This window comes from Brachyhypopomus gauderio, unplaced genomic scaffold, assembly GCF_052324685.1.
Source record: "Brachyhypopomus gauderio isolate BG-103 unplaced genomic scaffold, BGAUD_0.2 sc93, whole genome shotgun sequence".
Taxonomy (NCBI): Eukaryota; Metazoa; Chordata; class Actinopteri; order Gymnotiformes; family Hypopomidae; genus Brachyhypopomus; species Brachyhypopomus gauderio.
The window spans coordinates 357696-475000 of NW_027506914.1; the positions used below are offsets into that span (position 1 = coordinate 357696).

Genomic DNA, 117305 nt, shown 5'->3' on the forward strand with positions numbered 1-117305 from the left:
GGAATACACGACGAATTTCGCCTCGCATATTTTTGTCACAAGTCGGTGTAAATAAAACGTGGGAGACATACTCCTTTAACTCGCCATAAAATCTGAAATCCTTCATTTTTTTATAGCAACGCTTCTCGTACGATCACACACTCCGCTCACTACTTCACATTTGGTAGTGTCGTGTTAACGCATGCGCAAAATATCTGCCCGACGCGTCCCTGGGCCAATCGCAACGCGCATGCGCACATTTTCTCGCGCATGCTCGGTACGGATCGGCGAATCACTTTGTGGCGCTTGTGGACGGTTGTGCAGCCTAGCCTAGCCTAGCCTAGCCAAGCTAAGCTAATGTAGTTTAACTTTTGGCGCGGGTTTGAACGTTGCGGTTCTAGCCGAGACCCGTTTTTATTATTCCTGCATTAGTTAATAAGTTAGTTCGCTATCACAGCTGGCCTTCTTACAGCCGTCCGACCGCGAACGCAGCTAAGATACTCACTGACGTTAACGGAGCTCTGGTTCAACACCAGCGGCTTCACTGACGGGCCGTGGGCTCCAGTGGCGGCTCGGTGACCCCGGCCGTGTGTGGCTAGACGCCCCGGTCGCGCTGTGGTGACCCCGGCCGTGTGTGGCTGGACGCCCCGGTCGCGCTGTGGTGACCCCGGCCGTGTGTGGCTGGACGCCGACACCCCCGCGTTCATGGCGGAGCACAGTGCACAGGTAAGTCAACGCTGGCGAGCCGCGCTGTTCACCCAGTTTAATCTGTGTTGCGGGATCATTAGGTCTCGGCAGTAGGGAAGAGAACAAAGAAGGGTGTTTAATATAAGGTGTGTAACGTTAGTTAGCGACAGCTAACATTACTATAGCACCATTCCGTTGTGCTTCTTACCAACGGAGATGCCATAGGTAGCCAGCTAGGTAACACAACACCACCCGTTATATGAACGGTTAAGGGTTATGTGGCCTTACACCACCCGTTATATGAAGAGAGGTGGGTTATGTGGCCTTACACCACCCGTTCTATGAAGAGAGGTGGGTTATGTGGCCTTACACCACCCGTTCTATGAAGAGAGGTGGGTTATGTGGCCTTACACCACCCGTTCTATGAAGAGAGGTGGGTTATGTGGCCTTACACCACCCGTTCTATGAAGAGAGGTGGGTTATGTGGCCTTACACCACCCGTTCTATGAAGAGAGGTGGGTTATGTGGCCTTACACCACCCGTTCTATGAAGAGAGGTGGGTTATGTGGCCTTACACCACCCGTTCTATGAAGAGAGGTGGGTTATGTGGCCTTACACCACCCGTTATATGAAGAGAGGTGGGTTATGTGGCCTTACACCACCCGTTATTTGAAGAAAGGGGGTTATGTGGCCTTACACCACCCGTTCTATGAAGAGAGGTGGGTTATGTGGCCTTACACCACCCGTTCTATGAAGAGAGGTGGGTTATGTGGCCTTACACCACCCGTTCTATGAAGAGAGGTGGGTTATGTGGCCTTACACCACCCGTTATTTGAAGAAAGGGGGTTATGTGGCCTTACACCACCCGTTCTATGAAGAGAGGTGGGTTATGTGGCCTTACACCACCCGTTATATGAAGAGAGGTGGGTTATGTGGCCTTACACCACCTGTTATATGAAGAGAGGTGGGTTATGTGGCCTTACACCACCCGTTATATGAAGAGAGGTGGGTTATGTGGCCTTACACCACCCGTTATATGAAGAGAGGTGGGTTATGTGGCCTTACACCACCTGTAAATCAGTGGTGCTTTCAGCTGTGCTCTGGAAAATAAAGCTGAGGTATGGCAGGTAAATCAGCTAATAGATTTGCTTTTCCTGACCTGTAGCCTACAAGTGCTTAAACATGTGTGCCCTGTTGGTACCGGGATTCTGGCTAACACCCTTGAGTGAGCAGGTTTAGGGTCGGTGCCCTGCATGGGACCAAGAATAACAGGTTATCAGAAGATTAGTGTCTAGTGTGTATTAAGTCGTATATGGTTTGTGGGAATGTATAATATGTGTATTGTGTATATGTTGTAAATGGTGTGTGCATACAGCTGATGAAACAGGAAACACTAAACACAAAATCAGTAAGTTCTACAATAAGAGTCCCGGCCTTTTTTACACATACTGTGTATGGGTAAGAAGGTGTGTGGTGTGTACATTGGTGCTGGAAAGTTTGTACATTGTTAATTCACAAATTGATCGACTGATAATTAAAATAATAGTGTAAGTCAAGACATTCTTAAAATTTTATTTGCATGTTTAAAATTCGTCACTTTGACACACTTACATATACACTATTAACTGTGCAATAAAATACTGGTTAACTGTCCAAAAGAGAAGTGATAATTGGGTGTCATTACAGTTGCTGTGAGAGCAATTATTTCATACCCTCTCTTGCTCTAAATGCGAGACTAAGAGCCAATGATTAAACCGAATATTAATTATCAATAACTAGACAGCTATGCATTTATTTCAGTTTTATTTCTATAACACTAAACAATTGACATCGTCTCAAACAGCTGTACAGAAATATAAAATACGAATTTGAACATTTATGCAATTTTCATTAAAACGAATAAATCGTCAGCAATAAATTTGGATTGTGGTTGTATCTATGTGTACAGATGAGAAGTTACTGCGTTAACTAATGCAGTGACTTATCTCATCTGTACACGTAGATGCATCCACCACTCAGAATGATGATGCTCTTAGCCAATCATTTTGCGTAACAAAGTTGACGGACACACAGGAGCACCAGATTAACAGCTTTCACAGACGTCTCATCTGCTTTCTGCATTATTCACCCATTCATCACAGAATAAGGTATGTGATTTTCTTAAATTTTTAAATGTGCTGCATTATGCTTTAGAGTATTGTCATATATTTTATTGCGTATACTAGAGATAAGCAGTTGGCTAAGTGCTTAAATGTAATGTTAGTCAATTGTATGCTAACTTTTTAGTCAACTAAAAATCCTTTATGATTATAACCCTGATTTTAATTCTGTTTAACTTCTTTGGATTTTTAGTTCAATTATTTTGTTATAATGATTATTAACATTGTTTTTCAGTAATCTGTTGTGTTGAAATGATAATAGAGAGACAGTTGGTTAAGCTTTTAAATATAGTTCTAACCAGCCTAATGCTAACAGTAGTTAAATCTTTATCCTCTCCGAAATATATTGAACATTTTTCAGTCTAAATTGTAAGCAGTCATGTTTCAATAAACATATATAACCGGCTTTTTTGTATTATGTATGATCTTCTAGATTAGAAGATAAATTAAATCCATATGTGGCATTTGTATTTATAGCAATCATGTGCATGTGGCAATTATTTTTAAAGGTGTGTGTGTTTGTGTTTGTGTGTGTGTGCGCGCGCGTGTGCGTGTCTGCACACACATGGCGTTGGACTAGCACCCTGTCTGTGGTTGGTTCCTGCTGGTGCGGTCCTGGCTCCACTGTGACCTTAACTTGGATTAGCAGGTAAATAGAATAAGTGAGTTTGTGTTGCGAGCCATTGAGAGTACAGTGAGAATACAGTACTTAATGTGAGCTTACAGTGTTCTGAACTGAGAGAAATTAGTTATATGCGGAAACTCCCTATTAGTATTTAGTCACTTTCCAGTCACAACATTTGATTCTTCTCTTGTCATCTGTTGTCTCTCATTAGTCCTCAGCACTAAGGATGGTTCGGAAAGGGAAGCGTTCAGAAGCTCAGAAGAAGCGCTGGAGATGGAAGAGGCAGACAGCCTGTGAAGCATCAGGTCAGCCAACGGTCACCCAGAGGATGGTGAGTACAGCGCAGCCTACTATAGGACACACTGTGATATCATTGGTGTACTAGTCTCACACTGTCAGGCTGATGTGAGATACAGGGAGTCATCTAGGAAAAGGGAGTGTATGGGTAATTCCTTTGTTTCTTCTTTCATGTTTCATCATGCTTGAAAAAAACACTTATTATTCTTTATCCACACCTTCCTGCAATTAATGCAGCCCGGACCGCTTAACGTTCAGACTACATTCAAACTGCATATTTGAAGGTCTCTGCGCTGAGAGGTGTGTGGTGTATTTTTGGAGTCAATCGGATTTGTAGTTTCTAAAGCCCCCCCACACAGCGAGCAACTAGCTGAGCAAACGGGCACGCGTGGAGAGTTAGATTAAGTTGTTTTGCAGGTTCCTAAAGAAGAGAGAGTGGTTATTGGAGCAGATTTAAATGGACATGTTGGTGGAGGGAACAGTGGTGATGAGGAGGTGTTGGGTAGATATGGTGTTAAAGAAAGGAATACGGAAGGACAAATGGTGGTAGATTTTGCTAAGAGGATAAAGATGGCTGTAGTTAACACTTACTTTAAGAAAAAGGAAGAGCACAGGGTAAAGTATAAGAGTGGGGGAAGATGCACACAGGTCGACTATATCCTCTGTAGGAGACAAAACCTGAGATTAGTGATTGCAAGGTGTTACCAGGGGAGAGTGTAGCTAAACAGCATAGCATAAGAAGATATAAGATAGTTAACAATAACACTAATTACATTGTGTGCCCATTTGCGGGGGGCTTAACACATTTAAATGTAAATGTTAAAAATTCTCATAAGAATGAATGGCAGAATGTTCAGAAAACTTCAAATTCTATCATCTATGATGTCACAGTAGGCCACGCAGTCTCACAAGGTGAAAATTTGGGACTTTTCAGTACAATACAACCATTAACAAACAGCCCTGTCTACTTTGTCTAAATACCTCTTATTTGTTATTAACAAACTGGTGTGCAATTTATAATATTACGTGTAGCTGGTTCACATAAGATGTATAAACCTACAGTTTTGATGTTGTTTGAAAAATGTTTTAAATAAATAAAAACCATTTAAAAACTCATCATATGGGGCCATGCAAATCTGTATTACATGTAATACTTAGGTGGAGACATTTTTCTAACAGTAGAATAGGGTACTCTTAACCACTCTACTGCAGTAATTCTTTTCGTAATCAGTGCTGTTAACAAATCAAACTATGCAGGGCGGGGTGGAGAACCATTAAATATTGTGAAACCGATATAATTTCAAACAATACCATGATATAGAATTTTGGTCATACCGCCCAGCACTACATGTGCACACACTGTTGTGTGCATGCACACTGTTGTGCATACACTTATACTCATCATCTTTCATGCCATATACAGGCATGACATGGCATTGACTTCATTGACACACAGTCACTCTCATACCCATACCTCATACACAAGAGCCAGTCAGAATCAAAAAGTTTCTCCAGGTGATGTCCTCATATTAGTCAGGCTCTCAGAAAGTTAACAGCCAATCAGCATCAAACTCCACCTCAGAGCAGTCCACCACTCAGAATGATGATGCTGTCGGCTCTTAGCCGATCACTGTGGAGTACATTTTGCATCACAAAGTTGACGGACACAGGAGTGCCAGATCAACACCTTTCACTGATGGCTTCTCAGCTTCTTTCTGCATTATTCACCCATTCATCACAGAATAAGGTATGTGATTTTCTTTAACAAATGTTTAACAGTGCTGCATTATGCTTTAGAGTATTTTTTTTTTTTACTGAACAGATTACTGAACAAGATATTTACTGTGATTTATGTTGAAATAATCATAAAAGACAATGAGATAGTTGGTAAAGTTTTGAAATGTAATCCTAACCAACATAATGGTAACTGTTGTTAAATCTTTATCTGCTCAGAAATTTCGAGTTTCTAAGACATTTGCTGTTGATTTTTGGGAAGGATGGTTCGGACAGGGAAGTATTGTGAAGCTCAGCAGGAATGCTGGACACGGGGGAGGGAGCCTGCTTGTGAAGCAGCAGGTCAGCCAACATTCACCCAGAGGACGGTGAGTATGGCTCAGCCTGCACTACATACTCACTGTGATATTACTAGCTTCAGTCAGGCTGATGTGAGGTACAGGGAGTCATCTAGGAACTCATATTACTTTGTGGAACTCATATTAGCCAGTTGGCAAGCTTTTGTTTTTCTTGTGGGAAATCGTTGGATCTAGTTAGATTTGAAGGTTAATGAAAGTAAGTAGACCATAAATGCTAGATAACTAGCTAGCTAGCATTTACAGACTAACTTTCATTAACATTTGAAAGTTTCATTACCATGAAAATGTTAATGAAACTAAGTGGACTCTTAAAAGAGAAAACAGAAAGAGACTGTCAACGTGTTAACACAATTCTTCCACAAATCTATGGTGCTGACATTTTAATAAGCTCCATTTCAGATCTTCATCAGATGCAGTCTTTAAATGCTCAAATGCTGGGGATGAGGTGGTGGTGGTGTAGTGAAAGTGTGAAGAGACGCGAGGGGCATTAACAGAAATACTTTCGGTAGACCTGGCTAGGGTAAAATTTCCAACATACAGACAAGGACTGGATTTACTGGAATGACGCGGCATTATGAACAGAAACAAGGACATGCCAAAAACCAAATAAGAAAAACGAAATGAAATTAAGAACTAGAATAATTAAAGGCATTCAACTGCGATTTAGAAACGAAACCAAAAATCACGGGAACGGAAGCAGGGGAAAGTAATACAACAAACCAGCTAAAGTAGAGGGAAATAAGGGAAGATATATGAACAAGTGAACACGAAGTAGAAGGAAAATTAACAGGACAGAGAAAATAGACAGATGCTAAAGAGATAACTAAACTAGTAAATCAAACATAAAACAAAACTCGAACACACATGAACCACACAGATCGAGAATAGTGGAGGGAAGTAGGTCAAACTAGGAAATAGAGACTTGAAACGGTGACCACCAATGGGACATTAAGAACATGGGGTTTATATATACACCAAAAACCAGGAGTGTAAAGAGGACACCGGTGATGAGGAACAACTGCCATGGTATGGAAATTTGAGAAGGCAAGGACCTGACTGTGCAGAGGATTTCCTAAAATTTTCAGAGAGATTAAAGTGTCAGACGACGTATGCCTTCCTCGAACTGTCCAGCCTAGACCATCATTTATTTTCCTGATTGATCCCGGAATAATGGTTTCTTTATTTTTTTGATTGGACTTCTGATGGCTTGCCCTACATGGCCGGATACAGTACTGCTGTTATCACAACCTTTGGAAGTTTTAGTGACCTGACTGACCAGTTTCTCCTATTTCATGAAGTTCTGCCGTCACCTCATAAATTGCACGAGTTCATGCCAGTTTGGATTATATCACTGGGAAGCTGTTCAGCAGGACATTCGCCAGCTCACAATGATGAGACCATGTCCGTCCCTGGATGTAGCAGCTTGAACCATCAGTGACTGTAGAATCACCAGGCCCTGAAACCACTGTCAGCTCTCCAACAAAGGAAAGATGGGAGGTGACGAAAACGTTGAGTCTAAATAACAGCTGCCTCATGTGTCATGTAAAGATATTAACAGTGAGTAAGCATGACCATTACGAGAGGAAGAAAACGGAGAAGTTAAAATATGCAAGCAGAAAATATGTCTGTTCAACTCAACATAAGAAAGCATCTTTAAAGGAGTATTATTCCCAGGAAGCTGATTATTGATTAAAGAATGCAGATTATTGACTTGGACAGAAGACTTGCATAACTAACCCTAACCAGAATTTCAGGCAATACAGAAGTGCTACAAGCAATCTTATTATGCATGTGATTCTGTATACAAACAGAGAAAATGGCAGTTTCAGAGAGAGATACCAACATGAACCTGACTTCAGAAGACATTCCGAGTAACAGCCTGAAAGCTAAATGTTAAGGCACCAGTAATCATATCTGCATCCTTCACAAACTCCATTGTTCTTTGCAGAGGTGTCAATTCCAGGTTCAGAAAGTTAAAGTCCTCACCAGGATTTTGCTCAGGCTTCCTGGATTGTGTTGATTCCACTAATTTTACCTGGATTGCTAATTAGAAAATCTAGCAAGCTTGAGCAAAATCCTGGTGAGGACTCTTACTTTCTGAACCTGGAATTGACAACTCTGGTTCTTTGTATATACAACAGAAATATTGACAGTTCAGTTAAGATCATCAGCTTCAAGAATAGCAAAACGAAAATGAACAGAATCCAGGTGAAACAGTATTGCATGCAATTCATCAAGCTATTCCCTCATTTCGGAAGGAGATGCAGCTATTAAAAAGTCAAGCTGAAGAGGAAGATTACAAAGGGAATGACCAGTTCCAGACCGTGGATATGCATAAGGAAGTGCGTGGCCTATCAACGCTGAAGATCCATCCTGAGTATAAGGATACACTCATCAGGGATGATGCAGCAGCTTTTTTATTTTACCATTTTGACCGATGGAGAGAATGTGAGGACGCTGATGACATCACTGCTGATATAGCAGAAGCCATCGAGATGATGGAAAATGACGGATGGGATTATTTTGCAGAGCTTGAGGCAATGAAGCATCGTTACGAGAAGAAAAATAATCATCCGGTCCATCAAGAGAAAGAAACGATGATGAAGAGGATGTGACCATAATGACAGCTACTAGCTGGATACATTAAATCAGTTGATGTAGCAGCGGAGCTGCTCAGTTCTGGTGAGGCCGCTCCACTGGAGGGAAATGGACCAGTTGGCTTTTCCCATCCAGTTACCCACAGGTAAAAACACCTTGGATGAGATGAGCAGGATAAGAAAAGTAACACAGAGCCAATACTTCAACTCGTGACTCTTCTCTGTGGAAAAGTGATTTGCTTTGCATTGAAATGACATCATTTTGCAGGAAGTGAAGCGACTGGTTCAAAAAAAAAAAAAAAAAAAAAACAACACCCAAAAAAAAACTGATGCCACTCGATTTATGCAGCCACTCAGAGGAACCTTATTGGGAGAAGATAATTTGGGTATACTATGTTCTTCTGTACGTTTAGCGCTGTAGAGACGAGATGTCCAGAATTAATTGAAATCATCAAAGGAAAACATGGAGAACAATTAGATTTTGTAGAGCTTGACTGGGCCACAAAATGTGAGATACTGAAAAGCAATGCATTCATGTCTATGCGCATTTTTGAGAAATGTGTGAATACCTTGTTGAGGTATCCATCACCCGCACAGCCCATTGATTACTTCTGTTAAGTAGAGCATCAAATTTTGACAGAGGTTCAAATTCACAGCAGGAGCCTCTCAAAATCCTGCAAAAGGGAAACAAGCACTGCAAATTTGTGTTTCCCAAACTACCAACAGAGAAGACTTTCATCACAAGACCAGATGGAGCAAGATAGAGTAAATCTGATAGCAACCACCCTGTTATAACTCCTTCAGACGCAAAAAGGTAACTCGAACCAGTATGTTAACTGATGTCCTAAAACATCGTTTGAAAGTACTGTCCAACTACTAGCATGTAAACTGAGCTGTACTTTGCCACCGGTGGAGTTGGAACTGGAAAATAACACCTCATTACATGCATCTATGCAGAGACAAAGAAGATACTGCAGAAAATGTCCTTCATGTCTGACAGCATTCACTGATGGCCTTCAACATTTCTGGAAAAACACATCTGCCAGACACACCACAGGTTGAAGGTGCTCGTATCATACTGATTAGGAACGATGTGGACTGCATTAGTTTGTGGCTGTTTTAGGCAAATCTGCAAAATTGTTCAACAGGTTCAGTGTGGAAAAGTTAAACTACTGGATGTAGAGCTTGACATCTTGCATGCGGAGAAGAAACATTGCAACCAGGACCAAACTTGGTTTGCAATTAAATAATGGAGGAGCCACGGAGTAAAAACGCTGTGACATTTCTCCAGTTTCGTATCCAGAAAACTGTGCTCTTCTCCATGTTGTTCCTCCAATATAGTTATTTGTATTGTTCCTAATTCATTTGTGAATAATTTGTATAGTGTAGTGTTTTGTATTTATTGAGAACATATAAATAAATGTATTTAAAATGTATAATTAGCCAGTTCGTTTGTAGACAGATGGAGACAGACTATTTACCAACTTTAGTTTATGGTTGAAATGTCAACAGTAACTGTCTTTAATAGGCTATCTGCATCTGTTTAATCATTTTGATTCTTTTACCAGGCTTAACATTTTGTTATTTCTCTGTTTTTGCTGAGTGTACCGCTGTGGGCCAGTCTGCTGATGATGGAGAGCATTCCTGTCATTACCTGACGTCAACCTGCTGCATGGATCCACCTGATCCTCAAAATAGGACTTGCATTATCTGAGGTCACCTGCAGTAACGCATCTCATCTGTGCATGTAGATACGACCACAGTCCATAATTATATTTGACTATTTCCCTTAACACTAGAAGCACAGAGTGTCTTTTGACCGCTTTTACTACATACTACTAGTGCCCTGCTCTTAAATAAAAAGCACAATAATTTAAATAGGCACGGCACTTCTAGTAAGACGTCACAGCTGTGAAATGACCAGGTATTGATGCTTCTAGTCTTAAGAGTTTTATTTAAAATTGCATGATTGTTAAATTCCATATTTAATATTTCTGTAGTGCTGTTTGAGACAATGTCCATTGTTTAAAGTGTTGTAGAAATAAAGGAGTTGATTTGAAATAAATGCGTAGCTGGCTGGTTGATTATTAATATTGGGTTTTATCCCTGGCTCTCACCCTCGCATGAAATGATATGAAATAATCTGATATCATTACAATTTAATCCTGTGAGAGCAATTGTCACTTCTCTTTGGACAGTTAACCAGTATTTTATTGCACAATTAATGGTTTGTGTGTCTCATTCATGAATTTTAAACATGCAAACAAATTTTAAGAATTTCTCAACTTATTGAATATGCTATTCATTTATTTAATTATTAGTTGGTCAATTTGTGAATTAATATAACAATTTACAAGTTTTCCAGCACCAATGTACACCTTCATACACACTACACATCTTCATATACATTGGTTTATTTTAGTGATGGGCCGATCCAGTGTTTTTCAGTTCCGATCCGAGACATATACAGTCATGCCCGAAAGTATTCATACCCCTGGCAAATTTTGACTTAAATTTACTCTTATTTAACCAGAAAATTTGCCACTTTTTATTCAAATGTGAATAAAAGCTGAGAAATATTTTCCCCCACAATGATGCCTCTTGTACATCATCGTATTATCTCCTAGGAGATGCCTGTGTCATTTCCAGTCAAAAATATAATTTCTGGTTAAATAATAGTAAATTTAAGTCAAGTTTATATATAAAACTGCCAATACCGATACAAATACATATATAAGGGCTTTTTAGTTTGTCATTGGTACTATGTTTAAGGATACACAACACATTTTTCAGCCAGCTGCAGACTGAAGCTGCTGGGGGTTCAAGGTAAACGTGATCCGGATTCCAGGGTGTTTCGTGGTAACGTTACGGCACATTTATTGTTCATCTCAAGCTGTGGACTGGAAAATGGATCGGTAAGTGAATCGGCCGCATTCGCCCGATATCCGATAGGTTAAATTGCATCAATATCCGATATTGTATCGGATCGGTCCCATCTCTAGTTAATTTAGCAGATGCAAGAAATTCATGAAATGATTTAAAAAGTAGTTCAAATCATTTACTTAAAAATGTATGTGTGAAGTGCATTCAGAAATGAGTTGAATTGAGTGGAATGAATTTAAAATGAATGACCCAGTACCAAATAGAACATTCCATTCTACATGGTCCCTAACAAGTGGCCTTGTTCCCTACACACTACCGTATTTTCCTGACTATAAGCCGCTACTTTTTCCCCCACGCTTTGAACCATGGGGTTTATAATGAGGTGCGGCTTTTCTGTAGATTTTTCTTCACCCGTTAGGGGGCGCAGCATAAAGTTAATCAGGTGGTAGGTCAAAGTTGTAAATCAAAGAAGAAAGAAAGTGCTAATTTTCATTTAGCATATGCAAGCAACAGGCACGAGTTCATGTACTTTTTTCACTGTTCATGCATATTTTCAAACCCCCTCATCACACCATCATGGAAACCACATGAAGAAATTCGTATAATGCCAAATTTAAGTTGAAGGCCATCGATCTGGCAGAGAGTGAAGGAAACAGAGCTGCTGCACGTCAGCTGGGCGTGAATGAATCAATGATTCGGCGCTGGAAACGGCAGCAGGATCAACTCAGTCAATGCCAAAAAACAAGAAAGGCTTTCAGAGGACAAAGAAGCAGGTGGCCTGAACTTGAAAATATTCTTGAGGACTGGATTAACACTCAGAGATCATGTGGCCACGGTGTATCCACCGTGCAAATCCGACTGAAAGCCAAATCTTTTGCACGTGACATGAATATAGTGGATTTTAATGGAGGACCGTCCTGGTGTTTTCGATTCATGAAAAGAAAGAGCTTGTCCATCAGGATGCAGACAACTCTCTGTGAGCAACTCCCCCCGGACTACCAGCACAAACTTGCAAATTTCCAACAATTTGTTAAAACAAAGATCGCGGAGAATGCCATAGGTCCAGACAACATTATAAATATGGATGAAGTGCCTCTGACATTTGATTTGCCTCTGACCAGGACTGTAAACAAGACAAGTGCATCATCCATTATGGTTAAAACCACCGGGCACGAGAGGACACATTTCACCTGTGTCCTGGGCTGCACCGCATCTGGAAAGAAGCTTCCCCCGATGGTAATTTTTAAGCGCAAAACTATGCCGAAAGACCAACTCCCGAAGGGTATTGTGGTTAAAGTCAACCAAAAAGGATTGATGTTAGAAAGTCTAATGAAGGAGTGGTTAAGGGAGTGCTATGGAAAGCGCCCAGGAGGATTTTTCCGTAAAAAGGCGCTACTTGTTTTGGACAGTATGAAGGCCCACATCACCAATTCAGTGATGGCAGTCATCAAGAGAACCAACTCGATACCTGCTGTGATTCCTGCAGGTACAACAAAGTGTTTGCAACCCCTGGACATCAGCGTGAATAGAGCATTTAAAGCAGCATTCTGGGGTGAATGGGAGGCTTGGAAGACTAGCGGCGATAAATCCTTCACAAAAACTGGCCGCATGCAAAAAGCATCATTTTCTAATGTCTGTCGGTGGATACTAACTGCGTGGAGCAGCGTAAAGGAATCTACCATCATCAGTGGGTTCCGAAAGGCTGGGCTGCTGCCTGAAAAGGCCACCACAGCATCAGAGCCAGCTTCACCCCGGGATGATGACAGCCACGTGGAGAGCAGCACTGACATCGCCACAGAAAAGGTATGTGACGAAGCTCTTCTGAGGCTCTTCAACTCCGACACTGAAGAAGATGACTTCAGTGGTTTCAGTGCGCAGGAGGACGGTGAATAAACAAATCAGTAACTTTTCTGTTTTGTTTGATCAGCACTTTTATGCTACAGGCACCGTTCGGAAACCGATCAATCCGTTATGTTCAGGTACGGGTAAATGTTTTCAGTTCAGTAGATATCCGCGGATTTTAGCCCGGTACGGCTTATACAATGTTTTCCATAAAATAATTTAAAAAAAATAAAAAAAAACTTTGTATGCGCGGTTTATATTGAGGTGCGCTCTATAGTCGAGAAAATACGGTAATCACATTTAGGTAGGTCACGGCAACCACGGCTGATTTAAGATCCTTTATTCGGAATGTGCTGTGTATCATGCTGAAGACATGATGCATGTCACATTTCTTTGTTTCTCTTGACAGTAAACAAGATTATTTGATGATAGTATTCTACTATGTAATGTCAACCCCATATTTTGCAATACAAATTTGTTAGATTTTGCTTAAACAACTTGCTAGAGCTAGTTTTGGCCTTCAGGAGAATTAACGTTAGTTAACTGAAAAATTTGTTTTCTGGCTGGATTGTCCATTTTCTTGACCAGGGTAATTCAATTTTTTTCAGCTAAACCATATGAAAAATTAATAGCTGTCGCACACACAATTGATGGTCCCATTAATTCTCTGCTTTTGGATTAATCAGCCAGCTGACTCAACTCCTTGCAGAGAAGCACAATGATTGATGCTTAAACTTTACAGTCAGCTTCCACTGTAATGATAAACTGTTATTCTGTTACTCCATGCGCAGTTTGAAGTTTCCTACATACTGAACTTTTTCCACTCCTTATGGATTTGAACTTCCTTTAAAATGGCCAAATTCCTTGTGGTATTCACTTTGCAGGGAGATACTTGCTTGACTGGAACACACTTATTTTGCCTTTGTACACCTAGAACTTCACTATAAGTGTTCTGTTTGTACTCAGATCTCTATTTAAACATGACTATGCAAGTTTTCACTGCAGAATCTTTGCTTGGTGGAAGTCGGTCCCTCCCAGTTTAATCATACCCCGGATGTTACACTCTCTTGTCCAGAATACTGTGCTTGACATGACTTTTGTTTATGAAAGAAAGCCCACTGATGTATGCATACATTCTCCATGTACACGATGTCACCTTTCATTCCAGCATGTCCCCTTTCATTCCAGCATGTCCCCTCTGTGGTGAAGGACGATCCTGGGTGGTTAGAGCAGTCATCAGGTAAAAACACCAATATGGTCGTGTAATTTATACCTTTGGAGCTTGGAACTTCTCCCCCTTAATTGCCGCTCAGCAAATCTATGGAGAAAGAGTGTTATGTTGCATCACAAATGTTCAGTTAGAACTACGATCAGACTTGGTTCCTGTCTGCTGAAGTGTCTGTGGGCTGGATTTCTAGTCTTCTTACAATGGGATAACATTTGGTTCTAAACAGCTTTTCACATTCTCTACTTTGAAGCTTAGACCATACAATCTCCTTTTAATGTTTCTTTTTATTTATACGGTAAAGCACTTTGAGTTGCATGTATGTATGAAAGGTGCTATACAAATAAAGATTATTATTATTATTATTACAAAACTAAAGATTAGCTGTATCTTTTTATCACACATTTCTGCATGGCAAACCCATATGGTTTTTAATGTGAGTGTGAGTTTTTAATAGCTGATGAAACTTGGTCTGTGTAAGTGTTCGGTTCTTTTCCATGAAACACAGTTTGTGATAATAAGGATGGATTGATGAATAAATTATGCAAATGTGTTGAGAAAGGTCAGGTGAAAGAATTCAGTGGCGGCCGCATGGCAGGCCTGGATGGCATGCCCGTGGACCCCAGCAGCCCGTGTGAACAGCACCAGCGCGGCGTGGAAGACGACGAGCTGGATGGCTTCCCCGTCATTGCTGCAGATGAAGAAGACTGCGATATGGATAGCAGCTCAAGTGTGAAGGGCAGGCACAGTGACGAGCAAGACGACAACGAAAGTCGTAAGGAAAGAGTCTCCCCCAGAGGAGCAGATTCAGACACATCACTGTCTCATATGTAAATGGGTGTGGTGCTAGCACATTCTCACAGCGCTGTTTCTCCCGTTGCAGCGTCCTTAACCTGCTAACTGCACTAAACAAGAGCAGAGAATACTATCTTTGTGTCTTTTTCTTTCTCTTAATGAACTTCAGGAAGCATTTGTATGTGTCTGCACTCACAGGAGGTTTATTTGTTCTGCAGATGTGGTTGTCTGGTGTGTGCTTGTTCACGTTTTCTTTGGTATGTTTCTAGGTGAAAACGTACGACACTCTCTAATAGGCGAGAGGTCTTCACAAACTGAAGTCAATGTAAGTTTAAAGTTTCAGGTCTGGTTACAGACTGCGGAAGCAAGTGATTTAGAGGAGCTTAAGTGTTCATGGCAAGGCAGAAATGTCTGCTTGTTATCACCATATCTATTGGTTACGTCCAATTATTAGATACGTCCCCCGCCATCCCACGCAGTGTACGTTCCAAAAAGTCATACATGTTGTGTAATAATTTAAAAAAAATTGTGCTTGTTATCCGGAGTTCTTCATACACAACTATCTGAGAGTTTGCTGAGAATGATACAGCAAAAAAGAGACACCAGTCTTCATGATACTGTGAACAAGGAATGGTGATCTGTGGATCAGAAGGGTTGGAGGAAAATGTTTAGAACTGCTCAAGCAGACAGATGGATACAGCTTGACAAATCACGTCTGAATTCACCGAATGTCATCTCAGAACGAACTGCTTATGGGACTTTACCTCAAAATTAGGATTTTGCCCAGGCACAGACACGCCCACACACTGCAATGAAGGACAACATTTGGCCAAACACACTCCTACATGTACCTAGATGTCTCATTGTGCTGTAGTGTAAGACAAACTTTAGCGTCAATTGATGTTTATGAATACAGGAATACTGATTATTTGAATATTTGAATTCAAATTTTTTTCTAACTCTGCTTCATAGTTAAAAGGTTTGTTTTTTTTGTCCATTTTATCCCAGCCATTCCTGCAGGACTCTGGTGGAGGGCATGAAGATGAAACCCTGTACTCCCCTTTAATGAAGATCAAGGACGAGCCCATAGACGAGGGCTACGACAGAGCTCTGATCGCGCATTCCCATCCCACACGGATTAAACAGGAGCTTGAGATTGGGGACCAGGAGGTGAGGTTTACCTTTAGAATTACCATGGAAAAAGACAAAACTACACAAAAAACAAATAAACAAAAACATGCATTGTATTTATTTCGTTTGTGTGATAGACGGGTGCGTTTTGGGTGGTAGAATATTTCACCTGAGGCTTCAGATATGGTGTTCTCAGTGCTGTTCTGCTAAAGCTTCACTCTTGGAAGGTTATTTAAACCTCTCCATCTTTTTTAATGACTTCAGGCAATGGCTCCCCCAGATGAGCTGAGGATAAGCTCAGTCTTCTCGGTTAGAGGAGATGATGCCATTTCTGGTGAGTGTTCCACCATACACTCTTATTCACAGTATAGTGAAAGCTGATTAGATGATGTTGCAAAACTGGACTAAAAACATAATCATTGATAAATTTGTCGTATGTCCTTATGGGTCATCATTGTGTCGTTTGAAGGGTATTAGCTGTGATAGACAGATCAGTATGCAAATATTCACATTTTACATCCATGTCTAGCACCGGATTCAAGTCAGCTGCTTGTTTGACTACTTGTTTGTTAATAAAGACAAGGCAGGACATTTAATATTTAATATCTAAAATTTATAATGAACTATAAAATGTCATTTAGTTTTAGTCATAATTTAGTCATTGGAGTTGTTTTTAGTTTTAGTCTAGTTTTAGTCGACTAATTATCATTAGAATTTAGTTGACTAAAATATAAATGGTGTAATAGTCATTATATACACTTACAGAAAATGAAACATTTATTAACCAGTTACAGAATATTATAGTTTGTATGTGCAATATATACAAAAACAGATTTCCAAACAACTTTATTGACCTGAACTTATCGTTATGGAGCATCATCGTCCCACATGGTTTAAGCACCGTCTTTTTTTTCTGAAAGTCAAAGGAGAAATGCATCCATATATCGCCTCTTATCTTTCTCCCTGCTGACATTGTCGAGTTAACTTCAAATTGAATTTCATGAGTGACCATAGTTCACAGGCTAGTATGGTCTTCCCGGGTTCTGTGCGATGTGAAGACGTTAGTACTGATTGGATGGTTACCCAGTTTGTCCCGCCTCTCTGTGTACGCTAAAGTAGTTACGGTTGGATCTCTTCTTAACTTATCCCTACCTTTCACAAAACTAAATCAGGTCTGATTGGACATCGTCGCTGGCCAATATTTTCGTCTCGTTTTTATTCGTTGACGAAAATGTCCATTAATTTTGTCATCGTTTTTATCCATTCGTATAGTTTTTATTTAGTTATCTCGTTTTCGTCATGAAAAACAGTTCGTTGACGAAAACTATGACAAATTATTCATCAACGAAATTAACACTGTACCCCACAGTAGCAGCTAGTACTTGATATGCAACATTCATTTCTTTTTGGATTGTGTACACCTGTTAATAGAGAAGCTCTGCTGGAGTGCATTACTGCAGGTGTTCAGTCCAGTCCTAGGGAAAGAGCAACCACACCAGGACATTGTTCTGTTGCAGGTTGTCGTATGCCTGATCCAGGAAATTGAAGTTTCAGAACGTTTTACTAATGCCTGTAAAGGTGTGAGAACCAAGAAGACGATATTTTATAATTGTGCTGCGTTATCTAATTACTGATGTGTTATGGTTTGGTGTGTGTAATTGTGGTGTAAAGCACATAACATTTCACAGGTTTGGAAATTTTCTTGCATAGCTGGGTAGAATTTTGTAAACCAAATTTTCAGATTACAGTATCTGAATCAGAGTTGTGGTTCTGAAAGAGCACAGTCTTCCTGCCGAAACAACAGTCTTTGTGCTGAAACTGTTTTGCAGCTGCAGCCTCACAGCCGTCTCCGTTCTTGGCTCTGGGCCAATCAGCACCAGCTATTAAAGTGCCTCCTATGGTCGCACCAGTCCAAGTGCATCCTCACCTTCAGCCCCAGGCCCAACTGCAGCCCCAGTCCCTGCACCAGCTCCAACCACTGCCTCAGATTCAGCCCCTGCCTCAGATCCAGGCCCAGCCCCTGCCCCAGGCCCAGCCCCTGCCCCAGGCCCAGCCTCCTGCTGCCTCCGTGCAGATCTGCTGTTCCGGCTGTTCCAAGGTTCTGCAGAAGGGCCAAACCGCATTCCAGAGGAAAGGCTCCAATCAGCTCTTCTGCTCCACTGTCTGCCTCACTGGATTCAACCTGCCTCCAACCATCAATATGTCCCAAAAGAAAACCTGCCATCTCTGTCTCAAGTGAGTAACCTGCCTGCCTACCTTTCTGACTGTTTTTAACTGCTGCCTCTGTCTCCTTTCTTAACTCTCACTTCTTTTTTCCTCTGTGACTTGACTGTAATAACTCACTGAATGTTTGCCTTGTCTATCTTCTACTATGACGTGGAGAGAAAAGGAAAAACTATCGTTTGATACTTTTTGACCCAATTGTAAACATAAGAATCTGTAGCCCTGAAGTTGCAGTGACATTTTCTCTTAAGAGGTCATTAACTTGTATTCAAAATTACTTTATTCTCATGATAAGGATGATTGAAAATCCAAAGGATGTGATAACGGTTCCAGTGGATGCCTCAAACACCTTGAAGGAGTTTTGTAGCCAGGCTTGTCTGACTATCTTCAAATCAAGGAGTGAACGCGTTGTACAAGATGGCACTGTTCGATGCTCCATTTGCAGTAGTCCTAATGAGGTAAGCTGTAACATTTTAAGTTTTCAAGGCACTTTATCTCCATGATGAGAACTTCTGTAATTTGGAAGCTCTTTAAGACAAAAACTTACTAAAATTTATAAATAAAGTAGGTATCTTCATATTTGGTACCAATAGTCCTGAAGTCTGTCACACCTTTATTGTTTAAATAAAAGCTGCATAATATGTTGAGTTGCTTTGGGCCAGTTGGAGAGCAGGTAGAACCCTGATCTTTTGCCATGTCAAAAGTACCACCCTCTAGTACAGGGGTCGCAGCCTATGGCACGCGTGCCACCGTTTGCACGCTGAGGCATAATCACTGGCATGCGACAAGCTGGACCAGCATCAGCAAAAAAAAAAAAACACGATCCTCCAATCGAAATCACTCTTCAACGCTCTGCACTCAGCTCCCGCCACAGACCCATGTTTAAATTTGTATAAATAACCATAACGGCCACACAACGCTGCGTGTGATGTAATCCATACTTTCGCGAGTGACCGTAGCACGCGACTCCGCACACCTCACGTGAACCTGCGCGAACGGCGGAGGCATTTATACTTGACGCGTCACATTCTGTGCAGTGTTCTCCGAAACGATATGTGGTAGTATAATAAAATTGGACCCCCCCCCCCCGGCTCCAATTTTATTTGTTGATAGTGGCACACTCATTTACTAGAAATGTTAAAGCTGGCACTCCATGTCTCAAGGGTTGCCGACCCCTGCTCTAGTACTTCCTTGAGAAGTCCCCCCCCCCCCCCCCCCAACAATACACCCCTGAGTTCATGTGTCGCTCAGTCAGTCTCATCCCCAGGAAAGTTTTTTCTCTGTAGAAAGGAAATTACAGTTTAATGCTCCAACATGCCCTAAAAACTGACCTACATTCTAACTGCACTGCCCAACATGATCAGAGAGAAAGTGGTTGTCCCTCCTTTAATAGGCTGCTCCTCTGGTCATGTGGTCATCCAAACCACAGAGGGACATAATCTCTATAACCCACCTCACATAACCTCTTGACAATTTTAATGCACAGCAAGTTTAGCTTTAGCAGTAATAGTATTTCTCTAATCTTACCACTTTTTTCAGTAACAAGTAATATAACAAGTTACTATTTCCAGTCCAGTAATCAGATTAAAGTTACTTATCCAAGTAACTGTGCATTACTATTTTAAATTTCCTTAGTAAAAATATATATTTTTTGCTTTCTTCTTGGCTCAGCTCTACTTTTGCGTCTGACCGTAGTGCTCGACTCCGCACACTGCGTGCGAACCTGTGAGAGCGTTCACATCATTCTGTGCAGTGTTCTCCATAACGATATGTGATAGTGTAAAGAAATACTCCTCAAAAACAGGGGAAGGAACATTTACCTGATCAATTTTAATGTTGCACTGTGTTCCATTTTTGAAAAGTTAAATTTTACCGTACTTAAAAATGCTTGAAATTGTAATGGTATTTCATTTCAAAACAAATAGCTGTCTAACTGAATAGTTCGTTTGTATTACATTTACAAATGTTACAAAATAATACCGCGCAGCAACACAAAATTGATGTCAGGACATACATTATTTAAATGTCAGGAGTTACATTGTTACTGTTAAAAATGCACTTCCAATCAGAGTTTTATAGTAACGAAGTAGAACTACTTCGCTACTGTACTTAAGTACTAAAATGCTGTATCTGTACTTTACTGGAGTATTATTTTCTCCTACTTCCACTTTTACTTCAGTACATATTTTCCATCAGTTTAGTACTTTTACTCCGATACATTTTTTACGTGCTGTATAGTTACTCGTTACAATTATAATGTTAGCTGGCGCTGTCACCGTGTCAAGCGATCAGGCTGTCTTATGAGAAAACTGCGCATTCTCCGGTCGAGTCTTGTTTCCTCTGCTGCTGCCTTAACTGAACACTTGAGCTTCGTAATCTAGGTTCACTTGACACGTCGTGACTGCCGCAAGGGTCCGCACGGCAAAAATGACGCAATCGCAGCGGCTCCGCCCATGCGCGTTGACCACGCGCGCGGTCGCGTTGCGATGTCGTGCACCACTTGATTTTTGTGCGTGCGAAGTTACAAGGTAGAATTCATGCACTTGTACGGCACTTTGAAGGTCCATTTTCTGTATTTTCCAGCACCTTCAGCTTAATTTACATATTTATACAAATACACATATATTCGAAATTATTCCAAATAATTCGCTTTTTATCTCATTAAAAGAGATGGTACCGTGTTTGGTAACAGAGCGCAGTAAGCACTAGTTAGGTTAGATAACTTAGCTAACTAACCTAATTATGTTCATGGCGTGCTGCAGAATTCACTTAACATTAGCTGGCAATAAAGGCGACGTGCTGACTAATCATGTGTCCATTTTTATAGTGTAGTGTTTTTATAGGGTAAGGGCATTTAATGAGGGTAAACGCAGGGCAGTAGGCTCACCCTTAGAATCCGACGGACGGATTTTACGTCCAAAATACACCTCATTTTCTCAGCTAAATTAAGGCGAATTTGTACTTCTGCGTCAAACCTACGACATAGTGGGACATAGGTTATCTGTTTTTTGTGTACGAGGCATTAACCCCAGTTTTTTAAGTACATACAGAACACTTGTATTTGTGATCTTTGACATCTTTGATTTGTAAGTGATATATAAAAGGGTCATTCCAGGATTTTGGTACATTTCCTGTCCCACCACTTAAATTTCAAATGTACATATCCAAAATATCTAAATGACTATTTTTTTTTAAACATTGTACTTGTTATAAGACAAACTGTAAAATTTGGTGGAAAAATAAGCGCCTTAGATATTATTCAAAAGACCGAATACCTTTGAACCACCTCAAAAAATGGCCATTTTCTCTTGTCCCACACATTGGGTGACCAACTCCTTTGCCAAATTTAACAATTAAAATAAGCTCTAAATAAATTACTTCCTCTTGTATATTGTTGAAATGCATCTCCCTTACTTATGAAAACAACTTATTTGGTCTACATTGTATTGCATGTCACAGTTTTTACACTATTAAGTTGTGTCCCACAACATGCGCGCAACCCTGTTACCATAAGGAATTTTATCTGGCAGAGAAAGGGTTAAAAATATTTGTGTACTAGCACAAAGGAATTTGCATCACAAGGACATTTCCTGCCCACATGGCAAGAAAAATGGTAAGTGCTCTAACAATTTTCAAGGTTTTTTTTCCAAATATGTTTGTCCAAGTTGTGTGTGTCACTCAGTGAATGCAACCCTGTTCCTCATATTGTAAGACTAATATTGAGTAGAGTCAAAATTTACTTTATATACTTATATAACCATATTTGTCCTTGATCTTGTATACATAGCTAAATTTTACAGTGAGCATCTGTTCCTGGGGAAGACCACAACTTAGCCTAAATTTGCAACCCTGTTAGTCGCAACCCTGTTACTGCATACCAATTTACTGCACACCAATCTAATAAAGAAAAAACTTCTTCCATATCTGAGATTGACGAATCAAACTTTTTGATAGTTTATAACCTGTAGATTATAACTATATGATTTTAAATGATCAAATTGAAGATCAAATTTTCAGAAGTTACCACCCCTGAAATGTACCAAAATCCTGGAATGACCCAAAAACTATTGATAATCAAACTTTGATGGCTTTCTTTAATTAATTCAAAACACAATACTTGTACTTTTTACTTTCAGTACTTGAGTAATACATTTTAGACTAAACTACTTGCAATACTTAAGTACAAAAAATGCTGAATACTTCTGTACTTCTGCTTAAGTAAAGTTTTTAAAGAACACTTCAACTTCTACTCAAGTCAATGTTTTGATAGAGTACTTGTACTTTTACTCAAGTATGGGTCTTGATTACTTTATACAACACTGCTTCCAATAAAGTGAGTATTGGAAAAACTCATTTCGTTTTTGAATGTAACTACTAAAGTAACTTGTAATCTAATGTAGTTACTTTTAAAATCAAGTAATATGTAACCTAACTAAGTTACTTTTTAAAGAAGTAATCAGTAATACTTTTTCAAGGTAACTAAGCCATCACTGATTGTGTGACCTTAATGGTGTGTTAACAGAAGGGAAATGTGTGTGTCAGGTGAGGGATGTTGGTTAACTTCATCATAGCCTGTATTACCCACTAAACAGCTCTATGCAACTTACACCACATGACTGACAATTACAAGGCAAATAGAAGCAGACTTGACAAAACGTTTGGGAAGCGTAACTGGAGAAGTAATTAAAAGGACCGTTTCAAGGCTCGCTAGATTAGTTGTAGCAAATTACATTTTTCAACACACAAAAATTTACGACAAAAAATAACAAAATTAACATCATAATTTAAATGAACAGCTATAATAAAGACACTAGCATAGCAGGTAACACTAGACTAGTGTAAGTCATGACATGCCATGCTTACACAAGGTGAAACACCAACAAAACAAACAAAAAACAAAAAAAAGTTTTAATTAGGGGTGTATTCAACTAAGGATTTTCATAGTCGAATCTGATTCGTCAGCTTTTCCCTTTAGTCGACTAATAATCGAATTGGGTTTATTATTATTATTTTTTTTAGAGCACCTTAAACAGGATCCCGTTCTCATTCAGGACCTTTTTGCTCTTCAAAGTAAAAACCTAAAACACTCAGATAAATGAATAAACACGGTAGGTTGGCTTTATTCAGCTTTTATTTATTTACTTATTTATTTTTTTATGAAACGTTAGAGAACATTAACCGTCAGTGCGCATATCGAACTGTCAGACAGGCATTGTGCAAAATGTCAAAAATATTTAAAATAAAATATGCCTGCCTGAAAGTATAAAAAAATTGCCATACAACAGCAAAAAAAAATACAAGGAAAGGTTCAAGTAACGGGGTTTAAAAGTAGGGATGCACCGAAAATTCGGCCACCGAAAATTTTCGGCCGAAATGGCTTAAATTTGCATTTTCGGTTTTCGGCCGAAATACTTTCATCACCGAAACAACACGGCCGAAACGATGTGTTGTGATGACGCAAGCAAAAATCGCCACCTGCACGTGCTTATTTGGATTAAAAAAAGTTTCAAAAGCAAAAAAGTTTCAGTGATGCAGAAAGCAAAAAAGTTTCAGTGATGGCGCCAAGGCAAAGGACATTACACCAAAAATTATGGAACTCGTTGCCTTAGACGATCAGCCGTTCTCTGTCGTAGAGGATGTGGGATTTCGTAGGCTAATAGAGCACATTGAGCCCCGTTATGTTTTGCCAAGCAGACGACATTTCTCAGAAGCGTGTTTACCTGAGCTGTTTAATGTTGTTGCAACTCACGTCACGTTTTTATGCGAGAATTTATATTTATCTTTCAGGCCAGTCAGTTATAATAAAATTTAACTCGTATAAAATACATAGATATGGATCGGAGGTAAATAAACTAGATTTTTTTTCTCGCCGTGTGAAATCGGAGGTGTGGCGTGTGAGCGTGTGAAGACGGTCAAATGCGTGTGTCACACGCTCAATGCGTGAGACTTGAGAGACCTGCTAATAATTGGCATAATGTATTTCGGTGTTTCGGTTTTCGGCTTTCGGCCTTGGTTTCCTCATTTTCGGTTTTCGGTTTCGGCTAAGAATTTTCATTTCGGTGCATCCCTATTTAAAAGCAAACAACAACAAAAAATGTTTATAGGCCTACTTGCCGAGAAGCACCGCGAAGAGACGATACGACTGAAACGACAAACGTTTTTTTTTTTTTCGCCTTACGAAAAATGGTATGCCATGTTGGTTGTTGTTGTGCGTTGATGACGTTGATGACATAACTTGCACTTTACTTGTTTGATTCATCTTTGTTTTTCAAAATACTTTTGAAGTTTTTTTAGTAGCCATTATAATCTCGGCAGATGCTGCATATTCTGTAGCGTGTTCAGCTCCGCTCGTTTGGATTGTGCAACAGCAGGGTGTGATTTATTAATGTGTAGTAAGGAAGATGCCTATTGTTAATGCGCAAACATCATTTTAAAATATTTATTAACAGAAATTAGGATAATTTTATTTGACAAAAGGCTATATATAACGAAAACAAAGACATTTCATGTAACAACTAATGCTTAGCTGCATCCTTGGGCACCCCCATGCAGTTAGAATGGTACATTCGACTATGACGTTCATAGTCGACTAGGGGGTATAGTCGACTATAGTCGAATCAGCGACTATTGCAGGTCACCCCTAGTTTTAATATAATAATTGAATCTTGTTTTTGGCACCAGCTTCTTATCCATGATGCTGCTATATCAAATCTGTTTTTTATTTTTCTATATTTAGTGTGTCACTCATTAAAAATAACGGCGTTAGGTAACTGCGTCATTTTGTCAGTAACGGGATAATATAATTAATTACTTTTCCTGTCGTTACAATGCCGTTGACGTTACTGGTCATTATAAGCGGTGCGTTTACTATATATTGATATACTAACAGTAATCCGAGCAGACGCCTGCCCAGGCTAGTGAGGAGAAACAGATCTCGATAGGTCACAGTTCTCGGTGTAACACCTGTTTAACTTAACAGTAAGCAATTGGCTAAAGGCCCATTCACACCCTACGGTAATTACGGATACGGACCCTTTCGGACCCAGGTCATCGCGATAAACAGCGATGCAAAAACAGCTGGGAGGAGACTGCTGGTGCGCCGGTGCCGGAAATTTGACTATACTGCCCTCTAGAGGATGTATTTTAAAAAATCATAACGTTGGAACTGGAAAGAGGTATAGTGGCCCCCTACGGAGGCTACGTTTGGTATGGACGGACGAAATTCGTCCGTGTCCGGAGGTATAAAGCAGGCTTAAGGCAGCGTCATGGTAGCCAATCGGAGCCAGTGTTGTTACACGCATGCCGAAGCACCCCAGTGACACATGACACACGGAGAAAAAGCAGATATGGCAAGTCAGGAGCAAGCAGAAGAGAAAATAGCATTTTCAATGTGGCGATATAAACATTATTTAAGAAAATACTTGAAGTTCCTGAATGTCTACCAGACTGGGTATTTGATTTATTTAATTAAGAATAGTTTTAATAGTTTTATTGTTAAGTTTACTTCTGTTGTGAACAAACCAGTTGTCTCAGGTTGAGAGAATTTAATTTAATTTGATAGATGTAAATGCACTTTATATAGTGTAACTGTTTACTTTTTTAAAGTTATATTTTTTAAAATTTTTAAGGATTTTATCCTGCACTGGTCTGTTGATGTGCAATAAATATCAAAAGTTAAATACCTTTCTGATCTACTCATTTCAACTGACTGTGAAAACTGCTTTTTCAAAAAATCCTTATTCATTGGCATATAACTTTTTTAACTGTAATGCAAATAGTTACTTTCCCTGGTAACGAGTTACTTTTATTATAGAGTAATTCAGTTACTAACTCGGTTACTTTTTCGAACAAGTAGTGAGTAACTATAACTAATTACTTTTTTTAAGTAACGTTCCCAACACTGCTCATTAAAAATAACATATGGTGGAGATACTACGTATAAAAAAGCCTTTCAGCGTAGCAATCTTGTAAGCATTCTGTTGGTTTGTGATTATTATTATTATTATTATTATTCATACGTTGAGTTATTCTGTTCTTTGTCACTGTCTTTGTCCCTCTTCGTGTCTTGAATGCAGCCCTTTAAAGCAGGCATGTCCAGAGACCAGTCCGTGGAGCAGATCCGGCCCACATTCAAATCTCCACCAACCCACAGCCTATTTCATAAAATCATTAATATGCCACCTGCCTGCCAGCACCCACTTTATTTTTGTTTTTCACCACAAGATGGCAGTAGAGCTCGCACACGGACACCCCCCCCCAAAAAAAAAAAACCACACACAAGCAAACAGCAGCACACCTCCACCCATCCCACAGAAACAGACAGCCACACCTCTTCCTAACTTCCTAAGCAAACACAAGACACTCCCCCCCATTCTTTATTTATTATAAAACAAATTAGATCATTTGCATACATTCGATGGTCGGCTCCCCACACAGTTTCACTTTACCAAATCTGGCCCTCATTGCAAAAGGTTTGAACACCCTTGCCTTAAAGGAAGCCATTGTTGAGTGCATCATTACATTACCATTTATGTACTCGCATTGTGATTGGTTTGTTTTTTAAAGAAGCTAATCCAGCTGAGCTTTCATGGAGAGAGATGAGCAAGCGGTCTGAAGCAGAGAGTACTGAAGTAATGAAGTTGTGTTTGAGAGTTGTTAGCCATGATCCAATTGAATTTGATATGATTCAAGTGTGTGCACTGCCATATGTTTGCATAGCGGGGGCACCATGACATGACATGTTCTTTCTTGGAGATGTCTAGTAATGTCATTTGCGTAGCTATGATATTTATAGGTTTTCTCAACATCCGCTATAATCACATTACTTCTGTAAAACTGGAGAGTAGAGCAGAATAACAAATGGTCAAGAATGTTCGTCCTACAGAAATGAATTCATTTGCACATTTTCTCTCACAATCACACTTATTCTCCCACCCCCCATGTCTCTATCTTCTGTGCCCCCTCTCTCCTGCCTTTTTTCTCTCTCCTGCCTCTCTCCCTTTTTCTCTCTCTCTCTCTCCCTCTCTCCTCCTCCCTCCCTCTCTCCCAGATCCAACACGAGGTGATCTATCAGGGCTTTCTGCACCGTCTCTGCAGCGATGACTGTTTCTCCCGTTTCCGTTCCTCCAAGCGTCTCTCCATGAGTTGTTGCGAGAGCTGCGGCAGCTGCACTGTCACGGGCAACTACCACCTGGCTCAGATAGAGGACGTGGTGAAGAAGTTCTGCAGCCCCGTCTGCATCAGTGCTTTCAAACAGGTCCGCAGAAGTTCTGGCCCCGGGGCGCTGCGCTCACACTTGCTTATAGATGTTTGTTCATGTCATGTTTATGACTTACATTTATTCTGTCTCTAGATTATCAAATCAATACCCGTGTTGTGCTTTTTTCCCCTTAATCAAATGTAAAGCAAGTCCTTAGCTCACTGTGTTTTCGCTGAACCTCACAGAAAAGTGGTGAGAAAGTCCACTGTCCCTACTGTAACGAGTTTAAAGCTGTGGACCAGATGTTGGAGGGCACAAACACACAGGGAGTGGTTGAATTCTTTTGCTCCTCGAGATGTTTGACCAACAGCCAGGCATCACGCACATTGTCAGGTAGATCTGACCCTTTTTTCAGCTTCTAGCGCAGTTTGGGAGTAAATGGGGTTGTTCTGTACTGCAGGACTTATTTAAAAATAATGACTGTTAGGTTAAATCGCTTAATGTCACTTTTACTTGGTGTACCGTAAAGGAACTGCAACCCTGTCAAATGTACATGCCCATGTTGGGTGACACGAAATATTTAGTTTTTGTCTTTTGTGATTGGAATGATGTGATTGAAGTGATTTGGAAAAGCTGTACATTGTGCTTGTGAAACAGGTGCTTCATTCCCATGCACAAACTGCCAGAAATTAGCTGTTCCTCAGTATCACCTGGCCATGCCCGATGGATCCATCCGGAACTTCTGCTCATATGAGTGTGTTGGCAGGTTTCAGGTAAGTCATGCGAAGCACGCGAGTGTGCTTTAGATGCCATGCAGTTGGGCTTGTCATCTCTGTATCTGTTACGTGCGTTTGCACAGCTTTTGTTGATGGTTGATTGGTTGGTCTGGCCAAACTATAGAATGGGAGTGGGAGTTGAGTGGGAGTTGAGTGGGAGTTGAGTGGGAGTTGAGTGGTGTGTGTTTGCCTTCAGTGTGGAGCAGGAAGGTCTAGTGTTTGTTTTCCCTCTCTCTAAGACTGCTTCTTTACTGTTTCATCTCATGAGTATAACACACTTTAAACACACTCTATAGGCCCATATTGTATTATGCTTTGTTTGCTTAATACACTGTTAATAGCTCATTGTTAAAGATTAATTAGAAATTTCTTTAACTTTGTGAGAAACATTATCTCCAAAAGACAAGGGGGAGTGTCCATAGGAGTGCTGCACAGCAGAGCACAGCATGGCTGTGTTCAAATTGGCCTACCACATACTGCATACTGCACTCAGTATATACTGGATACTGCGTACTGGTCCTTGTAGTAGTATGCACTACAGTTTCCAGTATGCAAAAAAAGCAAAGCATACTACCGGGTCACGTGAACATAGTATTGCATGATGGGATGCAGTACACCACGAAGATAGCTCTGTTCACGTACTGGAATATTTTGCAGAAGTAGTATGTCATCCGGGGACGTTTCGCGTACTGGAAAAATAATTTTTATTCGCATGCTGCATACTGATATTAGGCCCAAGCAGTACGCCAGTAGTATGTAGTAAGCTATTTCGAACACATACTATGTGATAAGTCAGGTTAGGTAGAGCAGGTCACAACACTCAGGTTAGGTAGAGCAGGTCACACGATCTCACTCAGGTTAGGTAGAGCAGGTCACACGATCACACTCAGGTTAGGTAGAGCAGGTCACACGATCACACTCGGGTTAGGTAGAGCAGGTCACACGATCACACTCAGGTTAGGTAGAGTAGGTCACAACACTCAGGTTAGGTAGAGCAGGTCACACAATCACACCCAGGTTAGGTAGAGCAGGTCACACGATCACACTCAGGTTAGGTAGAGCAGGTCACACGATCACACTCAGGTTAGGTAGAGCAGGTCACACGATCACACTCAGGTTAGGTAGAGCAGGTCACAACACTCAGGTTAGGTAGAGCAGGTCACAACACTCAGGTTAGGTAGAGCAGGTCACAACACTCGGGTTAGGTAGAGCAGGTCACAACACTCGGGTTAGGTAGAGCAGGTCACAACACTCGGGTTAGGTAGAGCAGGTCACACGATCACACTCGGGTTAGGTAGAGCAGGTCACACGATCACACTCGGGTTAGGTAGAGCAGGTCACACGATCACACTCGGGTTAGGTAGAGCAGGTCACACGATCACACTCGGGTTAGGTAGAGCAGGTCACACGATCACACTCAGGTTAGGTAGAGCAGGTCACATGATCACACTCAGGTTATGTAGAGCAGGTCACACGATAACAGCTGGGCCAGTTTGAGCAAGCAGAGTTTGACTAAAACGTTTGTAATCATTAATAGGAAGAAAACGGTAAAGTTTAAATGCAAATACCCATGCACTCAAACTAGGGTTGCAACGGTATGAGATTTTCATGGTATGATAACCGTCTCAGAAAATACCGCGGTATCACGGTTATCACGGTATCACAATTAGTTTGTATATTATTAAACGATACACTGACCCTTAAAGAAATTACAACAAGTTTTTTTTTGTTCAATTAACTATTTATTGTAGAACCCTGCAACTATTGTATACAAAATGTCTCCTTTAAAAAAATAAGCTGTAAACATGTTTATATAAATACTGCAAAATTAGAGAAACCTAAATCATGGATTTCAGTACAATTATTTAAGTTTAAATTATTTAATATCTGATAAACTCAGCCTGGGTCAGTGTCTGATCAACAACTGTTGTAAACGTCCGTTGTACTGCCAAGTTAGAATATAACCAGATACTGCAGAAAGAGAGGATTTATTTCTGACATGACCCTCACAATAGAGATTTCTATTTTAAGGCTTTCACACTTTAACATATGAAAAACAGGCACGTTAGAATTTGAAAATGAACGCATGTAAATTAATGGCGTCTTTCACATCCAGTGAAAGCAAGGACCATAAAAAGCTAGGTTTATTCTTTTCACTAGTGACCGTAGCGCACGACTCCGCACAGTTCTTTTGTATTACGTTAACAAATACGAGCCTCTTGTAATTCCAGGACGAAACATGAGAGAACGTGAAGACGTTAAGATTGGGCGTTTTGAAAATAAACAACCATTAAATAATGTGATGAAAAAGCGAATTATTTCGAGTATATGTATAAATATTAGGGGTGACCTGCAATAGTCGCTGATTCGACTATAGTCGACTATACCCCCTAGTCGACTATGAACGGCATAGTCGAATGTACCATTCTAACTGCATGGGGGTGCCCAAGGATGCAGCTAAGCATTAGTTGTTACATGAAATGTCTTTGTTTTCGTTATATATAGCCTTTTGTCAAATAAAATTATCCTAATTTCTGTTAATATTTAAAAATGATGTTTGCCCATTAACAATAGGCATCTTCCTTACTACACATTCATAAATCACACCCTGCAGTTGCACAATCCAAACGAGCGGAGCTGAACACGCTACAGAATACGCAGCATCTGCCGAGATTATAATGGCTACAAAAAAACTACAAAAGTATTTTGAAAAAGATAAAGATGAATCAAACAAAGTAAAGTGCAAGTTATGTCATCAACGTCTTTCATTTCGCACGACAACAACCAAGATGGCATACCATTTAAAACGCGTAAGGCGAAAAAAACAGTTCAGCCGTTTGTCGTTTCGGTCGTCATCGCGTCTCGTCGCGGTTTGTCTCGAAATAAGTAAATAAATAAAAGCTGAATAAAGTCAACCTACCGTGTTTATTCATTTATCTGAGTGTTTTAGGTTTTTACTTTGAAGAGGAAAACAGTCCTGAATGAGAACGGGATCCCGTTTAAGGTGCTCTAAATAAAAAAAAATAAAAATAAACCTGATTCGACTATTAGTCGACTAAAGGGAAAGGCTGACGAATCAGATTCGACTATGAAAATCCTTAGTTGAATACACCCCTAATAAATATTTAACTTTATTAAGTTTAAGGTGCTGGGAAATATTGAAACAGACCTTTAAAGTGATGTACAAGTGCTTTAATTCCACCTTGTACAGATGTATGAACCCTGCAAATATAACTTTGTTCATTGCACTGAGGCGCGGCGTGCGCAAAGTTACAAAATTCGAGAGGTGTACGACCTCGCGAATCGACCGCGCGTGATAACCGTGCATTTTAATACCGTGGTATACCGTGAAACCGGTTACCGCTGCAACCCTAACTCAAACACATGTGTTGTGTGGAAAAGGCTACCTGCTTTCAATTGAGCGCATTTAATAAGATAAAATGGCCAACAGTGATTTGTTTGTTAATCCGTTCTTTAAAAAACAATGATGTTTCCAATTTGGCCATGAAATAAAGGAAATTGGGTATCCGAGAAAAGAGAACAAGGTAGCTGAACTAGGACTTGATATGAGAACTGCGTGAGGGAAAAACTACTGTTGGCTTTTAGCCTGCAGGTTCTAAACAGCATAAAGTTAAATTTGCCTTAAGTTGAGATCAGGTTCCATGAAGATCTCCTACGTACTGTTAATCTGAAGGCCATGTAAAGTTTGGAGGTCTGTAGCAATTGACTGCAGAAAGTTGACCCCCCCCCCCACGTGGCTAACCCCGCCTACCACTTCAGCAGAGTTCCTGCCGTTCCCAAATGTATCCACTTTGTTATAATACCACTGACAGCTGACTGAAATATTAATAGCGAGGAAAATTCACAACTGGACTTGCACAGGTGGCATCCTGTCACATTACCATGCTAGAATTCACTCAACTCTCAAGAGGGGACTCATTGTTTCACAAATTTTTGTCGGAGAAATCTGCATGCCTAGGTGTTTGGCTTTATACACCTGTGACCATGGAATATATGGGAACACCTGAATCCAATTAATTGTATGGGTGGAAGAATACTTATGGCAATATAGTGTATAAAGCACACAAAACAATGATCCCAAACTGAATAACAGCTTTACAATGGTTTATAATTGGAAAAAAGTTATTGATATCAATATCGGGTGACATTTGAATGCATTCAAAAAATCAGATGTCAAAAAATATTGGCGTCTGGTTCATACAGGAAAATGGTATCGTGCCACTTATAGTTTTTGTCTGAAGACAGGTTTGCTGATTTTTCTAAAAAATGGTAATGAATCTTTATTTGTATGTCTCCAGGACAGGCTGAACCGCGTTGTACCCCCAACACACATGAACGGAGCAGCTCCTGCCTCTGCCCCAGCCATATCCTCCCAGGGACCCCCCCACCCCATGGCCGTCCACCGGCCCTCTGCCCCCCTTCACGCATCCACACATGTACACAACCCTTCTATGTATACATCCACACCAAGCCAGAATGCTCCTCTAACTTTTGTGCCTACACTGAAACAAACTTCTCTCCCACCATATGGGCCTGCGTCTGGCCTGGTGAACCCACAGGACAGCCAGAAGACGCAGCCAAACGGTCCCCCCTCAACATATGGCACCATTAAACTGACCTGCAAACAGTGCCAGGGACAGTTCAGCTCCAAACCCGAAGTCTTGCAGTTTAAGGTTAGTTTGTCTATTAGTGATGCTGTGTGTATGTTTCCTTATTAAAACATGATTGAACGTTTTCACACTTGTGTACTCAACATGTACGTGAAGTGGCCTCGTGTTTCTTATTTTACATTTTATTTTAAATTCAATATTAGGATGTTTATTCTTTATTTTATTACATATGTGCAATACCTACTTACATTTTATTTTAAATTCAATATTAGGATGTTTATTCTTTATTATTTGTACATATTTTTATATTTTATAGAGGTGTTTTATTAAAATAATTTGCAAATGGTGGCACTGTAACAAAAGCAATTTCCCCCTGGGATTAATAAAGTATTCTGATTATCTGTTGTGCCCCCCGTCAGAATCACACAGGGCTTTTCTGCTCCCGCATGTGCTGCGACGCTTACAAGAGGGAGAAAGACGTGAAAGCGGTGTGTGAGTATTGTAAGCAGGAGAAGGTGATGAAGGACGTCTGCCTCTACCAGCACCAGCCCCGCCCCTTTTGCTGTGAAGGCGAGTTTCTCCTCGGAGCGCACGCCATCATCGTGTTGCCGTCTGTTACGCAGTCCACGATTTCAAAGCTGCTTTAAGTCAGCCTTGGTTCTCCCGCTCCGATTACAGCTCCGCTGCACTTTCTAACGCTGCTCCCTCTCTGTAATAGGCTGCAAACTGCTTTTCAAGCATGACCTCGCCAAGCAGCACGGGGGCCAGTGTAGGATTTGTGCTTACTGCTGCAACATGACCCACAGCACCATCCAGAACCACTTCGGCGGGAAGCTGGAGGAGTTCTGCACCGAGGAGTGCATGTCCCTGTACACCGTGCTCTTCTACGAGGTCAGAGACCAACACGGTGCTTTTCTCATTTCTGGGTGCTAATGACATAGCAAACAGTACTAAAACGTCATCAAAAAGACATTTAACACCTTTCTTACCTAAGGTTAAATATTGGACACATTGCACATGGTATTTTATTGTCGTCGTACTGTTGTCCTTGCCGTTGTCGTCGTGTGCTGCTGGACTTTGCTGTGTGTGACGGTAGGCACCACCCTTGTGTCCCCAGATGGGGAAGTGCTACAGTTGTAAGACCCAGGGGGCGCTGAACCAGAGCCTTAAATGGGCTGACACAGTCCACCACTTCTGCAACCTGCAATGTCTTCTGCAGTTCTGTTCCAAGTGCATCAATCCAGACCAGCCTTACAGCAACGGTACTGTTACCAAAACAGCGCGATGTATGTTTAACGTGTCTGTGCGTGTCCCACCATCTGGCCAGTGCCGTCTCCCCCTCCCTCGGTCAATGATTAAGTCCTCATTGTCATGTCATGAGTCATCATTATAATAACTGAATTAAACAAGGAGAGGTGAGAGAAATGACTTCACTGACTCATATTAATTAATCCACCCTCACTCACCCAGTTCATGTCCTTCTCCTTCCACATCACTGCAGGTATAACATCAGTCCCTGAAGCCCAAGCTGCTCTCTCTCTCTCTAAAGACATGCCAGTCATCGGTGGGGTTGTGTCCCTGGCCTCTGCTCTAGCTGCTAACACTGCTCTCACAGGTAGTCTTGGTGCCCATAAATATTAAAACCTGCCATTAAGTACTAATATTACTGGGAAAGATTGTTCGACATTTAATCTGTAATTGTGTTTGCAGGTGCACTTCCTACCTCTAATTGCAGCTCAAAGATCATCGGAGACGTGAGTATAACCAGCAGAATGTGTGGCTTAAGGACCGCTGCAGAATAACTGACGTGGTTTGGTCACGTGCCCCCAGGCCAGCACGCAGACGGAGGCAGCGGCGCACGTAGGCGCTTGTCACCGGCGCACGCTGAAGAACAAAGCCCTCATGTGCAAGCCCATCATAGAAGAGCGAGGCGTCCAGTGTGAACTCGACCCCCCCAAACCTCTCAGCGAGACAGGTTACTCTAAGAATGCTCCACAGACTCAGTTCTGTGTGCATACTTCCTTGCAATAGCGCACCAGACTAGGCTCATGAAAAGAGGCTTGTGAGCTGCTGCCGTACACACGTTCTGTTTATCCTCGACGTGTATGCAGAGAGGAACGAGTGGCAAATTCTTGTTCTTTATGTCAGCAGTGATTGATGAGAATGGAGAGAGAGTGAGGTTGGTTCCGGTGCCCCTGCTGGTCCCAGTGCCTGTCTACATTCCTCTTCCCATGCACCTGTACACTCAGTACACACCTGTTCCCTTGGGACTCCCTTTGCCTGTACGTCATCCCAGCTCCTCTTGTTTGTGTTCACACTGCGCATCGTCTGTCGTCATGACCTATTTCCCATGTGTCATTGCCACAGCTGCCGGTGCCCGTGCCGGTTCCGGCCTCTGAGGACACCAAAGGCAGTGTGCCCTCTCAAAGCTCGGTGGAAGATGAAGACACGGACAAGCCCAAAGGCATGCCCGTGTCCCGAGGAGGTATATGAGTGTTTTTAGCAGTTGGCTTAGTTTTTATATGTGCTCTGTTCCCACTTTGATTAATTGAACCTTTTTGTGTATATAGATCATGGAAGTACCTATAGTGGGGACCTGGAATCAGAGGCCAGGTCTACGCCCTTTAGTTGGGCAGACACTGAAGAAACTACACACAGCCTTAAGGCACTAATCCCATCATCTGGGGTCGAAGATTCCCCCAGCATGCTAGACTTAGAAAAGGACTTCCCACTTGGTGGTAAGTAGTACTTTGTCCAGGGTTCCTTTAGCAAACACAAATACCCAGAAGGCCATTATTTTGGTCATGGATAAATCCATGTTAAATTGCAGTGTTAATGCAGATTTTTAATCTGTGTTTAGGCTTGAAGGTTCCATATATATAACTGAATTTCTCTTACTTTATTGTTTAAATTATAATTTGATATGCAAATATTGTTGAGGGAAACCTGCAAAATTAAATTCAGAGGTGATTTATTGGCATGGCAAATATTTAAAAAATCCCATTTTGAAGTTATAGGTCACTATTATAGGTCGCTACACTACAGAAACAGTCTGTTTAATTATAATAGATAAAGACAATACATTGTATTTGAAATGTAAAGCCATACAAATGCAAGTGGACATCAAGGAAAAGTTTAATTTTAAAATTTAAATTCTTTTAAAGTTAGATTTAAAGTGTTGTATTGGTCATGCCATAGTTTTTATTTATAATACAGTCAGTGCAATAATTGAGCCACAAGCCATTCACAATTTTAATTTTAACAGCAACAAATGACCACGGAGCAGCAATGGAGCAGAGACCAGCAGGAAAGCATCGTAGGAGAGGAAAGAGGGTATGTGTGTGCAGAACACAGGGGCTTCAGGAGTCCTGCAGTAGCAGATCTTTCCTGTGTTAATGCGAAAGAAATTTGAAAGAAAGACTGTGACTCAGATACACCCCCGGCTGTCGTCACTGTTTGGGCTGTCGAGATGTGGGTATTTCAGTATTTCCATAGAAGGGTAAAGAAATTGCCAAGTCTCAATATGAATATTTTTGGATGTCTGCTCCAAAATTTAGATTTCCCATTGTTATTTTAAAAATTATTCTGGAGATTGTGAAGACTTATTGGTAAGATTTAAGATGATAATAGTGAGCAATCAGAGATTTTAATATTTGTTTTGATTTGATTATTTTTTTTTACTTTAATAACTTTGCTTTATTAAAAAAACTATACATTATGAATACATCTATTTTTGTTAAACAGAGGTGCTGTTTTTTGTCTAGGGGACTATGTATTCCATTTTCACAGAATCACAGGATTTCATGATTTATTTATTTTTAGTTCAAGAAGTTTAGGTTGTAAGCCAAATGATTTATAAAAAGCATCAAAGAAGCTGTTTAAGGCTGAGCATTACCATTACACATACTAATATGAATCGAGACGTGGTTTGTCTGACATTTACTTTCATCTCAGTCCCTGATGAGATTTCCTCATTTCCAAAAACACATCACCTTGAGGTACTTTTAATAGCATCATCCCGCTTCAGACGTTATGGACTTAAAACAACACACAATATGCATTCTTTTACCAAATCCTGAAAATCTACTTTATTACAGCTTGCATTTCAGTTTGCATTGCTTGTTTATTAATACTGAGAATAGCATTTAACAGTATTAAAATGATTATATGCACATTGAATCGACAATTGAAAAAATAGACAAAAATGTTTTTAGAATTTTAAGTAATAATTTAAATTTTATAGTTTTTTTATGTGAATCACAGATATTTAAATAGGAATAACTGAAAATGAGAAATGGATGCTCTTAATCATAGTTTCCCAGATAGATGGAAATACATTTGTCAATTGGACTTTAATTAAGATGCATGGGGGGAACAAATTTTCTTATGCTGTTATAGCAGAGAGTTTAAGGCAAAGAAAGTTGCGAACAACGGTATGAATATGGTCCAACTTCATTTGTTACCCTTAATTGTGCTTCTATTAAGTAAAAAAAATCTAAACTACAAAATGGCTAAGAATCACATTTATACTTTGCTGACGAGGATACCCTGCACAAGTTCATTATTGCAAGGACACATTCTCAACCTGAGGTAAGATGGAATTGTATTTCCACCCTTTCTTATTGTCTGTCTGTAGTGTCTGTGAGTGATTTTTATTGTCAATTTCCTAATTACTGCATCCTAGAGTTTTTATTCTTTATGGCTTTTGTTGTTGGCTTTCATTGAACATGTAGATTTAAATTCTCTGGTCTGCAAATAAATGTACTGAAGAGGGACTGAGATATGGTGAAAAATACTATCACTGCATATTATGACTGAGCTGTCCTTTCATATTAAAACTATTGTATTGACTCTTACACTTAATATTGTAAGACTGGTATATATTATTTTAAATGGTCTTGATGGATCATGTAAAGGTTATAATTAATCAAAAACCTAGCTCATCTGCCATGATTGAACTATACATTCTGAAGCCATATAACATACCAGCATTGTTCTTACTTACATTATACTTAAATTGTTAGATGTTGTTCTGACAGATAAAGCTCTCTCTCTCTAGGTGGCATTGAAGCACCTGCATTTTTGAAAGGTTTGAGGATTTTTTTTAGGTTTATTTTACATGCTGAGTTAGCATTTTCCACATACTCATTTGGAAATACCACCTTTCGTCTTTCATTCACTGAATAATTCATAGCCCCATACAAATCTCTTGTGGCCATAAGTCACTACTAAGTTCATTGTAATAGATTTTTTCTGCCCTTGTTCGCAACTGGTTTCAAAATCTTGAACTGCTTTGCTAAAGTAGTTGCTTGGCCGCTTGTTCAGAAATGTCTAGTAAGATTCTTGCATAAGACTCGTAATTCACTGATGGCATTTTCTTTTGAAGATGGTGGGGTGGGGTGGGGTTGCAATAGTAAAAGCTGTAAATATATTGGTACTAATTGATTTTAATGATCCCTTAGTTCACTCGGAATACTTCCTAGGACTTCGTAATTCCTGCATGCTTCCTCTTTTGGCAGATCTTGCACAGTGTTTGGTGTGCCCATTTTTGTATGAGCTTATTGTTGTATAAAGGGTTCTCAAAAAAGACACAATCATTCTTAACTCACAGAAGCAAAAAAAAAAAAAGGTTTGATATGGTGTTATGGAATACATTGCATTGTCTTTTTCTAACAGTAATCCTAACTAAATTGCATAAATATTTTTGTTACAATAAAAAAAATGAAAAGGTTACACTTATGTTGGACAGGTTTTCAGAAAAGATACTTAAAGATATTTTTCTTTTTGATCAGGCACATGCTGATGAAGATCAGGTTGAAGAAGTGGACACCGATGATTGTGTTCAATCTATGCCAGACACAGATTTGGAGCTGTTGAATGTGGAAACTCGTCAGTGGGAAAGAAATCTGGTGAAAAACATTTCAACTAAATTGGAATCTGTTCCAGCTGATGATGAACAGATCGAACCACAGACAACATCTAAATCGGGCCGGTGTCTCAAATTATCATCCAAGTCAGTGTCAAATTTAAAACCATTAAGAAAAAAAGTCGGCAATCATACATTGAGCACTAAAAGGAACTTCTGTGTTTACTGTAAAAAATCCAATATCAAAATAGCAAGGCATTTGCAGCAGAAGCATGCAACTGAAACGGATGTGGCACATGCTCTCAGTTTCCCAAAAGGATCCAAAACAAGACATCGCTTATTTGAACAGCTGTGCAAGAAAGGCAATTATCAACATAACATTCAAGTGCTTAGAAATGGAAATGGAGAAATTGTTACCAAAAAACGAACAAGAAGGAATGTTTCCTCTACGGAGTATTTGCCCTGCCAGTACTGCCTGGCCTTCTATCTTCGGCAAGCCTTACTAAAACATGAACGCTCATGCAAGGGAAAGATCACCTCAGAGCGTTTGAAAGAACTGGAATCCAAGGGCTGCCCTCCCTCTCAGACTGAGTCTGAGTCTCTTAACTCCTGTTTCAAAACCACTTCTGAACAAACTTTCCAATCTCTTGACACATTAATACCAATAGGATCACCAAATCTAACATCAAATCCTGAATCCAGACCACAACCAGATCCAGATCCTGTGTCCAGAAAACCCAGTGCAGAATTCCTCTTACCTAGTCTTGATTCAAGCCAGTCCTGCTGTCAAGGTACTGAGAGATGTAGTCCTGAAATCAGTCCATGTCCCACTCCTGAATACTGTCAACCCAACCTCAGAATTAATCCTGAATCCAGCCCACATCTTGGTCAACTAAGTCTTGAGTATTGCCTCCCACCAAATATGAGTCACCCAGATCTTACACCCTTGCCTAGCCCTAATTCATGCCAACAGTCAAATTTCAGGTCTAGTCCTGAACCTAGCCCTCAATCTGATTGTGAAGCCTTTTTTCAGGCTAGTTCTGAAACCAGCCCTTCTCCTAGTCCCATTGTTTGCTCAAGCCCCAGATCCAGTCCTGAACCCAGCCCACAGATTGAGCAGACATGTTTGAAATCTTGCCTTCCATCTACTTCAAAATCTAGTCTAGAGCTCAACTCTCCACCTAATCCTGACTCAGGTTCTAGTCCTTACCCTACCCTTGATTCTGGCCTTCAGGCAGATATGAGATCAAGTCCTGAAACCACATCCTTGAAGTCCAGGCCTAATCTTTTCTTCGAGTCCAGCTCTGAGTTCAACCCTAAACCTGCTAATGAGTCTTGTCACCAACCCAGTCTCAGTTGCCGATCTAGCCCACAATTGAGTTTAATGTCAAGTTCAAAGTACAGCCTAAGGTCTACTTCATCAAGAGTTTCTAGAGCCAACCCAATATCTGACAACAGTGGTACCCTTGAAAATGAACTGGACCCTGATGCATCAAGTGGATCTGATTATAATCCACTGGATGATGAGGATGAATGGTCTGATTGTAGCAATAACTGCAATGATAGTTTGGACAGGCCAGTTGCACAGAATCTGACTGCTAGTGTGGCTGTTAACTCAGCACTTACATTATCATTGTCCCAGGACAACAGTTCACAGTCTAAGGTGGATTCCACAAGAGATATGGAAGAGATGTTTGGGTCAGATACAGTGTCCAGTCCACAGCCTAGTCAAAATTTCAATCTAAACCATAGTACCTCTTCAAGTTCACAGCAGCTTTGTGTGATAACATGTAATAAATTGAACAAAAGACATTTCTGTGTCTACTGCAAGAAATCCAATGTCAAAATGGCACGGCATTTGTTATCCAAACATGCTAATGAAACTGATGTAGCCCGTGCCCTCAGTTTTCGAAAAGGCTCTAAAAGAAGGCGTCTTTTACTTGATCAGCTCCGTAAAAAAGGCAATTATCTACATAATATTGAAGTTCTTCAAAGAGGCAGTGGAGAACTAGTCACTTGTAAACGACCATCTGTAGATTACTCTGTGAGTGAATACCTGCCTTGTCAACATTGCCTGGCTTTTTATATTCGACATGATCTGTGGAGGCATGAACGGGCTTGCAAAATGAGAAAAGACAATGGTACTGGTTGCCGTAGAAGGATTCAGTCTACATCATCCAAGTTGCTTCCAGCACAGGGCTTTTGTTCTGGTGCTTGTGAAGAAATTATCCGTGGAATGCATCAAGACAGTGTTTTGGATCATATAAGGGAGGACACACTGATATGCAAGTATGGTGATATACTTTTGGGAAAACATGGACAGGATAAAAAGCATCATGTATATATTGCACAAAAGCTCAGGGAACTGGGGCGATTTATGCTTGCCGTGAAGGAGATTGACCACAGTGTTCAGCAACTGTTTCAAATATGCACTCCATCCAGGTTTGATTTAGCCATAAACAGTGCCAAGAAGATTAGTGGTTTTGATGAATCATCTAACAAACTTGAAATGCCATCTCTGGCTCTAAAAATTGGCTATTCCTTAAGACAAACCGCTGAAATTCTTTTTGGGGACAGTTTCATGGGGCATGATTCAGAGATGGCATCTAAAGCTAAAGAATTTATTGAACTTCTTGAGACAAATTGGATTTCTTGTGTTAGAATGTCTTCTGATCTGGACATTGGTGAAATCAGTGACTTTGACAGGTGCTTAGAAAGCTCTTCAGTGGCGGTCACTCGGTGTCAGCTGACCGAAGCTAACAACATGGAATCTGCTGTTTTGGCTGAAGTAGGAACTTCCTCAGAGTGCCATGACGAACCTAGAGTGCCACCAGATTCGACATGCAGCCTTCAGCTAAGCCTGAATTCAACCCCAGAGCACAGCCAAAACTTTGCATTACGGTCATCGCCATGTTCTACTCCTAAATTAGATGGTGAAAATTTGGACAAAAAGCAATGTGAGCCAGTTAGGAGTATCCAAAATGAGTTTCACCCAGCTAAAATTGAAAAGTCCTGTAGCAGTAATACGGAAGAGAAATCAGCCATCCTTGCTGCAGTCCCTGCATCTCGTAAGAAATCAACCAAGAACATTAGAATTAATTCCAAGTTTAGCACTTTGTCTTTCCTCAGAGCTAATCCTAGGTGTAAAGCCTCTTCTTCAAAGTCTAAGTTCTCTTCAGGAAAGTCAAGAGTGGTAAAAAGTCGTAAAACATTTGGTGTTCGGACAATACATGGCAAGAAACAGTCCTGTCTTTATTGTAACAGGCTCGTGAGCAAAATAGCAAGGCACTTGGAGAGTAAACATGCAAAAGAAAAGGATGTAACACATGCCCTTAGCTTTCCAAAAGGTTCCAAAACAAGAAAACTTTTACTTAAGCAACTCCGTAATAAAGGCAATTATGAGCATAACATTGAAGTGATTCAAAATGGAAATGGAGAGATCATCCCACTCAAACGACCAAAAAAGGATCGTTCACTAAATGACTATGAACCTTGCCCTCACTGCCTTGGTTTTTTTGCTAGCCATGTCTTGTGGCAGCATCAGCGGTCATGCAAAATGAAGAATGGTAAAGATGCTCCGAGAAAGAGAAGGTGTCGGGGAGCTACGTTTGCACTGCACGAGACTCTCTCTGTGGGCTGCCAAGATGTTGTCCGCCACATGCGAGATGATGATATCTCAAAACACTTGAGAAATGATTCCTTGATCTGTAAATTTGGCAATAGACTTTATGAAAAAGTTGGGCACCAAAAGGCACAGCACAATTACATTTCTCAAAAGATGAGAGAACTTGGGAGATTTATGCTAGCTGTGAAAGAGCTGGATCAGAATATTGAGCATCTGCATCAAGTATGCTCCGAATCCAAGTTTAATTTGGCTCTGGAGTCTGCAAAGGTGATTGGTGGTTTTGATCAGTGCACTAACAAATTCAAAACTCCTGTTATAGTCCTTAAGCTGGGGTATTCCCTGAAGAGGGCTACTGAAATCGCTTTGGCAGAGAATGCCATGGGAGAAGAAGCGGCAGCTCAGGCCAGAAAGTTCATTGATTTGCTTGAAACAGACTGGATAACATTTGTGTCCTCACATTCCTGCACCTCAGCAAACAAACAGAATGTGGTGGATGTCGTACGCCTTACAGAAGATGTCATCAAACTACAGAATATTCTCAGAATTGTTGAAAATAAAGCAAAAAGTGAGCTAATGGAGAGGCCAAATCCTGATGCTTGGAAGAGGCTGCGTGAAAGTCTCCTTGCTGGAATAACTTTATTTAATAGAGGGCGAAAATGGGTGGCTGATAAAATGCTACTTGAAAATTACACTTACACTGACGGAGCCAAAGAACCATTTAGTGGAGATAAGTTTGACATCTTAACGAAACTGGAACGAAGTCTTAGTGCCGAGTTAATCCGAATGGAAATGTCTTGTGAAGGTGGAAGTACAATTACTTTTTTACTCACAAAAAGGATGGTATCATCTTTGGACCTCCTTATCAAATGCCGCAAAGATGTAGACATTCCTATGGATAACCCATATGTTTTTGCTCGAATGAGGGCTTCTACATATATAAGAGCCACTGACTGTCTAAGAAACTTTGCCCAAAACTGTGGTGCTGGAAATCCTGAAGGTCTAACATCTGGATATACACACAAGCATGTAGCTGTTCTTTACCAGATTATGAGCCTTAATGATGACGAAAAGCGACACGTAGCTAAACTTGTGGGTGATGACAGCTATGATTACCAAGGGCTGAATGAAAATTCTGTGCAGCTTGCAAAAATCTGCAGTCTACTACACACAATGGAACAAGGGACGGTGCCATGTAGAAAGAGCTGTGACACAGCTGAAGGAGCAACTGCTGATGGAAGTCCTGGATGTCCTGCAGATGTGAATGGAGAAATAACTGATGCAGGTACTTCCTTGTTTGTTTCATTCATGTAAAACATGTTCATCAGAGCACTTAGGTGTTTGAAATCTTCAGCTATGTGTCAATACGATAGAACATTTGATATATTTTAACTGTATTTTAACATTTAATGGTCTTGATATTAGGTCTTGGGCAGGTTTCCAGATCAAGAGAAAAAAGAAAAAAATGGGGAGAAGAAGAGCAACAGGCAGTGAGGAAACAGATGGGGAAGTATATATCCCTCAGGACGGTACCAGGCAAGAGGGACTGTCTGGAGTGCATCAGGAAGGAGCCAGACGCTCTCAGATCAAGGACATGGAAGGATATCAAAAATTACATCCATAACACCATACAGTCAAACAAAAGGAGAATGACAGCCAGGCAGATGGAAGAGGACCATTCTGAAAGTGATGGAGAAGATGATGGAGAAGATATTATCAGGGATGGAGCGGATGTAGATGGGCTCGTAAAAGATGGCAGCTGTAGTAACAGAAGACATCTACGTCGGGTGTGAATGGAATCCAACATGTAGATTTACTGAATTTTTGATTTTATAGTTTTGATGCACATGTATTTGTGTATATACACACACATACACAAATACACACACTTTATTTATTTTTTGATGGAAATCTAAAAGTTTAGTTGTTTAGGAGTACCTAGGAAGATGAGAACTGTACTCTCCCCACCTGCGCTGAGCACTGCATCTTCTTAATAGTCATCATTGTTGGATGGTTTTTTAGGGCCTTTATGTTCTGTTGAACAGTACTTGGTTAGACGTGCCCCCATCTCTCTCACATTAAGGGCAACCATTTATTTAAGAAAAATGAGTAATAGAGTTATTTATTAATGTTAAATTCATCATTTGTATGAATTATATACTGTATTGATTACATACTGCAGTTATTTCTCCTGTATTACATATTTAGTTATTTAAGCTTTATTAACTAGTCTCTACTTGGGCCAGATTATGACATAACCGTGAGCTACACCTATACAGCTGGAATGATTCCAATCTGTATTTGCAAACTGGAATTTAAGGTTAAGGTTCCAGTGAAATGTTTACGTTATAAAGGGAGTTCATATTTGAGATCTTGTTATGGAACCAAAGGATCAAATTACTGAAACCCTTGTGCTGGTAACCTCAGTGAAGATCATTAATCTTCCTGTTCCCAAATGTATTAATAACTATAACATATGGCTTATGGACTGAAATCAATATTTGAAAGTTGGCTGTATTAGCCAGTGGTGTATCTAAGCTCGTAACATTTCTTTGTTCAGTTTTTGATTCAATAAAATAAGGAGTTGTGTGCATCACTTTTACAGTATCTAACAAAGAGCAGACTGGTTGAGATTTGCCCAGCCTTAATCAACCTCTTTGAATTTATTTTGCAATTTTCCTGGTTAAAATGAATCAAAATTGCTTGTGAGGGAATAGCAGTGTAATATACTTCTAGTGTAATTTTCCAGTCTTTAATTGTGTATGTATTTTTACTTGAGATATTGAGTTGCTAAAGCTGTTTAACTAGTTTGATTTAACACGGTCATTGCTAAAGAAGCATGTCTAATGTGGGGGGGGGGACTTCATGCAGTACTTAATTTTTACCAAAAAATACTAAATCTCTCACAGTCCAAACCCGTGGAATATTAATTGTCTTGATTAGCTGTGGAAAAGTCACATTGTCAAATGGTTTGCAACTTGTGTCCATCTTGCAGGGACGGAGGCGTTTGGTAACGGATCTGGAGAGCAGTGAGGAGTCTAGTCCATCCAGCTCCAAACTCCATCACATGTATGGCGTGAAGTCCTGGGAGTCCTGGGTCCAGGGGAGAGTGCTCCTAGACGCTGGTAAGCGTGCTCTGTGAGGCTTTTGTCATGTGTGGTTGCCAGTGTGAGTGTTGCTGATGCTTTCTGTAACAGCACTGTTGCTGAGCAACAGTCTTGGGACAAAATCTTTTCTACAGTGTGAAGAAAAATGACCACAGATTAGTCTTCTTGAGAAATCTATGAAAGATTTAATAAATTACACTTCACCAACAGTTACAAAGCCTAGAAAAATTATGCAAATGTATCATGTATGGTTTGCATTTATAATCATAAAAAAATGTATGCAAGATGAACAGAGAACATCACAGTTGTATCTTTTTATCTGTCAGCATCACTGCTTTGTAATTTAATATCTGTTGTCAGTAAAAACATCTCATTCCTAGCAGAACATGGGTTTAGCTAAACTGTGCTTTAATCCCACCTCCGTCTGTGTGTCCTTGTCAGCAAGCCCTCTGACCGTGAAGGAGGATGTGCTGCAGTGTAGCTCTTTGGAGCTCAGCCGTGGTCTGTGTCATTTCATCTGCGAGGTTCGCAGGCCAAGCGGTCAGACCTACGCACCTGACAGCGTGTACTATCTCTGCTTGGGCATCCAGCAGGTTTGGTTTTCTGAATTCCTTTCCTTTGTTTACATTACTAACACAAGACATCACATCACCACACGTTAACCGAGTGGTTATAAAACCGTGGTTATAAAATAGTGGTTCTAACCCTCTGGTGATATTGGCATGAGCAGAAAGCTCCTCCCACTGCACTTACCTCTCATTGTAGTGGGTGTCTCAATTCTGACTTTTACAAAACATCCATGCGTGAGTCTGATGGTACGTGTGGGTTGTCTTTCCCAATGGTTGAAAATATCTTTTGTTCAGTCTTTGTATAAGAGGCAGGCGCTAAATATTCAATACTGAAGGGCAGTGAGAATTCTCACTGAAGTATGTTTAACAGCAGCAGAAACGTTTCAACAGGGTGGAGGTCTCAAACCTTGCTCAGAACTGCACTCGACTTACATCACATGCAGTTGTCCATGCTCCAGTAGCTTTAGCATTAGCATGTACTCCCACTTTGAGCCTGTTTTTCTCTCACCTGTCACTGTTGCGTTTGTATTGCTCACCCAGTTTTGGCTAAGCGGAAAGAACATGTCGCTTCTTACAGCATGTTTGATTGGTGTTCACACCTGCTTAAATCGTATAATTTTCTGAGCTGGGCAAATATGTTCATGAATACGTTTCCCAACCTCCTCTGTTTATTCTGAATAGAATTCAGCCATTCCTTTTCCATATACATATTGTCCTTTTTGGGAAAATCGGAGAATAGTAATCATGTGTCAAACGAAATAGCCTGAGAAATTGTTCTTCGGTTTCCATGTAATTGTATCTCTGTGTTTGCTCTTTTCTCCCATTATACAGCACCTACTTGAAAATGGGCGGCTTGAGAATATCTTCATGGATCCGTTGTACAGCCAGTTCACCTCAGACATCACCAAGCTGATCAAGGATTGGGAGCTCACCTTGCCACCAAGTGGTAATACATTCTTTATACTACATGTCCTTTGATGCACCCTCATCAAAGGTGATGACTCTCACTCTGAATGTGCGTCTGAGCTGCGGGGCCCTGCGTTTGCGTGCAGGTTTCCTGCAGTCCCGCGTGGAGGAGAGCTTCCTGTGGGAGTGCAAGCAGCTGGGGGCTTTATCTCCGTTCGTGCTGCTCAACACGCTGCTCTTCTTCGGGGTCAAACTGCTGGGCATGAAGACTGTGGCCCAGCACCAGCGCCTGTCCTTCTCCCACGTCACACGCTGCTCCAGGACCACCACGGACCGCAGTGTCTCCTACCTGAGGTTCAGGTTCACCGAGAAGGATGAAGACGTCGAGAAGCGAGGTGAGTATGGGGCAGGGGAATGGCTCGGCCCGCTTTGTCATGGAGCTTTCTTCTGAACATCCATTTGCTGGTCAACTGCATGTAATAACTTTTTTCTTTTTTCTTTTTCTTTTTTTTTACTTTTGTGATTCCAGTTGTATTTGGAAAACGCAAGAGAGAAGCAGAGAATGAAGATTACCAAGAGATGCCTGAGAACACTGAGAATCCCTTACACTGTCCTGTCAGCCTGTATGAGTTCTACCTCTCTAAATGGTGAGAGCCCACATCATCAAACACCCGTTCTCTATGGGAGGAGAGCTGCACAATACAGCTGGTCAATGTTGTTCTGAACAATGCTCTGAATAATGATTCAATGCACAAATCATATTGCTGAAAACGTTAAGGCCTGTAGAGATTTTAGTGTTGCCACCATGGATGGGAATCGCTAAAACATATTTAAAATTATAGTGAAATACACAACGTTTCCAGAGAAGCAGAAGTTTTTGGACAGAGGTGCTTTAAAGGTTTAAATACTGCACTACTGCATTATAATTTTTTATATTTTAATGTCTCTCTCTCTATATATATATGTGTGTGTGTGTGTGTGTGTGATTGTGTGTGTGTGCGTGCGTGTGTGCGTGTGCATATGCTGCCAAGACATTTAGTTTAATGTGTGTATGTAGTGAACCTTGTCTGAATCAGCCTCTTATTTGGTAGACTTCCATTTTTAAGGCACATGTCCTTTCAGTTCCTCTTTCTCTGGTTTGCGCTGAACTGGTGTTCAGGCTGGACCTTATGTTTAGTCTGTACGTTGTAGTCTTACTTTGATGTCATAAGCAGCACCTCCTGTTTGGGGTCACTCAAGGGTCATCTCCTTTGCCCTCCGCAGCCCCGACTCGGTGAAGCACCGCCCAGACCTGTTCTACCTGCAGCCCCTGAGCTCCTGTCACCCAGACAGCCCCCTGTGGTACTCCGCCCAGGCCCTGGAGCCCAGCACGCTGGAGAGCATGCTCACACGCGCCCTCGCCGTACGGGATGTGCACCTGGGACACCGGGCGGGGCAGCAGTGGTCCGCCTCCTCTGATGAGAGCTCATAGCCACAGGGCACATACGGGAGAACCTTATAAAGATGACGCTGTAATGCACCGACTGCCCTTGTTACAGCTACGTGACATTGTGGAGGGGGGGGCACGGTGACTAATCGTGGGCCGTTTGCAGGCACCTACACACTACGTGGGTTGAGCAGGAGCTGCAGTATACTGAAGTGCTGGAGCACAATGATAACAGGAAAGTGATGGACAACTGTGGATTAAATCACTTCTGTTTATTTTTGCTTGTAAGATGGGGGGTGATGCTACTGTGATGCTACAAACGTAACCGATGCATCATCTACTTAATGACTGGTTTACTGTCATTTTATGTACCGTTTTCTTAGTCTCTGAAGCATTTCATTACATTTGATTAAAGAAGATCCTGTTTAGATTGCAGACACCAAGAATTGCAGAGTTGTCATTTTTCATTTTCACAGCTGTACTTTCTTACTAAGAGTGTTCAAAAACTGGCGACACCCACATCGTGCTGCTACACATACATATGTAAAGCAGTTATAAATGTTTGGCTTCTGAATACACTGGATGCAGCCCGATAAGATGTGCAGCAGCTTTTAAAGCAATTATCCTTCTTTACTGCATTTTCAGATATAAATGCGTAATTGTTATTGCTTTCTATAGAACTATAAAGTCATGGATATTTTCACGAGTCAAAAATAGTTCTGGATTATAATTTCGCACACTATACTTGTAGTGCCATAGCTTTTCAAAATTATATTTTATGATCAATTCCTTCTTGGATTCGGATAAGAATTATGACTAGTTCTCAGGGGGGTTTTTTGTTTGTTTTGTTTTTTAAGAAAATAAATAAAGATTTCTTTTACTGCCCTAATTTGATATTGCATTAAAGTAATTTTAGAACAAGGGCCTTTTTGTGAAATGCTATATCCTTCTGAGACGAGGGAACGCAAGAGTAAATCATTGGATCTTAAGACTGCATGAGCTCAAGTGGTAAGATCTTCACATGGTCATAAGAGTGGCCAAATCAGTCCTGCCGTGTTTACACACAGGATTATTCAGATATGTGCAGATACATCCAGTGCCTGCCTACGATATAAGGCCAATTGTCATTTTGCTACCATGGTAACCGAGTCTGGGGCTTTTTGCTTGTGCTGTGCTGGATTCTGCAGGATTCAAGAAATGGCAGAAATGGAAAAGATGCAGACACATTGTCCCATCTCATATCTATTTGTTAAACTGACCTTTTCATTCTTTTAATCGTAGTTGAGCTGCTCTGGTGAAGCAATGTGATGTGGTTCTTTAGAAGTTGCGTTTTCAGATGGGCTGGAGAGTAAAATCTTTGCCCCACGTTTACACAGACGCCTGATCAATTGGAGATGAAGGTGTTTGTGACCAGTATGGGGGAAACGCGACAGAGATCACGCTGCTGTATCCCGAGCTAAAGTGTGTGTGTGGGTGTGCACGGGCCACAAGAGGTGTCGACTAAGCCAGTTTGAGAGAGTGAGAGTGTGTGTGGGTGAGGACGAGGAAGCAAACAAAGGCAAACTGACAGTACACGGTCATTTTTGACAGTAATAATTATCCATTACACCTAACTGTTCATCCTGAATCTTTGTATGCTGATACCTAAAGATGTTTGCTCCAATTTAAGGAAAGATTATGTAAATGAGTTTGTGCGTAGAAACACTGTAGAAAACAGTGTAGGGAGTCTGATTTTCCTTGTGCTGCTTATGCAGATTTTATCTCGTTAGACGTTAAGTCCAAATTGAGATAAAATGCCTGAAAGCAAAGGGAAAGAGGAAAAAGTCCTGTGATCCTGATAACTGCAAAAGCCTCAGAGCAGCGTCAGAACTTGGGGGAGGGGAATCTCTGAGAGTCAGACGGAGGGAGGGAGAGAGAGAGAAAGAGAGAGAGAGAGAGAGGGAGCTGGCGTTGGTGTAGAAATAGGAGGCCATTTGTCAAACCATCAGTATTTCTGTATGAGACAGGATAATATTCTGAAGACAGGCTGCGATACAACTGCGGACTATGCCTGGTTTCCATGGACCGTTTCCACACATGGACTGCAGGGGCGTGGGGCGCTGGGGTGCTGGGGCTGCCCATCTGTTATGGCACTGATGCTGTGATTTCTGGAGAGAGTCTCCTAATGCACAATAATGGAAGTGATCAAAATGATTATCACCATGAAGGGGAAAAGTAGCCGGAGACCCTGGAAAAGGCTGATGCCAAATTTGGATCATAAAGAGCAGTGAGTTTTCTCTTTTTTTATGTGTTTATTTTTAGCGTTTGACCCGCTGGATGTAAGACTCTAAAAGTACGGTACATGTGCCAGGAGCATCGGCTCAGTTTGCTGAGCAGAACAGACGGTGAATATCGCGAGCCTGCACAGGAGAGATGTGCTGATAGGTGTGCATCTATTTATTTCCACCAGTTTATAGGGATGAGCTCCTGCATCTGCATGACCATGAGCCTGACAAACTCATGAAGTTGCTTCCATTCGACTTGTTGTTGCTGTGGATAAGTGGAACGTACGTATGTTTAAAGAATGTCTTTCTTACGTAGAGGTGTTCACAGCATTGCATATTTGACACTTTTCTAACTGAAAGTTTCATCTCCTCAGCTACTGCTTGAAATCCACCATAAATAGCAAATTATTAATCCAAAGTGGTGGAAAGTGCTTAACAGGAACAACTTTACTGTTTACATTTTACACCAGTGAACACCTTGCCTATGCTGGACGCGTACTAACAGCCATTTGTTTATACAATGGGGAAACCATTGAGTCGTCCAGGCTGCCTACGCCAGAGTCCTTGTTGCTCAAAGAAGACGGAGAGAGAAGGCTACAATGAAGACGGCTACATCCCCCAACGCTCCATCTATGACACGATGTGTATAAATGAGCAGATTGACCATGGCTCCGCCCACAGCACTCTGGGATCAAGGATCGGTCGAGATACTGACTTCTCCAGTAATGGCTCCCTGGGTGGTGACATGTTTGATACCAGGTCTTCTGTGCTGCTCACCGGTGGGAGAAGACTGGATGAGAGGTTTATTTTTGACTCACTGAAGCTGGCCAATGATGAGCTTAGATCTCCAGGAGGGTTCGTGAGGTCAGCTTCTCCAAGTGTGTCATGTTCTTCAGCTCCTGGTGGATCCATGAACAAGAGGCATCACCTCCAGGACAGTGGCAAGAAGGATAACCTCTGCCGGCACTCATGGAAGGTTCTTACACCTCCCAAGTTCCCAGATGCTTTAGAACTTTCACCAGGAGAAAAGAACTTCTTAAACCCAGGGGTGGCTTTCTTTCCAAACAGCATCACCTCCCCTCAGATCTCCCCCTTTTCTGGCTCCCCCTTCTCTACAGGCACACACACCCCATCTGTGTTCTTCTCCCCTTCTCCCCTGCCTTACCATCAGCAGTTCCACAGACAGTCTCTCCCCACCCAGCCCACGTCACCCAGACCTCCACTCTCAGAACTGTCAGTGAGTGGTCTCATGTGTGGCACTGAGATACAAGGAGAAAGAGATAAAGAGCATGAGAACAGGGGGGATGTGATCATGGTGAAAGAGAGGGTCTTCGAGACTTTTAAACCAAAGCCTATTGAGCCGGTTAGTGAGCCTCAACCTGCCACACCAGAGCCACCAGAGAATGACACCGCACCCCTGTTACACTCACAGGTCTCCAAGTCCCCTACAGTCTGTACAACTTCAATGGAGTCCACTTGGCCACGGAGGTTGATTGGACGGAGGAGGACAGTGAGGCAGGGCGGTGCGGTCCACAACCTCCCTATTCTTCCCCCTTTGCCCTCGCTGCTTTTACGGAGTGTGTCTGACAAAAAGCCCATGCCACGTCTTTCCCCCTTTCCTGAGCACCAGGGAAAAGTGGAGGGGCAGTTGGGTAAATCCATGTTAAAAAGTGAATTGAAGGAATGTTCTTTACAAGACTGGAAGATCTTAAGGGAGATAGAGGAGCGCAAAAGTGGCTCATTCAAAACTGAGATGAAAGAGGAAGTCATAGGCCAAATGGCACCTCTTCAAGAAAAGGCTGAGGAGAGCGGTGATGATAACACCCATTCAGAGTGTGAGGTGGAGAACTGGGAGGCTGTATTGGAGATGGTTAATTCACTTTGGGATGAAACATGGAAAGACACAGATTCACAGAATTTAGGCTCCTTGAGGCGATGGCCACTCCTGAATCCTCCAACAGGATTTGGTGGGTCTCAGGCCCCCTCTGCCACCAGCTCAGAGCTCGGTGCTGAAGACCTGCTGGAACTTGAGAGATTAAGCAGAGAGGACTCTCTAGACTCAGAACTCCTCGATCTACCCCTGTATGAGTCAGACACACAGTTAAAGGATAACAAAAACGATGTTATTGTCACACAGCCAATAAGAAAAAATCTTGATAAACCTACGATTCCAACCATCTTGAGTCTTGACACAACCGAGACTCAGCTGGGGAATAAATGTGGGCAAACTGGATCACCAGATTCTAATCTAACCTTAGATTCAGACTCCAGTGGTGTTTACATGTCCAATCGCAGTGAGACCAGTAAAGAGGACATTACTTCTGCTGGTGACAAATCTATGCTTGAGCTAGACTTTGGAAGTATTACTTCACCTAACATGGGAGAGAGTGAACAAAGGATTTGCACAGTGACTGTGTCATATCCATCAGAAATAAATAAGCATTCAATTTTAGATAAGAGGCAGCCATATTTGTTGAGAACTGACAGCAAGGGTCCATGCCAAGAAATTCATACAAAAAAAATGAAAACCAAAGGCACAGTTTCACTATTGGGCTCAAAGTCCATGGACAGTGAATCTCTTGGCCAAAAGATTCATAACACTGTGAACACATCAAAGACTGATGTGCCTCTGCCTCTGTCTCCCTCCAAACACAACGTCAAGGGGACTTTATTAGACATCGGTGATGTGGATCCTTTTGTTGCAACAGACAGTTTTGTCTACCTGGCAGTTTCAGTCGTGCCCCCTCCCCCCAAGGAAAAGGCATCAACTCTAGCACAAGAGCCCTCACCCCCAGCTCCATTAACAAAACCCTGCCCTTACCCTGATGAGTGTGACTTCCTGTCCACTGACAGCTTTGTGTATCTGGCTGCCCCAGACTGTCACCTGCTGGTTGCAGAAGGCCATTCTGTGTACGGTGACTCCAAAGATTCTGATTCTGAAGACAGTGGGTCCAGGGCAGACTTTGTTATGGCCTCTACAGTTGGAGACAGTGACTGGGACACAGACCTTTCTGATTCTGACCCTGAACCTGTGTCGGGCAAACCTGCATGGGACCACTGGGAGGAGCTGGAACAGGACGTCCTTCAAAGACTATTCAGTGATGACCAATCAGAACCAGGCAGAGAATGCCATGACAACCAAGCAGAGCATATTTCTTGCCGGTGTGGGGAGGTGGCTGCTATTATTGTCCAGGAGAGAGTTGAGGTGACTTCACAGCACACACAGGGGGGAGAACCACACACAGAGGTGAAGGCTGTATCCTAACAACTATTCTGGCAGTGGGAAAACATGCTGTAACACATTTTAGAAACCCGCACATTATTTGTATCTTATTTAAGAAACTAAGATGTTTTGATCATTTCCAAATTGAGAGACATGTCTTCATAATAAAATAAATTATCATACATTTTGGTAGAGGTGGTTTTCAGGGACATGGTGTGTTGCAAAACCTATTTCCATTGTTTTGCATTATAGGTCTCTTATTTAAGCAGTATTTAAACCTTCAGACCTACGTCATTGTGATTTGCTTAGGTTGGTTTTTTGTTTGTTTATTGTTTTGATGACTTACTTCATTTGTTGCTTATGTTGACTATGATAAACTGCCCAAGCTGGCTATTAATAGGTTGTTGTGATTGTGAATTTTAAAGGGTTTTCATCAGAAAACACGAACATTGTTCTTAACTAAAACCTATAGTGCAATAGGATGTCATGTAAAAGAAACTATATTTGTTATGTACTGTATAATCTGCAGGGCAGTAATTAATGCTTTGTTATTGGGGTGATTTCAGAATGATTGTCGGAACACATGGAATTGTTGGTGAATACATACAACAGAGATGTGATGAATAAAACCATGTACTGTACAGATGTGATTGACGAACACCATGTACTGTACAGATGTGATTATGACGAACACCATGTACTGTACAGATGTGATTATGACGAACACCATGTACTGTACAGATGACGTTCAGTGCACAGTGCTCAGTGCTGCTCAGTATTTGCTGAATTCAGATGGCACAGTTCAAAACTCAAGTGTTTACAGAATGACATTTTGTCTGTAAGCATATTAACAAGGCAATAGAAATGCATTATTGTACTGTCTGAGCTGTCAATAAAGCATATGTGAAATACCAGGGATATATCTGGCTTTCTCCTGCCTTTCTGTTGATTTATTTATTTATTTTACTAAGCTGAAAATACAACAAGATCTTGTGTGCAGAAGCCTCCCTTCTTCCTCCTCCTCCTCCTCATCCTCACTCTTCTGCTTCTCCATCTGTCTCGTGGCCTAGTAATGTTTGATTTCTCATGTGTATTGTATGGGGGGGGTTAGAGGCGATGTGGGGGGGGGGGGGGGGGGGGTACTTGTGGCGATATAGGGGGGCTAGAGGGGGCTATTTTAGACCAAATTAATTAGTTCATTCTTAATGAGGCCAAATTTTAATGCATTGTGGGCCAGCATAAAACAACTGGGCCATATCGCACCGCGCCGTGTTCTCATGTCTGCGCTACGAGGGTTTGCCGACACTCTTGGTTGCTTCTCGGTGACCCACATTGTGCTCAGTGTGGTATTCTCCATCTGTTCCCCACTGTGTTCTCAGCAACCTGACTCTGATTTTTCAGGGTCCATCCACAGATTTATTTTCGCTTTCACTAAGAATCCTGTAGCTGTCCTTGATACAAACTTCAGTCTGCAGTCGAACTTTTAAGGAATCCTGGTTAGCCGGCTGGTCGTTCCTGACTGCAGAGTGTACAACTGAGTACAACTGAGAAATAAAAGAAAGGTTGGAGAAAAATATTGTTGGCTGTAGGCTGGTGTGTGTGTGGGAGGGCGAAGCGCGTCCGTGTGTGTGTGTGTGAGCCGAAGCAAGGGCACATGTGTGGGAGGGCTCAGCTGTGTGGGTGGACCCGTGAGTGTGTGCTGTGAGCTCTCAGGTCAGTGCGATGTATTGATTCGGCAGGCTTTATAATTCATCTTTACCTACCTACACCTCATCAGGTAAAACGATTAGGCAATTGCGATTAGGCAATTGCTGAAGTTTTGATTACCTACCAGGCGTTAGATGAGGTTTGAATGAAATCTCTATAAATAAAGAAAGCATGCTGTTAGAAACATGTAAGAAATAGAATGTGTGTGTGATTTTCAACCCTTCATTACTGCTTGGCTAAAGAGGAGGATGGAGGTAATGACTGGTCAGAAAAGGCAGAGGATGAGGGCATGGGGCTTATGTAAAGTGTAAATGAAGGCGTCCCCGGCCCAGGCAGACACTGCAAGCGAGAAGCAGTGTAGGCTGGTGGAGAGCTGGACTCATGGAGGTAATTTAGATTTCATAGGTGGGGGGGGGGGCACACAAATGGCTTGAGAACTGGGGTGTGGAGTGTGGGGTGTGGAGTGGGGGATGGGCGACATGGTCCTAGCACTTCATTCATCGCTATTTAAATATTTGGGGTTTTTTAACCGTAAAAATTGCAGGGGACCAAACCGGCTTTTGAAAAAGTGGGGGGACATGTCCCCCCTCCAAAGCTATGTCCGTGGTTGGACTGAAAGAGAAAGGAATGAATGAACTGAAAGGTGTGCAGGAGCACTAGAAACGGAGAGTGCGCAGAAGAGCAGCTAAGAACAGCTAAGCAAAGGGCTCAGATGTCGAAGGATGCCTGTGAGCACACTGTGTGTTTCGACCCCTTTTACACAAGGCTAGCCGTGTGCATTCTGATTGAAAAAATAAAAAAAACACACAAAACACAGCTACATATAAATTACCATTTTATTGCAGTGAGCATTGAATTGGAAAAAATTTTTTAAACAGTGCTGGCTAATTAGTGTCATGTAAACATACCTTATTCACCACAACAATATCACGCTTCTTTTACCCTTACGTTACTTCCTTTGGAAAGTAATTAATAAGCAAATACATTTTATTTATAAAACACATATTTTCCAAAGTGCCATAGAATTGCTTCAAGCAACAGATATCCCTAAACATGCCCACTCTCAGCTGCTCTAACATATTAGGTAATATTAGGTATATTAAATATAACAATATTAAGTCCAATAGTATTGTGTTTATTTGAATATTAAAATGTGTCACGGTGAGGCGGCCCCCTACCGGCCGCCTCCGTCCACAGCGGCTGTTGTTGTTGTTGTCTGGTGACGTCATGTGCGTCATCGGATCACGGATCACGGGCTCCGCCCACCTGAGGGTCGTTTGTTTGCCTATTTATGTCTTGTCTTTGTACCAGTTGACCGCTGGTCATTATATCCTTAATTTGGAGATAGTGCACGGGTTTTAGGCTTGCACACTTTCTATTAAACCATCCTTTTTCCCTGAGACTTGGCTTCCTTTTTGTTGCTCACCCCCGCCCGTCACAGAATGACCAGCCACCCTTCGGAAGCCGCCGAGTCTCTTTTTCTTTCTCCTTCGTTCGTGGTCATGTCTCGTGGTAAGTGTTTGTCTGCGTGGTGTTTTGTTTGAAGAGCTCCGCCGTGCTTTTGTGTTTTGTGTGTGTGTGTGTGTGTGTAGCACGGCGAGGACCAGGGCAGTCTGCCCTGAGACAGCTCTTCGTGTCCGTTGTATGTTGCGGGAGTTCCGCCGTGCGCTTGTGTGAATGTGGCACGGCGATGACCAGGGTGTCTGCCTGGTGGACTCTCGTGTGTGTTTTGAATGTGTGTACGTGTCGACGGACGTGTGGACCAGTGTGCGTGCTCGTTATGTTCTATGTTGAATGTTTTATGTGTGACGCGGTTGCCGCTCGTCACTGTCGCCTCGCTCCCCGTGTGTCGTGTGTTTAATGTGGGGAGCGACTGCGACTCTGAGCGGCGCGCGTCACTGTGTGTTTGTGTAAGCAGAGCGCGCATGTGATGGGTTCCGTCTGTCTGTTTGTACACCGTTTTTTGTTTGTCTAGTATTTGCGTGTGTGTTTTGTCCTAGCGTGTTATCAACTGTTACATGTAATTCCACGCATGCTCCTCCCCTTAAATGTGTGTTTGGGGGGGGACCGGCTGTGGTCCCGTGCCACTGGGTATGGCACGGAGGGCGTCTGAGGCGCGTTTGTGTTCTATGTTGGTGTGTGTTTGTGTGTGTGTGTGTGTGTGTGTGTGTGTGTGTGTGTGTGTCTGTGCAGGTGCTTCCCCTTGGCGGTGTTGTGGTGTTCCTGGACCTTGTGGGGGTCTCCACCTGGCAGGAGCCCACTTGTGTTGTGGGGTGACCGGAGCCTGGTCAGGAAGAGCCCCTCCCTAGAGGGATGGGGCCCCCGGATGTTTGGGGACCATGGGGCTCTGGTCTGAGAAGATCCTGCTGGAGATGGAGATCCTCCCTCCTGCCCGGGGTGACCAGGAGGCCCTTGGGGCTGCTCCCTAGCCCGCGTCGGGGGTGCTCTAGGCCTCGGTCTCTGCCCCTCTTGGATTGGGTGGAGGAGTCCACTGTGCGATGAGGGGCCCCGGGAGGGGTTGGCTCCCCAGGAGGCTGGGGTGACCCCTAGCCAAGGGCCGGGGTCAGCTCTGGGAGGAGGTAGGTCCAGGAGGAGAGGTAGCCACGCCTCGGGGAGGTAACCTGCACCCACACACACACACTAAGGACGACAAAGGAGTCGTAGCTCCTCGTCTGCACACCCTGGGGCTCTCTGGCTAAACGCCGGTTAGGGCGTGAGGGCCCTGTGACCGACCGGGGCGTGGTTTTGTGGTGTTAACGGCCCGGTCTGTCCAGGGTCCCGCCCGGGGAGGTGAGCTGCCTAATGTTTTGTGTTTTATGTTCCAGCTCCTGGACGGCAGGAGGTGTGTTCCTGCCTGTCTCTGCCTTCCTGCCCCTTCATGTTTTGTGTGCAGCCGCTGTGTGCCACACACCCAGTGGAGGGGAGTGCGGCTTGGTGGGGGGGTCTGTCACGGTGAGGCGGCCCCCTACCGGCCACCTCCGTCCACAGCGGCTGTTGTTGTTGTTGTCTGGTGACGTCATGTGCGTCCCTCAGGTGGGCGGAGCCCGTGATCCGTCTCACCTGAGGGTCGTTTGTTTGCCTATATATGTCTTGTCTTTGTACCATTTGACCGCTGGTCATTATATCCTTAATTTGGAGATAGTGCACGGGTTTTAGGTTTGCACACTTTCTATTAAACCATCCTTTTTCCCTGAGACTTGGCGTGATCGCTTCCTTTTTGTTGCTCACCCCCGCCCGTCACAAAATGAGTATTAAATACTTAAGTATTAACAACATTATGTACTCAGAATATAATATTGGTTGCTGATGTATTCACAATATTGCAAGGTATATCACAGAAATATGTTATAAATGTTTAATGCAAAAGCAGCTGTCACGTTGAGGACCCCGGCCCCTCCCTTTTGGGCGTGTGTCAACGTAGTCCACGTGCTTTGTCTGCGTCAGTGTATATACGTGGGTAGGGTTTTGTTGTGTGATTAATAAGTCTTACCTGTGAATCGTCTCGTGATCACGTGGGGCTACTGTGGTTTGTCTATTTAATGTGCGCTCGCGCAGTGTCCTGTGCTCGTCGTTGTCTACACGTTGTGTGTGTATATCTGTTCTCCGTGCGCTATTGCGCAATCTATATGTTGATTAAAGTGACGTCTGTTCCGAAAAGCAAGGATCCCGTGTCTCATCCTTCGCCACGAGCCGCGCGTCACAGCAGCATAATGTCTTACTGACCTAATCCATTTTAGCATGCTTTAAAGAAGTCATACAAAATTCATAAAGTTACATCAGGCTGGGGAATTTCAACTCTACAAAAGGAGTGATCTCTGTACTTATAATGAATGATGATGAATATGATAATGAATGTAAACTTTACAAAAGGAGTGGTCTCTGTACTTATAAAGAATGATAATGAATATGATAATGTAAACTTTACAAAAGGAGTGGTCTCTGTACTTATAATGAATGTAAACTTTACAAAAGTAGTGGTATCTGTACTTATAACCTTGGATTGTCAAGTACACTACCATACAAGGGGCCACTTTTAGGGCTCAGTATGGCAGTGCAGAAAAAAATGATTCGGTCAAAGAGTTTAGCTCAAGAACACACCAAGGACAGCACATACTGAAATACAGTTGCTAAACAAAGTCGATGGCTACATCACTGTTACGTTAATATAAGCTGGTAGCAAGCTTCCTACAATGCGTTTAACACATGTATTCAAGTCAAAGGTGGGCCTTTAAGGTACAAGCAATTGCAGTACAAGCATTTTTGCACTGAACTGCACATCTTCCAGCGCTTAAATCAGGCTACTGCTACTTTATACGTTAAAAGCCCCAGGGAACTTCTAATTACACAAGGTCTTCCTCTTCTGGGAATACATTCTCCTCTTCTGAAGTTAAATTGGTGGTCCTAAAGTTGTTCAAAGCTTATGTAAGATTTACCTACGCATTAACCTTAACTGGATGGTGATCGGTGCTAAGCTATTTGTATTGGAGTTCATCCAGTTTTTAACAAATCATGGATCTGGCAATTGGTTAGGAATTTTACCTGGAAAGTTTCCCTTAAATCTTGACCAACAAACCTATTATAATGTTAATAGACAACAATTAATAGTCCAAAATTAAAGAAAAATGTATTTGTATTAGAGTGAAAGATATATATTAGTGCTTTATATATTGGACCACCACACTAAGTTATTTTATGTGACGATGACTTTGTCTCTATGTTCTCTGGGCAGGGGAGTATCTGTTGTTGAATGTTTTGAATTCAGAGGTTTCTGGTTACTCATTTCATACAGCATAGCGTCACACTTCCAGTCACTGTTGTGGCTCTTCAGGATCTCTCTGCATATCCGTTTCCCAATAAGGTAGATCATCTCAAAGAAGCACATGAGGATGCAGAGTACGGAGGTGACCACCATGAACCACGTGAAGATGTTCTTCTCAGTGGGCCGAGAGATGTAGCAGTCCACCGTGTAAGGACACGGCTTCAGAACACACTTGATGAGATGAGGCAAGGTAAACCCGTTATAAATATAGTAGAGAAGATAGAGAAACGCTGCGTCAAACCCGGCTTTGAAGAAGAGGCTGATGAGGTAAGTCCACCACAGCCCACCGATCTTCTTCCCTGGCATGGGGTACTGTAGATATTTTTTATTCTTTTCCTCTCTAAGTTTGACGTGAGCCACTACCATGAGACATGGACAGGTGACAAAAATGAGCTGGAGGGCCCACAGGCGGATGTGGGAAATGGGGAAGATGCTGTCGTAGCAGACGGTGGCACAGCCCAGCTGGTGTGTGTCGCAGTCCAGGCCATTGTTTTCATCGTTCCATGCGTTCTGCACCGCCACGACAAACACCAGCAGCCTGAAGATGAACACTATGGACAGCCACATGCGGCCGAACATGGTGGAGTAATTATTCACCCCACTGATGAGGTTCTGAAGTCCCAGCCAGTTCATCCTCAGTCAGAGCCAGTTCTCTAAAACACAAACAGGTACCATAAATACTCAGTTACTGACAAACACATACCTGCTTGAACAAAACCACTACACTACAAAAACACTAGGAATAGAGTCTATAGTCAGAAAAACAGGACATCATAGCTTGGGTCAGATAGTCTCCTGACAATTAGTGTCATGAATTTGCACATCTAAATTTAAATTCAAACTCTAATGGGCTTTAGCTATTTCAATTTATGTGATAGTGATTATCTTTTTAATTAGTTACTGAAGAGTTTGTATTAGACCAAAGCGGTTGGGTGAGAGACCCTACCCCAGCAAAATGTTTCCCCATAAAGCTTAACCTGGATTGTGGAGCAGAACTACCCAGCAGAAACAACACCACTATGCGAGTTCACCACAGGTACTACATTTCCCATAATGACCCAGCATTTTTTCCAAACGCCAGAACAAGTTTATTTTTCTTTTAGCAGTTGAATGTGTACATTTATTGCTAACTACATTACATTACACTACTCATAAAAAGTTAGGGTTATTTGTCTTTCATGTGAAATTGATGCAAAATGTAAAAAGTTCACGTTACGGTGATACATCATGAAAGCATTTAGGTAGAAGCATGCAATGGTGATTTCTCCTCATCTCTAACAAGTTATGGAATCAAAAGCCAACAGCGGTATACCAGTTACTAAACCCCTGCAAAAAAACTAAACCGGCAGAACAAGTTCAGGTGTGGCAACATCTGACAGGCTGTGATGTCATTTAGTCCATAATGAGGAACTGAGAAGGCAAGTCTGTGTAAACTATGTTTATGTGGGAAATGCAGAGTGTGTGAGGAAAATACACCTTTAAAAAACCAGCATATGCCACTGTGTGTGAGGCTAGATCCTGTGGTAGTGGGCAGTCAGTGGTTGTGTCTGTTTTACATAGTGAGTAATGGAAACTGATAATCCATCAGTGACCATAGAACCTTGATGCATAGATTGTGGTGCCTTCTTGTCAACATGTATTAGTAAAACTGAAACCATGTAAAACTGAAAATGAAACTATGTAAAGGCTAAACCAAACAAATTACATACCTAAAAGATAAAAGAACAGTAGTTATTTATTTCAGTACAGATTTGTCTATATTACAACAATGGCTACAGCTTTGTATATTATGGTTGCTGTAACAATTTGGTGCAATTGATATTTTAAGGTTCAGATTAAATGTTAATCTCTCATTTTAGAAATTATTTTTTTTATTTGAAATCTCCCATTATTGGACATTTAATATGTAGTAATTAGAATTATCTTATATAAATAGCTGAAACATAGCATGTGGTTTCTAGAGCGAAAACAATTTGGGTAACTTTAGTAACTGCACATGCACACACACACACACACAGACATAGGTAAAGGTTAGTACAAAATGAGCCTGCTTCTATTTAGGTTTTGTAAAGACTACTAAAAGAATGTAGCATGCAGAGGACATATTTCAGAATATATATTCTTAATTATTCTTAAAGTACGTGAGCAACTCATACTGAAAATGTTACAGAACATTACAGTAATAATACAGTGACTGTAATTTTTTTTTTAGTTTTAAAAATATATAATAATGATTCTAGATATGTTTCACTTACCAACTATATGACCTGTTACTGCTGCTGCACACGGATTCAAAAACTGAAACTATTCAATAGTCATGGATGGGTATGTTCTTTGCTAATTAAGCCTAAAGAAGAGATAATAAGCCTTGATGAGGATCAGACTGTAAGATTTAGTGGCATCTAGTGGTGACGTTGCAGACTGCAACCAATAGAAAACCCGGTCCCTCACCCTATCTGTCCATGTATGTACTAGACCACATGTGTCAAAGTCAAGGCCCTTGAATTGAATTGATTATCTATGGCCCCCTGGATGATATTCAATTACTATTAGAACTAGCCCGCAGGCCACAGCCGCCCGCTGGTGTTTTGCACGCACAAACACTACATTCCCCACAATGCAACGGTAGCCCGCGAAGTCACTGCGCGGTCGATTCGCGAGGTCGTGTATGGCGTCAAAATAGGACCTAATGTTTTGAGAATTAAAAAAAAGAATACATAACCAAGAAATTATGTTTTGTAATCGTTGCGCCTTTTCTCGTTCGCGCTTCTCTCGGTCTCGCTCTAGCCTCCAGAAGTTTCTCGCTTTTGACTTTTGGACCTGTTTTTACGGGTGGGCGGGATTTACACAGTCATTGGCTGAAGGAGTTAAGCCCCGCCCACCCATACCATTCTACACACACACACGATTACAATATACAACAGGGTAGTCGTAACTCCACAACAATCTACTTCAGTCTATCTACTGTGGGTTACTAAAATAGATAATCGTTAAAAATAGCTGATATGAGAAAACATAAACACACATCTTGCCTGTGTTTGCCGGTGTTGTGCCAAATTCCGACTCAAACTAAGAATTACAAGAACAGTAACACACTTGATATACCGAAGTTCACCTCCGACTACGTGACCTCGCCATATTACTTTGTTCCACGTCGTTACAGACAACCGTGCATCTTATATATCTTAATGACAGCCTGACTTATTAAATTTTTTATAAAATAAAATATAAAATAGACAATTATTACCTAAATATATCTTATTATGTAGCTAGGACAAACCTAGAGTGCTCAGTGAAATAAGTTATAATCACAGTACCCGAACCCACCCTGATTAACAGGGGAGTACTGTGATTATAACTTATTTCACTGAGCACTCTAGGTCTAGATATATAAGATGCACGGTTGTCTGTAATGACGTGGAACAAAGTAATATGGCGAGGTCACGTAGTCGGAGGTGAACTTCGGTATATCAAGTGTGTTACTGTTCTCGTAATTCTTAGTTTGAAAGGCATTCGATCCTCCTGAGTGCTACGGAAACAACCAACCTCGTACATTACATTTTATTAAAATATTTAACACCCGTGAATCAGTGTCTTTATTTGGATATAGATAATGCTGCATCGTTTCCTGTGGTAGATCATTAACAATTAGTCCTTATTTGTGCATAGAAACAACGGAAATGGCGATTATCATCTGAAGCGTCTATATGCGCGTGCACGCGAGGGGAGTCGGAATTCGGCACAACACCGGCAAACACAGGCAAGATGTGTGTTTATGTTTTCTCATATCAGCTATTTTTAACGATTATCTATTTTAGTAACCCACAGTAGATAGACTGAAGTAGATTGTTGTGGAGTTACGACTACCCTGTTGTATATTGTAATCGTGTGTGTTTAGAATGGCATGTAAAAACAGGTCCAAAATTCAAAAGCGAGAAACTTCTGGAGGCGAGAGCGAGACCGAGAGAAGCGCGAATGAGAAAAGGCACAACGAAAACGAAAACGGATTCTTCAAGAATATTAGACTCAAAATAGACTATTGAAAACATAAATATTGTGTTTACAAACCAGCTTTTTTAACTCTCAATATTAACGACAGTTTTCTCAATTACAAAACGTAATTTCTTGGTTATGGATTCTATTTTTTGATTCTCAAAACATTAGGTCCTATTTTGACACCATAGTCGTGCACCTCTCGAAATTTGTAACTTTGCGCGTGCCGCGCCTCAGCGCAATAAACAAAGTCATATTTGACGGGTTCATACACCTTTACAAGGTGGAATTAAAGCACTTGTACGTCACTTTCAAGGTCCATTTCAATATTTCCCAACACGTTAAACTTAATAAAGTTAAATATTTATACATATATTCGAAGTGATTCGAAATAATTCGCTTTTTATCACATTATTTAATGGTTGTTTATTTTCAAAACACCCAATCTTAACGTCTTCACGTTCTCTCATGTTTCGTCCTGGAATTACAAGAGTCTCATATTTGTTAACGTAATACAAGAGAACTGTTCAGTCAGATAGCTATTTGTTGTGAAACGAAGTCATTACAATTTCAAGTATTTTCAAGTACTTTAGCCTAAATTCTAGCAATTTTCAAACCTTTATTACTTTATTCATTTAATGTACAGGACATGTTTTCTTTGAAGGAAGTTTGTTTTTATCTGTTTGCCTGTTGAAAAATGTTTTCACTTGAAATTACTGACAGATCCATAAGAAAGTATTGCTTTATTCATTTAAGCATTAAATAATAAACACTGTGTTAGGTCTTGGTTCAATAGGCTATGTGCAATCATTTCAATATGTTTTAATAAACATTGAACCAGTCTGGCCCCCGGCTTGTAGCAAATTTAGTTTTTTGGCCCTCGGTGTATTTGACTTTGACATCCCTGTACTAGACTCTATGGTGGCTCTCAGTTGCCAAGCTACTTCCAAAATGATGTCTTCATCTACGATTGTGAGTAACCATGTCAAGTGATGGCCTGGTGGTAGGGAACTGGTCTTGTGACCGGAGGGTCCCGGGTTCGATTCCCAGACCTGAGGCCATGACTGAGGTGCCCCTGAGCAAGGCCCTTAACCCTCAATTGCTCACTTGTATAAAAATTTGATTAAAATGTAAGTCGCTCTGTATAAGGGCGTCTGCCAAATGTCATAAATGTAAAAGTGATGAGATTACTTTAGATAGCTATTTAGAAATTGTATGTAGTTATTTAGTCAGCAATTATTAGTTATTGTAGACAAAAACCTGGCCTTCGCTAGCCTCTCTGAGTTCATCCGCTCTTGGCATAGGATATGGATCAAAAGCTGATACTGCATTCAACTTTGAAAAGTCAACACAGAAGCGTAAGCCTCCGTCTTTCTTTGGCACTAGGACACATATGTCAAAGTCAAGGCCCGCGGGCCAGATCCACCCCGCAAATTGATTATCTATGGCCCCCTGGATGATATTTAATTACTATTAGAACCAGTGTTGCCAGGTCCTACAAAAATATCCCGCCCAAAGTCAGTGTAAAATCCGCCCCCTCAGAAGCCTAAACTAGCCCAAAGACCAAAGCGGGAGGGGGGGTGTGGCGAGTGTAAGTTTTTGAGCGGGGAGGGGGGGGAGGGGGGTGAGTGTAAAGCCTGGTTTAAGCCTGGTTTATACTTTCGCGAGTGACTGTAGCGCGTGACTCCGCCCACCTCGCGCGAACCTGCGCGAACGGTGGAGGCGTTTATACTTTTGCGAGCGTCACTGCAGTGTTCTCCGAAACGATATGTGGTAGAAACACCCCTCAAAACAGGGGAATGAACATTTACCTGACCAATTTTAATGTTGCTTTGTGTTTCAGTGTGTTTCAGATTTGACAAGTGCTGGAATTTAGGCTAAAAATGCTTGAAATTGTCACTACTTGGTTTCACAACAAATATCTATCTGACTGAACAGTTCTCTTGTATTACATTAACAAATACGAGCCTCTTGTAATTCCAGGACGAAACATGAGAGAACGTGAAGACGTTAAGATTGGGCGTTTTGAAAATAAACCACCATTAAATAATGTGATTAAAAGCGAATTATTTCGAATCACTTTGAGTATACGTATAAATATTTAACTTAATTAAGTTTAACATGCTGGAAAATATTGAAATGGACCTTGAAATGACATACAAGTGCTTGAATTCCACCTCAGGGTTGTAGAAACCCTGAAAACATGACGCGCGCGAAGGTACAAAATTCGAGAGGTGCACGACCTCGAGAACCGACAGCGCGTGAGGCCCTCGGGCGGAGCCACTGCGATTACGTCATTTTCGCCGCGCGGACCCCCCGCTGGTGTTTTGCACGCACAAACACTACATTCCTCACAATGCAACGGTAGCCCGCGAAGTCACTGCAGCGCACACAAGCGGCGAGGGTCTGCGCGGCGAAAATGACGTAATCGCAGTGGCTCCGCCCGTGCGCGAGGTCGTGCACCTCTTGAATTTTGTAACTTTGCGCGCACCAGCACGTTAAACTTAATAAAGTTAAATGTTTATACATATATTAAAAATTATTTGAAATAATTTGCTTTTTATTCACATTATTTAATGGTTGTTTATTTTCAAAACGCCCAATCTTAACGTCTTCACGTTCTCTCTCGTTTCGTCCTGGAATTACAAGAGGCTCATATTTGTTAACGTAATACAAGAGAACTGTTCAGTCAGACAGATATTTGTTGTGAAACGAAGTAATTACACTTTCAAACATTTTCAAGTACTTTAGCTTAAATTCCAGCACTTTTCAAACCTTTATGACTTCATTCATTTAATGTACAGGACATGTTTTCTTTGAAGGAAGTTTGTTTTTATCTGTTTGCTTGTTGAAAAATGTTTTCACTTGAAATTACTGACAGATCCATAAGAAAATATTGATTTATTCATTTTAGCATTAAATAATATACACTGTTAGGTCTTGGTTCAATAGGCTATGTGCAATCATTTCAATATGTTTTAATAAACATTGAACCAGTCCGGCCCTCGGCTTGTAGCAAATTTGGTTTTTTGGCCCTCTGTGTATTTGACTTTGACATCCCTGCACTAGGACGACGGGGCTGCACCATTCACTGTTTGAAGGCTCAATGATGCCCATCTTCAACATCTCTACCTCCTTTTTCAATTCATGGACGAGTCTTGCTGGCACTCTACAGGTGGTCTCAGGGTTGCCAACTTTTGACGTTCGCTTGGAGTGAGATTTTAACCTGGAGGAGGTGGCGAGTGTAAATTGTTGGGGGGGTGAGGAGGTGGGAACATAAAATGGACACAAATTAAGTATTATATCGCGATCTGTCGATCGCCGGTGGATGGCGCCAGAGCGAACTAGTAACTCATTGAATCATATATGTGGATCTGTAAATAAACTAGATTTTTTTTTGGCGTGAGATATCGGATGTGTGGCGTGAGAGCGTGTGAAAACGGTCAAATGCGTGTGTCTCACGCTCAATGCGTGAGAGTTGGCAACCCTGTGGTCTGTCGGATCGGCTCGTCTGGTGATTCTGATGCTGTGTTGGGTCATGCCTGTGCGTCCTGGTTCCTCTGAAAACAGTTTGGGTGGAATAACCTGTCGTAATTCACCCTGCTGCTGTGCACTCAGGTGGGAGATGTCTGGAAGAACTGTGCTTGCACCTCCTGTAGGAAAGTACTGCTCCAGGGCTTCCTCATCCTCCTCGACAGCTCTAATCCACATTTGTTCTGAGCTTGTGGTGTCTGGCTCATTCCATGGTCTCAGCATGTTTATGTGGAAACTCTGTAACTTCTTCCTTCTATCGGGCATTAACAGTTCATAAGTGGCCTCTCCAACCTTTTTGTGCACCTCATAATGACCCTGCCATTTGGCCAAAAGTCCTGTGTCACTGGTGGGCAGTAGGATTAGTGCTTTCTGTCCTGGCTGTAACACTATTTTCCTTGCTGCTTTATCATACCAGTATTTTTGATGTTCTTGAGTCTTTGCCACATTTGCATAGGCCCTTTTCACACTTCCGCATTTTTTCTTCCAGAAGCTCTCGTCGCAGGGTAAAGTTACTTCCGTTACACACTAAACAATGGCAGAGTCAAATAACAAGAGCTTTTGCAGTGCACCAGGGTGCTCGATCTCGAAGCAAAAACAGCCGTATCTCAGTTTCCATGGTTTTCCGGCTGACGACGAGCAGAAAAGAAAATGGGTTTGTGCAATTAGGAGAGATGAAGGGAAAACTTTGTGATACGGAGGGGAAGTACCTTTGTGTGTAGCCAGCATTTCACTGCTGCACACTACATAGCAGGAAGCTCGCGGCTAAAAGTTGGTGCTGTTCCCAGCCGGGTTCAGTGGAACAGTTCCTGTCCGCATTTGAAAGAGCAAGCTCTGGGCTGGGAGTACACGTTCGTGGTTCGTGGTGGACGTACGTCTACTCCCAGCCCAGAGTTTGCTCTTTCAAATGCGGACAGGAACTGTTCCACTGAACCCGGCTCTGAAACTAGCTCTGATCCGCTAGCATCTAGCTCATCTAGCTCTGACCATCACTTTGCTGTCGACTATATTGGACACTGAATAAACAACAACACTTAATAACTTGGTGTGTGTCATGAACTTTATTGATACTGATGTAAACCAAACAATCAATAGCTGACGTTACTCGGCTTGCTAACCTAGGTAGATATTGTGAACTAAAGCTGTCAGTATCATTCGTAATATTATAATATATATCATAACAATATAGACTGTTTTACCACTCTGTAGGATGACTAATGGAAATAGCTATACCTTAAATATTAGTTAGTTACCACACTAGTGTTAGCTGAAGTCACCTTACCCTGGTATGAGTGTAGGGTTGCCACCTGTCCCAGTTTTCACGTCGCTGTCCTGGTTTTCCTTCTTTTTAATATTCGGTCCCGGCAAAAAAAAAAAAAATTCATTTAATGTCCTGGTTTTCACTAGGTTAGTTCAAACTACTATTTAGACTGTTTCTGCAAACTTTAAATCTTTTTTTTTTCTCGCTGTGTTCATTTTACACCAAGGTAACATTTTACGTTCGCCACCCCCCCCCCCCCCCCCCGTCAACAATTTACGTTCGCGTATGAGTGTCCTTGTTTTTTGTCAGACCTAGGTGGCAACCCTATATGAGTGAATAAATTCTACTACAAACAATTTGTAGCCTCTATTCAACTTGGAATCCTTCATTGTTGAATGTTCTCCAACGATCCTGAAAACGTCTTCAAAATTCAGTCTCAGCAGCGATGACAGGGATGAAGTAAATACACACTCCATGCTGAGGTGAATTGACAACAACTATCTTCTGCGAGTACAGGAACTTGTTTTACCCGGCGGTGACGTATTTCCGCTTTGTTGTGAAAAGGGCCTATGGACAAGATCAGTCAGTTGCCTCATCTCTCTCATCTTCAAAACGTGTGTTAGGACGTTCAGCTTCTGTTCTCTGTTCTCACCTTCCCATGCTTCCTTTAAGACATCCAGAGGGCCTCTCACCTGGTGACTGAAGAGAAGCTCGAAGCTTGGAGCACCTCTCTGTACACAAACAGAACATATGACAGCCATGTGTCCCAATCTGTTCCGCTGTTGTTCACCAGTTTTCCCAGAGTCTGCTTCAGAGTTTTGTTGAAGCGTTCAGTCAAACCATCAGTTTGAGGGTGATATGGCGTGGTGTGAATGCCTTTAATGCCTAACAAGCTGTACACATCTTTCATGAATTTTGAAGTGAAGTTTGTGCCCTGATCTGTCAATATCTCTCTTGGTATACCTACTCTAGAAAAGAGCTGAATAAGAGCATTGACAATCTGGCGTGTTTTTACTTTTTTAAGTGGAAAAGCTTCTGGGTATTTTGTAGCATAATCACACACAACAAGAATGTATCGGTTGCCATTCCTGGATCTTGGAAGTGGCCCCACCACATCCATCGCAATGCGTGAAAAAGGGACATCTATTATAGGCATATTCACCATAGGAACCTTGTCTGACTTCCTCTGGGGTGCTATAAGCTGACATTCCGGGCAGTTTTTGCAAAATTTAACAACATCTGTATACTGACATGGCCAATAAAACCTATGGGCTATACGGCTAAAGGTTTTGGCTTGCCCAAAATGACCTGCCCAAGGGTCTGAGTGACCCAGCCTAAGTACCTCCTCCCTGAGATCCTGTGGAAGTACCAACTGTTCTCCTTTATCAGTGACTCTGTATAGCTTATCTGCTTTAACAGTGAAATGACAACCTCCATCTGTGCCATCACCGAGTTGTTTACGTTTATTAAAGAGTGGCTTTAGAGTGCTATCCTGGCTCTGAAGCTGTTCAAGATTGATGGGTAGGGTTAGGGTTAGGGTTAGCCATGGGGAAGTCTAGCTTTTCTATGACTTTTGTTCCCCTAATTTTATCTTTCCTTTTTTCCCCTCTTAGACTTTTTCTGTATAATCTCTGCAGCGTAAGGCAGTTCTTTGAGCAGTTTAGCATTTATTTCAGCTTGATGTCTGGTCACTACCATAGCCTCTGCTGTGTTTGTTGTTGTTGTTTTGTTTAGCAGATCAACCAAAATGGGGATATCTCTACCTAGTTTTACAGCATAGGGAGCGTTTTCTACCACTCCAACGTTTACCAGGTAATTTTGACCCTTGATTGAGATGCTAATTTCCCCCCCGGTCAACAATCGACACACACGCCGCTAAAAAATAAATTTGTAAAAGGTGTCCTCCTTTTCAGAAACCCTGGTCACCCTACTGCAAAGTCACATAGATCCCACCTTTACATACGTTACAAGCCTGCTCTCACGGGCTAGTCTCTCTCTCGAGCTAGTTACACCCCATTATATTCTGTTAGCCCCTTCCCAAGAATATTCCATTCCTGTTATGGGTAACACAGGAACAAAGAATATAAGACATTCTAATTGCTGTTAATACACAATTAAATAAACATCTGTGGTCACATCTTCTCATGTCATGACATTACTCCTTTTTACATAATTTCCATTTTACATGTGCACATGCATATATAATTGTCACGGTGAGGCGGCCCCCTACCGGTCGCCTCCGTCCACAGCGGCTGTTGTTGTTGTTTTGTTACGTTGTGTGCGTCCCTCAGGTGGGAGGAGCCCGTGATCCGTTTCACCTGAAGGTTGTTTGTTTGCCTATATATGCAGGGTTGCCAACTTTTGATGTTCGCTTGGAGTGAGATTTTAACCTGGAGCCGGTGGCGAGTGTATTTTGTTGGTGGGGGGTGGCGAACGTAAAATGGACACAGATTCAGTGTTATATCGCCGGTGGATGGCGCCAGAGCTAGCGAACTAGTAACGTATTGAATCATATATGTGGATCTGAGGTAAATAAACTGGATATTTTTTTCGGCGTGAGATATCGGAAGTGTGGCGTGAGAGCGTGTGAAAACGGTCAAATGCGTGTGTCTCACGCTCAATGCGTGAGAGTTGGCAACCCTGATATATGTCTTGTCTTTGTACCAGTTGACCGCTGGTCATTATATCCTTAATTTGGAGATATTGCATGGGTTTTTGGTTTGCACACTTTCTATTAAACCATCCTTTTTCCCTGAGACTTGGCGTGATCGCTTCCATTTTGTTTCGCTCACCCTGCCCGTCACAGGATGGCCAGCCACTTTCAGAAGCCACCAGTCTCCTTTACTTTCTCCTTCGTTCGTGGTCATGTCTCGTGGTGTTTGTCTGCGTGGTGTTTTGTGAAGAGTTCCGCCGTGCTTTTGTGTTGTGTTTGTGGCACGGCGAGGACCGGGTCTGTCTTCCCTGGGAAGACTCTTCGTGTTTTGTGAGAGTTAAAATGTGTATATGTGTTAACGAACGTGTGGATCAGTGTGTGTGCTCGTTGTGTTTCATGTTAAATGTTTTGTGTGTGACGCTGGTGCCGCTCCTCACCGTCGCCTCGCTCTCCGTTTTGTCTTGTGTTTCATGTGGGGAGCGACTGCGAACATGAGCGGCGCGTCACTATTTTGTATGTATGTAGAGCGCGCATTTGTGGGTCCCGCCTGTTTATTTGTACACCGTTTTTTTGTTTGTCTAGTATTTGCGTGTGTGTTTTGTTCTCGCGTGCTTGTGAAATGTTGCGTGTAATTCCACGCATGCTCCTCCCCTTACATGTGTGTTTGGGGGGGACCGGCTGCGGTCCCGTGCCACGGGGTATGGCACGGAGGGCGTCTGAGGTGCGCGTTTGTGTTTTGTGTTGGTGTGTGTGTGTGTTTTATGTGCAGGTGCTTCCCCCTGGCGGTGTTGTGGTGTTCCTGGACCTTGTGGGGGTCTCCACCTGGCAGGAGCCCCCTTATGTTGTGGGGTGACCGGAGCCCGGTCGTAAAGAGCCCCTCCCTAGAGGGCTGGGGCCCCAGATGTTTGGGGACCATGGGGCTCCGGTCTGAAGAGCTCCAACTGAAGATGGAGATCCTCCCTCCTGCTCGGGGTGACCAGGAGGCCCTTGGGGCTGCTCCCCAGCCCGCGACGGGGGTGCTCTGGGCCTCGGTCTCTGGCGCTCCTGGGTTGGGTGGAGGAGTCCACCTTGTAAAGGGAGGCCCCGGCTGGGGCTGACTTCCCAGGAGGCTGGGGTGGCCCCTAGCAGAAGGCAGGGGTCAGCTCTGGGAGGAGGTAGGTCCAGGAGGTGAAGTAGCCACGCCTCGGGGAGGTAACCTGCACACACGCACACTAGGGACAATAAAGGAGCCGTAGCTCCTCGTCCTCACACCTGTGGGGATCACTGGCTGAAGGCCAGTTAGGGCGTGAGGGCCCTGTGACCAACCGCTGTGTGCCACACACCCAGTGGAGGGGAGTGCGGCTTGGTGGGGGGTCTGTCACGGTGAGACGGCCCCCTACCGATCGCCTCCGTCCACAGCGGCTGTTGTTGTTGTTTGTATTGTTAAGTTGTGTGTGTCCCTCAGGTGGGCGGAGCCCGTGATCCGTCTCACCTGAGGGTCGTTTGTTTGTCTATATATGTCTTGTCTTTGTACCACTTTACCGCTGGTCATTATATCCTTCATTTGGATCTATGTCATGGGTTTTTCGTTTGCACACTTTCTATTAAACCATCCTTTTTCCCTGAGACTTGGCGTGATCGCTTCCATTTTATTTCGCACTCCCTGCCCACTCCCTGCACAATAATCAATATAATCATCATATATGTCCAGTTTATGTTCGTCCCTCCTCTTCTGCAGAGGTTACACCTGCCCAGGTAATTAAAAGCCTGAATTTTGAACTCTTACTCTTTTAGTCCAATGAATGCAGACTGGTCACAGGTAAGCATAATCATAAATCATAATCATATTATATCTATTGGTGATGTGTAGGTCTACATCATTACAAACAGCTAAGCGAAGGGCTCAGATGTCGAAGGATGTCTGTGAGCACACTGTGTGTTTCGACCCCTTTTACACAAGGCTAGCCTTGTGCATGCGGATTTAAAAAATGAAAGACACAAAACACAGCTACATATAAATTACCATTTTATTGCAATGAGCATTGAATTGGAAAAAATGTTTTAAACAGTGCTGGCTAATTGGTGTCATGTAAACATACTTTATTCACCACCAAAATATCACGCTTCTTTTATCCTTACGTTTTCTTCCTTTGGAAAGTAATTAATAAGCAAATACATTTTATTTATAAAACACATATTTTCCAAAGTGCCATAGAATTGCTTCAAGCAACAGATATCCCGAAACATGCCCACTCTCAGCTGCTCTAACATATTAGGTAATATTAGGTATATTAAATATAATAATATTAAGTCCATCAGTATTGTGTTTATTTGAATATTAAAATGAGTATTAAATACTTAAGTATTGTCACGTTGAGGACCCCGGCCCCTCCCTTTTGGGCGTGTGTTAACGTTGTCCACGTGCTTTGTCTGCGTCTGTGGATCTCCGTGGTTATGGTTATGTCGTGTGATAATCTGTCTCACCTGTGAATCGTCTCGTAATCACATGGGGCTAATGTGGTTTGTCTATTTAATGTGCGTTCGCGCAGTGTCCTGTGCTCGTCGTTGTCTAAGTCTACACATTTCAGTGTGAGTGTTTCACGTTTTCTGTGCGCTACACAGCGCTATACTTGTTAAAATAAAAAGTGACCAGGAGAATTTCCAGCGGACTCGTGTCTCGTCCGTCAGCCGCCTCCCGCGTCACAAGTATTAACAACATTATGTACTCAGAATATAATATTGGTTGCTGATGTATTCACAATATTACAAGGTATATCACAGAAATAGGTTATAAATATGTTTAATGCAAAAGCAGCATAATGTCTTTACTGACCTAATCCATTATAGCATGCTTTAAAGAAGTCATAAAAAAAATCATAAAGTTACATCGGGCTGGGGAACTTCAACTCTACAAAAGGAGTAATGTCTGTACTTATAATGAATGATGATGAATATAATAATGAATGTAAACTTTACAAAAGGAGTGGTCTCTGTACTTATAATGAATGATAATGAATGTAAACTTTACAAAAGTAGTGGTATCTGTACTTATAACCTTGGATTGTCAAGTACACTATCATACAAGGGGCCACTTTTGGGCTCAGTGTGGCAGTGCAGAAAAAAATGATTCGGTCAAAGAGTTTAGCTCAAGAACACACCAAGGACAGCACATACTGAAATACAGTTGCTAAACAAAGTCGATGGCTACATCACTGTTACGTTAATATAAGCTGGTAGCAAGCTTCCTACAATGCATTTAACACATGTATTCAAGTCAAAGGTGGGCCTTTAAGGTACAAGCAATTGCAGTACAAGCATTTTTGCACTGAACTGCACATCTTCCAGCGCTTAAATCAGGCTACTGCTACTTTATACGTTAAAAGCCCCAGGGAACTTCACTATGTGTGTTTTCCTTCTAATTACACAAGGTCTTCCTCTTCTTGGAATACATTCTCCTCTTCTGAAATTAAATTGGTGGTCCTAATGTTGTTCAAAGCTTATGTAAGATTTACCTACACATTAACCTTAACTGGATGGTGATCGGTGCTAAGCTATTTGTATTGGAATTCATCCAGTTTTTAACAATTCATGGATCTGGCAATTGGTTAGGGATTTTACCTGTAATGTTTCCCTTAAATCTTGACCAACAAACCTATTATATTGTTCATAGACAACAAGTCTGAAATTAAAGAAAAATGTATTTGTATTAGAGTGAAAGATATATATTAGTGCTTTATATATTCAACCACCACACTAAGTTATTTTATGTGACGATGACTTTGTCTCTATGTTCTCTGATCAGGGGAGTATCTGTTGTTGAATGTTTTGAATTCAGAGGTTTCTGGTTACTCATTTCATACAGCATAGCGTCACACTTCCTGTCACTGTTGTGGCTCTTCAGGATCTCTCTGCATATCCGTTTCCCAATAAGGTAGATCATCTCAAAGAAGCACATGAGGATGCAGAGTACGGAGGTGACCACCATGAACCACGTGAAGATGTTCTTCTCAGTGGGCCGAGAGACGTAGCAGTCCACCGTGTTAGGACAAGGCTCCAGAAAACACTTGATGAGACGAGGCAAGGTAAACCCGTTATAAATATAATAGAGAAGATAGAGAAACGCTGCGTCAAACCCGGCTTTGAAGAAGAGGCTGATGAGGTAAGTCCACCACAGCCCACCGATCTTCTTCCCTGGCATGGGGTAATCGTGTTGTTGTTTTTTTGTCTTTTCCTCCCTAAGTTTGACGTGAGCCACTACCATGAGAGATGGACAGGTGACAAAAATGAGCTGGAGGGCCCACAGGCGGATGTGGGAAATGGGGAAGATGCTGTCGTAGCAGACGGTGGCGCAGCCCGGCTGGTGTGTGTTGCAGTCCAGGCCTTTGTTTTCATCGTTCCACGCGTTCTGCACCGCCACGACAAACACCAGCAGCCTGAAGATGAACACCATGGACAGCCACATGCGGCCGAACATGGTGGAGTAATTATTCACCCCACTGATGAGGTTCTGAAGTCCCAGCCAGTTCATCCTCAGTCAGAGCCAGTTCTCTAAAACACAAACAGGTACCATAAATACTGAGATACTTACAAACACATACATGCTTGAACGGACCTCCTACAAAAACACTAGGAATAGAGTCTATAGTCAGAAAAACAGGACATCATAGCTTGGGTCAGATAGTCTCCTGACAATTAGTGTCATGAATTTGCACATCTAAATTTAAATTCAAACTGTAATGGGCTTTAGCTATTTCAATTTATGTGATAGTGATTATCTTTTTAATTAGTTACTGAAGAGTTTGTATTAGACCAAAGCGGTTGGGTGAGAGACCCTACCCCAGCAAAATGTTTCCCCATAAAGCTTAACCTGGATTGTGGAGCAGAACTACCCAGCAGAAACAACACCACTATGCGAGTTCACCACAGGTACTACATTTCCCATAATGACCCAGCATTTTTTCCAAATGCCAGAACAAGTTTATTTTTCTTTTAGCAGTTGAATGTGTACATTTATTGCTAACTACATTACATTACACTACTCATAAAAAGTTAGGGTTATTTGTCTTTTGCGTGAAATTGATGCAAAATGTAAAAAATTCACGCTACAGTGATACATCATGAAAGCATTTAGGTAGAAGCTGTTACGGAACAGCTCCGGACCCTTCCCTGTGGGCGTGCCGTTACGTTGTCTGCGTGTCGTTATGTCCATGTTTGTACTTCCATGGGTGTGGGTTGTTTGTGAGCGTGTTCGTTAGTTACACCTGTGCCTTGTCTCGAGGTCACGTGGGTCTGTGTAAATCACCTATTTAATGTGCGTTCGCGCAGTGTCGTGTGCTCGTCTTTGTCTAAAGTTTATGCCTGTGTGAGCAGTGCTTACACTGTCTGTGCTGGGCTTTCTGTTTCGTGTCCTAATAAATTATATGTTCCACTACGATCGTCGTTGTGCCTGCCTCCTCCACAACGCGTCACATAAAGACGAGCCGTAAGATGCCAGGGTACACCTCCACGCGCAAGAAGGGAAAGAAGAAGGCAAAGCGCCGTCACGTCTCTTCCCCTGCACGTCGTCCCGAGGTGCAAGAACCGGAGATGCTGCGGGACCCGGTATGTGCGAGCCTGCTGCGCAAAGCCCAGGCGGCCCAGGATGAGAAAGGAGCGGAATGCTTCCGCCTGGCCGCCGCGAGGTTCTGGAGTGAGAGCCCCTACGCTCCAGCCCTGGCTCTCCCAGAGGAGGAATATGGGGAGCCCCTAGTGGTGGGTGTAGGCGCCATCGCCCTCACCCCTCCCGAACACGAGTCCGGGAGTGAAGACCCCGAAGAGGAGTCGGATGCGCCGCTGTACGTGAGCGTGGGCTCACTCGTCATGACAACCCCCGAGGATGAGTTCGGGAGCGGTGAGTCCGTGGAGGAGGGGAGTGAGGGCGAAGACAGCTGCCCTTCCCCCAAGTCTGCGGCTCCCCAGAAGTCGGACGAGGAAAAGCCTGAGGAAGAAGCGGACAGCCCCATCCCGTCGGTCCACCCGGCGTTCACCGAGTGCTCCGGTGAGAGGGAGGAGGAGGTCAGCCCTCCCCCTTCCGTTTACTCTGCTCCGACGGTGTACTACGGTGAGGGGGGGGAGGAAGCCCGTCCGCCCTCATCCGTCCGTTCGGATTCCAGTACGGAGGACGACGTCAGCCCTCCCCCTTCCATCTACACGGCACCTACCGTGTACTACGGGGAGGAAGACGACGTTAACCGCCCTTCGTCCCTTTGCTCTTCGCCGTCGGAACCGGATTAAGAGAGCGAAGAGGACATGAGCGACGCTCGGTGCTCGGACGGCACCGTGCAGTCCGCAAAGGACTTTCCTCGGGGCACCTCAGAGGGAGGCAGTATGGACTGCTCCCGCTGCTCGATTCAGGAGGAGCCCATGTCGCTTGGCCGGAGCATCTCCGAGAGCGAGGAGGAGATGGAGACGTCAGGGGGCGAGGCGACTGCATCTCCAGGAGCGCGTAGGTGTCCTGGTGTAGCCAGCGGTCCGAGGTGGGTGCACCGAGCGCCCTTGGAGTCGCCGCAGACACCAGCCAGCGCGCGGCAAAAAGTCAGGACTCCAGCCGCGCCCAGAAGGAGGGGCGAAGCTCCCCGAGGGAGACCACCGGGAGCACGGCCAGTGGGAGTCCCGAGCAGAGCAACGCGCACGCGGAGTCGCAACCCTAAGAACGGAGGGACTCCGCCACCGGTACCACCCGCTGCGTCTGCGCCCCCAGGAGGGACCGCGCCTCCGCTTGCACCGTGGCAAGCAGCCGGAGCTACGCCATGGCTGCCAGTCCCTATATGTTTGTCTATCCCCGTGTGTCTCCCTAATCTCCTTTTCCCGTTCGTGCCTCTTGTGTTTCATGTTCCTGTGTACGTGTTTGTGCTTGTGCCCGTGTTTAATGTTTTCTCCCCTGTCTTCCCAGGGAGGGTGTGCTAGGGCTGTTCGCGGCGGTTCCCGCCGTCGGGGGTGACTGCTCTCGGAGGCTCGTGATCCCGGCGGCTCCGGACCTGCCCGTCTGTGTTGGTTCGGGGCTTTCCAGCTGCGCGGGACGCTCCGGGAGTAGCGAGCCCCTGGTGGGGGGTTCTGTTACGGAACAGCTCCGGACCCTTCCCTGTGGGCGTGCCGTTACGTTGTCTGCGTGTCGTTATGTCCATGTTTGTACTTCCGTGGGTGTGGGTTGTCTGTGAGCGTGTTCGTTAGGTTACACCTGTGCCTTGTCTCGAGGTCACGTGGGTCTGTGTAAATCACCTATTTAATGTGCATTCGCGCAGTGTCGTGTGCTCGTCTTTGTCTAAAGTTCATGCCTGTGTGAGCAGTGCTTACACTGTCTGTGCTGGGATTTCTGTTTCGTGTCCTAATAAATTATATGTTCCACTACGATCGTCGTTGTGCCTGCCTCCTCCACAACGCGTCACAGAAGCATGCAATGGTGATTTCCTCATCTCTAACAAGTTATGGAATCAAAAGCCAACAGCGGTATACCAGTTACTAAACCTCAACAAAACATGTCAACGTCTCAATAACGTGTCATGTGCCCTGTGTCGACTTATTGTCCACTGAGTCATGGCATCCCACTGGCATCCCACTCTTATTGATGGCAGCCCTCCGGTCATGGAGGTTCTGGGGTACAGAGTTATGAGCCTCTACACGGCGACTTAGCCGATTCCATAAGTTTTCAATTGGAATCAGGTCTGGAGAAGGTGCCACTCCATTTGAAGTACCCCAGTCTCCAGGAGCCGTTCCCTAATGATGTGGCCTCAATCATCTGGAGCATTGTTAATTGGGCCTGTGTTGTTCATGCAGAGTCACAATGAGTGGATTAATTATGTTATTCAAGTAACACGGGCCTGTCACAAAGTGTAGGGCATTGACTAGACACACCTGCCCACACTGTAACACCATCACCACCACCAAAGGCTCGTCTGGTGACTACAGTGGCTGATGCGTAGTGCTCTCCTTGACGTCTCCAACATTGTTGGTGTCCATCATTTCTGCTCAGTGTGAATCGACTTTCATCAGTGAACAGCACTGAGACCCACTGGTCCCTCGTCCAGCGTAAATGCCCCCAGGCCCATGCAAGACGATGACGCCTGTGCTCGTGTGGTCAGGTGCCCTTGTGACCAACGGGCATCCACTTCTCTGCCTTTCTGTGACTCTTCCAGTCTCTCTGTATCTTTGTTGCAACCTGCTGATGACACTTTAAGCTCAGTGGCCACTTCCGTCTGAGAACATCCTATTTGAAGCCTCGCAATGGAGAGGTACTATTGATCAATAGTTAGGTGTCATCTTGATCTCATGATGTCAAAATGTGAACAGCATGATGAGGAGAACTGTTTAAACACCCATTCTAAACGAAACAGGAAATGTTTGGTTGATTTGTGGATGAAACACCTGTTGTGTATTTTGATGTTAAGCTCCTTGTTAGAGGACTGTAAGTTAGACATGTGCATTCAAATGTTTAGAGAAGGTCACATTAAGTCCACCTGTAAAGGTTAGAGAGCATTTTAGGTTCATCCTGAAATTTCACCTAAATGGCAAATATCCCTAACTTATGATGAATAATGTATAACCATTTAACCTACAAAGCACACAAATTAGACCACCAAAACTACAGGAGTTAGCAAAGGCATTGGTTATATTAGCAGAAATGGGCACTACTAGCTAGACAACACAAGCTTGAAAATTGAGAAGTATAGTCAGCAATTTGTTTATTTTGTAAGCTTGCGTTATCTAGCGTGAACTGACGATGCAAAATACAATCTCATAGCCCACATATAGCTTTATGATTAAAATGAATTATTTCACATGTACATGTTTCAGTATTGTTACAATTATATTTAAATGTGCTTTTTCTCTTCACAAAACTGACAGAGCACGAAACAAGAGTGAGAAGAAAAAGCAGAACAGAGAGAGTGAAAGTGGATGCAGACCAGGTAGTGAGAAACAAGCAACTAAACAGGAAAACGAAGACAAATATAAACCACATAAACCATATCAACCATATAAACCATATCAACCATATAATCCATATCAGTCATATAATCCATATCAGCCATATCAACCACATGCCCCTCTGACTGACTGGGAGGGAGAGGTTGGGAGGATACAGACAGTCTAATGCCCTTGGATTAACATAATTTACCAATAGCATTTAGTGCAATACATGTTGAACATATGTTCGTGTATTCTCAATTAAAATAAAAAAGGACTAAAATGTCATCACATCTCTTATTTTAATCCTTGTTCCTTAGAAGTCATATCAGTTAGCATTCAATCAAACTTAATTATCTATTCTTATTGTGCTTACAATTACTTTTGAGAATCATGATCTAGTGATGTTTCTGGATGATGGCAGTCCCTAACCATTCATTACAGATTCATTTGAAGGCAGATTTGATACAGGAAACCTCTTATTATTCAGGGATTCTTAGCATGAACAGAAGAACAGAAAAACCTTTAATATGTTTAACATCTTCAATGTTTGGTGCCTTCAGTGTATATATATATATACATACATATATATATACATATATATAAATATGATATATATATATATATATCATATTTACTAATAATGTTATCATTCAGCTCTTTTCCAAACTGAAAATAAACTTTGAGAAGTCCAATAAAATACCTGATACACAAACTCACAGGACCTGTAACCCCCCCCCCCCCCCCCCACCCCACCCTCCACCCCAAACACATCAAACACTTACTACAACTCAATAAAACTCACATTCTCTCTGCTACTGTTACAAAGAAAAAGCTTACCATGCCACAAACCAAGAACAACGCTCGCGTTACAGCAGCACAGAGGCTAAATCCACAGAGAAATGCAGCCAAACCTGATCTTAGACTGAAAATGAATGATACGTCTTTGAAAAAAGCAAAAAGCAAAAACTAAACCGGCAGAACAAGTTCAGGTGTGGCAACATCTGACAGGCTGTGATGTCATTTAGTCCATAATGAGGAACTGAGAAGGCAAGTCTGTGTAAACTATGTTTATGTGGGAAATGCAGAGTGTGTGAGGAAAATACACCTTTAAAAAACCAGCATATGCCACTGTGTGTGAGGCTAGATCCTGTGGTAGTGGGCAGTCAGTGGTTGTGTCTGTTTTACATAGTGAGTAATGGAAACTGATAATCCATCAGTGACCGTAGAACCTTGATGCATAGATTGTGGTGCCTTCTTGTCAACATGTATTAGTAAAACTGAAACCATGTAAAACTGAAAATGAAACTATGTAAAGGCTAAACCAAACAAATTACATACCAAAAAGATAAAAGAACAGTAGTTATTTATTTCAGTACAGATTTGTCTATATTACAACAATGGCTACAGCTTTGTATATTATAGTTGCTGTAACAATTTGGTGCAATTGATATTTTAAGGTTCAGATTAAATGTTAATCTCTCATTTTAGAAATTATTTTTTAAATTTGAAATCTCCCATTATTGGACATTGAACACACACACACACACACACACACACACATAGGTAAAGGTTAGTACAAAATGAGCCTGCTTCTATTTAGGTTTTGTAAAGACTACTAAAAGAATGTAGCATGCTTAAGCAGAGGACATATTTCAGAATATATATTCTTAATTATAAGTACGTGAGCAACTCAAACTGAAAATGTTACAGAACATTACAGTAATAATACAGTGACTGTAATTTTTTTTATAGTTTTAAAAATATATAATTATTCTAGATATGTTTCACTTACCAACTATATGACCTGTTACTGCTGCTGCACACAGATTCAAAAACTGAAACTATTCAATAGTCATGGATGGGTATTGCTAATTAAGCCTAAGGAAGAGATAATAAGCCTTGATAAGGATCAGTATGTAAGATTTAGTGGCATCTAGTGGTGAGGTTGCAGACTGCAACCACTAGAATACCCGGTCCCTCACCCCATCTGTCCATGTATGTACTAGACTCTATGGTGGCTCTCAGTTGCCAAGCTACTTCCAAAATGATGTCTTCATCTACGACTGTGAGTAACCATGTCAAGTGATGATAGATATTTAGAAATTGTATGTAGTTATTTAGTCAGCAAAGCCAGGTGTTAGCTGCCATGTAAGATAACTAACTAATATTCAGAACAGCACCCCCCGACCATCTAACAGATCTACTCAATCCAGTCTGCCCCCCCCCCCCAGTTCACATGTAGCTGTAGAACCTCCAGTGTGTTAACTGCACATGGGTAAAAAGCTGAGGACAAATTTCGATTGAGGTGAAAATCACAATTGAGAAATAAGACACATTTACATGATAACACAAGGTAACATTAGTGGAGTAACGCTGAAAAAGCTGTTTCTCTGTGTTTAGTATGACTGCAACACAGAATTAGCTGTGTGTCATTTATTTCACCTGTTTACAGAGACAAGGACCAGAAGAAGGAGATGTTGGTTAGAGACCTGAGGTCCAATGTTTTTTACATTACATTTTTTTGGTAATAGCTTTCAGTAGCTGTAGGCTAAGTCTAGCACTTCAATATAACATGGCAAATGTATTCTCTGTAGAAACATACTGATGATACAGGCCAGACTGTTTGAAGAGGACATATTAACTACATAGAAATGAACAGCACATTCTAAGCTAATGAAAAACACTGATTTGTAGTTACAAGTGATGATACAACAGTGGTGGACGAAGTACACCAATTATGTACTTGAGTAAAAGTACAGTTACCTTGCATTGAATATTACTCAAGTAAAAGTAAAAGTATTCACCTCAATTTTTTACTTGAGTAGAAGTACAAAAGTATCTGCCTTCAAAAATACTTAAGTATTAAAAGTAAAAGTAAAAACCTTTTTTTTCTTAGCGTCACATCAAAACCCCTAGGCCTACTCGACCAAAAGGTGAACAGGAAACAGTGCCTTACATTTGCCTAGCAAACACAAAATACACAAAACTAGCCTATATTATCCTCACAACATTCATCTCCAAACTTTATCCATATTAATAATTCACACTAGAAAGGTAGATAAGTGGACAAACAGTTTAATATGAAAACATAATTCACCACCAAACAGAACAATAATTTCGAACCGGCCACTTCAGTCCTAGCTTGGGGGACTTTTTCTGAGGTTCTACGTTGTCCACCACATGGTGGGACAGGGAAGCTAGAAGCTCTAGAACTAGAACTGTGTGCAGCCCAACCAACTGAACTCATAATATTAAACTTGGCCGAATAATTAATATAATAATAATCAGAGTTTCCAACTCTCACGCAATGAGCGTGAGACACACACGCATTGACTGTCTTTACCAGAGACCGTTTTCACTCGCACTACACTTCACATACATCCGATTTCTCACACTGAAAAAATCTAGTTTATTTACCTCTGATCTACATCTATGATTCAATGAGTTACTAGTTCGCTGTGGCGCCAACCACTGGCGATCGATCGCGACATAATACTTAATTTGTGTCCAACAATTTACACTCGCCGTCACCCCCGCCAACATTTTACACACATGCCGCCGCCCCGCCCCCCAACCCTGATAATAATAATTTTAATAATAATTTTAATAATTTACTTGCCTTCGCCTCCCTCATATGAATGAATTGGCTTGGCCAAATTCGCGTGTATGTGTCCCCGGCTTTAACGTTTGATGTGGGAGTCTCCTGTGTTAAACTGGCGCTTAGCATCTCCACAGATTGCAATTCGGATACTAGCACATTGCTTTGGATAAAAGCATCTGTTAAATGTAGTGTACTTCAATGTGATATAATTAACCGGGGTATATAAACCTACTAATCTAATGGTGAACTTACTTCGATGTGTTTTTTCAAGTTTGACAGCAAGTTCATAAATGATGACAGCGATGTGTTCTTCAGAATGCAGAGGAGGAATACGAATAATTATTCTTTTCGAGGAATACAAACACTTCGGCTAAATAAGGCCAGGGGTGTTGGGGGAAGACATCTGTTGCAGCCATGTCAGATCCTCAGCCATTTAGCGTACAAATCTTAATCTCTTACTGAGCGCTGATTGGTTATAGTCTGTGACATGGTACACTTTTACCTTTTGGTATTTTATTAAACGTTGATTTAAAAATGAAAAAGGAACGAGATATTTCTGTAAATGTAACGAAGTGAAAAGTACAAATTTTCGCTTTGAAATGTAGTGAAGTAAAAGTATAAAGTCTTACCAAATAAAAGTACTTGAGTAAAGTACAGATACATGGAAATGTTACTTAAGTACAGTAACGAATTACATTTACTTAGTTACTGTCCACCACTGTGATACAATCACTGCAACATATGGTTTTGTATACTGTATTATTTTTCTGATGATAGATCCTCCTCTCTGGAAGAGATCTCCAGTTCCTGGTGCCTCACTAGAGTCACAAAAATAATCAAGGACCCCCGTCCCGATCAACGTTTGTTCAACCTCCTGCCCTCTGGCAGTAAGCACACCCCTGTTATGAGCCAGACCAACAGGCTCAAGAACATTTTCTTACCCCTGGGACATCAGAACATTAAAACTTCAAAGAAACACAAGTCTGTGTAGTGGGCCAGTAATTACTGGAAAGGTTTACAAAAAGGATTCATGTGCTTCGTCTTTTTCGGTCCTGTAATTTTGTTTGCAAAAAACAAAAAAATAATAACATGAACACCACAGTTCCCACGCTTGCCGGTAGATGGAGCCATTGTTTGAGCTGTATGTTACGACGATGCTGTAATTATACATTTTTTAAACGAATACTGAAAGTTGGGCCTTGGTCCATTTTTTGTCTGCTTACGTCCATATAATCTCTGAACCATTGTCTCTTGGCATTCACTGTAACTAACATATAACGTTGTTAGACAAAACTGTGGAACTCTAGCTAAATCTTTATGTGGATGAACATGACATAAATGACAGAGATCATAGGTGCTTTAAAGTTTGACCACGGAGGAACTGTGATGGTTGCTGCCCCTCACCCCTGCCTCTCACCCTGCCCCTCACCCCTGCCTCTCACCCCTGCCCCTCACCCTGCACCTCACCCTGCCTCTCACCCCTCCCTCTCACCCTGCCCCTCACTCCTGCCTCTCACCCCTCCCTCTCACCCTGCCCCTCACCCCTGCCTCTCACCCCTGCCCCTCACCCTGCCTCTCACCCTGCACCTCACCCTGCCTCTCACCCTGCCCCTCACCCCTCCCTCTCACCCCTGCCTCTCACCCCTCCCTCTCACCCCTGCCTCTCACCCCTCCCTCTCACCCTGCCCCTCACAGCTGTCAGGAACCATGTCGAAGGCCCGAGGCGGCACAGCAGCAGATAACGGTGCCGGACAGTAACAGCGCAGCGCGGCGGTGTCGACGTGCGTCTCCTCTGTGTACGTAGCCGCAGGTGTCCGTGTTAACGGCCACATCTATCGGGGGAACATTAGATTCATATCAGACCGTAACCGTAACCTGGGTAAGCGAGAGCCCCGTCGAGGGGGTAAAGCTAACGCGACTATGGCGAGTAGTGCAGTCCCGGTACGGGCTAGTCGGCTGAGACGGCCTCGGTTATCACACACCAGTCCGGGACACCGTTAGCCGAGTGGCTAATTACCGTTAATAACGGGAGTGTGTCCGTGTTATTACCGTTAATAACGGGAGTGTGTCCGTGTTATTACCGTTAATAACGGGAGTGTGGCTAATACTGCGTGTGGTGTTGTGTAAAGGTGGCTAAGCTAACTGAGCTCATGTTGGTGTTGTGTAAAGGTGGCTAAGCTAACTGAGCTATCGTTGGTGTTGTGTAAAGGTGGCTAAGCTAACTGAGCTTATGTTGGTGTTGTGTAAAGGTGGCTAAGCTAACTGAGCTCTCGTTGGTGTTGTGTAAAGGTGGCTAAGCTAACTGAGCTCTCGTTGGTGTTGTGTAAAGGTAGCTAAGCTAATTGAGCTCTCGTTGTTGTTGTGTAAAGGTGGCTAAGCTAACTGAGCTCTCGTTGGTGTTGTGTAAAGGTGGCTAAGCTAACTGAGCTCTCGTTGGTGTTGTGTAAAGGTGGCTAAGCTAACTGAGCTCATGTTGGTGTTGTGTAAAGGTGGCTAAGCTAACTGAGCTCTCGTTGGTGTTGTGTAAAGGTGGCTAAGCTAACTGAGCTCATGTTGGTGTTGTGTAAAGGTGGCTAAGCTAACTGAGCTCATGTTGGTGTTGTGTAAAGGTGGCTAAGCTAACTGAGCTCACGTTGGTGTTGTGTAAAGGTGGCTAAGCTAACTGAGCTCTCATTGGTGTTGTGTAAAGGTGGCTATGCTAACTGAGCTCATGTTGGTGTTGTGTAAAGGTGGCTAAGCTAACTGAGCTCATGTTGGTGTTGTGTAAAGGTGGCTAAGCTAACTGAGCTCTCGTTGGTGTTGTGTAAAGGTGGTTAAGCTAACTGAGCTCTCGTTAGTGTTGTGTAAAGGTGGCTAAGCTAATTGAGCTCTCGTTGGTGTTGTGTAAAGGTGGCTAAGCTAACTGAGCTCTCGTTGGTGTTGTGTAAAGTTGGCTAAGCTAACTGAGCTCTCGTTGGTGTTGTGTAAAGGTGGCTAAGCTAACTGAGCTCTCGTTGGTGTTGTGTAAAGGTGGCTAAGCTAACTGAGCTCTCGTTGGTGTTGTGTAAAGGTGGCTAAGCTAACTGAGCTCTCGTTGGTGTTGTGTAAAGGTGGCTAAGCTAACTGAGCTATCGTTGGTGTTGTGTAAAGGTAGCTAAGCTAACTGAGCTCTCGTTGGTGTTGTGTAAAGTTGGCTAAGCTAACTGAGCTCTCGTTGGTGTTGTGTAAAGGTGGCTAAGCTAACTGAGCTCTCGTTGGTGTTGTGTAAAGGTGGCTAAGCTAACTGAGCTCTCGTTGGTGTTGTGTAAAGGTGGCTAAGCTAACTGAGCTATCGTTGGTGTTGTGTAAAGGTAGCTAAGCTAACTGAGCTCTCGTTGGTGTTGTGTAAAGGTGGCTAAGCTAACTGAGCTCTTGTTGGTGTTGTGTAAAGGTGGCTAAGCTAACTGAGCTCTCGTTGGTGTTGTGTAAAGGTGGCTAAGCTAACTGAGCTCTCGTTGGTGTTGTGTAAAGGTGGCTAAGCTAACTGAGCTCTCATTAGTGTTGTGTAAAGGTGGCTAAGCTAACGGGCCGCCTGTTTTCCCCTCAGGTGCCGAGCAGAGACGGTGCCGGATGGTGAGGATAGAATGCGGAGTTCTCGACTCTTCTTTACAAGCACTGAAAGTAGGTGCAACATGTAGCTAGCTATGGTCCCGAAACTATGAGTTCAATTAAATATCTTGACATTTAGATCTGTAACTAAATATGTGTAGGTAGTTGTCAGTGAAGATCAGTACCAGTACAATGCTCTGACCCAAAAGTGATGCTAGAGTTTATTCATAACTGTGATTACATAAGATGTATAGTGGATTTCAATTGGAGCTTATTTTAGCATTAAAAGAGCTTGGACCTGCTTGGAATATACATGTTGTACTATCTTTGGGTCCCTAATCTACATTTCTTTTCTGCTGTCTGTTGAAACGTAGGCTGCACATTTATGGCGTTTGTGAACGTGAGTGGAGGCTTCTGCCAGGCACAGCACCTGGTCATTGTGGACAAGTGAAAAGGTGGCTTGCCACATGAAGATTACACCCCAGCACTGCTATCTTACATTTCGAACTTTGGGGGGAGGCTGTATTTGCCCAAAGTTCAAGTGTATGAGTCAGTTTGAGCCAACTCTTCCCCCCCCCCCCCCTCTTTGAGCGCCAACAGTTTATCATTCTTCTCCTGAATGGGGTAACTAGATAATTGATGGGTATAAGTAAATGTAGTCCCTTTTTTCTTATTAGCTTTTTAATACAGGAGTAGTGAATCGTTCCTTATCGATTTTTGCATTTTAAGTATAAATTGGTGGTTTTCCCAAGACTCCATACATTTTTTGGTACACCTTGGAAGATTTTTTTAAAGCTCCTTCCACGTGTCAAGATGAACCGTCCTGCACCTGTTGAAATCACCTATGAGTGCATGAGGTTCCTGATTACACACAACCCCACCAACTCACAGCTGATCAAGTTCACAGAGGTAAGGCATATCCACACCACTTTGGGTCATGCCAAGTCTGCAGTACAGGTTGAATGAGGGCGGCTCAATCCTTTATCTGTACTTTCCAGGAGCTGAAAACGTTTGGGGTGCAGACACTGGTTAGGGTGTGTGAAGCCACCTATGACAAGGCACCAGTGGAAAATGAAGGAATTGAAGTTTTGGTAAGAAAACGTGCACATGTGGTGATGTTGGCATAAGAAGGTCACATATTGTTGAATAATAAATGTCACGTTTGTTTAATATGGGAAGTTCTTCAATAAATCTGTTGTCATTTTTCTGTAAGGATTGGCCTTTTGGTGATGGCTGCTCCCCTCCTGATCAAATTGTGGATGACTGGCTGAACTTACTGAGAAGTAAATTTAAAGATGAACCAGGTTGTTGCATAGCAGTTCATTGTGTTGCAGGACTGGGTCGGTAAGTACTTCCAAAATACTGTCCAGTTGCTAACAAATGTGTGAGGACCAATTGCAGGAAGAGTGACTTGGCGTTTGTTCTGTGTTTAAACATAAGTGTATCTCCTGCTGTAAACAAGAATTCATGGTCCATCTAGCTTTGTTACAAAGGACACCAGAAATTTAATACATGGCAATCATTAAATGTTAATTAAATATCTGATTATAAATAATGATGTAGTAAATGTACTAATGTACTTCATATGTATATGTTCCTGTTTCTGTGCAGAGCTCCTGTGTTGGTGGCCATAGCCTTGATTGAGTGTGGGATGATGTATGAAGATGCAGTTCAGTGTATTCGTCAGTAAGTCATATCGTACTAAACTGTGCTGAGACTGACGGTAATAGTGTCGGCCAGAGCTGGTTTTCCTCTTTTACCTGAATCAGCTTTTGTGAGCCTGTAATCTTCTGTTGTTTCCTTGTAGAAAGAGGCGTGGGGCCTTCAACTCCAAACAGCTTACGTACCTTGAGAAATACAAGCCCAAGATGCGCCTGCGTTTCAGAGATGCCAACGGTCAAAACTGCTGCATGCAGTAGACAGACAGCTGGCCAAAGCAGAGCTCCACCTTGTTGTTGTTGTTGTTGTTGTTTTTCTGAGATCGTGCCACACAAACTAGTCACTATTCTTCCTACCAGCATCTGCACCTCCCTCCACTGTTGATGGAATGGTTACTGAATCATAACCATATTACCAATCATGTGGACGTAGAGAAACCCTCATTTTAAACTTAAAAACTTATTTAGTACAGCAGGAGCTTTAACCTGTGTCTGGAACAAATGGCCCCAAAAAAAATAGCAGTTCAAAGTTGGCAATTTGTGGTCCGATGCCATGATGTGTGTGTGTGAGTGTGTGTGTGTGTGTGTGTGTGTGTGTGTGTGTGTGTGTGTGTGTGTGCTCCGTGCGTCCTGCCATGATGTGTGTGTGTGTCTGTGTGTGTGTGTGTGTGTGTGTGTGGGCTCCGTGCGTCCTGCCATGATGTGTGTGTGTGTGTGCTCCGTGTGTCCTGCTCATGGGTGAGGAGTGGCACTCCACAGTAGCTGTCTGTCTAGTGCAGTGAGGGAACCTTACATATCACACTTCAGCACAGACGTGTATGTTTTGAGGAACGGTTAAGTGATTGGATTCAGTCCAATATCGTCCTGATAAACATGCTGACTGATAAGTGACCAAATTGAAATAAAGATATAAATGATCAGGTTGTCCTTTCTGTCTATGTAGTCTGTGTGCATGATGTAATTCTAAAATGTTAAGAATGGGTTTCCATTAGAAATTCATTTTAGAAAAAAAAAAACTTAAATTTTTTTTTTCAAAAGGTACAACTTTTTTGAACAAATTATAAAATGTTTTTACACTTGTGTGTGTATAAATGTAGGACTTCTGATGGGCATCTTTTCCAAAACACACTGCTTCTATGGAAACTTCTACAATTTATTGTTTATAAAATTATTTAATTATAATGTTTTCGTTCTTTTTAAACTCAATATATACACTAGTGTGTCCATGAAAAATGACTAATTATCTCTTCCTTCATACCTAGTCATTTGCTGACCACTGACGGCAATTGTCTGGATATTATTGTGTAGCATGATCAATCCTGCAGTGATATGTAACATAAACAGTTCTGAAGGAATCTCATGGCCATGCAACTACACACCATCACTGTGTTTTGTGTCCTGCCACCCCAAACTATCAATATCAGTCAGCAGTAGTGAGATACACCTATAAAATATACTCATCATGAGCTAGGTGTAACTGGGTGCTACAAACATTTTTATATTAAAAGGATGTATATTGTCATGAAGTTCTTAAACGTTCCCTGTTTCGACCAATAACCTCTTGGTAGTGGTTTCTTATCTCGACCACAAGACGGTGCAGTTCATTAGAAGTGATTTCTGCTGTTGCCACCGCTCAAACGTGCGCACATGACTGGACCGGGCTGTTCCGACCTGCATGACCCACTTCGTTGTCCTACCACGTCCACAGGAATAAACCAGGGAATCTAAACCACGCGTCTAGGAAATAATAATAATAATACTTTCTAATTCAGTTTCAAACCCGATCTGTCTACTAGCCAGGCGGACTGGAAGCTCTCGAGTGTCCTGCTCGACACCATCACTTTGGTTAAGATGATGCCGGTAAGTTTGCTGCTTGTTTCTCAGCTGCCAGATCTGAGAGGAGAAAGACGGTTCAGACTGTCCATGTTGGGTCCGTTCAGTGTTTCCGTTCCGTGGTTGTGAAGATCTGAGATGGTTTTGGTAAGGTGCAGCAGCGGGATTAATGTACGTTTAGATGTTTTGATCTGGTTTATACGAACATTAAACACCCACTCTGTAGGTCACCTTCACTCTGCAGAAATAGGTGAGCGGTTCGGGAGAACGACAGCAATATGTTATAAATAAGGTTTCCTGAGAGATTTCAATAACCTCTACGTTAGAATGTAAATTATTAAAACCGTATTTGCAAACATGGTACAAACTGTTCGCTACCTTCAGAGTTTAGAGATCCGGATCTGTCGGCTCTCTCAGCCTCATGTGTATAATGTTTAAATATTGACTGCTGGACTTTTGTGTAGGCCGAACCCACGAAAAACTACTAATAAAGTATACAATATGAGCTGGAAATGAACATTTCAATCGAAACTTGGACACAGCTGTAGATGAAGACACTGCCCACTTTCTTTCATTGACTATTTTGACTTTCACTGGAAAGACGCATATGAGAGATTTGTTCCTGTCTGGTTATTCCCGCACATTTCAAACGTCCAATGCTGAAGCCAAAATGAAGAACCCTTCAGGAACAGCTTGAACCTGCCGCTATGGACCTCTGTGCACTGGTCCATCTGACAGGACCCACATTTCCTCAGAATGACCAGAACCTCTATGTTTTGTTCTCCAGTGTTTAATCCAGTCGTAGCGGTAAAGTTGGTGTGACTACAGTATAGTTCAGCAACAAGAAATACTGCTGCTGCCGTTTCTTCATGCGCCTTTTCAAACTTTTCATAGATGATTATTTATTTATTTTTGTAGAATAGCCATTACTCAGATTTATTACATGGACAAACTTTCCCCACGACAGCACATACCACCGGAGAGAGTGTGAGACACCAACAGACTGTTGAACATTTCTTTATTCCTCTTTTTTTAGACTCAAAACAGAAATTTTATTAATCAATTGTGTATTGTTATGGCCATCGCGTTTTAAGCACCTTAAAGATGCTAGATATTACTAGATATTTTTTTTACTGGAAGCCCATCTGCTTAAAGTATTGTCTTTTATTTCAAACTGTCATTGCAGCCCTGGACAGGAACTTAACCTGGTGTAGAAATCAAACAAGACATACTTTAACAAACCTGTGTGTCCTGTTTTTACATGCTGGCTACATTCTTTCTCATTTGTTATGGTGATGCTGCTTCAGAGTCTGAGAGCTGGGATGGATTAATTATTGTTGTAAATTACATAATGGATTATCCTGGATTCTACACAGGGGTGTCGTCTCTGCGCTTTGGGAGGGAATGAGTCTGAATTCCTGAGTACCTGCACAATGTTGCTTTTCAACACTTCTTTTAAACATTTAATTTTGCTGCAATACTTTGTCCCTGCTGTAGTCTTACTGACAAGATGGATTATGAATGAGATTAAGATGAGATTATCATGTCCAGTAATCTGAGTTCTTTAATAAGATAAAATGAACAACCCCAACCTGCTTGTTAGGGTGGCAATTGAGATTTTGCACAAGGCAGGTGAGCACAGGACCTCCTGGTGGAGGTGACTGTGTGTTCCTGTGTAATTACAAAATGTAAATAAATCAATCAATATTCATTTTGCTTCACTGGAATCATGGTGAAAGCCTTATTCATTTGCATTTCTCTTCTCAAAATGAAATAATAAAGCTTTAAATCTATCCCACCTACGTGGGTACCTGCTTCTTGTTTGTATGTGAAAGCATGTGTGTGTCGTATCATTCCGTGATTCTTTACGAAGTCATGTGTGTGTCGTATCATTCCTTGATTCTTTACGAAGTCATGTGTGTGTCGTATCATTCCGTGATTCTTTACGAAGTCATGTGCATGTGCATGCAATGATCCTTTGTAGAAAATGTGTTGTATTATGCAGAGGTATTTACAAATAATCATGTGTTTTCTTTCATTCAGTGATGCTTCACAGTACCAACACAACATATTGCTATATTGCAGCATTCTCCAATATTTCAGTATAACACACAAGACCCTTGGCCTGCTGTTGTGGTTTATTTATGTCTCATTGGCATGGTTACTTTTGGTGTGGCTATCAATATTTCAGTGGATTGTAGGAAACCATTAGCCTGGTGTGGTTATGGATTTTTGACTCTAGTATGAATGAGCTCATTTGTGTTTTATACATATTTGAGTTTTTCACAAAGTACTTTGATGTCCCCCATTGTTGGATAAATACATTTTAGGCTTGGTGCACAGACTCTCCCTGCTCTCTCTCTCTGCTCTCTCTCATTCTGGTCTCTCTCTTCTTTCTCTCTGCTCTCTCTCTTCTCTCTCTCTGGTCTCTTTACTCTCTCTGGTCTCTTTCTTCTCTCTTCTCTCTCTCTGATCTCTCTCTCTGCTCTCTCTTCTCTCTCTACTCTCTCTCTCTCTCTCTCTCTGGTCTCTCTCTGGTCTCTCTCCTCTCTCTCTCTTCTCTCTCTCTCTTTCTCTCTCTCTCTCTCTCTCTCTGCTCTCTCTCTGCTCTCTCTCTGGTTTCTACACCCTGGCCCTGCCTCTAAGCCTGCATTGAGAAGACCTCCGACATTTCCGTTTGATTCTTTCTCAAATAGCAAATTTATGCATTTACTCAAGAGAAAAAAAAAACAAACCAAACATCTAACTTTTAAAATCTGTTTTGTCATTCTTTACTCATGTCTTCATACTTAAAACAATGAATCATTTACTGGGAGGATTTATTAAACACTAAAATCTTCAGGAAATTAACTCATACACCCTTCTGGGCTGCCAGACTCAAACTACCAAAATGGCTGAAATTCAGACTCACTCTGCCTTTGTTTGCCCTGCTGCTCTGAGGTGTCAGCCTGCAGAAAGAGAGACTGTCACACACATTAAGACCTCTGAAGATGGAGGACACTGTTACTGCTGCGTAGCACACCTAACCTACGCCAGCCCCAACACATCAGTGCAGTGGTGGAGGGGGAAACACGTGTTTGCGTGGTGCTGTCTGTTGCTATGGGCACCCTATTGACAGTTCTATGCAGAAAGACAAGGCAGTAAATCAGGGTGCGCTCACAATGAACCCAGTTCTGCGGTGCATTATGGGAGCACACACCCCAAAGCACAGCACCTTCCTTCAAGGGGATCTGATGCAAGAATGAAACTTGGTGTCTGATTTCATCCCTGTGGTCTGATGCTGCATGATATGTGCCAATAAAACCTTCTGTGGCTCTTTTGCAAATTAATTTGTGTTCTAAAATTTCATTTCAGTATTTATTGTTCGGCGGTTTTTAGTAAGAGCTGCTGCCAGTCAGAGCTCAAGAGACATGGTGCGAAGGCTGCCCACGTTTCCAGATTTATTACTGACAGGACATTGCATTCTGGCACCCGTCTGTCTCCGCCTTGGAGTCAAACCTCACCGCGCCGAGCAGTCTGAGCAGCGCCGACTCCCAGAGAAGGACGAGAGAAACTGGGTAACGGGGAGATCCCCATTTTTTTGCACATGCCGTTTTCTCAGCAGACACCTACGGTGGGACAAATGCAGTTAACTTGACCCACTCGCACGATCGGTGGATTAAGTGTTGTGTTTTTCCCTGGCAGTGAGAGGTCAGGCAGTGAGAGGTCAGGCTGTGAGAGGTCAGAGCTCATCGGTGGATCTGATATCAGCTGTGTGTGCAGCCGGCTTGATGTGTCTGTTTATCAGTGAAGTGCCTGTTTATCAGTGAAGGTCCTGTTTAGTGTCAGCAGGCACCTCTTATCTGTTATTAGCACTTCTGTTAGCTCTGGAGAATATCACTAGTGAGGAGGCTTGTGATGCCAGTTTCCCTTACATACCTTAACCCCCCCCCCCCCCCCCCCCCCAACCCCAACACAAACACGTGCCCTGACCACCCCCTGCCCCCTTTCCCCAAGCACTCTCTCCCTCTCTCTCTCTCCCTCCCTCTCTCCCTCCCTCCCTTACTCCCTCCCTCCTGTGCCTACACTCACACACTCTCAGGCAGACAGGCTGCCGTGCTCAGGGTGACGGTGGGCAGAGAGCCACAGTAACACTGGGCGCTAGCGGCCGCCTCCTCCGACCCGCCTCCCAGCCCGGGCTCCATGAAGCGCCTGGTGAGGATGGTGATCCGCAGCCTGGTCAGCATGTCCAGGGCCGGAGCCTGGCTGAGGAAGACGGCTCGGACCCCGGGGAGGCCGGACGGGAGAACCAAGCCAACGGCCCCGATCACTAAGGTGAAGGGGTCCACTTCTCCTGGGCTGAAGGGAGGATATGTCTAGGGTTAGGGCACTGGTGTGAGGCTTAAAATAGCCAGTTTGACACCAGTGAGAGGAAGTTTTTTGGGAGAGGGGATTGTAGAGAATTTGACCCCATGTGAACCCTGTGTTTGAGGTAGGTGGTGCTAAAGTCAATTGGAAGGGCATTTGTAAAACGTCTGGGATTTTTTGCGAAGGTTATTTACGGGAGAACAGTCGCATAAATGAAGAATAAGTTGTTTGGTAAGCTGTTTGATTTGTTTTAACATTTTAAAGTTTGACTTTGACGGTGATGAAAGTTAATAGCTTGCATGCTTCAAAAGGCTGTGTTGAGATATTTAAATTGGGCATCATGCATGTTTTTTCTTTTGTATGTGCACATGACTTGGTCAGATAATTGATACCACATAAGACATTGATGAGAAAAAGCCAGAAGGAACTTTTATTTATTAGAGTCTTCAGAACCGCTGTGCTGTTTAAAGGCTTTGGATACAGTTTTATGAGTATGCTGTCCCAATGCTTTGGTAGGATTCCTACATTCATTCACTCATTCACTCATTCTTTCCTTCATTCCTTCTGTTCCTTCTATTCTTTCCTTCATTCATTCCTTCATTTGTTTATTAGCTGTTTCTATTTGAAACCTCCCTGTGTCAGCCGAACTCTGGGAAGTGTTATGGGTTGTGTTGCTGCTTCTTGGCCACACACACACACACACACACACGTTTACATCCCTTCTAACCAGATTATTATAGCTTGGACCTGTAATCCAACCCTTATGGGATGGCTCCCTTCATTCAGGACCTGCATGTCCAGAGCGATAACTTTACATGTTGGAAAAGCGTCTTCATTCCTGTTCCAGGAGGGGATTGGATTTGGGCTTATTTATGGGAATAAGTGGTGAAGCTTTTCACTAAAGTGATGAGCTAGGGACAGGGGAATGTGTTTACGCTCTTACAACGACTGCTGTTCTAACACACACACTGCCTTCCTGAAGGCAAGATTTCCAGCCACAGAGCTTTTCCAAAAGTGGAACACATTTTCCTAAACCTTGAAATTTTTCTGCATGGTGTCTTTAAGTTTGTTAGCTGAGCTGTCAGGTTTTCTTGCTCCTTGTTACATTCTGGCACGAGTTTAGCTCTTCAGCTGTGGGTGTAAAGCTTGTTTGTGAGATGCCACCATAGTGAAGTTCGCTCAGATGGAGGAGTTATATAACCTCTGAATAAATGAAAGATTATGGATCCAAGAGTGGCACAGCTGGAGCTGTTCATGATGCCTTAAATCTTAAATTTGGGCGGTTTAATCTCAGACATGTGCTTTGTCTTCACCCTGAAACATGTTGAGATGTTTGTCTTGGTATAGTGTGGACACTGGAAAACATTAGAACACAAAAGAAAAATTATTGCCTTATTTTGGTGGTGTCTGCACTACATTTGTTACATTTTGGTAATTTTATCCTAACTTGATTAAATTATTCGCAGGTGAACATTCAGTTACAGTAAGAAAGAGAATTTGTGAAGGTTTAGATCAACCAATGGTCTCAACCATAGGTCAGAGGTGCGTCTCATGAACCTTTACTGTAATTGGCAAACATTTATAGACGCTAAACACTGCAGTATCACAAAGTCTCATAATGGAATAACAAGGCCATGTACAGGATGAACAGTCAAGAAGAGGAGTAAGACTGTGTGGTGTAGAGGGGTAAGACTGTGTGGTGTAGAGGGGTAAGACTGTGTGGTGTAGAGGGGTAAGACTGTGGTGTAGAGGGGTAAGACTGTGTGGTGTAGAGGGGTAAGACTGTGTGGTGTAGAGGGGTAAGACTGTGTGGTTTAGAGGGGTAAGACTGTGTGGTGTAGAGGGGTAAGACTGTGTGGTGTAGAGAGGGGTAGGACTGTGTGGTGTAGAGGGGTAAGACTGTGTGGTGTAGAGGAGTAAGACTGTGTGGTGTAGAGGAGTAAGACTGTGGTGTAGAGGGGTAAGACTGGTGTAGAGGGGTAAGACTGTGTGGTGTAGAGGGGTAAGACTGTGGTGTAGAGGGGTAAGACTGTGGTGTAGAGGGTTAAGACTGTGTGGTGTAGAGGGGTAAGACTGTGTGGTGTATAGGGGTAAGACTGTGTGGTGTAGAGGAGTAAGACTGTGTGGTGTAGAGATGTAAGACTGTGTGGTGTAGAGGGGTAAGACTGTGTGGTGTAGAGGAGTATGACTGTGTGGTGTAGAGGGGTAAGACTGTGTGGTGTAGAGGGGTAAGGCTGTGTGGAGTAGAAGGGTAAGACTGTGGTGTAGAGGGGTAAGACTGTGTGGTGTAGAGGGGTAAGACTGTGTGGTGTAGAGGAGTAAGACTGTGGTGTAGAGGGGTAAGACTGTGTGGTGTAGAGGGGTAAGACTGTGTGGTGTATAGGGGTAAGACTGTGTGGTGTAGAGGAGTAAGACTGTGTGGTGTAGAGATGTAAGACTGTGTGGTGTAGAGATGTAAGACTGTGTGGTGTAGAGGGGTATGACTGTGTGGTGTAGAGGGGTAAGACTGTGTGGTGTAGAGGGGTAAGACTGTGTGGTGTAGAGGGGTAAGACTGTGTGGTGTAGAGAGGGGTAGGACTGTGTGGTGTAGAGAGGGGTAGGACTGCGTGGTGTAGAGGGGTAAGACTGCGTGGTGTAGAGGAGTAAGACTGTGTGGTGTAGAGGGGTAAGACTGTGGTGTAGAGGAGTAAGACTGTGTGGTGTAGAGGGGTAAGACTATGTGGTGTAGAGGAGTAAGATTGTGTGGTGTAGAGATGTAAGACTGTGTGGTGTAGAGGGATAAGACTGTGTGGTGTAGAGGGTTAAGACTGTGTGGTGTAGAGGGTTAAGACTGTGTGGTGTAGAGGGTTAAGACTGTGTGGTGTAGAGGGTAAGACTGTGTGGTGTAGAGGATTAAGATTGTGTGGTGTAGAGATGTAAGACTGTGTGGTGTGGAGGGGTAAGACTGTGTGGTGTAGAGGGGTAAGACTGTGTGGTGTAGAGGGGTAAGACTATGTGGTGTAAGGCTGAGGGGACAAAACAGTGAAATAAGGGCAACATGTAAGTCATGGTCTCACAATGGCTGAAGCTGGTCGCTGGGTGCAGCTGAATATTGGAAAAACAACTGTGTCTTTAGTCATTCAAACATTTCATAGAGAAAACATGTATGTACTGTAATTCAGAAATGTGCTCTCTGCTGTAATGCTGCACATTGACATAAATTCTGACATGTTACTGTATTTAATTTTTTGTTTTGTATTTTTGCAGTCTTACAGTGTACCATATAGGATATCAGGATTAGGTCATGGGGGGGGCAGAGGTTTCATTTTCACACATCAACAAGAGGAGGCTGTATGTGCTCAGGTTGTTTTGAATGTGTAGAATAAGTTTCTAATTTTGCTGTTTTTCTAATTTTGCTGTTTTTTTGCTGTCAGTTGTCTGTCTTTTCTGAATTTCAATCAGATTTGTTTTTGTCAACAAATTGTAGTGCGAACAATATTGCTGTACAAATTTTATTCCAGTCCAAATTCGTTCTATCAATCTCCCACATACAGTGATGTGTAACTTTGTGTTCTGTGTATGTTTGTATGTGTGTAACATGTATTGGATATACCACAGAATGTGCAGCATTCTTCAAATCAAAAGCTTAGCTAGTTTCCATCAGTATATACTTACAGTCTGCACTGACTGTGATTTAAAGTTGCACTGACAACATGATTAAGTTTTCTGTCTGCCTTGGTAATAGGCGATGTCACACAGACTAGATATTCTGATGGCACTGACAAACTGACTGACATAAATATTTGCTTTTGGGGCAAAAACAAAGAATTTTGAGTGAAGTATGTGCTTTTGTAGGTATTTCATTGAGTTTTGCTGTTTGCATTGATAAATGCACTTGTTGTGATGCCAATGTAAACCATGATGCGAGAAATGTACCAAATTGACTGAGAAAAACTGTAAGGTAGCTTGTCTCTTTGATAGGTACTGTCAATGCAATGTCAATGCATGTCAATGTCAATGCAATGAATTCAATGCAATGAATTCTGGGGAATCTGAACAGTTTCAGTCTCACAAATGTGAGACTCACTGTCTTCAACCAGTTGCTGTAATGTGGCAACATGAGAATTACTTTGAGTGGTTTGTGAAACCACTAGGAGCCAATCCACTTAATTCCACCATGAGATCCAGGGTGTTCCTGATGGCAGCATGGAATGCAAGATCACAAAACACACGACCCGGAAGCTGAGAAGCACCTGGGCTTTGTGAGCCATTGCGATAACTCATTCATTCTTTCCTTCTACTAGATGATCATACCAGTGTTCCTAAGCGCCAATGAGCAGGTGCTGACCGAGGTGCCCATCACTCCAGAGACGCTGTGTAAGGACGTGGTGGAGTTGTGCAGGGAGCCCGGGGAGAGCGGCTGCTACATTGTGGAAGTCTGGCGGGGTAACGGTAGGAACTCAAGCATCACTTCCTGTACATACACTTGACTGTTCCCATTGGTTAGCATGGTGCGATCCCCCCAGTCTGCAACATCTGATTGGAGCCCTTCGTAAGCCAAGACAGTAGAACGTCAAACTAGATCCTATCACTAGATGTTAGCATAAGTATCAGGGAGATTCAGTTTCCTTGAACAAGATGGAACAAGATGTCATCCCTGGTTGTGGTGTCTAGTAATGCAAGCGGTTGGAAGTGCACAGCTTGGGTTGCACTGCTAATAGCTCTGAATAGAGACGTTCATGGGTGAGCTCCCCCAGAGCACCCGCACTGTCTACCGCATTACAATGGGGTCCTTATCCGAGTGCGTCCTCCTGCACAGTGGGGAGTAGTAAGTGGGTCAGGATACCAAGGGTGTGTTTTTATAGCCCCTGGAGGCCTGTTATTTCTCCCAATCAACTCACGATCACAGGATTCACAATCGGCCCAATCAGGACTGTAGGACCGCACAATACATTGTCTGATACTGCAGTATTATAGTATTAGCATAATAATCAATAAAAGTAAATAATTGTGGCGAAAAAACAGAGGGTTTTTAATTATGTTAAAGGCTCCCCAATGTATTTTAACATATTGCTAGAAGTGTTGCTAGACTACCTGCTGTACTGGGACAGAATTAACAGGCTACAGCCCAACCCCTCTGTCTGTCACTCAGTGGCAGAGGCGGAGTTATAAATATGGCTCCTCCTCCCTGTTCTTTCCCTTCTGTTTTATTCTCTTAAAGCTTCTGTTTGTCCTTGGTCTGCTGTCTCTCTCTGTTAATTCTCTTCTCGTTCCTGTTCCATTCTCTCATGAGAAAAAGTCATTTAGTTTGTGTGTAATAATATATATTTCATTGTAACAATACTAACACGCATGCACATGTGAAATTATTCCTTTGTTATAAAAATACATGTAAGTTATGTGATTCTGTTTTTTCATCATAAATTTATTTATTTTATTATTTTATTTTATTCTATTTATGGTTTTCTAAAATAAGACGGGGGTGGTTGGGACCTTGAGTACATAGTTTCACTCCCACTCACGTACCACATGATGGGAATCACAATAACGTGTCCTAAACCTCCTAAGCCAAACCTAAACCATATCTTCTTATCTGGTTAGCAGTGCCCCATTTTACTAACATAACTCATATCTTTGCCATCATAAGTAGCTAATTTTGGCGGTTAAATTCTAGCGTAGTTTGGTTTCTACAGCTCTATATAGTGAACAGAGAATCTGAATTTTAGTGGAGAACGTGCCCAGATAAAATGGGTCTAGTGTCACTCTTTATTACTTGGGTAATTGCAGTCATAAAATGTAGAAATATAAATAAAATGAAATAGAAATATTCTATGGCATGTCGGTTCTGTAGAGTCGTGCCTGTGATTGCACAGCTTGGTCTTCAGGAAGGAGGAACGTACCTTCAGTCCAACAGCGCAGAGCAGTGATGTGTCACAGTGCACTTGCCCCAGATCTCACACATCTACAGCCATCTATTAAAAACACACTCCTTTTTAAAATCTTAACACTCACTGAGGACACTGCATAAATATTTAGTTCAGTTTTTTTTCTTGTTAGGCATATAGTTTCCTCAACAGAAGGAGGGTGGGTTATCTTGGTACAAGATTAAAAGTAGGTTGATGTTTCATGCGAGTTGCCTGAGGCGGTTGTGTGGATCACTTTCTTGCAGAGAGAGCGATCCCCTTGGATCACCTGATGTTGGAGCACATGCAGAAATGGGGCCAGCGGAGGCAGGAGGTGAAGTTCTACCTGCGTCACGAGGAGCCGCACGCCGAGAGCCCCACGGAGCAGGGTGAGGCCTACACGCAGCCCTTACACCCCGGCAGGAATAAAACCTTCTGGTTTCTGAATATCCAGACGCATGACCGGCTGTATCTCTTCTTCTCTCTGTCACTTTTCCAAAGCCGGCTCTCTTTCTGTTTAGATTCCACTTTCATCACACAGAGGTTCTATATTCCATAATAAATGTATGTGGGTGACAGAAGTTTCAGGCTGACTGGGTCAAGACATTACATAACTAATCACCTTTGTGAGTAATTGGGCTCCTCACAACTGAGCTGTCTGAGCACGCATGTGTGTGTGTGTGTGTGTGTGTGTGTGTGTGTGTGTGTGTACGTGCAGCCTCTGTTTCTACAGAGGAGGACGCAGTTCAGCTTGTGTTTGGGGAGGCGCTTGACTGCTGCGCTCTGCAAAATCATTTTCTCTTTAGGTGTCACCTGTGTCTGAAAGTCATTCTAGGTCTTCCCAGATCAGACGTCCTACTATTGGCACAACCTCTGACAGGATTACATGGTGTGATGCAACCCTGCATTTAGGGAATTAATCCTAGGCCTACTTATAGACAGCAGAGTCAGGGTGGGCACAAACCTTGTTCAAAACAAATGGCCAGTGGCTCGTAATCAGATGCTCTCTGCTGGTGAACGCGGAATGGGAATGAGGCCTGATGCTGTTTGATCAGACAAATTCATCAGAGATCAGACCCCTGCCACTCGTCCGGGCCGCTGTGCGTTGAGGCACAGGAGGCGGTGTTGGCAGTTTTGACTACCTTGTTTTGGATGTTTCTACTGCACATGACCTTTGGCCTTCATGAAATCAGAAGTGCTGAGAGTTCAGAGGCGCTGTGTGCTGAGCTTTGGAAGTGCAGAGGATGATGTAATCTTCTCACCTGCAGGTGGACAGCCGTCAGACTGCAGGACGGGCAGAGGGACGGTGGACCAGCCCTGCCAGGATGTGGTATGTTGAGCCAGACTCACATCAGCATGCAGTTGCGTTAGCGTTAGTAGTGCTCCACGGGACGGGTGGGGCACTCGGTCTAGATGCAAACTGGGTTAGGGCCAGTAAAGAATTTTAAATAGCAGGTACATTTCTGACTTCCGTGTGTGTGTGTGTGTGTGTGTGTGTGTGTGTGTGTGTGTGTGTGTGTGTGTATGTGTATGCATGCCTTTGTAATTGGGTGAATGGTTATGTATTTTTTGTATTTTGCAACTGATTGTATTTGTGTGGCTTAGTGACTGGATTGATTGCTAATCGCTCTGCTGAGAGAGGTGATCACTGATCTCTGATGGGAAAGAGGTAATCACTGATCTCTGCTGGGAGAGAGTTGATCACTGATCTCTGCTGGGAGAGAGTTGATCACTGATCTCTGCTGGGAGAGAGTTGATCACTGATCTCTGCTGGGATGGAGTTGATCACTGATCTCTGCTGGGATGGAGTTGATCACTGATCTCTGCTGGGATGGAGTTGATCACTGATCTCTGCTGGGAGAGAGTTGATCACTGATTTCTGCTGGGGGAGAGTTGATCACTGATTTCTGCTGGGATAGAGTTGATCACTGATTTCTGCTGGGACAGAGTTGATCACTGATTTCTGCTGGGACAGAGTTGATCACTGATCTCTGCTGGGAGAGAGTTGATCACTGATCTCTGCTGGGAGAGAGTTGATCACCGATATCTGCTGGGGGAGAGTTGATCGCCGATATCTGCTGGGGGAGAGTTGATCGCCGATATCTGCTGGGGGAGAGTTGATCACCGATCTCTGATGAAAGAGTTGATCTCTGATTTCAGTTGGGATAGAGTTGATCTCTGATTTCAGTTGGGATAGAGTTGATCACTGATCTCTGATGGGATAGAGTTGATCACTGATCTCTGATGGGATGGAGTTGATCACTGATCTCTGCTGGGATGGAGTTGATCACTGATCTCTGCTGGGAGAGAGTTGATCACTGATTTCTGCTGGGATAGAGTTGATCACTGATCTCTGAAGGGAGAGAGTTGATCACTGATTTCTGCTGGGACAGAGTTGATCACTGATCTCTGCTGGGAGAGAGTTGATCCCTGATCTCTGCTGGGAGAGAGTTGATCGCCGATCTCTGCTGGGAGAGAGTTGATCGCCGATCTCCGATGGGATAGAGTTGATCGCCGATCTCTGCTGGGGGAGAGTTGATCGCCGATATCTGCTGGGACAGAGTTGATCGCCGATATCTGCTGGGACAGAGTTGATCACTGATCTCTGCTGGGATAGAGTTGATCACTGATCTCTGCTGGGATAGAGTTGATCACTGATCTCTGAAGGGAGAGAGTTGATCACTGATTTCTGCTGGAACAGAGTTGATCGCTGATCTCTGCTGGGTGAGAGTTGATCGCCGATCTCTGCTGGGAGAGAGTTGATCGCCGATATCTGCTGGGGGAGAGTTGATCGCCGATATCTGCTGGGGGAGAGTTGATCACTGATTTCTGCTGGGACAGAGTTGATCACTGATTTCTGCTGGGACAGAGTTGATCACTGATTTCTGCTGGGACAGAGTTGATCACTGATCTCTGCTGGGACAGAGTTGATCGCCGATCTCTGCTGGGAGAGAGTTGATCGCCGATCTCTGCTGGGAGAGAGTTGATCGCCGATCTCTGCTGGGAGAGAGTTGATCCCTGATCTCTGCTGGGAGAGAGTTGATCCCTGATCTCTGCTGGGAGAGAGTTGATCGCCGATCTCTGCTGGGAGAGAGTTGATCGCCGATCTCTGCTGGGGGAGAGTTGATCGCCGATATCTGCTGGGGGAGAGTTGATCGCCGATATCTGCTGGGGGAGAGTTGATCGCCGATCTCTGCTGGGAGAGAGTTGATCGCCGATCTCTGCTGGGAGAGAGTTGATCACTGATCTCTGCTGGGAGAGAGTTGAAGCTACTGCCTCCAGCATTTCAAACGTTTCTCCATCACAAATGCAGCTCTCTTCACCTTCTAGATAACACCACATACTTAACACGTCAGAAACAAAGGTGACTGGAGAACTGTAAAGAAAATGTGGTGAAAAATTCCTGCTTTTGTGCACACATCCTTTCCTCTAAAATAACCTTAGATTTCATGTCTTCTTCTTACCTGTTTATAATAATGTCTTATATAATTTAACACAATATGTGATAAGAGGTGGAGTGGTTCCAGGGTGTTTAGATTGAACCCTAACTAGAGCTTGATTAATTACTCCTGCTGTTAACTGATTCAGTGTTGGTTCATTACACTATCTGGGTGTTTAATTGCAGTGTAATTACTCCTGCTGTTAACTGATTCAGTGTTGGTTCATTACACTATCTGGGTGTTTAACTGCAGTGTAATGTCATTACATTGGCATTCAGAGCAGTTACTGGAACCTCCAACATCAAGGTTGGAGATTCCTGATGTTGTTTTTTTGTTTTTTCAGATGCTAATTGCAGGTTTTTAGAAAGAGAAACCATTTCACTATATAATATACTTTTACATAATATCATATACAGACACAACACTTGCAGGTTCTGTTTTAGAACAAGCTTGTTTCTTATCTCTGGGGTATCCACTTAGTCTCTCTCTGGATCTGTTTCTCTCTCTCTCTCCCTCTCTGTCCTCATTTACAGTCACACTTTTCTGCTCTTATTCTCTCCTTTTGTTTCATTCTCCTGTCAGCATCATGGCCCAGACTGGCGTTTCAGCCCTGTAGGAGGTCGTGGTTAGTAACCAGACCCACTGGAGTGCCCATGTTCTGGGTCCTAGATCTCAGCAGCCTGTTTTACATTCCTGGAGTGTGAGATTGCAAGGCTGGAACAGCTGTGGAACGTGCCACCGGACTCCACCCAGCTCTCCCGCTAAAGCTGTGGCTCAGTGATCTGGGTACTCAGACATCCCAGCATGCTCCACTCCCTGTGTCACGGCACGCAGCTGTTCTTACAGACGGGCTCCTCCTTTCGTGCATCATGACATGTTTTAACATTATCGTAATCCTGCTCTATGTGACTCCATATAAGACTGCGTTTGAAATACGAGGATAAGCAGATGGGCCTGCTGGCTGGAGTGGTGTCAGGTCCTGTAATGGCCCTAGCAGGCTGACTGGCCCTAGCAGGCTGAATGCCCCTAGCAGGCTTACTGGCCCACAGGATTATGCGGTGCACCATTTCATGCGTTCTGTTGCAACATGCATCCCGGAACATGACTCATTGTTAGCTGGGTGACACAGCTCCCTAATCCCCACCTTATGAGGGTCAGTGTAAATATATTAGAGGTTGCAGTGAATGTCTACATTAACATGCCCATCTCACCAGCTCTCACCAGTGTCCTGCAGTCATTTTCAGACATGACAGATATATGTCATGTGTCCAGACCAATAACGCTGACGTCTATCCCTCTTGGTTAGCCCACCTTTCTTTGCACAGGGTGCTACATATGTGGTGATGTCAGAGCTGTAGTGTTAGTCCTGTAGCGTTAGTCCTGTAGCATAGTCCTGTAGTGTTAGTCCTGTAGCGTTAGTCCTGTAGCATTAGTCTTGTAGCGTTAGTCTTGTAGAGTTGGTCTTGTAGCGATAGTCCTGTAGCGTTAGTCCTTTAGCGATAGTCCTGTAACGTGTTAGTCCTGTAGTGTTAGTCCTGTAGCATTCGTCCTGTAGCGTTAGTCCTGTAGCGTTAGTCCTGTAACATTTTAGTCCTGTAGCGATAGTTCTGTAGTGTTAGTCCTGTAGCATTAGTCCTGTAGCGTTAGTCCTGTAGCGTTAGTCCTGTAACATTTTAGTCCTGTAGCGATAGTTCTGTAGTGTTAGTCCTGTAGCGTTAGTCCTGTAGCGTTAGTCCTTTAGTGATAGTCCTGTAACATTTTAGTCCTGTAGCGATAGTTCTGTAGTGTTAGTCCTGTAGCATTAGTCCTGTAGCGTTAGTCCTGTAGCGTTAGTCCTTTAGTGATAGTCCTGTAACGTTTTAGTCCTGTAGCGTAAGTTCTGTAGCGTTAGTCCTGTAGCGTTAGTCCTGTAACGTTTTAGTCCTGTAGCGATAGTTCTGTAACATTAGTCTTGTAGCATAGTCCTGTAGTGTTAGTCCTTTAGCGATTGTCCTGTAACGTTTTAGTCCTGTAACATTTTAGTCCTGTAGCAATAGTCCGGTAGCGTTAGTCCTGTAGCGTTTTAGTCCTGTAACGTTTTAGTCCTGTAGCGATAGTCCGGTAGCGTTAGTCCAGTGGATCACTGACCTTGGTGCTCCACTGAGATGAGTCTCCTGTGTCCTGTTTTACCTGACACTCATCCTGCCACTCGTCCTGACACTCGTCCTGACACTCGTCCTGCCTCCTGCACTAGTTCAGTGTTTTTCCTGCACTAGTTCAGTGTTTTAACTCTTTTAACTGTTTAGGTACGGATAGTTTTCACCCTAACCCCAGATAAAACATAAGCCACATGAAATCATTTGCTATGTAAAGGGAACGCACTTTGATTCTGTCTGAATCTGAAGAACAGGTTTTGTTTTCTATTAACACAACAGGATTTGTAGAGAGAAGACACGCTGCAGTTTCATGGTCCAAACCGACATTATCTAACAGGAAACAGCCTCTCCTGCTCCCCAGAGGAAGCAGCACAGTGTGACACTCGGCCTGGACCCTGTCGGCCTGGACCCTGTCGGCCTGGACGCTGTCGGCCTGGACGCTGTACACTTGTGCTGCTCCTGCATGAGTGGTGGTCTCCGTGGTGCAAAGGCATGTTGAGTTCCACGGATGAGTGATGTCCCTTGAGGGGAAGATGTCACTAATGGTGGCCATAAACAGAGCAAGGCCAGGGTGCTACCAGCATCGGCAGGGATCTGATTGACCCTACAGATGCATAAACGATCCTTCCCCCTGTCACAGACCGGCCTATCCAGGCATGGACAGATCTGTTGGAGCAGACGCATAGATCTGCCAGGTGATTAACTGTATTGATGTGTTAAAGTGCCAAAGACAGAACCTTACCAGACAGAACCTCACCTCTCCCTACAGAACCTCACCAGACAGAACCTAACCAGAGAGAACCTCACCAGACAGAAGCTCACCTCTCCCTACAGAAGCTGACCAGACAGAACCTCACCGTACAGAACCTCACCAGACAGAACCTTACCTCTCCCTACAGAACCTCACCAGACAGAACCTCATCAGACAGAACCTCATCAGACAGAACCTCACCTCTCCCTACAGAACCTCATCAGACAGAACCTCTCCTATCAGCCTTCATAGGGCTCTAGGTTTCATAACACTTTGTCATTGTGTTTCATGAGAATGCTCGAACATCCGCTGTAAGGTTGATCTGGATTTAATGTGCAAGTCAAATCATGCAGGATTTTGTATTAAAACCCCCCACAGACATTAGACCCATTTTATGTGTCTCAGATGACCAAACCAGTATGACCCATTTTAGAGACTCTGGATCACTGGTGACTTGTTGAAGAAGCTTGCCTTGAGGCCCGCGTGGCACGTTTGAGTATTATTTCCCTCGACTGATGTACATGAAAGGACAGTGTAATCCCGAGTGGGGACTGACGTGAATGCGGAGAGATTACGCTCTACCTCTAAGCGCGGGACAGCTGCGCGTGCTGCAGAATGGGCAGAATGGGCAGAGGTGCTTTAGCGCGCGGGGGGGCTGCAGTCCGGCGCGAGGGAGAGAGAGAGACACAGAGGGAGGAGGAGAGAGGGAGAGAGGGAGAAAGTGCTTGCACGTCAAATATGAGCTTAAACCCTTTCCGAGGGGGGGTAAAACGTACGCAGTAGAGTAGGAAAACTACATTACAGGATCCTTATTTGAGCAAGACAGTACTATATATTCTCTGTGTGTTTTTTCTAATTAAACATTAGAACAAATGTGAACTAAATGAAATGAGGACTCTGAATGAAGGTGATGGGGCACACATGACAGTCTGAGTCACGGTGACTTCATGCGCTCTTCTGGGCTGCGGCTACACACCAGCTGGACTCGGACGGTTCGGTCCAGCCTGCGGCGCACACACGTCTTCCGGACGAGTAGGGACACAGAACACATAAACGATGTTTTTAAGGGAATAACTCAACTAAGAGTCAAAAAATGGAGTGGAATCACGTCGAAGCTGTACAGGAATTTACAGCCGAAGGACAATGCAGCAAAATTAAGGTCCGATCATGCAGAATAAGCTGGGACTCGCACCAGGTAACATAACGGACCGAACCCGCAGTGGTGTCGGTGTACAGGGTGCATGTGTCGCTCCAATATCCACTCCGTTAGGTGTACTTCAGCGGAGCCTGGCTCTTTAGACTGCAGTCTGACTCTTCCTCGGTCTTTTACTGTTCAGGTTAAGTTGTATAAGATGTGTGAAATGTTTTAGCCGCTTGTGACAGCAAAATACGAGGTGACCAGAGCTCCGACCATAGCGTTGAGAAGTGGATAACTGATGTGTCCAGAGATGCTCCTCACACCCGTGTACGGTGGCCTTAACAGGTCTCCATCTAACACCTCTGAGGCTAATTATTGCTATAAAAAAGTTATCGTAATGATTATTATCATTATTGCCATTACTGCTGAAACCCACGTGCTGATGCAGTCTGTACAGGGCTAAGTAGAACTGTCATGACGCATTATTTAATAAAATCTATCTATCTATCTATCTATCTATCTATCTATCTATCTATCTATCTATCTATCTATCTATCTATCTATCTATCTATCTATCTATCTATCTATCTATCTATCTGTTTTTTTTTTTATATTTTTAAATGAAAGTTTTAATGGAGTATTATCTAATTAATGGCTAAATGAACATTCTGTTAACTCCAAGAATATTAAAAAGAAAGAACAAAAATATGAAAAGCAAAAGCAAAATTAGCTTTGAAAAATCTATTTGAAATGGTAACTAATGACAACTGAATGCTATGTCATTACATCATTCCTCAGTGATAGGAGAGAGGGTGGGAGGTGGAGAGGGACAGAAGATCAGCAGGGTTCTCTCTGTTTACCTCGTACCTCAGCGGGGTTCTTTCTGCTTACCTCGTACCTCATCTGGGTTCTTTCTGCTTATCTCGTACCTCATTGGGGTTCTTTCTGCTTACCTCGTACCCCAGCGGGGTTCTTTCTACTTATCTCGTACCTCAGCGGGGTTCTTTCTGCTTACCTCATACCTCATCTGGGTTCTTTCTGCTTATCTCGTACCTCATTGGGGTTCTTTCTGCTTACCTTGTACCCCAGCGGGGTTCTTTCTACTTATCTCGTACCTCATTGGGGTTCTTTCTACTTACCTTGTACCCCAGCGGGGTTCTTTCTACTTATCTCGTACCTCAGCGGGGTTCTTTCTGCTTATCTCGTACCTCAGCAGGGTTCTTTCTGCTTATCTCGTACCTCAGCGGGATTCTTTCTGCTTATCTCGTACCTCAGCAGGGTTCTTTCTGCTTATCTCGTACCTCAGCGGGGTTCTTTTTCCTTCTCATGTTGTAGTCTAGAAGGAAATCATCAAATCAAATCAAATCAAATTTTATTTATATAGCGCTTTTTACAACAGTTGTTGTCACAAAGCAGCTTTACAAGTGCCGAGTCCTAGCCCCCAGTGAGCAAGCCAAGGGCGACAGTGGCAAGGAAAATCTCCCTAGTTTTTTGCATGAGGAAGAAACCTTGAGAGGAACCAAGACTCGGGGGGGAACCCATCCTCCTCTGGCCGACACCGGTCACCATGACAACAACAACAATTTATACAGAAAGAAGAGAAAGAAAAGGAAAAACATGTAATAATGTCCATCATGGTGTAGGCATCCGGTTAGGCAGGAGGTGGCCGGCCCAGAATGGATTGCTTGTCTCTCCTCATCTCATTATTCCTAAAGCAGGCGGGCAGCCATGTGGAGAAATGAAACAGGGAAAATTAGCGCTGTACGGCAACATATACAGGACAGGTGAAATTATAAACATTTCTGGAGTGTGGCAGCAACTCCGGCATTAAGTTAAATTATTACAGCCTAGCTAAAAAGGCAGAACCAGAAGGTAACATAGGCTTGGGGGCATTCTGAGACAATGGCATCCGTCCACTGCACTATCAACAAACTTGAGTGACCACGAGCAGTGACAGGATGACAGCACCAGCACCCCAGTCAATAAAACCCTTCGCCTGTGAACCCCTGGATCTGTACCTTTATCTAAGGGGGTGTGACGCTGGGCGGCGACAGACGGACGAGACACAGAATCCGTACTTTGGCTTGACAGACGTCACTTTTATTTTTACAATTATTGCGCAATCAGCGCACGAATAACAAATAGGTACACACAACGTGTAGACTTAGACAACGACGAGCACAGGACACTGCGCGAGCGCACATTAAATAGACAAACCACATTAGCCCCACGTGATCACGAGACGATTCACAGGTGAGACTTATTAATCACACGACAAAACCCCAACCACGAATATACACTGACGCAGACAAAGCACGTGGACTACGTATACACACGCCCAAAAGGGAGGGGCCGGGGTCCTCAACGTGACAGGGGGGATATTAATTATCAAACGCTAAACTAAATAAGTGAGTTTTCAACCTAGACTTAAAGATTGTGACTGTGTCAGAGTCCCGGACCCATTTAGGAAGATCATTCCAAAGCTGGGGGGCCTTACAAGAAAAGGCTCTTCCCCCTGCTGTTACCTTGTTAATTTTTGGAACTAATAAAAGACCAGCACCCTGTGATCTTAGTGGACGTGGGGGTTCATAATAGGAAATAAGTTCCTGAAGGTATTCAGGAGCAAGCCCGTGCAATGCTTTATAAGTTAATAAAAGAATTTTAAAGTCAATACGGAATTTAACTGGGAGCCAATGCAGGGCTAATAGGACTGGACTGATATTGGCTGAAATTTTCTGGCTGAAATTTTCTAGTTCTGGTCAGAACTCTGGCTGCGGCATTTTGAACTATTTGAAGTTTATTTAAATTCCTATTTGAACATCCTGACAGTAGTGAGTTACAGTAGTCTAATCTGGAGCTAACAAAGTCGTGCACCAATTTTTCCGCATCATCCTGTGATAATGCATTTCTTAACTTAGCAATGTTGTGGAGATGTAAAAAAGCTATCCTAGTAGTATTATCTATGTATGTATCAAATGATAGGTCAGAGTCGAGTATGACGCCTAGGTTTTTGGCTACTGTGCCAGGTGTAATGGGGTAGTCTGCGAGATTAAGCATTAGATTTGGAATTTTCTGTTTTGAGGCCTTAGGGCCCAGGAGGAGAACTTCTGTTTTGTCCTCATTAAGTTGGAGGAAGTTTAGAGACATCCAGCATTTAATATCTCTTACACAGGCCTCAATTTTTCTTAAACTGAGTTTGTCATCAGGTTTGGCTGATATGTAAAGTTGAGTGTCATCTGCATAGCAGTGAAAATTGACACCATGTTTGTTTATAACTGTGCCCAATGGTAGCATATATAATGTAAATAATAGTGGTCCTAAAATGGAGCCTTGCGGGACCCCATATTTAACTTTTGTACGTTTGGATGGAATATTATTGAGCTCTACAAACTGATAGCGATTTGTTAAGTAAGAATAAAACCATGAAAGGGCTGTGCCTGAGACTCCAACCCAGCTAACCTTTCTAGCAAGATCCTATGATCAATTGTGTCGAAAGCTGCACTAAGATCAAGAAGCACTAACAGTGATACATAGCTTTGATCTGAAGAAATAATTTTGCCTTCTATGACCTCATGGATGCAACTTAAAATGGTGAATGTTATGGTTATGGTAATGCTAATCATTATAGTAATGGTAATCATTATGGTTATGGAAATGGTTATGCTTATGGTAATGGTAATGGTAATAGAATTGGTTATGGTTATGGTAATGATTATGGTAATGGTAAGAGTCATGGTTATGGTAATACTGACCAGCAGAGATATTGATTTAGTGAAGCTTTACTAGGAGTTGGATTTCAGAATTTATTATATAATATAAATATGGAGCTTGGTTATGGAGATGGATCTCAGATGCAGCAGTGATGATCACCTCTTCAAAGCACTTTAATGGTCAACATCGCCCTTTACACTGCTGATTCCAGATCGATCTTCTAGATAAAACAGTACTGCGGCAGTGCTAAGACTACTGAGGGAGAGACTGTGTTCCACAGCTGAACCGGGTCTCTCCAGTACGGTCCTGACACATTCTGTGTGCTAGGCGCTAGCAGGACGAGCCCATGACTCTGCATGTATCACTCCCAGGTCAGTGGGTCTACTGAATGACCAAGGATACTATGAACAAATTTGGCTTTTGTGCAGTGTATATATGTTTGAGTGTGCGCGAGTGTTTATGTGTTTATGTAGCGTGTGTGTTGCTGTATGTGCACAATAGCAGGACGTGGAAGGACCACACTGCTTTCCTGTCTCCAGGAAGGGGGGTGGTGTAGGGGGGTGGGGGTGGTGTAGGGGGGTGTAGGGTGGTGGAGGGTGGTGGAGGGTGGGGGTGGAGGGTGGTGTAGGGGGGAAGGGGGGGTGTAGGGTGGGGGGGGGGGAGGGGGGGGGTGTAGGGTGGTGTAGGGGGGAGTGGGGGGGTTGGGTGTGTGGGTGGGGGGGGGGGGGGTGTGTGAGGTGGTGTAGGGGGTGTGGGGGTGGGGGTGGGGTGGGTGGGGGGTATGGGGTGGAGGGGTGGGGGTGGAGGGTGGGGTATGGGGGAAGGGGTGGTGTAGGGTGGTGTAGGGGGGTGGGGGGGGTGGGGGTGGGGTGTGGGGGGTGGTGTAGGGGGGTGTAGGGGGGTGTAGGGTGGTGGAGGGTGGTGGAGGGTGGGGGGTGGAGGGTGGTTTAGGGGGGAAGGGGGGGTGTAGGGTGGGGTGTGGGGGGTGGTGTAGGGGGGTGTAGGGGGGTGGAGGGGTGGGGGTGGAGGGTGGGGTATGGGGGAAGGGGTGGTGTAGGGTGGTGTAGGGGGGTGGGGGGTGGAGGGTGGTGTAGGGGGGAAGGGGGGGTGTAGGGTGGTGTAGGGGGGTGGGGGGGTGGAGGGTGGGGTATGGGGATGGGGGGGTGGTATAGGGGGGTGGGGGGTGGTGTAGGGGGGGGTGGAGGGTGGGGTATGGGGGAAGGGGGGGTGTAGGGTGGTGTAGGGGGGTGGGGGGTGGAGGGTGGGGTATGGGGGCAAGGGGGGGTGTAGGGGGGTGGGGGGTTGGGGGTGGGGGTGCTCACGCCATCCCTGAAAGTTGCAGCTGCTTCCTCTCACACAGGCACTGCAGGTCTGGGGAAACACAAGATGAGACAGATGAGAGGAGCAACAGTGTCTCTGGTGTAAAGGGCAGGGCTCTCTTGGGCCACGTGGGTCGCCGTGATGGCGGCCGGGTGGCCAGCTAGGCTGGGAGGAGTTTGCAAGTTTGAAATGGGAGGCATTGGTCTGAAAAGGGACGTCAGTCATGCCATCGAGTGTGAAGTGGCATCATGTGGCACGTACAGTCATGGGACTGGCCTTTCTTTTCATCCTGTCATTTTTAAGAGAAGTTTGAGTTTCCTTAGTAATGAGTTCTCAAGTATGTTGGTTATCAGGATGAAAACGTGTGGTGCACTGGAGGGTGTTTCTCCTCCGTGTGTAAGTATGTGCCTGAAATCGATGGATATTCCACTGTGAGTCGATCCCACAGTGATATTGGATCCAGATGTTGGCGGGTGGAGTGGAAGCTGTAACTGATACGATCGGTATTTTGCAGCTTGGGCGTTCTGGGTTTTGCTTTTGCAAATCACACTCTGTGGTAACAAATGTCTTGCTCTTATCCTGTATGTGTGTGTGTGTGTGTGTGTGTGTGTGTGTGTGTATGTGTGTGCGCGTGATATGTGTAGATAGGGAATCCTCGTGTTGATCTGACGCTGTCCGAGCTGCAGGAGATGGCTATGCGCCAACAGCAGCAGATCGAAGCCCAGCAACAGATGCTTGTGGCTAAGGTGAGGCTCCGCCCCCTTCCCCTCCCTCACGTACCTCTCCATACTCACACACTCATGCCCCGCCCCCTTCCCCTCCCTCACGTACCTCTCCATACTCACACACTCATGCCCCGCCCCCTCCTCCTCCCTCACGTACCTCTCCATACTCACACACTTATGCCCCGCCCCCTTCCCCTCCCTCACGTACCTCTCCATACTCACACACTCATGCCCCGCCCCCTTCCCCTCCCTCACGTACCTCTCCATACTCACACACTCATGCCCCGCCCCCTCCTCCTCCCTCACGTACCTCTCCATACTCACACACTCATGCCCCGCCCCCTTCCCCTCCCTCACGTACCTCTCCATACTCACACACTCATGCCCCGCCCCCTTTTCCTCCCTCACGTACCTCTCCATACTCACACACTCATGCCCCGCCCCCTTTTCCTCCCTCACGTACCTCTCCATACTCACACACTCATGCCCCGCCCCCTTCTCCTCCCTCACGTACCTCTCCATACTCACACACTCATGCCCCGCCCCCTTCCCCTCCCTCACGTACCTCTCCATACTCACACACTCATGCCCCGCCCCCTTTTCCTCCCTCACGTACCTCTCCATACTCACACACTCATGCCCCGCCCCCTTTTCCTCCCTCACGTACCTCTCCATACTCACACACTCATGCCCCGCCCCCTTCCCCTCCCTCACGTACCTCTCCATACTCACACACTCATGCCCCGCCCCCCTCCTCCTCCCTCATCTGCCTCTCTATACTCACACACTCATGCCCCGCCCCCTTTTCCTCCCTCACGTACCTCTCCATACTCACACACTCATGCCCCGCCCCCTTCCCCTCCCTCACGTACCTCTCCATACTCACACACTCATGCCCCGCCCCCTCCTCCTCCCTCATCTGCCTCTCCATACTCACACACTCATGCCCCGCCCCCTTCCCCTCCCTCACGTACCTCTCCATACTCACACACTCATGCCCCGCCCCCTCCTCCTCCCTCATCTGCCTCTCTATACTCACACACTCCAGCATTGGACACTCATTCCCCAGCTGATCCCGTCATAATCAGGGCTGCTGTCTGTATAATATCCTATAGCTCAGTCACGCGGATGAGGAGTTACTTCCTCAGGTCAAGACATCATGGGACGTGAGGAAGATGTTTTTGTTCTGACTCTTCACCAGAGTTTTCCTGCCCTTCACATCACCCCATTCATCCAGCTGTGTTGACACTGTGTTACAAGCTGACACTGTCATTACTGATATGGAGTCACGGCCAGTGTGTGATAGTTGACTGTCACAGATATGGGGCGTAAGTCAGCGTGTGAGTGGACTGAGCTTGTGTTGCCTGGGACACAGACCGTTATCCCTCAAACAACAACAGGAAGGGATTTCTTGGACACAGGAAATGACATCAGCATGGAGCTGCAGCTGCCAGGAAGAGGGTGGCTGCTTATGGAATGTGTGTGTGTGTGTGTGAGTGTGTGTGTGTGTGTGTGTGTGTGGGTGGGGGGGGTTGTGTGTGTGAGTGTGTGTGTGTGTGTGGGTGGGTGGGGTGTGTGTGGGGGGTGTGTGAGTGTGTGTGTGTGTGGGGGGGATGTAAAGGAAATAAAGCTTGGGAGGAGAAACAGGTCACGAACTTTAATTCAGTATTCAGTATCCAACATACTGTATTAGTTATTATGGTTACATAGGGTTAGAAACAGGAAGCGTCAGTACATTACAGAGAGAGATGCAGATGAGAAACCTGTACGTTACATCTGATGCATCTTACAAAAGTTCTATGTGGTATTACTGGAAAAAAAATAACACAACAAACACCCAATAATTTTTCATTCATCCAGAGCTGCATTTTGTTGAGTCAACAATCTAAACCCTCACTTTGTGTTTCTGTGTTTGAGTACGTTGTGTTCTGCACATTCTAGTCAGCACATATGGTTTCCACTCTCCCTCTCTCTCTCTCTCTCTCTCTCTCTCTCTCTCTCTCTCTCTCTCTCTCTCTCTCTCTCTCTCTCTCTCTCTCCTTCTATCAATCAGCTCACTATTTTTTCAGGTGAACTCACGGTACAGTTCCTGGGTAACAGGTTCAGGAGTTCCTGCACCTTCATGATGAGTTAATGTAACATAGACCAGCGCCTGGAACTTCTCTGCCTTGTGTTGCTTCCTCCTT

At 43.2% G+C, this 117305-nt stretch overlaps 6 protein-coding genes across 24 annotated transcripts in view; 4 read left to right on the forward strand and 2 right to left on the reverse strand.

Annotated features, from left to right (window-relative positions):
- The first annotated feature begins 247 nt into the window (after positions 1 to 247).
- LOC143495129 (zinc finger MYM-type protein 4) lies at positions 248 to 49073 on the forward strand. 12 transcript variants are annotated; one of them, XM_076992402.1, is made up of 33 exons: positions 248 to 705; positions 2669 to 2813; positions 3335 to 3474; positions 3662 to 3781; positions 14351 to 14402; positions 14950 to 15162; positions 15452 to 15507; positions 16191 to 16352; positions 16578 to 16647; positions 18143 to 18548; positions 18832 to 18994; positions 27586 to 27792; positions 27981 to 28128; positions 28393 to 28508; positions 32831 to 32968; positions 33092 to 33205; positions 33562 to 33712; positions 33861 to 34033; positions 34260 to 34404; positions 34644 to 34757; positions 34853 to 34896; positions 34973 to 35117; positions 35291 to 35424; positions 35510 to 35627; positions 35713 to 35880; positions 36408 to 36475; positions 38935 to 39051; positions 45626 to 45755; positions 46179 to 46330; positions 47138 to 47252; positions 47359 to 47607; positions 47742 to 47859; positions 48476 to 49073. In XM_076992402.1, exons 4-33 carry the CDS (start codon positions 3677 to 3679, stop codon positions 48681 to 48683), a joined length of 4299 nt encoding a protein of 1432 aa, XP_076848517.1. In that variant the 5' UTR covers positions 248 to 705; positions 2669 to 2813; positions 3335 to 3474; positions 3662 to 3676; the 3' UTR covers positions 48684 to 49073. The 12 variants fall into 12 exon arrangements, with proteins under 12 accessions (XP_076848517.1, XP_076848518.1, XP_076848512.1 ...); XM_076992403.1 differs by having other exon boundaries at positions 3406 to 3474; XM_076992397.1 differs by lacking the exons at positions 2669 to 2813; positions 3335 to 3474; positions 3662 to 3781 and adding exons at positions 11231 to 11352; positions 11914 to 13123.
- A 1508-nt stretch (positions 49074 to 50581) lies between these two features.
- Positions 50582 to 55047, forward strand: LOC143495172 (uncharacterized). Its single transcript, XM_076992467.1, has 3 exons — positions 50582 to 50904; positions 51088 to 51184; positions 51373 to 55047. Exon 3 carries the CDS (start codon positions 51423 to 51425, stop codon positions 54165 to 54167), a length of 2745 nt encoding a protein of 914 aa, XP_076848582.1. The 5' UTR covers positions 50582 to 50904; positions 51088 to 51184; positions 51373 to 51422; the 3' UTR covers positions 54168 to 55047.
- Positions 55048 to 60500: 5453 nt separating this feature from the next.
- On the reverse strand, positions 60501 to 61294 carry LOC143495144 (gap junction beta-7 protein-like). Its single transcript, XM_076992431.1, has one exon. It carries the CDS (start codon positions 61282 to 61284, stop codon positions 60523 to 60525), a length of 762 nt encoding a protein of 253 aa, XP_076848546.1. The 5' UTR covers positions 61285 to 61294; the 3' UTR covers positions 60501 to 60522.
- Positions 61295 to 74103: 12809 nt separating this feature from the next.
- LOC143495163 (gap junction beta-7 protein-like) lies at positions 74104 to 82837 on the reverse strand. 2 transcript variants are annotated; one of them, XM_076992457.1, is made up of 2 exons: positions 82804 to 82837; positions 74104 to 76616 (listed from the first exon to the last, which is right to left on the reverse strand). In XM_076992457.1, the coding sequence occupies exon 2, from the start codon at positions 76594 to 76596 to the stop codon at positions 75832 to 75834; it is 765 nt and encodes a 254-aa protein (XP_076848572.1). In that variant the 5' UTR covers positions 76597 to 76616; positions 82804 to 82837; the 3' UTR covers positions 74104 to 75831. The 2 variants fall into 2 exon arrangements, with proteins under 2 accessions (XP_076848572.1, XP_076848571.1); XM_076992456.1 differs by lacking the exon at positions 82804 to 82837 and adding an exon at positions 81849 to 82052.
- Positions 82838 to 86217: 3380 nt separating this feature from the next.
- On the forward strand, positions 86218 to 90755 carry LOC143495161 (protein tyrosine phosphatase type IVA 2-like). Of its 2 annotated transcripts, none has more exons than XM_076992454.1 (7): positions 86218 to 86491; positions 88178 to 88251; positions 88554 to 89088; positions 89178 to 89270; positions 89393 to 89523; positions 89791 to 89865; positions 89987 to 90755. In XM_076992454.1, exons 3-7 carry the CDS (start codon positions 88993 to 88995, stop codon positions 90096 to 90098), a joined length of 507 nt encoding a protein of 168 aa, XP_076848569.1. In that variant the 5' UTR covers positions 86218 to 86491; positions 88178 to 88251; positions 88554 to 88992; the 3' UTR covers positions 90099 to 90755. The 2 variants fall into 2 exon arrangements, with proteins under 2 accessions (XP_076848569.1, XP_076848568.1); XM_076992453.1 differs by having other exon boundaries at positions 86218 to 86408.
- Positions 90756 to 91475: 720 nt separating this feature from the next.
- The window catches only part of LOC143495135 (apoptosis-stimulating of p53 protein 1-like), a 35037-nt gene continuing 9207 nt past the window's right edge, over positions 91476 to 117305 (forward strand). Inside the window, exons 1-5 of one of the 6 annotated variants that reach the window (XM_076992417.1) lie at positions 91476 to 91697; positions 100301 to 100448; positions 102166 to 102288; positions 103168 to 103229; positions 115039 to 115140. In XM_076992417.1, coding sequence (XP_076848532.1) covers positions 91689 to 91697; positions 100301 to 100448; positions 102166 to 102288; positions 103168 to 103229; positions 115039 to 115140 — 444 coding nt within the window. In that variant the 5' untranslated portion in view covers positions 91476 to 91688. Of the gene's footprint in view, positions 91698 to 95735; positions 95985 to 96064; positions 96249 to 100300; positions 100449 to 102165; positions 102289 to 103167; positions 103230 to 108928; positions 109421 to 115038; positions 115141 to 117305 lie in introns of those variants that run through there. The other 5 variants (XM_076992414.1, XM_076992418.1, XM_076992419.1 and 2 more) reach the window with 5 other exon arrangements.

Excerpts from the sequence above, each read along its gene's own strand:
- LOC143495161 (XM_076992454.1), top strand. The coding sequence starts at position 88,993 with ATGAACCGTCCTGCACCTGTTGAAATCACCTATGAGTGCATGAGGTTC. Across the intron at positions 89,089-89,177 it reads AGCTGATCAAGTTCACAGAG|GAGCTGAAAACGTTTGGGGT; the intron begins GTAAGGCATATC and ends TGTACTTTCCAG. Across the intron at positions 89,524-89,790 it reads TGTGTTGCAGGACTGGGTCG|AGCTCCTGTGTTGGTGGCCA; the intron begins GTAAGTACTTCC and ends GTTTCTGTGCAG.
- LOC143495144 (XM_076992431.1), bottom strand. The coding sequence starts at position 61,284 with ATGAACTGGCTGGGACTTCAGAACCTCATCAGTGGGGTGAATAATTAC.
- LOC143495172 (XM_076992467.1), top strand. The coding sequence starts at position 51,423 with ATGGGGAAACCATTGAGTCGTCCAGGCTGCCTACGCCAGAGTCCTTGT.
- LOC143495129 (XM_076992397.1), top strand. Across the intron at positions 16,353-16,577 it reads TTGAGATTGGGGACCAGGAG|GCAATGGCTCCCCCAGATGA; the intron begins GTGAGGTTTACC and ends TAATGACTTCAG. Across the intron at positions 35,628-35,712 it reads CATGCCCGTGTCCCGAGGAG|ATCATGGAAGTACCTATAGT; the intron begins GTATATGAGTGT and ends TTGTGTATATAG.
- LOC143495163 (XM_076992457.1), bottom strand. The coding sequence starts at position 76,596 with ATGAACTGGCTGGGACTTCAGAACCTCATCAGTGGGGTGAATAATTAC.